At 41.8% G+C, this 125,574-nt stretch overlaps 3 protein-coding genes across 7 annotated transcripts; 1 reads left to right on the top strand and 2 right to left on the bottom strand.

Moving 5' to 3' along the window:
- Nucleotides 1-918: 918 nt before the first annotated feature.
- LOC140998277 (inositol 1,4,5-trisphosphate-gated calcium channel ITPR1) lies at nt 919-81,411 on the bottom strand. Of its 5 annotated transcripts, XM_073468503.1 has the most exons (61): nt 81,201-81,411; nt 80,183-80,283; nt 76,808-76,878; nt 66,646-66,755; nt 65,749-65,835; nt 63,753-63,911; nt 61,388-61,486; nt 60,177-60,260; nt 59,398-59,544; nt 59,121-59,216; nt 58,866-58,910; nt 57,152-57,306; nt 55,228-55,327; nt 54,755-54,915; nt 54,522-54,663; nt 53,500-53,658; nt 52,753-52,925; nt 51,603-51,722; nt 50,799-50,993; nt 50,440-50,691; nt 50,184-50,325; nt 49,940-50,093; nt 49,668-49,858; nt 48,977-49,109; nt 48,841-48,895; nt 48,581-48,746; nt 48,110-48,283; nt 47,927-48,001; nt 46,919-47,056; nt 46,712-46,837; nt 46,402-46,602; nt 46,063-46,314; nt 45,564-45,689; nt 45,330-45,458; nt 44,412-44,438; nt 44,032-44,152; nt 43,140-43,324; nt 42,908-43,056; nt 42,709-42,820; nt 42,025-42,060; nt 35,396-35,443; nt 33,834-33,966; nt 31,181-31,368; nt 25,993-26,176; nt 25,565-25,818; nt 24,651-24,851; nt 24,460-24,570; nt 24,039-24,134; nt 23,766-23,909; nt 23,251-23,358; nt 22,916-23,108; nt 19,659-19,781; nt 16,036-16,211; nt 13,822-13,986; nt 12,012-12,201; nt 11,818-11,910; nt 9,226-9,365; nt 7,702-7,867; nt 3,946-4,106; nt 2,910-3,071; nt 919-2,263 (listed from the first exon to the last, which is right to left on the bottom strand). In XM_073468503.1, exons 2-61 carry the CDS (start codon nt 80,272-80,274, stop codon nt 2,177-2,179), a joined length of 8,262 nt encoding a protein of 2,753 aa, XP_073324604.1. In that variant the 5' UTR covers nt 80,275-80,283; nt 81,201-81,411; the 3' UTR covers nt 919-2,176. The 5 variants fall into 5 exon arrangements, with proteins under 5 accessions (XP_073324604.1, XP_073324606.1, XP_073324605.1 ...); XM_073468505.1 differs by lacking the exon at nt 44,412-44,438 and having other exon boundaries at nt 35,396-35,440; XM_073468504.1 differs by lacking the exon at nt 44,412-44,438.
- Nucleotides 81,412-81,850: 439 nt separating this feature from the next.
- sumf1 (sulfatase modifying factor 1) lies at nt 81,851-89,938 on the top strand. Its single transcript, XM_073468508.1, has 9 exons — nt 81,851-82,170; nt 84,141-84,314; nt 84,466-84,540; nt 85,951-86,033; nt 86,172-86,294; nt 86,391-86,505; nt 87,907-88,020; nt 88,103-88,162; nt 89,292-89,938. The coding sequence occupies exons 1-9, from the start codon at nt 81,907-81,909 to the stop codon at nt 89,391-89,393; spliced, it is 1,110 nt and encodes a 369-aa protein (XP_073324609.1). The 5' UTR covers nt 81,851-81,906; the 3' UTR covers nt 89,394-89,938.
- Nucleotides 89,939-91,202: 1,264 nt separating this feature from the next.
- Nucleotides 91,203-93,350, bottom strand: LOC140998612 (leucine-rich repeat neuronal protein 1-like). Its single transcript, XM_073468946.1, has one exon. The coding sequence runs from the start codon at nt 93,348-93,350 to the stop codon at nt 91,203-91,205; it is 2,148 nt and encodes a 715-aa protein (XP_073325047.1).
- Between the last annotated feature and the right edge of the window lie 32,224 nt (nt 93,351-125,574).

The following is a 125,574-nucleotide window of genomic DNA, read 5'->3' on the forward strand; positions in this document are numbered from 1 at the left end:
ATGTAAAAAAAATAAAATAAAAAAAAAGTTACAGAACAAATCTTGAAGGAACAGATTTGTCTCAGTTTCAGCAAAGTGGCCTCTGTCACAGCAACAAATAAGAGTTCCTAAAGACTCACATCATCTCACTACATCAACTCCTTTATCTAAAGGTCTCTGCAGAGAATCCCTTGAGTTCAGTAAATTAAATAGAAACTGGCTGGACTAGAGGACTCAGTAATTACAAAATGACCACAACACAGGTCACAGGCGCAGAACTCAGCTGTAATTAAATATCAACAGCGATGGAAAGCCCCTTGAAGATAATCGAGGTAAATGTAACAGAATTTAACACTAAATTTGATTTCTTAAAATCCTGACAAAGGCTCATTTGTTTGCTTGAGGACCCTGTGACATTCTTGGAAAGTATTGTGGGAAATCAGCTTTTACACTCTTGTTTTCAGCAGAAAGCAAAAAACAAAGTACTGAGATGTATGCTGATGAAATGTATTATTGGACACAAGCTTGTGCTTTAGGGGATAAAATTTTCTTAACTATATTTATAATGTATGTCAGTCTTCAGAAAATCAAAATAAAGGGCAGTTTAACAATTTCAAATGTCTTTGGTCCTCGTGTGCTGTGATTAACCCCATGTGTGTGTGCTCAACATGCTTGATTCCTCATGCAGCGTGGTTAGAAGATAAGGGCACTTCCTCATTTATTGAGGACCAGAGATAAAAAATTCAGCATTCATCTACCAAATTTACTTCTCTGTGAGGCTATTCATTCATCTGACAGCAGAGCTTCACAGGAATGACATACCTGAGTTATCAACAAATAAGCAATTAAACGGATAATAAGATTCACTTCGGGAAAAATGCCCAACATCCTCATTAACATGGCTGCTGATACAGATACTGTTTAACACACACAGACAGATCACTTTTACACACTGGTTTATTTAAATAGACTCCAAGAATGGAATGTACAATTCAGACACAAACCATCTATTAGTATAAAAGTTCAGTTTGGTCAAGCAGCACTCCAAATGACATTTATTAGTCCTCCCCCCCCCTCACATACAGTGAAACACTCGAACACTCATTCTCTTGTGGATCTTTGACAAAGTGACCGACCAAAACGTAACAATCATTTATGTGCTACAGGAAATATATCAGTGCTTTAGGAGTAAATGAATGGAAGGAAGATTAAATAATTCAGTGCAGAGAAGAGTACTAAATCTCACGTTTCTCCCAAAATCCTACAATGTGATCCAAATCACCACTATTATTAAGCACAAGATGGAACTGGCTTCAGGGCGAAGCAGTCACATGAATTGCCTTTTCTCCCCAGAAGGTTTTATGTGGTTCACTATTCAAAACAATAGTTAAAGAAAAGGTTCAAACAGGTTAATATTATTTCTCCTGACAACATGTTTGAATATCCTGGAATGAGAAGAACCTTCATCTGAGATTTGCAAAAAGTTATGAAAGTGATAAGAAACTTTGTAAAAGTGCGGTGACCTCTTCAGGATTGTTTACAGGTGTTGTTTGTTTACATGTTTTAAATAAAACATATTCAAATATAAAAAGCAAATACCAGTTCCCAAAAATAGTTAATTCTCATTTAGACATTGCATATCAATAAGTCTTCCTATTGCTGTCAGACAAAAGCAAAAATATATTATAGAACGTGTCGTAGAGTTCAAACAAACCTTCTAATCCATATGTGACCTGAGTTTGCTGGTGCAACACTGGGGATTAAGACCTCGATCCAAGGCCACTTGAGAGGAGTACTCCCCCAGGAACAATGGCTGAACTTTGGCATGCTGTTAGTGTGGAACAATGCAGAAGGCATTCAGGGTTTGTAGAGCTGAAGTCAGTGTTTTCATCTCCTAAACCTACGGGCCTGGCTTCTCAGGTCCCGAGGCACTTGGTGCACACTCCACCCACACGGACACATCCACACTACAGACCATGAGTAACGTACTCAGATAACTTCCACTTCACACACGCACTCAGAAGCACACACACGTTTCAGAAACACTTATTGTAGGAGTGTTTGGTGAAGTATACAGTCAGACACTGACCTACATACATACTGGAGACAGACACGTTTTTTGTGCATCCTCCTGTCTAACATGTGGTGCACAGTCAGGAGTGCTCAGGCACTAGTAAAACTGGCCCCCTTAGGGACCTCAGGCAGGCTGCTGGGGATTGATGTTCATGTGAGGGGGATGACCAAGAAGACCAATTCGCTGCTTCTGCTTCCTCTGCTCTGTCATCTGCGCGGGGAAAGAAAAAAAACATCAGCTATCACCTTTGCAATCTGGCAGAAGCATACTGCAATGCACCCTGTGGAGGAGGCACTTGTGGCAGTAGGGAGCAATGTTTTTGGCACGTGCTGAAACATGCAACCTAGCAAACATGGTTTCAAACAGTGCAGGATTTTTATGTCGTGTCTGAATAATCAGAAAATTAGTTCCCAACTGGAAAAATTCACATGAGCCGGAACTCAGAATCTAGAACTAGAAGAAAAATGGCAGACGAAAATAAATGTTTTGCTAAATGTGTTAGCCTCCTGTGTTCCTAAATAATGACACATTACATATATACTAAATATAAAGTATGTGGTCCTTTTCAAGGTCACAGAATTAAAGATTACTGATGAGGCGTTTAGGAAGCAGTGTTTTCTGTGGGAGAAAGGAGCTCCTGTTGGTGCAGACTTTGAGCTTTTTTGACTTTGAAGATCTTTTACATACAGAACCTACAGTATACAACACACTGAAGGAAATAAGAAAAATGAAAATACATTATATGTCTTCCCGCCAATCATGGTGGTTGTGACTAATTACTATGGTGCAGGTTGTCAATAACTTCCTGAAGGATGAACATTAAAAGATGTCTCAGAAACTCTGCCACACCACATACCTGCTCCTTGAGCTCAGTCAGCTGTCCAGACAGGTTGGCCACCAGCCTCATGGTCGACTCTAGCTTTTCCTGGAGGTTCCTGATTTCATTCTGCTCCCCCTCCGCATCGCTGCTCACCAGTGACATGGCACGCATCCGTGGGAACCAGTCCAGGTTGTGCTCCTGTGGTCGACAAACAATACTTGATACTGACTTTTTTTTTTTCCCAGCAGAGTTAATGTACCTTCACTAAGCGTTTATAAGGCTGGAGACAGGTAAGCTGCTAATTCTAACAGGAAGCTGCTACTGTTTGGCAATCAAGACGTGACTTCAAAACAGCCTGTTCTTTTGAAGGAAATGGCAGGTATTAATGCTGCAGGAGTAACAATGGAGAGTGAATGATCTCAGACCAGCTATAATGGAAATCCCTATGAACTGGCTGACGATTCCTTATCATCCTTTGATCTGTCTCGTTCAACTGACTTCCTGTTTGTGTGCACAACTCTGTTTGTCTCATTAAATGAGTATAACCGGCATGTCTGTCAGTTGAGATTAGAAAAGAGGAACACATTACTGTACTGAGGTGTGCGAGACAGGCCAGTACATGTTTACAAGTCTGACTCAGGAGGTAATGAACTGTAGTTACTACCAAAAATGTGACACAAAGGGAAACACCCATCACGCTGCTCTGTTTTTTCAGGATCACTGCACGTTGTATAATCTGCGAAAGCAGCCAAGGCACAAGCCAGTTCCACAGAAAGTCTTTGAAACGACGAGGACAAAATACTCAATAAGTCGTTAAGCAGTGTGGTTACTCAGTGGAGCAGACACACATTTCTATGCAGAAAAACATGTCTTTAATCCCGTATATTCCCTGTAGACGTCAGCAATCCTGCTGCTCCTGATTACATGCAGCATGTGGATCACTATTACCCCAAGGCAGCGTGGTCTAATACTAAATGTAACACATTAACAAGAAGAAAACAAAAGTAGGCCTGCACTATCATGTGAAGAGGTGGATGTGTGTTTTAAGGCTGTGTCAGCGCTACTTATTTACCTTGATCATCTCAGCCACGTAGCTCTCGGGGCCGGTGTATTCGGTGGAATCTTTCACTTTCACCAGCACGATGAAGAACAGGTAGTGCCACATGTTGTGCTCCTCTTTGATGTGCTCCTCGAAAGTCACCGTCTTGTTGTCGAACTTGTCCCTCTCTAGGCCTGTAGAGGGGAAAGAACAAACATTATTAAAGTCACACTATGTTCAAAAAAAGTGGGAAGGTGACGAGAAAAAGTAACACTCGGAAGAAACAGCGTCTGTAACTGTAACTTTAGTTGGTAAACCAGTCTTCAGTCAGGCTGAGTAATATCAGCAAATATACTGTGTATATCAAAAACGTAATGCAAGTAACATTTAATATTGTGCATAGCATCCATAATGATTCATACAAAGAAAACAGAGGAGCACATAAGAGAGTATTGGTGACAAAAAGCAGAATACAGAAGTTTGAACACAACTAAAACAAGTCAAGCCACACAAAATCGTTGGTTAAAGCTCCTGAGAATTAAGAATCACCCATTGTAGGCTGTCAGAGTGTTGTGTGTTGTGTCCATGAAAGAGATAAAACAGCACATTTATTTGTATCGCTGTACGTTGCAGACAGTAATGAGAATAGGTGAGAAACACAAGGGTTTGCTTTGGGGATTTTCTAGGTGGATTTGACAAACAAAGTATCAGCTAAATGGAGCTCGTTGTCTTCACACCTTCAGAGTGAAATCTTACAAATACGCAATTCCACTGACAAATGTTTTTTTTTCCTCACAACTTTAAGGTTTCCTGTAAAACAGCCTCCAATAAACTTGATTCAACATATTCTGTTGGTCTGTACAATCAGCCACATTGTCATGTGGAGCAAAGTATTAGTGCAATTTCAGTCTCGAGTCTCTGACAGATTTCTCTCGTTTGAGTCATTCTCAACATTGTTTTTTTTCTAATCTTCATGTTCAGCTGGTTTTGCATTTTTCTGTCATGTTGATTTTAAGATTATAATTTGTTTTTGTTGTTGTGTTTGTGGAAGCTAATGGAGATCCTAATAAGGCAAGTCAATTTAATATATATAACCCAAAACCACAAATCACAAAGCCTCAGAAAGCTTTATAACACAACACAATACAGAGAGAGAGGAAGAAAAGAAGATGTATTTTCATTTGATCTTTTCCTTTCATGTCTTTTTGCTGGAGGATTTTGTTATGTTGCGGACACACTTATATTTTGTCATGCAACGTGATTGGGATTAGTCACTTTAGCAGCTGGAGTATAGCATGTGGTTACCATTTAGACGACTGAAAGCTTTTGCCGAGGCATAAATTGAAAAAGCAGCATGGCTCCTCAATATCTATCAAGTGACGATATCAAAAGTGTTGAGCAAACTACCATAAAACAGGCTTAAGAATGAATATTCAGGTATGTTCAAATATTCAATGAATTGTTTTAAAACATTAACTTTGAATGCTTTAAGCAAACCCTCTATTGGTTGTATATAAATGGTAAAGGGGTGTGCATTAATATAACAGCCAGGGATGAAACCATGGGGGGCCTGACTCAAACAAGCAGGGGCTGCCTCTATATTTAGACCCATGTTATAGAACACCTACAGCTATGTAAAAAGTAAGCCCGGGATTACTTTAAGAACAAAATCCAACAGTGCTCTTGAGAGGACCTTTAAAATATTTAGTCAACAAGTTCCTTCTTTCCCTTTCTCTGCGCAAGATGAAGAGCGAGGTTGTGAAGTTGAGCCCGATTCCCTTCAGCTACAGGTGAAAATCAGCCAACCTGCACAGGAAGTTCACAACGTAAATCAATCATCAGCAACAGACCCAATGATCTAAAGGACTAATACAAGATTGAGAGAAAGATCGATGGCTTATAAAACCAAGCTGGAGGATGGGGAGCCACTTAAGCCTGTGGAGGTCAGCTCCTAATCTCCGCATCTCCTGTTCCCTCGCGGTGCTTCTGGAAACCATAGAGACGGCAGCTCCCCCTGTGGCCTGGCCTTCTTTAACATGAGTGAGTCAGAGCTGATGGCTTGCTGGGTGACATAATACTGTTCTCATTCCATATGCTTACCACTTGTCCTCACTGCCTGACCCAACAAACGCAGGCACACACACATGCTCACATACGGCATGGCCTCACACACACATGTACTGTCCAGTGGCACACACACTCAGCACTGGACTTATTTAGGCACTCACACACATGTGATGTACATATAAGGGAATGCAGATGAGGCTCCACAGAGCTGGGCGCCGCGTGGGTAATCAGGGAAGTAGCACAAAACATATGTTGTGAAAATTAAGTTTGTGAGTGGGAGAAAATGTGTGTGCGTGTGAGACAGACTTGAATAATGGAGGCGAGCAGAGCAGTGGCAGGAAGCTCTCATGACTCAGCCTTCTTTGGAACGACAGCGAAGTGAAAAAAAGAGGAGGGGGGACTGCAATGAACTGCATACACCTTTAGACATACTTACCAGGAACCACAAACACGCTACAAAATCACACGTTTTCAGAGGGGAATTTGGGAATTAACCAAGTGGCATGAGATGGACTGTGTAAGAATACTAATGACGCACAGTGTTTAAGACACACCTACTGTACCGGGACCGCAGGCTGACCTGATGATTAGAAAAGTAACCCTGTCAATGGAGTCAGAGGTTTGATTCCCACGGCAATATATGTTGGCAGAGTTGGCTGTGCAGCATACGATAAAAGATCAAAGTCACATGTATGTCTGACGTAACATCCAAAACAGTCAACTGTAGAGCTTTTCTCATTGTGCGTATTGATTAACTTTAGATTAACTGTTAAGCCTTTAAAGTGTCAGATAATATGACTCGGAACAGATAGTCATAATTAGCTAATCTTTCTTTACATATACTCATAAAAACAGTTCAAAGACAATATATTTAATGTTTTACCCTGTAAATATATGCTTTTTCTGAATTTGTTGCCAGCAACATGTTTTAAATAAGTTGGGATGGGGCAAAAAAAGACGGGGAAAGTCGTGGAAATACTCAAAAAGCACGTGTTTGGAACAGTCCACAGGTAAACAGGTTCATTGGTAACAGGTGATAGTATCATGATTTGCTTTTAAATGGGGCATCCACGAAAGGCAAACAAGGATGCGGCGAGATTCACCACTTTGTGAAACTGGATAAAGGAAATGACTACATGGACTCAGCAACACCTCATCAAACTGCTTTTACGTTTTACACAGTGTCCCAACTTTTTAGGAAAAGCAGATGTACACAAATATTCAGTGCTAGCTGAAGCTCAAGTTGTCGTCTTCGAGCTCCTTATTTTGTCTGAAGAACAGTTAAAAAACACAAAAGCTGCCTGTGCTCACATCGAAGGAGCTGGAACCTAAACACGTTTGTCTCTTTCCTAGGGGGCTGGGCAATGTACTGATACTATAACTTTATCATGATGAGACTATATATCATCTTACATTTTGGATGTCATTATATCATCATATGGCATAAATGTTGTCTTTTCCTGGTTTTAAACACATTACAGTAAAGTTTACTGTACTTACTACGTACAGCCCAGTAAAGTACCTAGTATGTGTTGTACTGGGCCTTTGAAAATTTTTTTATTGAGTATAATGTTGAGTTTTATTGTGTTTGGCGATGTAGCCTAAAAATATTGTGAAATTCTTATAAGGCCATATCTCTCAGCCCTCGTAACAGAGTTTCTGTGCACCATGTAGCAACTGAAAAACAAGTTTCCCATTAACAGATCGGTTGAGAAGTCTCACCGCAGATGAAGCAAGTCGTCTTCAGGACTTCTTCTTTCTTCTGTTTTTCACTCCTGAGGTCAGCGAAGGTGTCGATGATGACACCAAAGATGAGGTTGAGGACAATGATGATGACCATGAAGAAGAACAGCAAGTCGTATATCACCCTGGCTGCAAAAAGTGGCTCCTGGGAAAGGAACAGGAAAGAGGATGTCATGCAGAGTAGGGTCAACCTACAGGTGAACAGGGCTGCTTATCACAGTAGTTATTCATCTTGTTTTGACAACAGGTACATTTAAGAAGAATATGTGTCGTGGAGGGCTAATGTAGAAGGATTGTCCCATTTAAATGTGTGACCCAAAGGGCGAGTCTTAAGTAAACATGTGTTGGGGACAATGTTGTGAGTTTGAAACGAGGTTAACCTTCGTCATCACGGATGTTAATGGAAACACAAGACCACAGGTGAGAGCTGACAGATGATACACTAACAGAGACGACAGAGAGCTGGCAGATCAGCAGCCTGCTGTTGTAGGTAGGACACAGCTTAAAAAGGTCCTACTTTTGCAACACAGAAAAGAAATGTTTATTTTATAGCATTAGCCAACAGAGCTACATGGGACTTCAATGGACTGACAGAGTGTAGATCCACTTCCATTCACTCATTGGCCAGTTTTAGTTATTCCTCTTTAAAGCTGCAGTATGTAAGAATTGGCCACCTGTCAAATTCATACTCAAAACAAATAGGGTGCAGCAGATCACAAAAGTAACCGCTAACTGCTGCTTGCTGTAGTTGATCTTAGCTAGTTAGCTCAGTTAGCCGTGCAGCTAGCTGTTTGAACTGGGAGCTCGGGGACTAGGGGAGTGTTAGTGTTTACACCGCTAGCACAGGGGAGCTTTGAACTGGGAGGGGCCAGGGCTAGCTGGTTAGCATGCTAACTTCAGTACACAATACACAGATATCATCATGTCAAAACTGATGTTTATTTTTAGTTCATTTTCGAATGTTTTCGACTTAAATTCTTACATATTGCCCCTTTAAAAGTAGTGGACTGAGCTTGTTCCTGAATGCACTCAACAGAAGGGAAATACCCTGCAGTGGTCAGCAGCCTGGTGCAGTCACACAATCATTAATTTAGGACAGCAACAGTGTCCTGAGCCACACATGTGATTATAGGGCTGACACTGTAACACTTCAGTAATTCATCTCAGCTGCTAACAAGACTTATTGCAAGAATGTTGCATTGTGCTGTGAGTACGTGCGGCTGATATCCACATCCTCTTTTGACATCATTAGCAACCGAGCCCGAATTCAGTGGAAATCTATTTTGAGGTTAATTGTCACACAAGACAGAGGCAGTACAGCTGTACGGAAATGTTGCGAAACCGCCATGCTTTTGAAATGAAAACAAGTGCGGCAAATGACGGGCTCACCGCCAGCTCACATGACATGTGCTGCAGCTGTGGATGTTAAACCCTCACACACGCACACACACACACACACACACACACACGGTACAGTCATGGGCCTAATCACAGTGCACGTACCTCCTTGGAAGGCTTGCGGAGAACATCACCTACACCCCCACCACTCCTCAGGCCATGACTCAGAACAGTGACGATACACATAAGTAGAGAGTCGCACGTCCGCTCCATGTCGCTGTCTTCCTCACTGTCATCCCCGACTTCTGAGGACACGGAAGAGGAAAGCTTCAGTCTAATCATTTACAGCAACATTATGTAGGAATTAGTATTTTGTGCTATTTGGCCCCCCAACAGGGTCTCAGTGCAACACCACTGTCGTCAATACAAATCCCAGGTCTGTAACAATGTTTCAGATGTTATGTAGGTGCTAACTACAAACAAAACTCACTACGTCATAACAGTGTTATGTGTTGAAAACTTGTATGTTGAAGCAAACATGTATGTAACGCTGTGATCCTACCCTCTTACTGAAGTTACACAGTGCACAAACGAGTGATAGGTGAGACAGAGACACCATTCAGCCTGTTACAAGACACGGTACCATCAACATGATCTTGAAGCTGTTATTTTATGATAAAAACTTTATATAATGTTGCTTTAAGAAGCTGCAAAGGGCATCAGATAATGTCACTTACATGATAATCTTTGAGAACTGGTATAACTGGGTGATCAGGACCTCTGCGACCTACATTTTGTAGTTTATGTAACATCAAAAGCATCAAGCTGTTCCTAACTTGTGCGATCCAGAGGGATTATACAGTTACATTTATAAATCTTAATAGCATGACAAGCTAATTGCAGTACCTCCTCAGAAAGTCATCATATTGCTCAAAGTAAAATAAAAGCAAAAGTCAGGTATGATACACTGCAGTATATATTTAGTTTCATTTTGACTTGTAGAATAAAGGTTATGTATCATAATGAAGCGTCACAAACAGATGAGGTCATAAAAGCCCACTTCCTTCTGTTGTGATCTGAGACATGATATCAGTTCAACTAACATATAGAAAATATTCTTTCAAATTACCATTACTGTGCAGCACAAATGTCAATTTTATTCAGGTATTATGTTGACTTAATGGATTACATGTAAGACGCTGCATCACACTACACTATATATTATGTTCCATTACACCTTCGCAAGCATCTCGTGCCATGTTCATGATGCATTAATAATCATTATGATATGCATTTACCGGTTTTCTCCAGTGCATACACACAAAAACTGGAACAATGCACACAGTTCTGTAAACCCTCAGCTCATGTACCAAAAACAAAACTCAAGACTGCACAAGCACAATTCCACTGTTTTCACACAAACAGCAACTCTTAACAATATTTTTGCCAAACTCTTGTGCGCGGATCTCCCCAACTCCCTCAGATGGCTAACTAAGCTAACTAGCTAACGGCAGCTACAGTTAGCAGCAATTAGCTGTTACTCTGGTGATATGATGTTCCCCGTTTGTTTTGAATTCTTACATATTGCACCTTCAAATGTCGGCTCTGTGAGAGATATTCATACGATAGCTGTGTGTGTTGTTTTGGTGGAAAGAATCAGGTTTGACAAGAGAGAATATGGTTGAGCTGGAGTTACAGGAAATGTTTCAGTGAACTGCATCAGATTTTATTATGATGTCCATATACAATATTTCCTCAAATGACTTCTGATAAACAATCCAAGTTTAAATATTTTCTCTGATTGTAAACGACTGTTGTGTAAACTGTGTTAGAGTAGGGTTTGATAGCCTTGTAGTCGCAGTGTAAATATAAGCTATCATCTGTTATTTGGTCCTTAGCATCCTTGGCTCTGCAGAACTTGCTATCCGTTGAAATCTTGTTTACATGTTTTGGGTCACAGTGTGAATGCGGTTGGTCAAAGCAAAAGTGTTTTTGTTTGGCTGGAATGTGATATAATACATTGGTTGTTCTGAGGCAGACAAAAATAATAAGAAAACAAACATTTGAGAATTATCTATGCTATTAGATCCTTTTTGTATGTCTTTCTAGAATAGTTAGGAGACAGGCACTTCATGAATTAGTCATGTGATGGAGAGGATACAACGTATTGCTAACTGTGTTTACTGTTGGCCAAATCATTTGGTGGTTCTTATGTCTGGGCTGATGGCTGAGAGAACGACACTGGCGCTATTTTGTTTTGACTCAATGAACTGGGCCAGTTTCAGGGTCATATCTCTGATATTATTTTGGACCAAGACTCTAAATCTTATAACAAACAAAACAAAAGTATTACTGAGTCAAAGGTTACTGTGTTGTTAATATTTGTCTCGAGGATCCTAAATTGTGGGGATTCCCCAGGCAATTAAACCCTTTTTTAGGTTTTCACAATTTGAAATCACATGAGGGTCAAGGGGGTCACATGTAAATTGTTCAGGTCAAATGGCAATGACATGTGACAGTGGATGGAGTCACATGAATCCTTGAACACAAGGAAACGGTGTAAAAACATCTCACAGTTTTCATTTCACTTATTGTGGTCTGACAAGGCCAGGGATGATCACTGTAAACCCTTCCCACATGAACCACTTGCTCGGTTTTTATTCTCAATTTTCTGCCAGTTTTCAAATGTGGTATAGATAACATATCATCTTCTCAGGATAAAAATCAGGCCCTTCCTTGTGTTGCAGTATACATTACCTTCCTGCACGGCTACTGTAGTGCAGTTCTCAACAATCCCTCCCTGACACACTCCTGCAGACAGAAACTCGCTGGCCAGACTGCCTCCATTTTCTAGAAAGTAGGAAGAAACAGTGCATAAGTTCTCCAGTCTTTTCTACAACAAACCCCCTGACACCTCTGATCTGTGACAAATGACAGGAGTCTGTCCTCACTCAGAGTTGTGTTGGGGATACGATCCACCTCCAGGATGAAGTCGTCTTTGAAGAAAATGTAGCCAACGATGGAGAACAGGTAAACCAGGATGAGAGCCAGCACGGCGGTGAGCACGATGGAGCGTCCATTGCGAGTCACACTTTTGATCACATTCAGCAAGGTCTCCTCTCTGTATACAAGGTCGAACAGCTACAGAGGCAAAGCACACGTTACTAAACAGAAGGCAGAATATGTGGCGATAGATTCACTGTGAAGAGCCTCAATGCAAAAGCAGAAATGATAAATATGCACCGCAATGAAGTTACAGAAGAATGTACAAGAAACAAAGGTAAGGCCCCAGTCACACACAGACTTGATGCGCTGGTAAAGTGTTTCAGCATGAAAGGAAAACAATGGTTTTGCTAATGTAAATCATTAACAGCCGGTCACATAAAGTCCTAATAGGTTAGTTAATAGGGAATAAGGTCCATTATAAGATGCTTATTAACATTAATAATACCACATTAGTGTTAATAGGATCATAAACATGTTTTTGTTAGACTATTGGACGTTTATTAGCATTTAGTGGTTCCGGTAGCTGCAAAAAGCACAGTTCACTGATAATTAGTGCACAGTTAACTGCTAATGCACAATAAAGTAAGTATTAATCTTAATAAAACAACAAAAAGGCTTAGTAAAGGTTTAAAGGGTCATATTGATGACATTTTTGTGTAGAGAAATCATTTTTTAAAAGTAGAAAGGTGCAGAATAAAAGTATCTCTTTTTCTTAGAAGCATTAAGATGATTGTGAATCAATTATCCTAAAATGTTTGTCCGTTCCAAAATGATGTTTATGTCTGTGTGAGAATTCTGACAGTTGTTTCCAGCTTCTAACAAGGTTCGTCAGCCAATAGCATAATGCCGTTGGTATCGTGGTGTTGCGTTTTATCTTGGTAGACGAGTCTCTGTTGTTGTCAGTTTGTGGGAAAAACATAACAATGGCTGATCTCGACAGCAAGCTCCCAGCATACTGTACTGCCACAACGTTAGCTAGCTGGCACCAGCAACGTTAACGTTAGCTAGAGTTAGCAACGTTAGCTATTTGCTAGCTAATGTTAGCTAGCTAACTGGTGCACAAACTGGCATCCACCTGAGGAGGCAGATAATTCGAACAGTGGTGTTGTAACGTGAACGCATTGATGGGGCACATATAGTGGCTGAATATTATCAATAACACCGTAAACATACTATTAACACGTAACAATGTTAAAAAATATATAAAAATAAAGTATCTTATTAGGGCTCGTAAGGGACATATTACCTGTTAACTAACGCTTATTACAAGGACCTTTATATAAAGTTTTACTGGTGTGAATACGTGTGTTGGATTAGGTTTAATGCACGTTTTCTACTTGTATTACGTAAGTTTTCTTGTTATTCAGGCTAGGAAATATGTTGTGTGCATCTGCAGATGAGCTGCTCAGGCCTGTGTGAATAAAAAACATCTCTAAATTCTAGCATATTGAGTCCGACACGCTATAAAGCAGACCTGAGGCACCGGCGCGCAGCACTTAACACCCCAACAACAACAATAACAACAACAACAGCAGCAGCAACAACACCATTATAGCACCAAATAAGGCAAAATCTGGCTCGCACGTAGGGTATGTCCTTGAATGCACCACAATGAAAAGTGTTCAGAGAGAGGAGAAATATTTGACGCTCTGCTGCTTTGATATTTCTTTATGGTTTCACCTGCTTGTCTTCGCCCCTGCTGAGTGGGTTTTAGTGTTAAAGCTTTCAGTCTCAGTGTGTGTGAGTTTCTCTTACCAACAGACTGTAGAAAAAGACGTGGACAAACACCCCCAGAGAGCAGATGATGAGGTACATCAGATGGTAGAGGAACTCAAAGTCCAGCACCATGGCTTTGTAGCCGCGTGTGAAGGTTCCTCGATTCCCCACGAAACTTATCAGGAAGATGATTTTATTACACACCTGGAAGAAAAAGTCAATCTTGCTTAAATAAGAAGAATCCAAGCTAATTAGCGATTAATCATTTTCATATTGGAAAATCAACGTGGCCTCTAATGAGGTCTCTGGGTCAGAGTGTTGACAGCGGCATGATGAGGGCGGCTTTTGAGCTAAATGAGGACACATGGAGTGTGTCACCAAGCACGCAAGTAACCTGGTTATTGTTGGCTTTGATTTCTTCATGTAAGCAAGAAACAAGGCAAAGGGATTAACAGAAACCCGGTTAACACAGCTTCTGTCGAGGAGAAACCTGACTTCTTGGTCATGTATACGCTTAACCGGGTTTTCTAACCGGGTTTTTACCAGAGTACATGCGCATGATACAGTATCACGGTGACAGCAGTGAGCTGGTGATGAAATGCGAGGTCATGAGCAGTGCTTCCTTCTCTCCTGAATAATAAAAACTAAAGTGTCACTCAAAATGAAACTGACACTAAACTAAACTGAAAAAAAAAATGTTGTTAAACACACAGTTAGGGACCAGCTGCATCCAACATCCAACCAGCTGCATGTAAACTAGACTTTAGCAGGGCCAGGTTACTGCAGTCCATGGCAACATGCGCTCTGATCTGATCAAGCTCAATGACCCTGTTTCTTGAGTGCACGTATCAGTCTGTGCATGACTTCATTTTGTGCGTTTTAAGAGAAACATCTAGGAACTCTCTGGAGAGTGCAGAGGTGGTGTCACACTCTCTGGGGTCCGGTGACGCACTTCACACCCCCGTAACACAGCCATGTGCTGCCAAGGGGGTAACACCACAGGCAGATGGGGCACTGGCCTGTCAAGTGGGCTTGAGTGTGAGTGAGAGCTGAAAGAAGAACTGGAAGCAGTGCGGTGGAGGTTTCTAAGTACTTGAAAGTACATATAGTAGTGTGTGAAAATAGAAGTGGTGTGTTTTCAGTAAATCTCTGGGGAAATGACGCGCATAAGACAAGAAAAGTTTAAAGGGTCTGTTCACAAGAAATTGTGGAATTTTTTTTACTGTTGTTGAAAGTGGAATCTCGACATAGAGACGTTTATTTCGTTCAGGCTTTCAGGTATTGATCTCTGAGGCTTCTACCCCAAAACAATGGAGGTAAGTTAACCTTCCATGCATGAGAAATTAACAAAAATGTAAAAAAAAAAATATGTCGCTATCTTTAAGAAAGTGGTAGAAGATTCCTGGATCTGTCCCTTTATCCTGACCTGCACCAAATGTTAATGGGGTCTATTCTGGGCCAAGACCCATCCTCCATCAGAGTTTCCTGGAAATCCCTTCTTGTGTAATCCTGCTGACAACCAAATACCAACCAACCAACAAATGGACACGGGTGGAAACAACCCCATTGGCAGACATAATGAAAACCCTCCATGACTAAGTCTTTGAATTATCCGGAGAAACAGGAATATTGCTTTTCTTTTCCTTTATTCAATTAATCAGCCTATTTAGTCCATGAAATGTCAAAAAATAGAAAGAAAAGGCCCAACACAATTTCTCAGAGCGCAAGGGGGCAACTTCAAAATGCTCGTTGATGAAGTCAAACAAAGGCGGTCCAGTTTAGAGTCATACAGAGAACACATCTCCTCTGTCTCACAAATATGAAACCAAAATAAGTACCTTAACCCACTGCTTACGGTCATGTCGGAAATACAACCACTGTAGCTAGTTAAAGGTTATTTAACATTCTTATGTTTCCTGCTAGGAAAATATATTATTACAGTGGGCTAGTGATAAGGGCCCCTCTATTAAGGGATGGTGTAAATTCATATATGAGCTGGTTACCTTGGAATGCATGCATTGAATTACATGCAAAATGATCTTTCCTGCAATGTAGACTACTTCCTGTAACCTCCTGTGTAAGTTTATTGATCTGAGCTGTTTGTTTGTTCATGTTGACTATGTTTTACTCTTGTGGAAAATAAGAGAATCGAATAAACACATCGCAAAAAAGGCTCGCAACTAAAATAAACTGTGTACAAACAGTACAGTGGTTAATTTGGGTGAACTGACCCTTTAAAGGCAGAATACTCACATTGAAGGCACCCAGGAGGAAGAGGGTGGGCTCCAGGCCAACGGAGAAGATGAGACGGAGGATGGTGATGATGACGAGGGCACGGATGCCCAGCGGTTGGGGCATGATGATCACGATGGCCAGCGTTGCCAAGACTCCCATCCACAGCAGCGCAGACAGATGGGGATCCAGCGTGACTGCAGGAGATACATGTACATACACACAAAAACAACTGTGTTAATCCAACATCCAAACTGCTGAAGTTGACAACCCTGCTACATGGTTTACAATATTAAAGTATGTGGTGAGCATGACGGTGCAGTTTGCAGTTTAAACGAGGCCTCGTCTCGGATCAACAGATTTTTAACTGGCTTCTACTCAGTTCTGCCTCTCAGGCAGGCCTCAGGCTTTCATTAGTGAGACTTTGAACTCAAAGAGAGCCAGTTACATAACACTCAAAAGTGTATGACATACTTTTTCGTGTATGTGCGTGTGTGTGTGCGCGCGCTAAGCTTTAGAGAGAGCCTACCTGATGCTTCCCTTGATCCTGGGGTAAATCCAGGATTAGTGTCCTAGTCAAGGGTTTCATGTGGCAACGTGTCACTCAGGCTAAAACCCTGGACCAGGTCTGACCAGCCAAAAAAAGGGGCCACGCCCAAAACTTCTACCTCGATAACTGACCAGCACTCACTTAAAAAACAGGAATAACGTGTATGTTTGTAGGTACTTCATGAGGATTGGTCACAGAGAACATAGACAAGGAAATAAAGAAAAACAGATGAAGGTGTTGAGGTTAAAAAAAGATCAAAAGAAAGACAGGGAAAAAGGAGAAACGGGGCAAAACTGCAAGGATTAAAAACACACAGAGTCGTGGTGGATGAAACGCAGAAGGGGAGTACTGCGGGTAAAGGGAGCCCGCCTTTCCTCCCACCTTGCCTCTCTCTGTCTCCTTCCCTCCTTCCCTTCCTCTAGATTTCTCTCCCTCCCAATCCCTGTGGAGATCACATGACAGGTGCCACTTACATAACAGCCATCTCTAAAAATACCTCAGCTGAAAGATTCATGAGGAGCGAGCGGGGATGTGGCAGACTGAGAGGGGGTGCTTATGTGCACTCACAAACTCTGTACCTACCTTACACTTGATGATTGCACGCGAACATGTATAAAAACCCAACAGCTGAGGAGGCTACAAGCACTGTGAGCAACCGCAACCTGCTAACCGCAGCTATTCATCATACAGCAGTCTGACATGTATGCAGGCAGAACATACTGACCTAAATCTCCTGCTCTTACGTATAACCCTCATTGTAAAGCCCCGAGCAAAGGAGGGAGGAGAGCAGAGGGAGAGCAAGCAAGCAAACACAGTCTGTGTGAGTGTGTGTGTGTGTGTGTGTGTGAGTAAGAGAAAGAAGGAAGGGCCCAAAGTCTTAATAGTGCCTGTTAAAGCAGGCCAAAGGTATGTGAGGAGTCTCACGTGATGATGTCTTGCACACAAGTTCCAGTGCAGAGGAGAAATGTAGTCAGATCTTACTCATGGTGTGTTTTTTTTACAGGAATGAAGGAGAAAATGGAACTTTACTTTTGTTGATTGTATGAATTATCATTATTAATATGAGTTTGTTAGATGTTAATTGCTCTGCTGTACATTTTTGTAATCTAATACAAAATTAATAAATACTGCATTTTTTGTAATCCTGCCAGTGTTGTAAAAGTATCCAAAAGTCATATAGTAAAAGAAAATTATACATGTATTTACATGTATTTATACACAGTATATTACAGGTGACGGATTATTGGTCTGGCTGATTATTGGATCCCATATTTGGCAATTTCCTGATTATCAGAACCAGTATTTCTTTCTTTTTTTAAAATATGATTTATAAAATAAATGAAATAAAACATGTGCTAGCATGCAGCACTCAGTAAAGGCCATATTGATAACATTTTTCTCAGGTCTAAAATGGATGATGGTTCCAGCTTCTATGAAGGTTTGTCAGCCAATAGTATAACACCGTTGGTATCACCTGGTATCTGAGTTCTGTCAGCATCAAGAGTCTCGGTAGTTGCCAGTTTGGGGAAAAAAACAAAACAAAAATGTTAAAAAATGGCTGATTTCTGCAGTATGTGCCCAGCATATGGTTCTGCCCTCATGTAGGCTAGGTAGCGTTAGCAACATTAACATTACTTAGCTAGCATTTGCAACAGTAATGTTAGCTAGTGCTAGTAACGATTTAATTAGCTAGCTAGCGTTTGCAACGTTAATGTTTGCTAGCTAGTGTTAGAAAACTTAGCTAGTGCCCAAACTGGCAACCACTTGAGGGGGTAGATGATTCGAACAACAGCGGTGTTGTGATGTGAATGTGATGGAAGACGGGAGAATGTCACATTTAGTGTCTGAATGTTATCAATGACACCTTTAAGTAAGTAACTAAAACTATAATATTTGCCCCAAAATATATGTAGTATAAAGTAAAAAATTGTAGTATAAAGTAAAAATTGCAAAACAATGGTCTCTTTATATGAATGCAAGTGGGACTGAACCCAGTGACAGAATAAAAGTAAACAGACAACCACCACTGAGGAGGATTGTGCAGCAGAGCAGATTGTCTTGTGTGTGTCAAACATGATGGACTGTTTTTAATCAGCTCATATGTCTTACATGACTTTGTCCTACTTGAGCCAATGTAAGCTTTGTTTATAGACATTAAATGACACAGGGCGCTCCTGTGTTTATTGTGGTCTCCATGGTGCTGAAAGTCAAATATGAGCCCAAGCTGTGAAAGGATGGGTTGTGGTTAGTCGAGTGTGTGTGGGTGTGGGTGTGGGTGTGGGTGTGGGTGCCTTAAACAAAGGCGGAGGGCTCCTCAGGTCCTGTTCCTAATCCTGGTCAGGTGATAAGAAGTCAGCAGATCAGATCGTTGCAGTGAAAAGAGATCAGTAGGTCAACGCTGATCCCCGGGAGAAGGATTGAGAGTCACATCTTTAAAGTCTGTCTCTGTGGGTGGCTGCACCATGCGAGGTGCCTTTTCAGACAGTTTCATTTATCAGAGTGTGATGTAAGTGTTAAAAAACACAGAATATGAACTGGGTACAAGCTGCAATGTGTCACTTCTCCTTGATCTGTGGTTGCATATTGAGGCCTTATTGCTCGCTGCAGCAGTTAGTGCTATAAATTCAATAAAATGTATCATCGTAGGAGATCCCCTCTATCTATCCTCTTCATATCTATTTAATATGCCATGTCAGTACAGGTTGTAAAATGTAATGGAAGCAATTTGTAGCAGGAAAAAAAAAACTTGTCAGCAAGCCCCTGCCCTTCCTGTTTTGCATTATTGAGCGCTTAACCTTATCTTGACCCCGTTTTCTTCAGAAGTCTGACTGCGATAACTGTGAAATCGATAAAAAAAAACAACACCCTGCACTGACGCAACATCAACATGCAGCAAATGTTTTTATATGCACGACAGAGTGACAGGCAGCTTCACCAGTACTAAGCTGATGTAAAACACAGTAAAAAGCCTGAAATCAATTGTGATTTAAATTGCCCAGGAAAAATGAAGTAAGAGCTTACAAAGATATTAGTTTGTAATGCAAACAGAGTAAGTCTATTCTCACTCTGAAGACTCGACTCATGTGGGACTGACCTCCATCCACCCCCTCCAGCGGGTAGAAGAAGCAGACCAGCAGGTTCATGAGCACCGCCAGGTTGAAGGAAACGTTACTCCAAACCGACATGTTTCTGGAGCACCAGTAAAGCACCTGCTGGGCTGCAGAGGAGAAGGACACAACGAGACATCAGACATCAAATTCAATACAATATCATTTAGACAGATATTGTCCAAAACATATTCGATTACAATGACATCAAACACAGACACTCCTAACAGTAAAGAAGATATGAACAGGGAATATTTACCTTTTTTATGAAAATAATGATAAAAATACTGTTTTTTAAAATCATTTTATTAAAAAAACGTTTCTAACAAATTTGATGTCAAACAGCTATTAAAAGTCACTGATTGTTTCAGCACTAATTTCATGTGTGAACAAGCTGCAGGGTTCATTTGAGAATAAGAGGCCGGGAAAATCGATCATAATTTGTTCAATTCTTCCTCATCAGTACGAAAATAACTTTACATAAGGTCACTTGTGGAAAGTAACTAAAGGCATTTACTCAAGCACTGTAATCAAATTACATTTTGTAGCACTTTAATTACGTATTTTCTTTTTTTTAAACTCTCTACTCCATCTTAGAGGCCAATAATGTACTTTTTACTCCACTACAGTTATTTCACAGCTTTAGTTATTTTGCCATTTTATATTACTAAAACAAAACATATATTAACTGATAATGACTGAATTAAGATGTATTATTATAGGTTGAGCTATCCAGCAGTATATAAAATAATTAAATTAGCCCAACCTTTACCAGCTGCAACATTAAAGTGATGAAAACAGTCATGCATTATTAATTATAATCCAGTGATATGATGGGCCACTCAGCATCGTGAGTCCTGTTACTGTTGATACATTTGTACTTTTACATAAAAGGTGCAATATGTAAACATTTAAGTTTTAAACATTCAAAACAGACTTCTATGTATTGTGTTGCAGAGGTATCTGCTGAACCAGCTAACCCGGGCCTGAAAACCTCTTTCTCTCAGTCGTTCAAAGCTCCTGTGCTAGCTGTGTAAAAACCAACGCTACCTGGGTAGTCTGGCTAACTGCACGACTAACTGAGCTAACAAGCTAACAGTAGCCACATGGATGTACAAACAGAATACAGTCAGCAGCAGTCAGCATTTACTCCGGTGATATGCTGCAATATTTGTTGGGAGTGTGAATTCAACAGGTGGCCAATTCTCACGTACTGCACCTTTAAGTGAGATTTTGAATGCAGATAATTGTAACAGAGTATGTTTACACTGTAGTGTTTGTACATTGACTTAGATAAACGACCTCAGGACTTCTTCCACCGCTTTTTAAAGTAACATGGAGACAGTATGTACTTTAAAAACTTGGTACCACTTTCTCATAACCTTCATTGATAAATGGTAAATGTATAGTCAAACAGACTTTAGTTAATAGTTAGTTAATAGTTAACAAAGAATAAAATGCTTTATAAATGATTTATTAATCAATTGTAAATGTTTGCAAACATCAGTTGCTACTTTAAGATAAGATTATCCAAATATTGTTAATAAGCAATTGTCTAGTAAATGATTTACAAAGTATTTCATTGTTTATTAACAGTGAAATAACTGTTAACCAATGTTTAATTAACTATAGGTCAAAGGTCAAAAAGAATAAATATGGCTCATCTTTGACCTTCACACACAAAATCTGACGTTCAGTAGACTATTCTCTGTCCTCTACTGTTGGAGGAAAAGAGAAACAGATGCAGGGACTTTTCTCTGTCCATCCCCTCTTCTGTGTGAGAGACAGAATATGGCTCTGTGTGGGTATGCAGTCTCGAACGTGGATTACAAGTGTGAGTGTGATGTGGGTGCGGGTCTGCGTGTGTATGTTTGTGTGCGTGAGCAACAGAGCTCTCAGTTGTGATTCATAAGGTTACTGTACAAATGTTTCACGGCTCAAAGGACGTGGAAAGCCCCTGTCTGCTTTTAGACAGTGGAAACATGCGCATATGTAACATGAGTGCACGCACAAAAACACACACACACACATGATGACATTGTTAGCCCTGCTGACAGTGATGGGGATACGCATCCCTCCATCCATTTTCCATGCTTGCTCATCCTGTTCAGGCTCGCAGAGACTGAGGTCTATCGCAGCTTGTATCGGGGCGAGAGGCAGGTTACACCCTGGACAAGTCACCGGTGTGTCACCAGGAGACATAATTACACAACCAAAGTCACACCTATGGTTAATTGGGAGTTTCCAAATCACGTAAGCTTCTGGACTGTGGGAGGAAACCAGAGCACTCAAACACAAGCTGAGCATGCAAACTCCCCAAAGAAAACTGTGAGGCGACAGCAAGCGAAGCATCGAGCCACCTTACTGCAACCAATCAGCAGTGGCGGAATGTAACTAAGTACATTTATTCACGTACTTAAGTACAAATTCTTGTACTTCTTGATGTAACTTTATACTTTTACTCCACTACATCACAAAAGAAAATCTTGTACTCTTTACACTTTTACTTTTGATCATTGAAGGAAATTTTTCTGATAATATAATTTTAGTTAGTTATTTTCACTGTGTGGTACTAGTACTCTCACTAAAGAAAAGGATCTGAATACTTCCACCACTGCTGCCGCAGTTGCAGATATTCATCAAGTTATTTCTGGGAAAAAGGCACTGAAGTTGTGCAAAACATCAGCTGATGGGCATCAGGAAACTCTGAAAACAAACATGAGGACGCTGAAGTGAACTTGGATAACCCAGCGAGCTCACTAAAGCTTAATGCTCCTTGTTATGTTTTGCTCTTACTTGCTACATCTCAACAGACATCTTCCACCACTCCTGTTACCTCCTATTGTGCTTTCCTATTAAGATAATTGTCACTGGCATCTCTTGTCTGAAGCAGAGTGCGAGCAGCAACCCAAAGATCATCTGTCGAGTAAAAATCCTTTTCGCTTCCACCTTGTCAGATTTCATTCATTTAGTTTTGATACAATTTTAAATATCAGAAAGTTTTGTTTTGTTGAACAATTAACAGTAATTACTGATGACCAGAGTTACTTAAATGTATGTAAATGTACATCCCATATGTCAGTGGGGAGTGTTATGACACTTCTCTCTACAAAGGAATCATCTATTCCTCCAAACTCACTTGAATAATCAATTATTTATACAAGGAAGGTCTTGTATCGTCAGACATAACTGATAGCAATATCAGTCATGTGTATTGTGATGCTATGCTGCATTGTAAGCCTACCTCTGAGCTTCTTCTGCCAGTTCATCTCATTGAAGAGGTCCTCCGCCCGCAGGAAGAAGTCGTTGATCTTGCTGCCCTGCTCGTCTCTCTCCGTGGTGTAGTAGACTCGCAGCTTTGACTCCGAGGTCAGGAACTCGCAGATGTTGGGCACGGGGAACACTATCTCCTCCATGGTGCGGTCCTGACGCACAATCTGAACAGAGAGACACATGGGTCACCTCCACGGTGAAAATACCTCGGCCTCTGTTGGTCCACATTGTGTCTATTTTGTGACAGTTTGTTTGCAAACATTGACTTTTCTAGATGATTAACTTGTGTCGGTTGTGTGTTGTGACCTCTATCTGAGCGGTGTGTTTGGCGTAGAACTCCAAGGCCTCATCTCCTTCTCCGCTGGCCCCTCCAGGCCTTAACATGATGGACAGCTCCTTGTTATGACGAGCCAACTACAGAGGTGAAAGGTAAATGTAGCAATACCACAGTGTAGAAATACATGCTTACAATCACTGCTGTTGAAGCTGGTAAAGGTTGTTTAACTACTTTATATAGTTTATCTGCAGGGTAGATTCACAATGGGGGTACAATATTTTCCTTTGAATTGTAGTGGAGTGTAAGTATAGAGTGGCAAAAAAGGACATACTTAAGTCAAGTCCAAGTATTTCAAAACTGTACTTAAGGACAGTATTTGAATGTATGTACTTAGTTACTTTATAGCACTGGCCAACTGTACGTGGTGGCACACAGCAACAAGACAAAAGCCTCTAATAGTTGATATAATTATATAATGTTGTGTTTGCAGTTGCACACTCAACATTGGTTTCTACAGAACATGTTGCAGAGTTGAACAACGGACCTGGTGAGCTAAAATGTAGATATTATGTCCGACATTTCGGGGGGAGGCGGCATCATGTTCCTCCTCTTCCCCGTTGTCTTCCTCCTCCTTTGTTTCCTCAAACTCCACCTCTCCCTGCAAGTATGCCTTCTTTATCACCTCCACCTGGACACACACATAAACACATTTATACTTTTTATGACACAATATGTGATATTATTGCTCTGGGATACCAAGTAGCTGAGGTGATCGCTCAGTAGTTGTTAGAAAAGGTGCACAACACCATTTTCTCACCAGCTCTTTCGGCCTCATATTGTACAGGATCCTCTCTGCATTCTCACTGTCGTGACGGCTCTCCATGATGGCGAGCAGCAGCTTGGATGCATTGTTCTGAGAGTGAAAAAAAGAAAGAAAGCAGTAAGAACTTAAGCTCTGTCAGTTTCTCCATCCAAGGAAAATGGGCAGAAACCCTGATGATCTAGGAAAATGCACTCTGCAGCTATTTGTCTTGGCAGATGAGCGCATAAGTAAGTTCAGCTCAGACGAATGAATGTCCAGCTCTTATGCTTGTACCCTGTTAGTGATATTCCATCCTACTGCAAAAGTAAACTGCTGCACAGTTTTTCCCCTCATTTTTGGCCCAAGACCCAAAGCCAGAGTTAACCCATTCCCCAGTTTCACACAGAGATGTAGATCCTTCCTCCACTTCACTCACCTTGAGCTCTAGCACCAGGTCCATCCGCTTTTTCCCAAGTGGGTTGATGTCATTAAGGATCAGGGCGATAATGATATCAATTCCATTGGACTCATGAGTGGCGATGCAATTCTGAAGGGAAATAAAGACAAAAAATTTATCAAAAAGTGCCAGAGTACAGCCCCAGTTCCCTCTCTGGTTTCTTTATGTACCTGGTTTTCATGGCAGGGGCCTTGACAGTACTCTGTGAGACTCTCTAGAGTCTGATTGATGAGGGCCACGTTCTTCTCGTTGATGTACAGCCCAAGCAGGCCGAGTCCCCCTGTAGTGCTGCCACAGATACAGTCCAAGAACTGCAGAGTCTCACACACGAGGTTGTAGTTGTTTTTGTTGTTTTGACAGCGAAGGAAGTTCTGAGGAGATAAAAACGGTTGGTTGTGAATTTGACAGGTCCATATGGACTAAACTGGATATAAACCAATAATAAACCAAGCAAAACCAAAGGGAAAAACAAAATGATGGAGGAATAGCTTAGCTTCTGCCATGAACTACGTACTCCTCTGTTTAAAAGCAGACAGACATATTATGCTCATTTTCAGGTTCATCATTTAATTTTGGGTTACTACTAGAATAGATTTACATTTTTACACAATTTACACACAGATTTACACAATTTTACAGTTGTGTGACATGTTAATGTAGTGTGATGGCACACAGTCATTAAAGGTGGAACTACTGACGAGGCGTTTCAGGAGCAGCGTTTTCTGTGGGAGAGAATAGCTTCTGTTGGTGCAGACTTGGACCTTTTTAACTTTTAAGATCTTTTACATGCACAAGATCATCTATAAAATACTGAAGGGAAGGAATAAATGAAAAAGCATAACAGCAGAGTGAGTTAGCACCCATATTTTTGTATTAGCCCTAATCACAACTGTCACTGAACTTGACTATCCTATCAGAAGCCCCTCAACATATCCTCTGAAGATTGGTGTACCAACAGGAACACAACTTTCTATATTCTAAACATAGCAATGTTGGCCCTAAAATAGTAATAGATAGTGAGGCACAACTCAAGTGTGATCTATTGGATATTTCTAAAACGAGTCTGTAGCTCAGTCTGCCTCACCTGGAGGTCGCGGTTGTGATTCTCACAGAGCAGCTGGAGGAAGCGTAGGATGGGCTGCATGATAACGATTACAAAACTCATCTCTCCCTCATCCTGGTTCTTGTCCCCGACACTGGGCTGGCCGTCGGCTGCGTTGAAGTGGTCCTCGGGGTCCGCTTCACGCCGGTAGGAGTTAAAGGCCTTCTTTGTGGCAGACGAGGCCTCTATCAGTTGCTCTCTCACATCCTCCGTCATGACAACTGCTGAGTCTCTGGCTAAACAAACACAGGAACCATAGAGATACTGAGGATACAGTCAAGAAACCCTCATAAATCCTATTTCAACCCTGGATTTGTGAACACATGTTTATTATGTAGTTACACAGTTAAATATTTGCTTGCATATCTTATATCAGAACAAAAATTAGACCACAGTGAGTGACCTCTGACCTTTTTTTCGAACAGGGACATCTTTGTCCTGGCTGTCATCATCTCTCTTCCTGTTTCCCAGGTCGCTGGTGTTTACTGTCACTGTGGCTTTGATCTCCAGCTGGGCCAGCTTCATACGGTCGTAGAAGACCCGGAAGAACTTTTCTGATTTCTTGTCTTCTGTCAAACGGCAAAAGAACGAACGCTGTACAGAGAGAGACAAGAGTAGACAGAAGACATTATGGATCTTCTTCTCTGCTCGATTAATCGTGTCATTCATTCTTTGAGCTCATTTGCTGCTTTTCTCTAATTTATACCATCAGCGCTCTGGCTTCATGTCTCTGCAGACTGAAGCTGGGCTCATATGTAATCCATAAGTGTATCATAGACCTGGATATGACGGAGCCGCTCAGCCTTGCTTCCAATTTTGCCCTGTGGCCACTCGTGGTATTGCAGCAAAAACTTCTTGCTAACGTTAGCCTCAAGGGCTACAATGTTTACCGTTGCTTGACAGCACCGTCAGCTGCTCTGGGATTTCTTTTTCATTGGTAGTGGCTCAGAAACTACCAATGCAATCATCCAGATTTTAATTCGTAAATATCAAATATGTTTGCTATTATGGTGGCCCCAGTCTGGATCTGTGAGCTACTCACATTACCAGATAATCTGTGCTGGACAGCATGTTTTGAACAGGCACTGCATTGGTATCTATAATAGGCCAATAAAATCAGCCATAGTCATTTATTTTAGCTGTAAACAATTATTTTTACAACTTGATACATGCTGACATTACATAGTGACCTTATTTTCCACTCCGAGTTTGTATTATGCAAACGTTATTCAGAGTGCAGGGTACTAAGGGTGAAACGAGTGAACGTGATGTTGGAACAGTGAACATGGACTTGGCCTTTAGTTGCCAGCTTAGGTCTGGTTTAGTTTAAAATTCCTTGTCTGTGAGCATATTGCATCAGATTTTTACAAATAAATAAGAATGGTCTTGACTGGACCCTCACAAAACATCATACACAGTGAGGCCAGGCCGGGTTTAGTGAGGGTTTAAACGCTGCTGTTACTGATGTGGAATGGGGTCATGCAGAATTAGAACACTTTTCGAGCCTGCGAGCACACCGTGTCCCAACCCACAGGGCTGTTGTTTTGATTATGTAAGAGCTGTTATCTGCTGCAGCCTATGGAAAGGCTTCAACCAGCAGCAGCAGCAGCAGCAGCCTCGCCACACTAACGGGGTGAAAAATGACACGAGAGGGAGAAGCCTGGCCTACTGAGAAACTGAGATGGTGGTGAGAGGGGGAGAGGAACAGTTAGAGACGAAAGACAGACACCAAAGAGGGAATGAGGGAGTTAGAAACGAGCAGATGATTGAGAGAGGGGAAGGGGTAGGGAGAGGGAATGTTATCAGACAGTATCTAGGCCAGTTGTCAAAGTTGTTACATAACCAGCCGTCTTTCCAGGTTAGATGTAAAACTGGGCTACAGGAGGAAACAAATAAATGATAGTCACAAGGAAAATTTTACAGGAAAATGATAAACGGACTAGACAAGCACTGTCCTTCCTCCTCCAAGGACACAGTCTGAGGTTTACATGCATTGGAAAATAATGTTAAACACACTGCTCAACCTTTTCTTTGAAGATTTAAAATAGTGACCCATTAATTAAGCAGTCAAACAAGAGAGTGTATGCAGCTTATTAACACAACACACAGCTAATACGGCGGCCAAGTTTCTTCCAAAGAAACAATGACATAACTGTGCTTGTGCCCCGAGGCAGATTCCAGAGCCTTTTTTTCGTGCCCCACCCTGGCCCTCCACCACTGAGCAGCAGCCCTCCTGCACGTACACACTCTGCCAACACACTCAGGGACGAGGAGATAGCAGCATGGGGGGGAGGAGGGGGGAGCTGCTGGGCAAGGCCATCGCGCAATAAACAACTTGATGACAGAGTGGAGAGTGCAGAGAGGGGATTAGCTGCAGCACTGGCAACCCACGAACAGCTCACAACTCACAGCATGCCTGAGGAGGGAGGGATGTGTGTGTGTGTGTGTGTGTGTGCGTGTGACGGTCATACTGGTCTGTCTCTGCTCACATAACTCTGTCCTCCAGCAGGCAGTGGAGGAGGTGAGGAGGGGTGAGGGAGGCAGGGTGCAGAGGGTGAGGCGTGAGGCCCATAGCCAGGATAACACACATTGATTGAACCGGAGCTCACAGAGAAAGGAGCGCTCACCCTCAACCCCCCCCTTCAACCTTTACCATTACATAACTCGCACAGACACATACACACACACACACACACTTGTACAGTACAAGCACACACAAGCTGAAGCGCGCATACGCTAACACGCCCACTGACTTTTACACTCGCAAAAGTAGGTCAGCTGTATCAGGCACAGGCACATGCCAATTTTTGAGCGGACACACCCACATACAGTAATTTCTCTGAAACTCTGCGACTGCCAACTTTATTCTTATGCAATCACATTAATTTCCAGAGAATATCACGTTATTAGGATATCAGATTCAATCTCAGCGTCACAGTGCACGGTTGGCGGGACCAGCACTGTGCCAGCAGGGGTATTTCATCTTATGAATCAGAGTTAGCTGAGCTATTAAATTTCACTGTAGGCAGTGATACGTTTGTTGATTGATGGTGGCCCTGAGGGGAATGTATTGGTCATGTAAGAGTTATTAATTATATTGTCCGGCAGTGAAAGTTTTCACCTGCAGCAGCAGCAGACTGAAAGAGTCGTTTTTTAAAAGAGCCTGTTTCTAAGAACTGGGCAGACTTCAGTGGATGGTGTGAGTCACTGAAACAAAGGCAAAGCCTGCGCATAAAGATGGAAGACCGCAGTACAGACAAACACCACAGCAGACTTTCATTTTATGGCTTCTTTAGAAATCCCTTGACTTGAATCAGAAAACCTTCATGTCTAACCACATTTGCTGCCTCTGTTGGGTTTCGACGCCGTTCCTCAGGCACCCGGTGACAAAATCTGTGATGCCGAATTAAGATGCCATCTGTGTTTTGATAGCACTAGAAAAGCAAGTACGAGAGTGGCATGATAGTAGGAGTGACGTTATGGATGAAGTAACACATGGTGGTCAAGGAGAGGACGGAGGGATGGTAACAGGATGGAGAGAGAGAGGAGAGGGACAGGCATCTCAGGGGCCCCCCTGTAGTGCTGGGTAAACACAGAGCCCCGTCTGTATCCATGGAGACAAACCCTGAGAGGAATGAGACGGGAGAGGAGTGGGGCGAGGTGGGGGCGGACAACACTGAAAAACAAGGTCATAGCGCTTTCCCTTCTCTCCTTCCGTTCAGCCACTTGGCATCAACAAAGGGATGTTATGTAACAGCTATTTATACTCGCGCTCCCTTTCCCTCTCGCCCTCCCTCTCATGTCAGGCAGCACCACATGCAAACCAAATGGAACTGCAGCTCTGCTTTGCTCCGACTCCCTTTTCCTCCTTTAACTCAAAAACCAGCATCCTTTCTTGTTAAATTTCCACCTGAAAATTTGTTTTTGCAATAATGGTTAAAAAACACACCTGAAAGTGTTTTGGAGGGAAACAGAACATCATGCTTGTTACACACCAGATGGCCGACGAGTTAAATGTCACAAGTCGCCGCGTCACAACAGAATTTACAGCCGTCTGGGCTCTCATAGCTGCCACAGAAGAGGAGCCAGCAAGACTAGAAAGCATGAAAAATGCACTGGCTGTAAAGCACCCCGAGACACCTACACATAAGCTTTGCATGGCAGCAGAAAGAGAGTGAGTGAGTGACTACGCACGCAATTTGGAGTTATACCGCCTGGTTTATTTCTGTGCGCTATGTAGGTCATGAGTAAATAGTTAACTATGTTACGTGAGAACAAGATATACACGACGCAACAGGTGCTCTGCTAGGCACGTCAAATGAAGACACTGACAAAAGCCAGCAGGTTTTATCCTCGGTTTGCTTTCTCGCACAGCAAGTTCTCACCTGGAGTTTGTAGAAAAGGTTCAACTGATTTATGAATTTTCAGACTTTTTGGGTTTTTTTAGGTTTGTTTTAAACAAAAACACAGTGCCTGACATATGCCTGGGATAACAGCCAGGGTTTACTTAAACTCAAACAATTTTAAGGAAAGTATCAAGTGACTCAAAGAACGCAAATATTTGTACTTTGTGGTACATTTCTACAGCTGCATACAGAGCAGTTTACCCTCCCACAGAAACCTCCGTTTTCAGAACAAATCTTGGGTAAGAGGAGCTCCGGTTTCTCTTCAATCCCCTTCTGTGTTCCCCCTCGTCCCTCCGCCCTCTCTCCCCACTGCCCCAGTTCCGGAGGCCCAGCATGACCCAGTTTGGGCCGGCAAGAGAGCGCGAGGGAGCGGGAGAGAGGCTGGAATGTTTTGAAGGCTGAGACATTCCTCATTGTTCATTCACACAGGCCTTATGTAACGCAGACGGATCACGTGACGTAGCTCTGCAGCAGCCGTGGGAAGCCAAAGCATTATCTCTGCCACAGTGGCTTCCTCGCTCTAACCTGATTATGCAAGCCCTGTGCTTGCATAACAACGCGCAGACGGACAGACAGACGGAAAGACGGCGAGATCGACAGACACAGCAACGGACAGGCAGACGAGACAGATAAAGACAGAAGAGTTGGAGTGGCTCAGGTTTAAGCAAATAAGGAAAGAACATTCATTTACATCGCCTAATGCACACATAAGACAGCCCAAATTGGAAAAAAATTAAATGTTTTGTAATACTAATCTACTTTTCTCTAATCTACTACTGACATCATTAGCAGCTGGCCAGGCCTTTCAGCCAAATGATTTAGTGCGAGATATGAGGCAGAGGAGAGCCGCCTTCCTAATGTACATGTGCAGCTATAGTGGCACACTGACCCACATACAGCAGATCCTCCAGTAATGAAAACTTCCATCCATGACACTGTGTTCCTTCCACTGATCGAATCATAGCAGGTCATGCACAGATGCACTGTGAGATAAGCTGAGCCTTCACATAGATAACAACCCGTGAAATTAAAAACACTGCAGATCGGTTACCCTGGGTGAAAAGGTAAGTAGTTAAGTGTATTTTGTTTTGCCATTCAATTATTTAATGAAAAGATTCAGACAAGAAGCAGCAGGTGAGTTGTTCGACAGTAGGGCATGTCCTCAGCTGACTGAGATGAGGGGTTAACTGACCTGGATGGTAGTGTTTCCACCTTCCAACAATGCAATAGCCAGGAGGATGCTCTCTTGGAAGACTCGGTCGCTGGTGGTGTTCATGATGAGGTCGATGACCAGGTCAGAGGCTCCCTCTTTGTCCAGGTGACACTGAACCTCTGCCAGGCTCATTTCACCTCGACTCAGGCCCCCAGGACCCCCTAATCCTGCAAGACAGAGGACAGAGTGACATGTGTAAGGTACACATTTAAAAGTTTAGTCTGAATAAGTCCCTGCATTTAACTATTTGGCAGCAATAGAAAAGAAAAAAAAAATTGAATGCCTGCATGATGATCCTGAGTGAGAAACAAGATGTTCAATGAGATAACATAACGGTACAATAAAAAATAAAATCTTTCCGTCTTATTTCAGTAATACAGTTGCTTCATGTAAAATATCTGAAAATGCAGATTTGTGAAGTGTTTTGCATTAATCAACATATTTTATAATTTCTTCTTTAGCCTGCCCCTTGAGCGTTTATTTAATTCATAAAAAAATATAACTATTATAGCGAGAATGGCACTCAATAGATTGCATACCTCAGCCGACGCCCAACAGTCCCCTTTAATTCAATCAAGCCTTAACCAATATCAAACTCGACAGCCCTGTAGCACTCTAAATTTTAAACCATCCATAATGGCTTCACCAAAATTTAAGCTCAACTGTGATGCGCATCAAATTGACTCACTCATAGACAACAGCCATCTAAATATGCGTGATTTTTTTTCATTAAGATCCATGTATTTTCCCTGAGAAATGAATGAAGACGTAAAAAATTGTCCTGTCTCGCAACTTTATAGAAAGTGAGAAATTAATTTGTCACTTTATTCTGATCTGCACCAAAAGTTAATGGGGTCTATTCTGGGCTGAGAACCGTCCTCCTTCAACGTTTCATCGAAATCCTTCCAGTAGTTTTTGTGTAATCATGCTGACAAACCAACCAACTGACAGACACAGGTGAAAAAACGTTAAAAAACCCTGTCATTTTGTAATTAAAAATATTCTTATCAAATTTTAGTTTCTTAAAAATGTTTTTTTTGCTCATTATATTTACACATTATATAATAAATATTTGACCAATAAAACTGCAAAGCTTGATATTTTGCACAAAGCAACCTAAAAGTAAACTAACACCAAAACCAAGATATCCTTTAAGGTACGTTTCTTTTTATTCAGGGATGCCCAATGTTGACGACCTCTAAGGTTTGGCCCATCAGATATTTCAAGATACAAAAATTCAGAATAATTCAAGTTAAAAATGCTCTTTAAATAAGGAGCATCCCTTATAATTAAATGTTTTTCATAACCTGCACAGCAGGCAAAGTGACACTGCGCAGGAAGTCAGTTAATTAAGGGAACTTGATATCCTGGTGCCATTTTGCATCTTAACATACAAGACAAGTGACCATCATCTTTCAGTTTTGGCCCTCCAGGGGAGAAAGTTTGAGTTCTTCTGCTTTATATAAGGCAAGACATTTATTGATCCAGGTTAACTTTAAGGACAAATCATTTTGTTCAAAGTCCAAACCTGCTCACTACTGTAATGCTATCCCTGTACTAATCAGCGTATCAGTGCGGTCGTGTAATTCATTGTACACGACTTTCCCTGCAGGTTTCCCCCCCCGAGGCCTCAGCTTCAGGGTACATATGGAATTCTGAGCCTGGCTCTTGTTTCTGCAACAGGTGCAAAGGCTGTTTTCACAGGAAGTAGCAGCTTGTCACCTAGCAACAGTGAAAAGTGGATCACACAGGGGAGGGGTACACTTCCTGCAGGCTGGAAGTTTGCCAACATCTTGGTGCACATGGGAGAGATGGTGAACCGGGGACCAGGGTGGTTTTCTCTCAGTCTTTGAGTTCAGTTAAAAATGCAACATAAACATCTGGGCCATTCATGACAGCTGTGCAATACACATGGTATGCATACAGTACATGATGGTATGTTACACTGAATGTTTAAACACTGCCATGTGTGGCACAGCAGACAACCAGCCAGTCTGGTTACTGGGTCAATATATTAGCGATGAATTTATATGAAGAACAGACTCTCGCAGCATACACCATTGGCACCAATATGTCCTCCAGAATCTATATGCAGATTAAATGTTACATCATACATGTTACATATCAGAAGTAATAACTCAAATAGAAGGAGAAACTATGCACAGAGATGCATTGCTTCAGTATTTTGACTGCAGATAGTGAAACAAGGACCATGTTATCAGGTGGAGATAAGAGTGTTGTGCTCTGCGTGCTCAAAGGGCAGCTCGCAGCACAGCTCTGGAGCTGATAACTGGCTCAGGGCCAGACAGATAGAGCCTCAACCTTATATAACATCACTGAGAGAAGAACCTTGCTTTACTACGACTTCAGGGGCACAAAACAATTTGGCTAACCAACAGGAAAAGGTTTATCTAGACTTCGCCCCCTGATAGTAGTCATTACTGGCGGCAAAGTCATGCTTCTCTTTGGCAGGGGCCTTCGGTTAATGCTTCACAGACACATCGGCTCATTTAGAGGTGTCGAAATCACTGTTTTCATAGCTTTGGGTGCACTCATCACTTCCTGCTGTAAACTATTAACAACAAACTTCTGTGTTCGCTGTCGAAAAAAATGAGCAGTCACGGAGTCCCACCTGATTGGTTTTTGCCGGGTCCTACCGGACTGAGGGGGCCATTGCTAAATGACGTCAGGCTGTCCCTCCGCCCACCACTTCGATGAAAGTTGCCATAGTAACGGCTCACCAGAATCTGTCTCAGTGCCTCACCCTAGGAGAGGAAAAGAAAGGGAAGGATGTAATGACATGATGTCAGAGGAGATGTTGTATAACAGGGATAACATGCATCATCAGAGATGTATTGTGGCCTTTTTGGGGCACATAAAGAAGTCCAAACCTGCCATTACAGCCACTTTATATAATCCACAGTCATGGAGCAACTATAAATCAACTTTTTATTTTAAATATTGAATTTAAAGAATTTCTATGCAATGCACGCAGAACCTAAAGTCCTGCGTGCATTGCATAGAAATACGCTGCATAGAAAGTTGTCCTTTACCACCCACACGACCAACTCTGGTATGGTTATCATCAGCGGCATTAACCCTGTGTAGTGACAATGTGAGGTCCTGGTTTTCACGTAGACAGACCTAGGGCCAGCCCTCCCACACTGTGACTCATCCAGTTAGCAGCACGACTTGGCCGTTGTTATGGCAACCGCAGCACATAGCTACCTGACAGACCTCCCATGGGATAAAGTGAAGGAAATGAAAGACAGGGTTTTTTTTTTTTTTTTTTTTTTCCTGTGTGTGTGTTTGTGCATGATTATGTGCAAATCATCTGTGGGTGGTCCTCGACAGACGACAGGGGCATTATGTAAGCTGCGCTGCCATAGTTATGCTCTGGAGGTCAAGACTTGTGTATGTAGGAGGTGCGACGAACACTATTCTCATCTTCTGCTGGCAGGGGGTTAATCATCTGTATGTATTGTGTGTGACAAGAGGATGAGTCAGAAGATGATTTCCTGGTCTTACTGGGGAATACTTTTCTTTATCTGAGGTCTTGAGTCATGAGCCAAATTCTGATGGTTTCCTGTGTGGATGTCACCTAAATGATTAGCAATTTACTGAAAACTATGACACCACCATGCCATGTTTTTTTATTTGATGAACTTGTCTAACGAACTTGCCAAAAACGGTTGGTGGGTAATAAAAAATACATTTTAAACAGGGTGAGAATACTGCCCTCCTGACAGATGCAGCGCTGTGATTAATATGATGCGGCATGCTTATCAGGGACACAGGAAGCATACCTGCTTGCTAAATAATGTTCTTCTCTCAGAAAGGATAGTTACAGATTGATGAATCTGATCAATATTTTTAATATGGAATATCACAATTAGATCTGGCTTTTTAATGGAAACACTTGAGGCTCTGTAAAGTAACTGCAGTGCCATAGATACCATTAGAGAAAGGAGGCAGAGGGAAATATGTCGGAAAAGTTATTAAAGCGCTCTTTTCTCCCCTCAGTTAAACATTAGTTCGCTGTGTTTGGGTGATCAGAAACACAAAAAGTAGGAAAAAGTCAGACAGGTCATTTTTCATCAAGATACACAACCACCTGCTGTGTATCTACTTAAACTTGACATCTGACCCCAAGGTGTTAGAGGAGGGTGAAGCGGCCATGCTGTGAGTACCTACCCTCTTCTGGTCCTCCAACAGCTTCTCAGGCTGGTTCTGATCCAGCTGCTGGGTGGAGTGAGGAGTTTGAGCACAGTGGTCCAACAGATACAAACACAGGGTTAGTTTTCATGCAGCTCAGAAAAAAGGTAATTGTCAGGTTAATAACCACATCAGGTTCTTATTTGGCTCTTTGAAGTTGCCATGCAAAGATCTGCCCCGTGTGAGTTGCCATGCACATACCGCCGTGTTAGAAAGCAGGGAAGCATTACAGTTGTGGATGGTTTGGAGAGCTGAGACAACAATTGTGCACAGTGTTGAGTACTGATGACGTGTTAAAAGACATGTCCAGTGTGATTGGATATCTTGTTCATTGTCTAAATTCTATTAACATCACTGTGAATTATGCTTTTTGTTATAATCTTTTGAGACATGCTTTTTTTCCCGCATTATATATGATTTTATCAATGTTCATGTAGCTCTTTTAAAGTAGTGGTTCGACATTTTGGGAAATAAAATGAATCCCTCTTTTGCCAGGAGCCATGTGAGAAGAGCAACATCACTCTCATGTGTGTGTGGTAAATCTTTAGTTATCTTTTGTTTGTTGAATCCATATTTCTTGACTTACTGAAGTCTCCTCTGATAAACGTGACCAGAAAAGATAATCAGCCTGTTTCCCAAAATGACTATTTCCTTTAATATTTCAGCAAAAGCAAAAAAAACTGGGCAAAACCTTAAATCACACTAAAACAGTCATCTGAAGTCATGGATGAGTAAACACGAGGTGAGAGTTTCTCACTATGTTGGCCACGGTCTGAACACCATGAAACACCAAATACACCGATGTAGACCATTGAGATCTGTTCCTGTTCTAATTTCCTTAAAGGTTCAGTGTGTAGGATTTGGTGGCATTTATGTGACGTTGCAGATTACAACAAACTAAAATACTTCTCATCTCACCCCTGCCCCCCGGGTGGCCCCTAAACATGAAATGAAAAAAGTGAAAAAGCCCTCTGTAGCGCCAGTGTTTGTTTAGTCCGTTCTGCTGTAGAAACATGGCGTTGCAACATGTTAGACTCCGTGGTATTGGACCTAAAAGGCTCATTCTAAGGTAAGGATAATGATAAATGTCAGTTTTCTGGAGCTGGAGTAGGCCTGATAGCTAACTAGCTGTTACTGTTACTAACATGAATCTATTCTGCAGATGTTGCAGGTGCTAGATGTCGCTAAATGTCCTACAGAGCATCTTTAACGCTTCACACAAACAATGGGGATTCAGGGTGGAAACCATTTTGCAGTATCAGAGTTCAGTTCCTCTATGTGTGGTATCTGTTCACCGAGGCAAAAGGAACCTGGTAAAAGGCAACGCTCCACATAAATTGTTATGTAAAAAGACACACTAGGAGGGGCGGGTGAGGGGAGCGGAGCAGCGAGGGGCGATGGGGTTAGAGTTACATAATCACTCCAAAAGGAACCAGGCCACTAAACCAGTGACACAGAGCTGCTTACAGTGGCCATCTGTCACCAAAAACACGGAGGGCAAGAGGCAAGTGAAAGAGAGAGGGTGACAGAGAGAATAACAAGCATAGCAGGATTTACTATGTTTGACAGTTGAACTGCTCCGTCTCTCTGTCAGTCAGTGTCAAGGGCATGATGTACACATTTTATTCAAGCATCCACAGCTTCACTGCTGCTTGGCGCAGAAGTTTTTGAACTTTTATGGAGGTATGCAACATAATTCTTCCACAAGATATTCCCTGGTTTTGTTTTGATGCCAGTAGGTGCAGAGCGCTGTCTCATGTCTTGTTCAGAAAAAAAAACACCCACAGGTGTTCAACTGAGTTGAAATCTGGGTACTGTGAAGGCCACGTATGATTCACATCCTTTTCATACTTAGAAAACCATTCATTCCACATTCATCTGCAGTATCGCGTCTTGTGTGGAAACATCCGCAATGGTTGTCTCTCCTCTCGCCTATTCAGGTTTCGAGATGCCACTAAAGGATCTGCGAATATCTCAAAAAAGATCTGCACAATGGCACTTGTCAACTTGCGGGTCAACATCTAATGAGGTGCGAAAGAACAGCTAAATCCGGTGAAGCAATATATATATATGGGAGGCAAAGTGAGAGAGCAAATGCCACATGTAGGTTCCTCAATCACTAAAGTAGCTACAGTACACTCTCACTTATGTAGCAAGTCTAACCCTCTACACAGCATCTTAACCCCAGGAATTAGATGCTCCCCAGACTCAGCAGCTCACATGCATTTCTGAAAACATCAGCTTTTCAAGAATTAACGAAGACTTGATGAGAACACATTTTTTTTAAGGAGACTTTAATGTGTTAAATGTGTTTTCTCAACACATAAAGACCTGAAAACTTAAAAAAAATCCCCATTTTAGAGAGACACACGGCTGGTGACGAGCAGTATTTCAAAAAGGGAATAGGTAAGAGGGAGATGGAGTTTGTTGGTCGGTGCGTGGGTGGGGAGGGTAAAAGCGTAGTGAGACATAGCGAGAAAGTGAAAGTGACAGACGTAGACACAGTGTGAAAGCAGAAAGGGAAAACACAGAATATATTCACATACATACCCTGGAATACACCAAATGCAAATAATGCCGTTTGAGCACATATTACTTGAAAGCTGGACTATTAAATTGATCATGGATCTAATCTACAGGCAGTCAACAGTTGTTATGATATCTAATGATTCCTGGACTTTTCTTGTTCAGTTTGTGACATGTGTGCAGCTCAGCAGACGTGATTTGGCTTTTTTTAGTGTCAAGACTTCAAAGTCACTTGTGACACGCGCAACAATTGATTTCAAAGTGGGGCAGAGTTCAGCTGCAGGTCAGGGGGCTACACGTTCACCCGCACGCTGCAGGAGTAACATCTTCCACACATCTGTGGACGCTGCCTCGCTGTCACCACATCACACCACAGAGCAATATGCTGATCCGAGTAGATACGTGCAGCTAATCATCCCCAGTCTGACCATAGACACCACAGAGTAAGCCCTCACAGCTGCCACATCCGCCCCGACCGCAGTGCATTCCACCAAACTGGAAACTCCCCGGGGCAAACCCCTGATCAGTCTCACACCTTTCAGCTCGACAATGAGGAAAATAAATGAGCACACACACACACAAGGCATTCTGCTTCATGTTTGTGTGTTTCTTCTGAAAGTGCATAAATAAACATGTGTTTGCAGGCTGAGACTGACTCATGTTTAAACCAGTGGTGAATGACATGAATGCTGGGGTTTACCACTCGCCTGCTCGTTATGTGCGCACGGAGCAGCAGACTAAATTAAAAAAGAGTGCTCTGTCATTTTCATCGCGACTGACCTACTTCAGTACCGGCACTGTAGAATGAATTTTACACTCTTGGCCCGAGTGGGCAAAGCACGGCTGCCAGCGCGGGAGAAAATGTGTTGAGTAGATTAAAAAGCAAGCCGGATGCTATCTTAAAATCGAAAAAAAAAATATATATATTTTTCTTGTAAATCCACCCAAGCTTGCCAAGGCAAGAAACAGGGAGGTGAAGGGGATGAAACATGACTTACTTTCAACATAGAGGGCTTGCATAACAGCTTTGACTAGACCACACACACATGCATACACACACGAGGCCAGGTGAAGAGGGGAGCCTGCGAGTAAAAGCCCAACGCTGTGTATCCTGAACTCTTCTGGCTCTTACATAAGTCTGACAGCCAAAGAGCAATGGATTTAGCTGATAATCACCTCCCTGACATTTAGCAACGGTGTGGTATGCACGCATTGGGAGGTCAAAAATACATCTCCTGCTATCTCGATTTCAAAAAACAGCTGAAGTGAGAAGTTGAGCGGAATATAACTGTATAAAGCCTCCAGTTCACACACGCATACATACACTGTAGAAGAACACAGCGTATTACTAATACAAATGTATTGCAGTGATACTGCATAGTTGTATTTATACTGTATATTTGCATATTGTACACTGCACATCGTCTGTGCGCATATTTTTTTTTTTTTAAGTATTTTTTTGGCCTTTAATGATGGTACAGCTCAAGGTAGACAGGAGGGAGGATGAGGGAGAGGGGGAGTGGCATGCGGTGGGGAGTCCGAGGCCGGGACTCGAGCCCGGGGCCGCTGCAGCGAGGACAGGGCCTCTGTACATGGGACGCCTGCTCTACCAACTGAGCTAAACAGCGCCCCGCATTTTTTTTTAATAAGCACTTGTTAACAGTTTATAGGCCGCTTAAAAAAGTTACCTAAAAACCTCATTAATTTAGAACATTAATTAAAAGTTGTTATTGACAACGTTCAGCTATTAAATGAGGCATTTCTTCTCCACTCATCCACTGCATTCACAACACAAAACCTCTGCTGTTCGAATCATCTGGCCCCTCAAGGGGTTCCCCGTTAGTTGCCCATATTCACACATTGCCTACTCTAGCTAGCAAATGATAACACCGCTAACACCGGCTAGCTAATGTTTTCTAGCGTTGGTAATGCTAGCTAGCTAATGTTAGGGCAGCTAGCTAACGTTAACGTCATGAGCACTAACTAACGTTATCGCTGTGAGCACTAGCTAACGTTATCGTTGTGAGCACTAGCTAATGCTAATGTTGGTTATGCTTGATAGTTAAAGGTTGGGGATAAATTGTACAGTATGCTAGGCAACCTAGTTTTTTCCACAGAAACCAGCAACTACCAAGATTATTGATGCTGACGAAACCCAGATACCATGTGATACCAACGGCGTTATACTATTGGCTGACAGAATTGGCTTGATAGAAGCCAGAACCAACTGTTGCCATTCTTACAGACAAACAAAACAATCCTTTTGGACTCGACAACATTTTTAAAATGTAAAATTTACAATCATAATAATATTTTTAAGGAGAGGAGATACTTTTATTCTGCACTTTTCAACAAGCTCTGTAGATGAATCATCAGTCTAAATTGTCACATATACAACCTTGAGTTTAACTGATTAACCTTTAATGTCATTGTTAAACCTGTCCTCTGCCTCTGTTGCCATGTTTCCTGCTCAATAACTGAAACTATCCTGCTTCACTCAAAAGGGCAGCAGAGGAGACGAGCACCAACTGCGCACTTTGATATCACACCTACAAAAACACTCACAGCCAACTTCATTTAGTTTACACAGAGTGGGCGTGTGTTTGCATCCCCGTGAAGGGGTGTGAGTGGAAGTGGGGGAGTAGTTGAGGAATTGTGTCATGATTTAATGAGTCCAGAAGGGAAAAAGAGGAGAAAAGAAATAGGAGGATTGGCACATGGGGGGTGGGAAAGGGGGGTTGCTTTTCATGTGTAGACAGAGCAGACAGCATTTAACAGGTGTGTGGTTGGATCATCTCTCTCTCACACACTCATGCAAATAACCCTTCTAACCCCCACTACAACACACACACCTACAAACACACGCACAGGTGTACACACACACCCACACACACCCTCACACACACACACACACAACTGCGGTGTGGGTAAACAGCTCCTCCACACTTTTATTGGCAATTACTGCTGAAGGTCACACATCGGCGGAGCGGCTGAGTTCCAGGAAAAAAAAAAGCCTGGCTCTTATGTAACCTCGGCCCGGAGTTGGCAGGGGCCCAGGAATCGTGCAGCTCAGGCAAGGGAAACTAGGACACAGCCTCAACGACTGCCACAGCCCCTCATATTCATTAATACACACACATATATGCACGCACACAGTCACAGTGCCCCCTATTGCTGTCTAGAGGAGCTGCAGGGGAAACACCCTACAGAGAGCTGAGCATTGACTGAGACAATAGAAACACCTTGGTGAGAAGAAAAGAGAGCGAGGGAAGTGTTGTGGCTTCACTATAGCTTCATGACCACTCTTAAGTACGATATATAATATAGTAAAATAAAATGTGACATTGGTATTTTACTGGAGTTCAAGTTAAAGGTGCAATATGTACAAATTTTTGTTGAAAACATAAAAAAAAAAAACAACACGAATTTCCAGATAATGTGAAGCAATAACAGTTCTGATGTTATGACTTCTATGAATTAAGTTGCAGAGATATCGACTGAAGTTAGCATGCTAACCAGCCAACACTGCTCCGGTGCTCCGAGCTCCCAGTCTGGCCCAGTAGACGCACGGCTAACCGAGCTAACTAGCTAATGGCAGCTACAGATACTCAGTGACTTCAGGTGATACGCTGCCCCATTTGTTTGGAGTATGAATTCAACAGGTGGCCTATTCGTACATATTGCTTCTTCAAAATGTCCCAAAATGACTTTTACTTGGTGTGGTGTTTGCACTGGCAGAAAGTAGGACATGTTAACCTACAGCGTGACGAGGGTGAGGGCAGGCAGTTTGCCCAGCCAACAAGTGACTCAACTTCGAACTTGGTATAACACAACCCTGTTGAGCAACAGCACTAATCTCCCCGCAGTATCTCTCTTTCTTTCTCACCGTTTTCAGTTGATCTACACACCGGTTTATGGCACCGACCACCTATGTCACCAGCTGTGCCTAGAGCCTCCGCTAGCTACAGCACACGGCCACAGCAGCTGCCACAATACAGTTACAGAACTACTAGTGTTACACAGACATGACAGACAACAGCTGAGGGAAACGGGGGCATGAATAGAAGAAAAAGAGCAACAACCTTAGGCATATCCATCTCATCATCAAAGGCCCTGAGCTGAAAGAGAACAGAGGGGTTAAGGCGGTTAGATAACAACACAGGAAGGAGGAAGGTAAAGCAGAGGTCAATGATACAGCATGACATGTTAGTTAAGTGTGTTAAGGGGATGTGGAGATACTCATCAACTTCAGCAGCACAGGGGGAACAGGATTTATGAATGGATATTACCCACAGTGAGCAGAATTAGTCTCATAACGTGGTGAGTGTTGCTGAAAGTGTTTCCGAGAAGTGACCAGTCCTTCCTTACTGACTGCAGGAGGAACAAACTAATTCCCTTCAAAATAAGGGTACTCTTAGCACTTACTACTTTTTGTGTGAATACTCAATTTCTTTACCTTTTTTTGTTTCCATTTCAATTAAAGTATTTATGGTTGGTGTTGTACGAAGTGTAAAAACATCTCTGAAAGAACGGTGGCTTTAAAGTTCCTGATAAGACAACTTCTTTCGCTGATTATAAATCCTACATGTGAACGCGACAACAGCAAAATACTCTTGTAAAATCAAAATCAAGTGAGGAACTTTCAACTTATTTTCTCTGATGGTATTTATGCGTTTTAAACGGTCCAATATCCAACATATGCACGGTCATACAGTGGCCATGAAGTATATCACCCCACTATCTCTGTGCTTGGCAGCTCCTCCTACCTTCTCTCCATAACCTCTGTCTTTTGTCATCATCTCTCGCAGCGTTTGCAGAACTTTGATGCACAGTCTCTCCTCATTTTCCTCCAGCAGCTGCTTGGTATGTTTGATCAGCCTGCACACATACATGAGTTCATAATTCACACTCACTCATTAGCCAGTAATAGATCAGCTGAGGTAGGTATGCATTTCCAGGGCTTACTTGCATATGAAACCTCCGCTCTCACACTTCTTGCGTGAGTCCGTGTTTTCGGGGAAGAGCAGCTCGGGCCGGTGCAGCACGTCCACCAGGACCGACAACTCCGCCTGGACCAGCGGGCGCAGACGGTCCTCGAGAGCTGACACAATGTCCTGCAGTCCAGACAAAGAAACCTCCTTACTGCTCCGATGATTTGGCACAAATGTGTCAGTAGAAATATGCACAAATCCTGTACCTGCAGCCTCTCTATGATGTTCCTGTAGTCCCGTGAAGCCGTCACCACAGAGTCTTTGCGGGCAGCGTTGCGAGCAGAAAGTCTCCAGCTCATGGCCGTCTTCTGGACGATGTTGTTGGATTTCACAAACAGGTTGTTCACCTGGTTGTCCAGGTCCACAGGGATGGCTATCGCTCTGCCTTTAGCTGTCGGGGACACACAGAGACACAGTGTGAAGATAAATCAGCGGCACTAATAAAGAATAAAGAAGCACGACTTTAACAGGAGCATTGACGATTATCAACCAGAAACGTATTTTAGCTGTTATACTATTTAGCTGCAGAAGAGGAGTTTGTGATGCGAAAGAGGCCGCCCTGTTGTTCCTGTATTGTGACAACTTAAGCTTAAACAACCTCAAATCACACTGTAAAACAAGGCAGTGCAGATCAAGTATGAACCACAATCCTGTTCATTGTCTATTTCTCACCTAAAAATGTGTTCAAAAACATATTTTGGCGGACATTTTAGCTGTAATACAATCTTGTTTGTTACCATCTTGTTACTGTTTCCGGTTTTCAAAATGGTCGACGACTGAAAACAAAGCCAGCTTGTAGTACGTCACCAGTCAGTGGGAGGGTTTATTGGTCCGATGTGGTGCAGTGCAGTCTGTTTGTTGTAGATTTTCTACATTTGAGCAAAAAGGAATACTGCAGCCGCTTTTCCTTGTTTCCTCTGATCATGTAGCACCAAAGTATTTGCGTTTTCAAAAGTATTTGTGTTTTTATATAAGGGCCATCTTCTTTAAAGTACAAACTGTTGAAGCTCCTGGACATGATGGGCTGTTAAAAGTAAGGACTTGTAAGAGAGGGCTTTTTCAGAAGTCGATGCGAGTGCTCAAGGATCTTGATCTTACCGACATCAGAGAGCACCTTGATGCAGTTCTCGACAGAGCCCTTCTGGATTGGGATCAGCCAGTTACAGTGGTAGACCCTGAACACCGCCTGCAACAGCTGGACAAAGACGGGCTGCCTGGTCTGAGTAGAAGAGAAAAGAAGAGAGAAGAGAAGAAGAACCTGTAGATTATTCTATTCATCTGACTAGACTAACTTTTCTAAAGAAAGAAAGAAACACATACATACATTTGCCCAAACCTAGCACGGTACAAAGACGAGCCTCACACACATACTCGTGCGCACATCAATAAGAAGACAAAGAATTTTCTCTTGCACCCAACAAGAATCTGTAACACCCAGCTCTGTGTTTCCCCCTCTTGAATTGAATTACAACAAATACCTGAAATATTTTCCCCAACAGAGAGGCCTGCAGCAGAGGATACAAGCAGTGAAGAAATAAAACACGCATGGAAAACAAGCAAGATAAATCACACTCATACACAGAAATACATTACTATACATTTCACAGATCGCTGTCTCTGCTCTTTAACCTCAAATGTGTAAAATATGATCTATATTTATATATTTTTACAGCTAAAAGAAATGTCTATGAATCTGTCAGTTCGTTCATGAAAGAAAAGGGTAAACTTTCTGTGCATCTACAAAGGAAATGAATAACGAGCACAACAGGACGCCAACAATCACATCTAAGTGGTGTTAACTTTGTAATGTCCGATTGGCTCTACAGAACTGTGACTAACAGGATTCTGATTAACACAAAGAATGGGAAGAGAAGGGGGGCATTCATTCTCCGTAACCACTCGCAATGACGGTAATCAGGAGAAGAAAATTCTCAGAAAGCACTTATTGTACCACGTAAGGAAGCACTTAAATTAATGTGAAAAACACGGCAGTGGAGGGTTTGGTTTTAATCTAAAATTATGGCTTTTGAATGAAGGGTGTCTCTGGGGTATCGTGCTATTTGGTTGACACTACATGGGACAGCTGATACATATTCTATCTGTACTTACATTCTTTCTGATCGCCGCCTAGACCACAACACAAACTGTTCATTAATAGGCTGAAGAAAAAGGCTTTCTCTCAGATTATCTAACAGTTCAATGACAGGGGTAAGTAGCCTACATTTAAAAGGTATATTCTGAGAAAGATGACCATGTAACCAGAGTGGGGACACTACACATTCTGTACATTACATTACCTACTTTAATTAAATAGTACTAACTAGTTCAGCTTTGTTTTGTTCCTATTAAATATGTGTTTTTCTCACTTACTTTTAAGATAGTGTGTGATTAGATACCTGCAGGCTGGTGCTCTGGTCAGAGAAAGGAGAGCTGAAGAAAGTCGTGACGATGCTCATGACCGTCTCCGTCACATAGCGCTCCAGAACAGTGTCTGCATGCTTGCGGTCACTTGTATTGTTGCACACCTGTAATCACCAAAACATGACAAAATTGCTTGTATTTTAACCGCCTCGTTTCTTAAATGTGGCAAAAAGGTCAGAGCTGCCGCAGAGCTGCCCGGTGTTCCTTACTCTGCAAATGTCGACCAGGAAGTTCTCAAAGAGCTTCCACATGTGGTTGGAGGTGTAGATCTCCTTCATCTCCACCTCAGTGTCCACGTAACAGTGGTTCAGGAAGTTGATATAAGCTATCTTCACCTGAAAGGTTGGGATAAGGGTAAAACACAAAAAGTAGTGCAAGTGCACAAGCTACAAAAAAATGTCCATCATATGTAACATTAAGCTAACACAGGACTGAGAGCAATGGGACAAACTGTGAACAGATCTCATCTCGGCAGTGAGCATTATTCTGTTGCTTAAACAGATGATGACGGATGATAATCAATCTGATGTTTTCATGATACATACTGTATGAGCTGATTATGCTACTGCGAATGTGGAAATTTAGATACATTGACAACTGCTTCGTAAGCCTCAATATTCACAGAGTGCCGACTCAGACTGCTCCGTGTCTGGCTTATGGTTTTCTCGAAGCTGTCCTCAGCATGGCTCCGTCTGAGGCTCATCTCACCTCAGGGATGCAGTCCTCATGGGTCACCACCCGCACGATGTCATCCAGTGGTAACAAGGAGTTACACTTGATCTCTGTGTAGACGTTCTTGCCCTCAGTGCAGACAGCCAGGAGCTCTACCAGGTGTATGTGGTACATCAGAGGGCTGTTTTCATCCATGCGGTCCCGCTCCGATCGCATCATCTGTACCAACGTCTGGAAGGAGGCGCGGTCATTATAGAAGACCAGAACATCTTCGCCTGCGTTCACCAGCTGTCGAAAGAAACAAACATGCATGATCACATCAGGACATGAGGAGACAGTAGAATAGGTTGAACGTTGGAAAGTACGAAGCACGACCTCTGCCATGACGATGTCCTGACACTTTTTGATGAATTTATTCTCTGCTTTGACAATGGTCTGAAGGAACTTGAGGTACTGGACGTTGCGGCCATGTGTTTCGATGCAGTGGACAAAGTGCTGAACCACACGCTCATTGATCTCACTGCACAGCTGGAAGTTGTTCATGAAGATGTGCTGCATGGTGATGGCTTCTAAAATCTGAACAAAAGGGAAAAAAGAGAAGAGAAGTTGCTTAAAGTCATATCAGCCATTTTTAAAAGTAACACTGTCGGTATAGAGTAGAGCGTCGTCTGGCGGGGCGGCTCACCCCTGGGTTGAGGAACAGATTGATGTGTTTGTGCAGCAGGGCTTGGTTCTGCTGATTTCCTGCACAGAAATTCTGTAGAAACTGATGGGCGAGCTTCATGATATCCTGCATTCGCAAATCTTCTCCCTGATAAAGAAAATAGCTGATGTGATGGTTTGTCCACTTTTACACGCAAAAAGCACGTCTTTAACTGAAACCCCTCGATACCTTCTCGTAGGGGATCTGCAGGAGCTCGAGGACGACAGCGTGGGCCCCCATGTTCCTCAGCAGCCTCTGCTGCTGTTTCTTGCTCTTCCTGCCTGTCAGACCTTCTTGGACACACAGCCGGCTGAGACGCAGCAGGATCTGATGGAGAAAAGTGAGAGGAGAAAGAACGAAGATATGAGAGCGTGAAGTATGTGCCGACAAACTAAGGCAGGTAAAAGCTTCTGCTGAGGAAGCTCAGGTCCTTTGGGGTGCAGGGGGCACTCCTGACAACTTTCTATGACTCTGTGGTGGCATCAGCCATTTTCTATGGAGTAGTCTGCTGGAGCAGCAGCATCTCGGCAGCAGATAGGAAGAGACTTGATAAACTTATCAAGAAGGCCAGCTCCATCCTGGGATGCCCTCTTGACCCAGTGCAGGTGGTGGGAGAGAGCAGGATGATGGACAAGCTGTCATCGCTGCTGGTGAAGGAGTCCCACCCCCTGCAGGTCACTATCACTGCACTGGTCAGCTCCTTCAGCGACAGGTTGATACATCCCAAGTGTGTGACGGAGAGGTATCGCAGGTCCTTCCTTCCTGCTGCTGTCAGACTGTACAACCAGCACTGCTCCCAGTAGACCTCACATGTGCACTGTGCAATACTAAACTCTACACATATCCACACACTTTCTGGTTTGCACTAATTGGACAATTTTTTAATACCCATATTTATTATTTAATGTTTGTAAATAAAAATACCAAACTGCTTATACTTACACTGTTCATATTATAAATACTATGTCATATTGTAAATACCAAGTTCATATTGTAAATACTATGTATATACGAGTTAATTCTATTTCTTATCTCTATTATATTGTTTATTTTTTACTTTTTATTATTGTTTAAGTGTGATACTGTTCTTTGGCTGCTGTGACTAAGGAATTTCCCCATTTGCGGGACAAATAAAGGATTTCTGATTCTGATTCTGATTCTGAGCTTGTTAACCATATTAGGAAGTCAAATATTTACCTCCTTTACCACCCTGTAGTTGTAACTGCTGGTACTTTCCGCTTTCTTTGGTTTGTCTGTGCCTCCTGAATCCCCCTACAGAGAACACCAGAAACAATGCATCAGAGAAGAAGGCCTTACTCTAGTGAAGACATTTACTGGTGACAGGCTTTTCACTGTCTTTTGATGTACAATACACTGCACCTTTTTGTGCTCAGGCTCAGTGGAGAGCCCCTCTCCTGCATCCATTCCCTCGTCTGGCCCCTGCCTCTTGTACACCCACAGCTCAGATTTCTCTACGATAGAGCGCAGCTGGTCCAGGTCTGACTTGATTTGCTTGTAATTTTCCACGTCTTGGCTGGTGACCAACAGCTGGACCTGTGAATATATAGAGGGGTATGATTCTCTCTTGGGTTTTGAGGTCGCTGAATGGGTGAAACGCAGTCGTGTTGTGTTGCAAGTAAACTAAACATCAAACCTAAAATAACCCTCTGGGGATCAATAAGGATAATCTAATATGTTACAATATAAAGTACAGAGCAGAACAAACTGGAATGGCAATATGATGCTGATTCCACATTCAAATCTCACTGTTTGCCTGCATGAATCATCTTATTTAAACTGATATGATTGTCATTGCTTCAGTTTTTAGATGCGTATTAGTCATTAGGTTACCTGTTTAAAAGCCTGCAGGACTTCCTGCCTTTGGCTGAAGTGCCTAAAGAGCAGGTGCAGGGCTCTGGACACCAGGGGAGGATAGTCATGCATGGTTAAATGGAGCAAGACCCTCAGGAAGGTTCGGCCACCGTGGTCGTCCAGGTCCAGTGGGGTGTTCTCTTCACTAAACACACACAGAACACACACACACACCAATGAAAGCACATCCTCTTTCTCGTATTTCTTTGCTACTCTTTCTCTGTTGAAACTAAGATTACCTTCCACCAAATATCCCCTCTGCCTGCTCCTCTATGTGCTCAAAATCCAGAGCTCCTGAAATCAAAACAGATATTTGTAATCAACCATTTCATTTGTCCCACATTGGTGTAAAATGTAGCTGTAAGTTAACCTAACCTGGCATGTTGTTCGGGCCTTCTACTGCTCCAGTTACAGATAGATCACTCTGGGAGTTACTCTCGTCGAACTCCCTCTTGAATATAGACAGCAGACAGGAGATCCTGTAGTCCAGGCGCACATTCAGGATGAACTGTGGGGCACGACAGAAAGAACAGGGGTTATATATAATATTTTGGAGGATAGAGGGACTGTGAAGAAGAATATATATCAAGGCCACGTTTTACTACATCAAGCGCTTGAAATGCTTTTGTATGCGCACAAGATACATTTTTTTGCCACGATTTGATAAATTACTCCGCATGAGATACGTGTATAGGATTCGTCTATCACTTTCCCAACCTAATTCTTGTCTCATTTGTGGTCTGACAAACAGTAAACTCATCAAATTCAAAGACCCTTATCATCGTTTTCAAGCTAATGAAACTAGCTAGCTGCCATCAAGGCTTTGGTCATACAGAAGTGGACATGTTTTAATCTAAAGTAGGTTGGAAAAATTATCTCATTCACACGAATAAACCCAAATGTGGAAACAAATCATATCTCATGCGTAATAGTATTTCAAGCCCTAAATGTAGTAAAACATGACCTAGATATTTACATTTGTATCCCTCTATGAGCACGCCAGGGCTCTGTAGTATGCACTATATGCCTGCATGTGTATTTAAGCATAATGTTGCCTGTTCTTCACCTGCAGGATCTCAATGATCTTCAGCTTGGTGTCCATGACCAGTATGTCCTGTTTTTCAGGTTCGGTCTGGGTCTTAACTGTGTCTGTATTGGTGCTGGTGCTTGATGTCGTTGGAAGGAAGCCCCCTCCTCTCAGGACTACTTGGGACATCAGCTCTCCTACCCCGTGAATGGACCTCATCACGTTACTGCCTGGAAACGAATACAACACATCCGCTTAATGTCCATGAGATATTTGGGCCTCCACTGAGCAAGCGTGTTGCTCATGTGTACCTTTACTCTCATCTTCTTTTTCCAGCTTGTTAAAGGGGAAAATGGTGTTCACATGGACACAGTCTAGAATGGCCAGCAGGATCTTGGTGAGTCTCAGCAGGTCGCTGAAGTTGTAGAAACCAAAATAAATCAGGTTCCTGGCCAAATTCACCACCTAAACACGGAAAATAGATGAATTTAATGATGCTGATTTTACCATTAAAAGGCGACTACTTCGACATGAAGGTGACGGTGTCAGACTGACCTCAAAGGTGAGCTTGTTCTTCTCTTTATCTGCAAAGGGGAAGCTCTGACACACCACATCTCTCAGGTAGTTCTCAACAAACTCCATAGTCTGAGAGAATCGCTCCTTGATTTCATCTTTAGATGTTCCATCATTGTCATAACTGCAGTGAGACAACAAAAAAAGTACAAATTAATCTAAAACAAACCAAAAAAGTAGCATCAACATAAGAGAATCTTGGAGAACAATACAATACAATTCTCCATAATTTACGCACTCGTCAATGGCAATCTCTGAGGGGATCTCAGACCAGAGTCGAGCATATTTGACAGGCGTAACCTGCTCCTGAGGATCACGATCCACGTGCATGTGCAGCATCATGCGGCAGAAGGAGGCTCGCAGGTCATAAGGAAGGTCTTCATCGGACATGCATCGCAGGATCAGGTCCACATCCAGCTGGCCGGAGATCTTGTTGATAGCCAGGTACTGTCGATCCAAACACATCCTGGCGAACAGGTTCAGCTGGTACCTGTAGCGGTAAATACACACGAGTAGAGTCAGATTTACATTGGAGACTGATAGGGGAGTAGTGTAATCTCCTTCATCCCAGACAACGAAATAAAGTCCAGTAGCTACCTGTAATAACTGATCACCTCCTGGTCCTCCTTCTGGCCCTCCTTAGCATCCTGGGCCAGCTCCCTGATGCTTTTACTGCGAATCTCTTTATTGCAGTCTTTCCAAAACAACCACACCTCCTCCTCATCCTCCTCTGACTCCACAGAGTTCTCCCCAAGAGGCGCTCCCTCGATCTCGAATCTCGACAGCACGAGTCTGCGGGGGGAGATTTTTTGTGTTTTGTTAGAGGATGACTGAAATGTATGAGTAAGCATTTGTGACAAATTGGAACAAAAGCATTGGGATTAGGATACTGCTAACATCATTACTGTCACTCTCAAGCTATATAAAAAAGGATGGGGCAAGCCTCATTAACACACTTGTGCATCTGTACTGCAAAAGAGATGCATCAGCATCTTTGCTATATCCCACTGAGGCAGCAATTAATTACTTTCATGAATGATTAATCTACTTAAAGAGATCAAAGTGTCTTCACATTTCTTATTTTGTAGCCAAACTCACAAGATATTAACTTCACAATGATATGAAAGTAGCAAAGTTTAATATAATGTTTTATTCAAACAGTTTTTGATTAATTATCTGAAAATCAACTGGTATTAAATCTTCTAATCACTTCAGCACTACATCCCTGAACTCTATGCATGGTAGCTTTAAAATAAGGACTATCTTGTGTTGTATGTTGTTTTTTTTAAAGATTAATGCCTCATTTGATTTGTAACATAAATGTAATTCTATGATTCAGTAGATGTCACATATGTCAGGATTAGACAGACATATTTAGAGGTAGAGGGGGCGACTACTCACTTAGTTTCTATGAGGATGTCTGCGTTCGCTGGATCCAACACAGCGTTACAGATGAGCTCCTGTGTCACAGGGATGGACTTATTCATTGACACACACAAGTCTGACAGATAGTCCAGGAACCTGAACACACACACACACACACACACACACACACACACAAAATATGCACAATTCAATCACCCATGATATTTTGTAAAAGAATAAAACTCAGAAAAACAGAAATATGTCATACAGTATTAATGTACCATGTCTGTTGGGGATGCAACGCATGTATCGGGAAAATAAAACATCAGCCCGACAATGGGAATTTTATATTATTATGTATTATTCCAATAAGGAACTTATAGCCAATAAATTGACTTAACAAGCACAGCATCTACACACTCAAGAAGTGCAGCATGCTGTGTGTCGGGCTCATGATGTCAGACCGCAACACGTTGGTAGAGCTCAGTGCACAGTGAAGAAGAAAACACGTCGTCTCCTGTGTGGATGCTTTTGCAGTTTCAGAAGAAGACAATGTGATCGCTCTTTGCAGTACATGTTTTACAAGGGTTCCCAGACGAGGGTCAAATGTCTATGAGTTCTATCACAACAAATCTCTTTCGAGTTATTAAATATTACACCATCTCTCTTTTCTCACGACATCTCAGCTTTTCTAACTCCGAGGTGTGCATAAACTACAGGTTATGAGCTTCTTTTTAAATGACAAAATTATCCGTTATCTTATCAGAATTGGTCATGAGAAGCAGGTAAACACAGGTTATCAGCTGAAGGAAATCCATATCTTGCATTGCTAACGTCAATTGACCACACATTCCTACACATTTCAGTTTGATAACCTTAAAGACACTATATTGTTGTATCATAACAGCAAAGAGGCATTTTAAAATACAACTTTAGAGACATTTAAGTTGCGCGTTCAAAAAAATGCTCCTCACTTGACAGTTAATGGCTGTGGTAGTTTACACTGTTGTGTGAACTGTGTGCTTGCCTGGTATAAGTGGAGTTATAAGTGTGCTTATGGTGTTTATTGTGTGATCAAGATAAACAGATTATAATCAGGATATAAACACGTTATCTCACTTATCATTTTGTTTTTGATTTTTGATTGCCTTTTACCCAGATCACCATGCTCATGAGACGCACAAACCTGGGCTCCCGGTTCTTTCGCACCAGGCTGACAAACGTGTCGATCTCTGCAGCTGTGATGTGTTTCTCCAGCAGCTTGCGGTTGTTGTGGAGCAGAGCTGTGATCGTATCCTCAGCCAGGACATCATAGCCAATCTGTTTCTGCATGAATCGAAACTGTTTGGCGATGTACTCCTGCGGGACAGACGGATAAACAGTCTGAGCACACAAAAACCAAAACACAGACTCATTGTGGAAAAAAGACATTATTACCCTCCAGCCTTTATTTTTAACCTTATTATGTCCATATTCATTACGTACATTGAGTGATACAGACCATGTGTGTGCAGGGAAACAGAGGATGTTCACAAGGACCAGGCCGTCTCCTTATTAAAGCTAATTAAATGAGCCCTCTAACATTTACACTGTAATGTGTTTAAGAGAAATCAACTGTTCTTGGAAAACAGGAATGCTAAGAAAGTATCTGCTAAAGTATGAGCTGATATCACTCTTTGGCTCTGTGGATTGGCATTAGTAGAACATTTGATAAAAATGCGATCCTTGTAATCTGCGCAGGACATTCAATTACACAACTTAGGTTCATTTCTTGTTTTGATAATCACATCAGAGCTGCAACAGAGCAAAGGCTTTCATTTACTATAAGATTTAATCAAAATATTTTGGGATGCACTTTGCCAGCAAACTCTAACGGCACGTACACCCCACGTCATACAGTGCTGGTGCTCATAAAGGTCTGACAAAACTGAACCTGATTCTTGCGGTAGTCCTGCTGAGAGTGACGCAGAACCCGGTAACACAGGCGGCAGATGTGTCTGAAGGGGGCATGACGCTGGTCGGCCAGCTCCTCCAGTCGCAGCATGGGCCCGTCCCCACTGTCTGTGAACGGAGCCTGCAGCAGCTTGAAGATCTGAATACAGGGAGAGGGTTGTGACAGTCGTAACCATACTACATCTAAAGCTAGAGGTACAGAATAGCAGGCTGCGAAAGCATCAGAGGCCACTTTGAGTTACGTGAAAGAGTGCTGTAAAGGTTAGGAGAGGAGGTGAAGTGACGTTCAAACAAGCTCATGTTCGAGACATCTTGAGAGTTTGTTCAAAATGTTACAGTCACTATATTATTAGTACAGTGTGTAATTTTTGATGCTAGGGGTCTCAATCAAAACAAAACAAAAGATGAAAGTAGCATGGGATCATGGGAGTTGCTGTCTTTTTTGTTAAACAACAACGATTGCTGATGAAAATCTATCCAACTTTTGTTTTTCACATTTATAACTGATGTCTGTATATGTATATATTACTTATGCTTATTTAATTACATATTAATTACTTATTTTTGGGGGGTTGTCTTACCCATGAGCCATTCAGGGTGGGGGAAGGAAGGATGGGAAACTCTAAATAAACAAGAGTACTGTGCTTGTATAGTTAGGTTAAAACGATTAATGTAAGGATTTTAAATGTATATAAAGGGAAAAAAATCAATCTAACATGGCTATGAGGAATGTTCCCAGTTGATTTAATGTGTTAAGTTTTATTCACGTTATGTTTAGTCACAATAGCCGATTTCCTTCCTCACTCTCTGACGTATCATCTGATACAGCGACAGGCGACCGATTGAAACTCACCGTTATTTGAATAAAATGACCTTTTTCTCTGGGCTTTGACATTGTTGGAAACATTTGGGATAATGTAAGTACACAAACAAAATATATAACAAATGTATGTTCTTCTTTTTATTGCAGAAATGTTACAAGTTGTATCTTCACAACATTACCTGCTTGAGAATATTCTGCTCTCTCATCAGTTTCTGTCGTTCCCTGTTGGGTTTGTTGACCATGATCTCAAGAACGTCCTGACCATTGTTGGGAATATCCACCACGAAGAACACCAGATCCTCCAGAAGCTTGGTGACCGCTCTGATTGAGACACGCAAAGCATTTACAGTACAAATGGCTACCTCGCTTCAAGTTAGAAATTCACAACACGGCACCACTGTGCATGTTATACCTCCTCTCGTTCTGTGTGATGGTGCCTTTTTCCAGCTTTCCAGCGATAGAGGCCAGCACTTTGCTGGCATCGTTGGCAAAGTCGAGGTCTCTCACTTCAGCCGGAGAGACGGGCACAATAGCGAAAGCCTCTTTGTCTTCTTTCAGTGCTGAGGTGCCAATCTTGAATCAGAAAAGAGATGTACCACTTTGTCAGAATAATGTGAGATATTTTTGAGTGTTTAAAAATGGTCTCTTGGTACAAAACACGTGACGGGGCACTTATTATTCAGTTCTGAAGCACTTCCATCACTTCACTGCAGGGGGGGCTGCACAGAAGCTAGTTCAGTTGGTTTAGACTTTTATGTCCCCATTGTGACTCATAAAATCTCATAAACAAAGACAGAATTTCATCTCAGCAACATTTATAGACTCTAGTCTAGTGGCAACAGCTGCAGCAGTCTACAGGTGACAAATTGTTACACGTGCACTCACACGCAGCATGACAGGTTTTTCCTCCTCTTTGTCGATGGGTTGGTTGGTGCTGTGAACCCATGTGTTTGTGCACAGGTGTCTGAGGCGTACGTACGAGTTCCTGAAAACACATTTTTATATTTTTTAGTATGATTGCATGTTATTTTTGGAGCACAAATACAAGATAGTACATACTGACACTTAAACAGGAAATGTTTGAAATAAAGCATCTTCAATCAAAGGTTGCCAATACTGTCAATAACTGTAAACACAGAGCAGAGTTCTTCTGACAAGTTTAATTCGAGACGTGTAAGACCACTTTTAAGACCATTTGAATGTAATTTAAGAACTATTTCATGTCCGTACTGGCAAAAAAAAACTATGATGGGAAAATCCAACCCCAGAATTACTTGACTTCCCAATGTGAATACAGGACATGATTGGGTGATGGCAGGCGTTTTTGTTGCACAAGGTGAAGCAGGCTTCGAGTTTTTTTTAACAGGCTTCAAACAATCACTAAGTGTGCTGTTCTCAGAACCTGATCTTGTTGAGCTTGCACTGACCCATATGAGATGAAGGTAGCGTTAAGAGAAACTATTTGAAATTATTACTTTTAGAAGTAGCTATTTTTTTTGATGAGAGGAGAAACCATGTTAGCCTAGACACCACACTGCGACCCACTTTCTTTATAAAAGTAAGCTTAACTTCATAATCTAATACATCTGAAGACATGTCAAATTATATTTAAGACATTTTCTGTCATTACATTTATTAAGAAAAATATTAATATAATAAAAATATTATATATTTTTAAGGACAGTGAAATGTTCTTATACATCCCTGAAACTTGCAAATCTCTGGAAATTGCAGAATAAACATGCCTCCACGTGCAGAAAAAGTGCCCTCTAAGATGATCCTGTGGCAGATAAAACATGATAGTGGCCTGTACAAATGGCCTGTGGCCTGTAAATGTACATGAGAAAGTGATAAGGTACCCTCTGAGGTGCCCCTCCACTGAAGAAAACGTGGTGCAGGGCCTTCTAGGATCTAGGGTTTTGTCACCCCTGCCCCCCATACAGTCCGTCACTGTCTCCACTCATAATGACGATACTGGGCCTACATTCGCTTTTATCAGGCTCATTGACTTTTCCTGTTTATCTTTGATTATAGACACCAAATATTCATTGCTTTATTGGTTAGAATAGAAATGGTTAGATGATAATTTCTTACAAGTGCTTTTAACAGTGTCCCAGTCATGTGAAGCTAAGTTCATTAGCAATATTTGCTCAACACAAGCAACTAATTATATAAAACTAACTAATATTCAGCAACTATTAACTAAGAAATGATCATTTTACTATAATTGAAGCTATGTACTTTTACTTTAAGTACAATTTTGAATCCAGGACTTTTAGAGTATTTCCAAACTGTAGTATTAGATCTCAGTACTTAATCAACCACTGCTGTTATCCGATACACAAGAAACACAATTAGTTTTACTTCAAGTTTCAGCAAGACCTACGTGTTCACATTAACACATCACACCTTCCTTGTTGCTGTTTACTGTTTGAGGTTTCTTTCTACTGAAAGTCTAAGCAGTTCTAATGAAAAACGCACAATGTTGATTTGTCACAACAGCAAAGAAATCCATCTGCGCCATAAACAAGCACCGACACATCTGCTCACGCACATGTAACAGTAATGCCAGGAAGTTAAGCCGTTCGCTCCAGTTCATTAGTGTGAATTTCTGCGTAACCAATATTTTGAGTAACGCCCAGCCGAACACTCTCTTACGTACAGAGTAATACTCTTTCCATGGTTAATGAAGCATATTAATTTGATTTGTACAATGGGAATCCCCCGTTGTCTGGTTTTCAGTGGAAATTGTGTCAGACCAAGAACAGGTCTGAACCACATCACCACCTTAACATCATGGCCTCCCTACCTGGGTACCAGTGAGTCTCCCCCTCTTAAAGTGGTGGGGTCGAGCTCAAATATGGAAGAGATGTCATTTCCGTCAGGCACAGACACAAGGGTGTACATGACTTTGTCCTGGACATTTCTCAAGCGGGCCCTTAAGGCTTCCTGCTCCGAGTCCAGCTGGAGGGGAAAGCCAAGACAGACCACGATTAGAAAAGTGCAATCATAACAAAAAATACCTTTTAAAAAAACACATGTTCCCACTTTGAGCAGCTGAGATTATCTGCCACGTGTCAGGAACAACAACAGTCAGGTGTTTTACTGAAAAGGTTGACTATTGCTGTGACATGGGATGGATTTTTAGGAACTGACTCAAGATGGTAAAAATGAAACGTAGTGAAATAGGCAACCGCTGCTCAAAGTCCCTTTTCCTCAAAAGAGCAACTATGTCTTTTCTTTGTAAGTGGAATTTTCCCAATAAAATGTCACAGTCATCATTCAGTAAGCCAATAACAGTCAACAGAAAAGCCTTAAGGCTAAACAACTTCATCAAATCAAGTTGGAGAGTTTAAATGATTTCCAGATCTCGCACAATTCAGTAAATATCTTGGTTTATTCCACTGAATCCTGTCTTCATTTATTTATGGGGGGTATTTTATTTTTTCAGTACTGCAGAAGCGAGGCAGTGAACTCAGGAGCAGGTCGACTGTGAGCCGGTTCACTCGCCGCCGCCTGGCCGGCAGATGTTGAATGGATTCATGTTCACAGTCACAGCCAGCTGAACAGAACTGAAGCGGCAACACAGAAAGATGCATTCACACACAGTGACAGGCTGCCATCTGCTGGTGACTGAAGTGTAATACCATCTAGCTGGGCAAAAATACATTCAGCCATCAGTAGCTTCTGTAGTCAAGGCAGTTTCGGTGAGTTTTCAAGTAAACCTGGGGCATCAAAAACGCCATATTTCAAGGCAAAACAACATATTTGATAACTTGTTAGTTTATGTTAGCATTCAACAACGTCCTAGCATTAACGTTTGATTACATCCAGTGTGTTTCACTCACAGGTTGAGACGAATGTCACCAAGAGCGTTGGTAATGCATTGATATTTCTGAATTAACTTACAACTTTGCTAATCGTATTGCATTAAAACTGTATCATTAGCTAGAATGTGGGTGAATGCTAATGTTAGCTGTCAGCTGTCTAATGGAAGCTTTTACCTTGAAACATGGTCCAATGTTCGTCTGCGTTAAACTACCTGTTGTCTTTACGGTTGTTAATCAATCAGGAAACAGTGAAATGATAACAATTTGTCAGAGTGCCAACGTTTATATGACTTGCACCCAAAAACAGAGCAGTACCACGTTTGATCTTCCCACCCTGAGTGTGATGTCAGAGGAAAATGGCCGCCGTATGAATATGGTCTATAGAGCCGATGGACCACGCATAAGCCAAATTATGACATTAAATCGGAATATTTACCAGTTCAAACAAGATTTTGTGAGTTTTAGAGCATCTCAAAGGCATCATGTGCTGAGAAAATTCAGTTTTAAACAGGAAATCCAAAATGGCTGACTCTCTATTGGGCGATCTCTCGTAAAACATTTTCGAAATGTGATCATTACAATAAGCGCAATGACCCTACAAAATCACAAAAACCTGCGAAACAAAAACACGGGTTACATGGCTGACATGTTACCAACTGTAACCACTCAAGTCTTTCAGTGAGGCTCACTTACTGAGGAGCGGGACTCCAGGCACCCCTCTTCATACTCAGGATTCACCTGCAAAAATATAAAGTGGTAGCTTAAGTTCAGCTTATATTTGTGTCTACCTGATCTTTAGGGCTGCTTTCTGCCATTCCGAGTAATGTAAAAGCCTTTAACAAGCACAGAGTTATACCTAAAACACAATAAAAATATATGGATGTACGGTATACTGCTTCAGAGGTAATGTTGCAGTCACTAAAAGCTGTGTGTCTGTAGTCCACTGACCTCTGCAGCCAGGTAGTGTCCAGTTGCCAGGTGTTTGAACCTGAACAGGCTGTTCCAGTAGCCTGCCCCCCCTCGACATGGATCATGCTGCACAACCTGACACCAGAGCACACAGCAGTTACATCTTTCATCAGTGCATACAATTTATTTAACAGGTGCTGTGGGCTGAATTACCTGATATGCCGTGAAATAAAAGGAAATGCTTCCCTACAAAGGCTTACTTTATGTTTACCGCTGGTATACGGAGAACAGCAACACTAAAAATACTCTTCCTCACCTCAATCTCCCATAGGGCTTTGCTGCTGGTTGCCGAGGTAGCTGACTGGCGTCCAGTAGTGCGGAGGAAAACATATTGTTTTTTTCTGTGATCATCACACGTGAGGAACTTCTCCTGTTCCGCGTGAAATAACCGTACCACATCGCCCTGGAGAGACGGAGAACGTTGTTACAGTCAAAAATATTCAGCCTAACCTTAAAACAAATTAATTACTCAAAATAAAATAATGAAATATCTAATCTTGTCTGCTTATAACATGTGTCAGATTCCACAAGATGCATTCCTTGTAATAAACCAGAAGCTATTACAATTAATATTTACAGCAGTTTCAATAATTAATGTCCTGAATGTGCCCCAAAGTTTATTTAATATATTCATGTCAGGTATTTTGGAGAGGCCCTTTGGCTGGACCTATTGTAGTCGCAGCTATTTTTGGTGTTAAAGCCTCTGATGTAGAGCTGTTGAATAACCAATAAAACATAATCTCATTTGTCAGCACACACTGTAGACTGATAATACTGAACTGGAAACAAACAAAGCCACCGGCCCACTCAGCTCTGATGAGGGATATTATACAACAAGAGAGGATATAAGCAAGTCTTATACATTATGGCAACCTTCCATTGATTGTTTTGAGGCTGAATTGAACCTACTCACTAGTATGATATCTATGTACATTTATATATGTCTCTTTTGCATTCGATATAAAATGTGTTTTGAACCCAAATTCCAATAAAAACAGTGCGTCTGCTCTTTCTGGTGGCAGTTGTGAGACAAACCCCTTTTAGGATGATCTCCTGATTGTCGCTCCATTTCATAAACAAGACGATCTTCCAGCTGGTGTTACAGTTGACTGAGTTCACCTGAAAAACAAACAGAGTTTGACGTGACTGTAGGTATAATCTCCTGGCAGCAGGCCTGCATGACAACGCCGTAAAAGTTGTACTGTAAAGTGATAGTTTAAGGTTTGTGGAGCTTAAAAGGTGCAATATGTAAGAACTGGCCACCTGTCAAATTCATACTCAAAACAAATAGGGGGCAGCTTTTCACCAGAGTAACCACTTACTGCTGCTCACAGTAGCTGCCTTTAGCTAGTTAGCATAGTTAGCCGTGAAGCTAGCGGTTCAAACTGGTAGCTCTGGGAGTTGTAAGTGGAGCTTTGGACCAGGCCAGGCCAGGGCTAGCTGGTTAGCATGCTAACTTCAGTTGATATATCCACAACAGATTGATGTCTCTGTCTAATACGCAGACGTCTGTTGATAACTTGAAGATTTTCAACTGAAAACGTTTTGCCCCTTTTAGTTTGAGTGAGACCATTTTTTTTTCAAAGATGGTAAAGAAGAGCAGCTGTAAATGTTTCTTAACATCGATATGTTGTCCAAATTAATACAATAATCACTAAAACTTATATTATATTCAACATCAAATACACTTCCTGTTTGCATGTTGGACAGCCAAGGCAGCAGAAACAACAGCGGAAACCAAATGTTTGTCGACTGCATGTACTTGCATGTAAAAGTGTCAAATCAAGCATTGAAAATATATAACTTACTTCCTTTGGTAACAGTTGCCACAAGATGTCACATGCATCAATGATTTGTGCTCACATTATTACCATTTCCCATAACTCGAAACTGCATGCAGACTCATAAATAAGGAGTAAATGAGTTTCTGTCACTGTTATTAAACAAGTAAAATTGCACAACTGCCCCAAAACTGTCCAACCCTCTTTAACAGTGTCTTCAACTGTAAGGCAAAATAACAGATGTAATGTAAAGTAACTCAGAGTAGTTAACTGTAGCCTGTGCCTTAACTGTGAAAAATATTGAAGACAGGAAAACAATCCTGTACTGTTTCACATCAGGCAGTAAATAACCAAGCAGCAGTTCTGAGGAAAAAAACACAAAGCTATAATTAGATTTCTAGAACGGCCAACGCTTCCACAGAAACTTCTGAGAAGAGAAGATAAGTTGCAGCGGCTCAATCAAACCTCATTGCATCCTGGATTATCCACGAGCTGGTGTGTGCTGGCGTGGAGCGGCTGACCAGCATTCACTGGGTTAAGGACCACTTTGTCACCGATCACCACCTGCAATCAAACACAAAACAGACGCATTCAAATACAAAAATGTGAAACATTAGGAACAGAGGTTAGACACTATAATCCTCACACAGGCAGAGCTGCCAGAGGGGGATGCCAGAGGATGTACTTTTCTGCTGCAGCTGAAGAAGTTTAACTTGCCAAGGTCAGAGATGGTGCACTTCTACACCACCATTAGTGAGTCCATCCTCAACACCTCTGTCACCATCCGGTAAGCTGCTGCCACCGCTAAGGACGAAGGCAGACTGCAACGGATCATTTGCCCAGCTGAGAGGGTGATCGGCTACAATCTCTCCGTGACTCTGAGGTGAGCAGGAATGATTGTGGAGTCTATCAGGGCCAGCAGCTGGGTCCAGGACCCCTTGCTACATGCTACGTCAAAGTGAAGTCTCCACATCTGACGTTACATTATTATCTCTGTACATTGCATATATTCTTTGTGATTTATACTGAGAACATTTGCACATTTCTGCACAAATTGTGCAAATCGTTTATTAAACAGATTATATTTTACCAGATATAAGATATATTTTAGGGGTAGGCTGATATCACCTTTTCAGGGCTGATATCGATACCAATGATTATAAATCAAGGAGACCAATGAGAGACAATTGGAACCGAACTACATTTCCAGTAAAAAAACAAATCTTGTTGTCAAAACTAATAGCCAGTGATGGAATGTAACTAAGTACAAGTTTGAGCTACCTAACTTGCCATTTCCTTCTACTTTACTTATCTATATTTATTTCAAAACTTGAGCTACTAGTTACTTTGCAGATTCAGATTATTCAGTGTTAATAGGCTATACTTGTGACATGTAGCCAATCAGATATTGTTATAGGTGGGAAACTGTGTGAAAATACGACGCATCAGAGCCAAAGTAACACATTTATTGTACCAATAATCGGAAAAATGCTTAATATCGACCCCGATAGCCAGGCTGATAACTAGTCTATCCCTAATTCTTTTTTTTTTTCCTGTTGTAATTTTTCATCAATTTTCCATATATGATTCTTCACTTTTGCACTTTATTTTGGAGTACACTAATAAAAAGTAATAGTACTTTGTACTTTTTTGTTTACTATATATTTTTGTCTTATTTAATACAGACATGTATCACAAACATAATACATTACCTCACTGTACATATTATTATTACACTTGGGGTTTAATAACTGTCTGATATAGGATGCATTTCTAGTTTTTGTCGAATTCGATACTAAGTTTGGCTTGTTGTGTCTTATCAGTGTACTTAGGGTATAACTGTGTTGGTTGGGTATCTAATTAAGAACATATTATTTCTAGTTTTTGTCTGATTTGATTCAAAGTTTACAGATTATTATTATTAAATGAAGTAAAACACATTTTTTCTTATTCTTTTCTCTAAATATGTTTATTGTTATGCATAAAACCAAAACAAATTCCTTGTATGTGAAAATCTACTTGATTAACCTGATTCTGATCGTGATGTTTGGTCATAACACCATGTGAACTGATAATGAACTGGGTTACGGCTCCACAAATAACAAAGCTTTGCCCTGCATTTTTTATTTTATCTTATTTATTTTTACTTAAATATATGGAAGATTCTAGTTCAAAACAGTTTCCTATATTTAGCGATGTGTACTCTGTGGGAGCACAGTACCCTGGGTTCAGTGCAACTCAGTTAACGAAAGACACTCAACCTTAAATCTCCCACATGTACATACAGCAGGTAGAGGTCGGGGAGCATCGGTATCCATTTGCACGTTACTGTCTTCTGTCTATTCTAAGCAGGTATGGATTGACTCCAGCTTTCTTTTTGTCCGATGCCTGCTGCTACTTAGGCCTTGTGCCATAGCTACTTTGAGAGGAGCTTAGCAGAGAAGCCCGGTCTATGCCGTGGTTCATTTTGTCCTTGGGCACCAGCCCACTACTTCCTGCTGCAGGGAAAGACGAGTTGGTGCCAACAAGAGCTTTGTGCTCAGGTAAACACCAATTGGGTGCTGGCACGAGTCCATCCAGGGATAGATTTGGTCAGATGGACGAGGCTTAAGATGTTAAAAAAGACCTGTGCTATCAAGTTCTGGACCTTTATTGTGCAGTCTTAACCTTGTAACACCGATTTACTACTGTGTGTGTATTACACATTTTAAAATGTAAAACACATATCCCCCCAGACATGATTCAGTCCTTTACTTTGACGTCGACTGACATACAGTGCGACATTCCCACAATGCACCGCGCCAACAGACGTGTACATATGATGACTCACACTGTCCCCGATGGAGCGCAGCTTGTAGAAGGGCTGGATGTAGAACCAGGAGCCTTCATTTCCAGCAGTGTCCAACATCACCCTCATGGCATTCTTCTCCAACAGAGCAGGCAGACGCTTGTTCACTGTCAGGTATTTGTTGCTCTTCAGGTGGAGGAGCTGAGCGGAGACAGAATACAGTGTAAGACACTACAGACAAATAGACATGATGGAATCTGAAGTGAGGAGTAAGTGCTTCTAATGAAGTGCTGACTAAAAGAAAGCAGCTGGTAGAAATTAACACCCTCATTACTGTCATTTAGTTATTTACAGAACTAATGTCATGGTGAGAAATCTCAGAGTTACACTGATTTATTGTGAACTGAAGTATACTGAAAGATATTTTGTGGCTTATGTTTGGAGTCTGCTGCCAGTGTTCTCCGTTTAAAAATACTTAATGGTATTTTTGTATTACATAACTTCACTTTATCTGCAAGACGTTTAAGCCTTGTTCACTTTCATTGGGCTAATGCCAAAATTCCCAACATTGTAACACTAGAACATGCAATTTATGGCTTTAGTTTTTGTTTAAGGGTTAATATTGAGGGGCGTGCACTCAAGCTGAGGCATATTTCAAACTTAAGATAAGAGAGGAAAATTTGTGAGATTAAATCGCCTCCGTTGCTAGCATCTCAGAGCCGTTAAACCGGAGCTCTGTTGAAGTCCAAACAAAGTTTATCTGATGAAATACCAAGCAGGCGTCGACTATTTCTGAATCATCAGAATCAGAATCTGAAGCTGTACTGTCAAAGCATGCGGGAAAATATGAGGAACTGACTCCTGATTTAAGTTGTCCTCATTATCACACATAGCTCTGGGAATAATTTTCAGGAAGACAGATAGACATAAGGCAAAAACAAGACCAGTAAAAACAAATGTCGAACTATTACATACATTTTAATTTAAATACATTTTATCTAGATTTTATATACCATTTGAATCTATAGTTTATTGGTGTTATTATTATTATATCATATTTTATTCACATTTTTTAAATCAATTTGTTGTCAAAGTGTAATATTTGATTTTATAATCATTCTAAATGCTTGTATTTATCTTTTATTATTTCTCTCTAATTTCAAGTGCTGCAAATTAGTCTCTAAATCCATTTTTGTTTTCTTAATGTCCCATGTTTTATCAATAACTTGTAAAGTACATCAAATTGCATTTTGATTTGTTTGAAAGGTGCTGTATAAATAAAGTTTGATTGATTGATACAAGCAAGTGAAAACATACAGTAGGGGTATAGGCATGTCAAAATCAACAGAACCAACAACATACAATGTCTATATATGGTTCGAGTCAAGTGATTCTGTAAACTGTAAACAAATACAAATTGCGCAAAGGTAATGTAATAGATTACTTTATATACATTGAATGGGCGGTGATGATTTGTTGAAATTTAAATTTGCATGTAGGGAAAGGCAATCACACTCAAAAAAATATTTCCAGTTCACATGTAAAAATTTGAATCCCCATGTGAAAATAGCCAATCACATGAATGAATGTGTGAAAATGTGAAATACACATGTGACAAAGCAAATTTCAAGTGATTTCAGGTGCCATGTTTTGTTTTCACATGTGGAAACTTTAACTTATACGTGAATAAAACCAGTCACTTGTTAAAACGTCCAGTTCAAATATGACATGCATTTTTTTTTCACAGTCAATCGCATGTGAAATGGTAATTTTCACCTGTGACATTTCTGTAAGCACATCAAAGTGCTGAAGCACAGTGAGTATTTTAATCTATAAATATATAATTTATTATTTGTAGGTAAGTGAATGGATTAGTGTTACAGGGTTGCTGGCACAGTATGACTGATCCATCTGTTCATTATTCTGACAGCCTGTGGAGAGACCCTGTCTCTGTGTCTGTGTCTGTGTGTGTGTGTGTGTGTGTGTGTGTGTGTGCTTGTTTTGGCGTACAGAGCTCTGAAGCATCAGAGGAACAAACCTGAATGACATTTCCGTACTGAATAACTGTTCCGAGCAGTTTTTTGTTCTCAGAGTCATTTTGCTTCTTCTCCAAGTCAGCTGCATGCTGCAAGGCAAGAATGAGATCAAAAGAGGATTGTAGTCAAAAACTAAGACAGTAAATCTCTCACTTATTAACTGCAATATTGTTCACTGATAACCAATTTTACGGATGAGGTAAGAAGTAATCTGATTGGCTAGCTGTTAAACAAAGCATAGTAGGAACAAAGCTCTTTCACAAGAATGTCAGCTTTAACAGAGAGACTTTAACTGAAAACTCTGGCTTACATCTCCATGGAAAAGCAGGAGAGATTGCAATCAGATAGCAGATTGCTTTAAATGGTATTGCAACGCAGCAGAAAGGGAGAACAGAGGGTGTAGAGGGCAGAAAGGTAGGATAGTAGGAGTGAGAAGCTTCAGAATTGTCTATAAAAGGAGTTCATAATGCTTCCTCAGCAAATATACATAGCATCCTTGAGTGCACAGCATCCATATGAAGTAACTAAATCAACAGCTGCACAGATGTGTTTGCTTTATTGCTGTTTTTGTACCTTTTTGTTTGAATCATACACTGGCTCGCACCCAAACATAAATAAATACAAATATGTTGAATGTAGGTTTTTTATATGGGCCCCAGACAAAAAACATTTAAGGGATCAGAAGATGGAGATCCTGATAAATAAACAAATAATCCAATATTTTTATGCATTCACTGTGTAACTTTGCATTCAAATCTACCAACGTAATTTCAAGATAAAAATCTGATGTCACTCTGTCCTTTCTCCTCTTTATCCTGTGAGCTTGTGAGGACAGGTCTGTGTGTAGTGTCCCGTCTGTAGCGACTGCAGGGTGGTGAATGTGTCGTCACTTTGCTTACATGGAGCTTGTTGAGGAGCACTGTGTCTGTGTTCCCTCCAGGCTTCGCTGCTTTCCAGAACTGCTTCTGGGCCGAGTAGCGGTTCATGGGACACAGTCTGAACAGACAGTCTGCACAGAGAGACACACACAGAAATGAATAAAGAGACAAAGATGCATAAATACACACAAAAAGAATATATCAGTTAAGAACAAACACACACTGGAGGCTAACCAAAGTGTTTATAGCTTAGAGAATTACATTGGCTTAAATCAAAAGAAGAGAAAACAAAAAAGAGAAATATGATGATGCACTCTGATTTAAGTCTGGAAAGGTCAGTGCTACAGTGTGGGACAGGTCACAGCAACAGCATAGCATAAACCAACGCACACTAGTTGCTAAAACAAGAAGATACAAGATGTTCAGCAAGCACAGAATGTAAAACAATAAATAGGAAACACACAGCGGGCTCGACTTAATAAATGACCCATTCTGACGTGTCAGCTGATGTTATCAAAGACCTATTAGCAAAACAATACACACACTCATGCCTCCCATATCCACTGTTCTCCTTCACCGAGATCAAAGGGCTTTGTCTGCTGCAGGGAGGAGACATGCAGGACAGACGAGCATGTGTTTCTGTGTGCGTGTGTGTGTGTGTGTGTGTGTGTGTGTGTGTGAACTACATGCCACAAAGTGAGGACCACGTTTTTTAACCACCAGAGTGAGGACCATTTTGCAAAGTGAGGACATTTTGGCCAGTCCTCACAACTTCAAAGGGTTGTTAAACAGGTTAAGGCTTGGTTTGAAGTGTATGTTTAGGGTTCGGGTTAGGTGTGTAGTTCTGGTGGTTAGGGTAAGTGGTCAGGGTAAGGGGCTAGGGAATTTATTATGTCAGTGAGCGTCCTCACAAGTCTATGTGGTTACATTAGGGTGACAGCGCACAATAACCGCTGTGTGTGTGTGTGTGTGTGTGTGTGTGTGTGTGTGTGTGTGTGTGTGTGTGTGTGTGTGTGTGGTCAATGAGATGAGATGCTGCAGACTCTTGACTCCGCTTCTCATTTTCATAGATACTGTAGAAACAAGCACACGGTCCCTCGATTTGCATGTGGACGCAGTTTTAGCATAACAGAGTTCCTGTTCTATATCAAGCTGCACAACTGCAACTGAAGCCACAACGGTGCTTTCACATTGGCTGAAAGTTTAGTTGAGCAGCTTACAACCAGAGCACACAAACTACTATGACAGTTTTGCCTGCAGAGTTTAAACTTCTGCCCATCAGCCACTCCTCCCTCTGAGTCCTGGCTTTCCTCTGACTTCACCTCTCATCAGACCGAAGCTCTCTATTCTGAGAGGGCGAAAAGAGGAGAAAAAAGAACAACCCGTCCATCCTTTCCCCTTTCTCATTCTCTCTCCTCCTGCTATGGCCGCAGTAACATGACCAAATAAGGCCAGCCAAGAGAAGGGGAGTGGGATGACAGAGGGAGAGAGAAGAGGGTGGGGACTCCCTATCTCCCCCCTTGATTTTCTACCATCCCTCCTTCTCTCTTCTGAATTCCTCTGACCATTTCACACACCACTCTCTCCTTCCGAGTTAATGGTCTCTATCTTACAAATCCCCCACAAACCCCCCCCCCCCCCTCTCAGCCCCCTCATCAGATATGGTTTACTTTAGTTTGACCTAAAAATTATGGTAAGAACAACAAAGAAAAGGAAGTGAAAGAGAAATGAGGAAGACAAAGAGAGAGAGAGTGAAAGAATGTGAGACGAAGAGAGAGCGAGCACAGAGAGGGTAAGAAGAACTGGAGCTTTGCAGAGGGAATAAATGTGCATTCATGTGTCCGACCAGTACATGAAACAGTAAGCGGAACTGGATCAAACTAAGTGTAAAAGCCGAAGGGAAACAAACACACACACTGGAAGCTCCAGTCTGATGAGTGAGTTGCCCTATAATTTGACACCGGCATTCTATCATACTCTACACAATCACAGCTGCAAAATGAACGCAGTGTGTGTCTGACAGGAGGTTTGCCTTTAATCACAGTCAGCTGGGAGAGAAAACATGTCAGCTCAGTCATACTGAAATCTGTGGTGAGAATTCCTGCTGGGGGTCATCAGGCAGGAGAAGGGGTGGGACTGCATCAGAGGGCAGACGACTCCATCATTCATTAACATTCTCGTGACTTAAAACAATCTTTTACTACCGGAGCCCCCGCCTCATAAACATTTAGCACCCAAAATATCTATTTGAGTTTATAAACAAAGCTGTCTTTAATAGAGCTGCATCATGTGTACTTAAAAACACTGACTTAAAACCATGTAGCCCTGAGGTAAGCATGATAGAAACAAAAAACATTACCAGTGCTGTTTGTTTTTTGGGACAAAGCCAAATAAAGTAAATCGAGTCACAAGTATTTGAGGGAAAGTCACAAGCCAACTGTCAACTGGAGGCATTTCAGGTCTCTGGAGACTGTTTGAGGTTCAAATGACCCAGAATTAGAACTTTTTTTTTCAAATGTTTACAGCATTTTCAGGAAGATACAGAGTCGAGACCAGGTCCCTTCAATGCAGAGGCCTAAACATTGAGATTTTACACATGAAGACAGGAGTGCTACACAGCCTCTGAACAGTGGTATAATGTTTGCTTCAGTTATTATGTTGCCTTGTGGGTAGCATAGCATCAAATGTTTTTGAATCCATCCTAAGCGCAAAAAGTCAGGATATCTTGTCTTCTGCTACTTTGAATCTGACCATTATTTTCTTCATTCTTTTTTCAAACATTATTAATCATTCACAATAAAAATGTAACGTACAATATCATTATTAACAATAATAACCCATATTGCAAGAAAGCTGTGCAGAATGACGTATGTACAGACTGTTTTAACATTCATCTGCAGAAGGTGCATAACAATCCGTGTATCATTCGTTCATTCGTTTTTCAAAATAAAACCAAAAATAAGAAAACGAAAAAACAATTCCTTTTCTCAGTATTCGTTTCCTAAACTAAAATGAAAAAACGGATAACGACTCGTTTTTTTCAGTTTTCGATTTTATGCTCAAATGAATAATGGAAAAAACGGATAACGAGCGTTTCCCGTTTCATGTTGCAAGCATTTGGTACCTACACCGGAAATTACCGTCACCCGGAAGTGGCCTGGAGCAAAGCTAACGTTAGCAGAGCCAGTCAATTCTCTGACGTTACCAGAGCGTGGTAGAAATCTCGGCATGCGTTTTACCATCCTCAAAAAGCTGTCCAATTATATCTGCATGATCCTCAAGTCCTGCCATTATTTTTGTTTTGCGCGCCCTCGCAGTACAGAGACAGAGACGGTCACTTCCGCTTCCGGCTCATTGAACTTTTTTCAGATCAAAATGGGATAAAACATGAAACGGGAAACGCTCGTTATCCGTTTTTTCCATTATTCATTTGAGCATAAAATCGAAAACTGAAAAAAACGAGTCGTTATCCGTTTTTTCATTTTAGTGTAGGAAACGAATACTGAGAAAAGGAATTGTTTTTTCGTTTTCTTATTTTTGGTTTTATTTTGAAAAACGAATGAACGAATGATACACGGATTCATAACGTCCACAGCACTTGACAGATGTTTTTTCAGTCACAGAAAGTAGGCAATACAAATTTTATTAAAATATCGATAAAAGTATTTCTAACATCTCTTATTTAGTTGAAAAACATTGTTTTTTACATGCCTGGTGTCCTGAGGATAATGGGTTTTCAGTTATTCCTAAATCAGTTTTTATATTGTTGATGGAAGGTGTCCAACTTAGAAGACATTCACGTAACTCATTCGAAATAACACATTGAGGAGAAAAAGTTAATGAGAAAATATACAAACATTGAAAAAAAATGATAAAATGTACATAATCACATATTATGGATTTTTAAATGAGGAAGAAGTAGATATCATTCTAAGAATTTTAATGTGTGTTATTGAACTTTTGTGTGACAAAAAAAACTACAAATTAATATTAAATGCAAAGTATTTTTACATCCCCTTAAAGACATCAGGATGGGGGCTTTAAATTATTTATAAGACCTCGTCTGCTGATGTGTTGGTACTGTATATCAGCCTTGTCACGCAAGACTGCTTAGAGTGGTCTTGGACGAGGGCCACAGATGATCTCAGAGAGATCAGTAACACTAACCCTTTAGACGTGCACGGTTCAACAAAAAGCTAATAAAAATCCTGCTCTTACTGACAAAAAAATCACCAGATTTAAGAGGGTCAGGAGGAAGATGCTCGTAGCCGTGGCAACCATAAAAACTACTGAGAGGATGTTAAGCCAACGGAGATGATTCATCTCGGAGGAAGTTTTATTATACAGCAAGAAGAGCATCAACAACAGACGATAGCTTTCAATTAGATCTACCGTGTCACAACACAAGGCTGCATAGTTCACAATGGTACACAATTTAGATGGTCGAGTCACAAGAGCAGCTAGATGACACAGCCTGATGGGAGACAAAACCCTGACATGTCCACATGACAAAGAAGCCATCTAAGCAGGGAGGCCTGCATGTAAGAGATCTAATCTGCTCTTCCCTGCAGTAATTAGACAACATCAATCTGGCAAATGGACTTTGAGACCGACATTTTAAAATGCTTCTTCTATTCTATGTTAAATCAACAGTATCCTCAATGATCTGGCTTGTATAAACTGTTTTTCGCTCGGAGGTTCTTATCCTGTTGGAGATACTGTAAAGGAAGCAACTAATCACTTGTAGCGCATCTAAGACAATAAATGGTCTAGCGACAACAGCTTCCCTTCACTGCTTCCTGCAAGACCTTTCCTCGCTCAATAGACAGGAAAGCAATATATGTGGTTATTAGGAGAGGAAGGGACTAAAGACAGAACCGCTCCTGGTGTTTATCTCTGGCCAACCACCCAACTAGCCTGCAGTGTGTCTCTGACAGCAACAGCGGTTTGTGCTGAAAACTGATAGGTAGTGGCAAGGAGCTTATGCTCGAAAGTTTGTTGGAGTTTATGACGTCTAAAGGTTTCATGCAAAAGACATTAGAGGAAATTAAGGCAGGTGTTGAGAGAAAAAAACAAGCAAAAAACAAACAACAGGAGAGTTGTAGACATCTAATGCAATGACAAGGAGATGCTATAATGGTCTTCACATGCTCCTGGTTTAGAAATTAAATTGCCAGGCGGATAAAAACAAGCGCAAATATGAGTTCCTGTTGTTTCTGTACAAGCAGAGGATGTTTTGGTGCCTTCTTCTTCGTCTTGTTTGTTTCAGATTTTCTCAGTCATTATCAACCTTTTCACCCCGACACAATCAACCAAAGATTTTGTAGATGAATACAGCCTCAATGTTTACCCCCTTTAGATAACAAATAAAGTCATCAGTACTTGCAATTATAAAAGTATATAACACTTTTAATAATACGCAGCAGCAGATAGAAACAGACTTCAGCGCTGAAGAAGGCCTAGGGCGAAAATGAGTTTTTGTCTGCTGCTGCACATTATTAAAAAGAATTATATACTTAATTGCGAGTGCTGATGACTTCATTTTTTATTTTGTGCTTTTGGGTCGGCACCCATAAGACTTTCGAGTCAAGCCTGCCATTTCTTTTTTATCATTATTTGTGGGAAAGCTGGTCATGCAGATCAGAAACCATCAAAGATGTACTCCTAAATGTTTGTAATTAGTTATTGTGCAGACTATAAATTTTCATCTTTGAGAAAAACACTACATTTTACAACATCAAACAACTCCAAGTCTTTTTATCGATCTGCGATCAGCCTGCTGAACACAGACAGAGACAGAGGATGGTGATTGATGATTCACTAAAAAGGGAAAATTAAAAGTGGATGGCATTCAACAATGCAAGCATTCAATTGTCACTGCCACTTCAACACACAACAAAACGAGCTGCCACCATAGCAACTTCAAACTAGACGGTTGGTCCGACATTCAAACAACTGAGTGATGATGTTTAAAGTACAAATAATACAAAGGAAGATTATCTTAAAGGACTAATACAAAGCAGAGTTAGCGTTTTTCTCTGCCTTGGATGTGCTGACTGCTGCTCAGTGTACTCTGAACTCAATGCACTACCCAAGTGTGTGTAGGTGTGTGTGTGTGTGTGTATGTGATGGTATTTCAAACACTGTCCGGTTGAAACACAAAGCAAGTCGTCGTGAGTTCAGCGTATGCATGCAGACTACATGAGTGAGAGTGTGATTGTGTGGAGGGTACTGGTGTTTACATTAGGAGGAAATGTTAAGCATACCTCAGCACTGACAGTATAAGGCCCTGCATGTGGACATGGCTACTCTGGCCCCGTGCCCTTATAGCCTCCGCTAAGAAGGTTTATCTCTGCACCACTATGTCCCTCTCAGGCAGCTGAGGAGGAGCCTCCCAAAACGAGGCGGAACTGAAGAGGGTTTGCTCTGCCAGAGGACAGCCGGACAGCTCAAATTAGAAGTCCCCCCCTCAAAAAATACAGATATGTAAGCAAACTCAGCCAGACTGTGTTTGTGGATGTTTAAACAAGGGGAAGCGTGCTTCTTGTTTGGTTTTAATAATGTTTTACACTTCTTGAGTGGCGAATACTTCCTGATCTGGCTTTAGGAGTAGCTTAGAAAACTCACATAAATGATGCTTCTCAACCCACACTATTATATTTAGAAACCTCTTGACAGGTTATCACTGTTGAGGCCAATCGTATGACATTTTAGAACAAAGTGTACCCACAAAAGTCAATATGCAAACAAAAAAAGCTTGATTTCTGAGAGTGCTGTTGACGTACACAATTGTCCCACAATGCAATGCACAAGGGCAACGAAGATACAGAAAGATCAAGAAAGACATAAAAAGAATGCAATCTACAGGAAGACATCTCGCAATATTCTTTATGAAGCTCGACCGGCAAGTGGTGTTCAAGAGTCGCAGCAGACATTTTGACTTGTCACAGTAGGAAAAGCACAGGTGCTACTAATAACACCAACGATGGCTCTGTTCCACGAAAGTGTCCCTGTGAGCCGTGACAGTGTGACAGTGAGTCAGTCAGTCAGCATGCACAACAACAGCACTGGAGCAGCTAAATAAAATGTCATCATCATAAATCTAAGAATTTACACCTGTGATTTTTCTACAGTGACACATCAAAATATATGAGCATAAAATAGTAAAATATGTTGTTTTCTTTTTAACCAATTGCAGCAGTAGGCCTGCACTATAACATAAGATTGGAATAGTGTTTATTTTGGCCCGTCATGACAGTAAAATCACAGGTTTACCACGATTTACAATGTACAATTGCTTTGTACCATTAAACAAGTGAGCCAGCGTGCACGACTAAATGACTGACACAGCTACATGAAACACAGCCATTGTTAATGTTAGTAATTACACCTGTGTTTGACAAGTCATAATGTTTAAAAAGGTCAACTGACTTATAAAGTCCAGTGTCCTCCGCTGTGTCATTACTTTCCAGGATACCTCTTTACAAAAGGAACAAAATCATGTAAGCTGGGTGAATATATTCTCACAAACACATGCAGGCTGTTTCATATGCCAAAATAACACCTGCAATTTAGTGTTGCACATTTACGAAGCTGGGGGACAAAAAAAAAAAAAAAAAAGAGCATGGTCAAAACAGAAGGACCAGAGTTCAGCATAGGCTTATGTCCTGACTTAGTCCCTAGTATGGGTCAAGCTCTTGGATGTTTGGGGTTAGCCCTCTGCTAACTTGAATGGGGATAAAATAATTCAATCCAGCACCTCTCAACTTTTTAAATCTTATGGGACCACATTATGATAGTGAAACAAGTCATTTTGCTGGGGATGTGACTTTCAAAAAACTTTGTCCACCGTTTTACTGTCTCTTTTGTCAAATGTTTATTATGGGGGCTTGTGTGCATCACCTTAAGCTGTAATCACACAGTTTGGCCACTATATTAAATTGACTTCAAAGCCAGGCGCACTTCTGAGGGCTTGGTTGAGCTTCAAACACTGGTTCCTACATCTCCAATGACGTAGCACTTTCCATTAGACCCGTCCTGCATTTAAAGGACACATCCTTTGATCTCCTCATCTCCTCTTTGTGTCGCAGGTTTTCTGTTCTGAATTTTCAAGTCTTCAAGTCCGAGCTGAGATAAGCTCTTTGGAACATCAAAAATGATTTTGTCAAACCTGATAAAACTCCTTCAGAGCCTTTAGACTTAACACAACAATTTACACATGCTTGGTGGTATACACACATCGACCTTTATGTGTAAAATCAAAGAATTTCCCTTTAATGCCAAGCTACAATCTGGCAACACGGTCCCTGTCCCTCAAATATGTCAATACAGACAATGTTTGGGTTCACTTTTACCTCTTCGAGCTGTCCTTTTCCTTAAGGTCATACAGCGCCCATCTTCACCTCTTTCTGCCTTCTGGTGGACATCAGGCCTCTCACAGTGACATAAAGGCCTCTTCTGGTCAAGAGCAGCTGACGTGGTGAAGGAGTTACCAACGCCACTTTAGCAGCACTCATACAGGTAGCGTATGTGCAAGTGTGTTGTAGAGACACATCCGTAAACAAGTTTTTAAAAATCTCTTCAGTGTACAGCTTCAGCCAGTTTCTTTTCCTTTATTTTTGTTTTTTCTTGCAAAGGTCAAGAAAGAAAGTGTAAATTAAAAAACAGCAGGTCTGCAACGCCCCTTCAATATCTTCAAATCTGACTGATGTTTGGTGTCGTGCACTGGGTCAGATTTAGAACGGGACTTTTCCTTTGAGTGCACTGCGCAGCTTGAGACAAGTTTAAAAAGTGAGTAGAGGGGAAAACAGGAGTGTGGGAGGATGGAAGATTAAATAAGACGAAGTGCTTAGTGAAAGTCTTTCCTGTGTAACGGAGCCAATAGGCAGCTCCCTCAGTACAATCACATGTTTGCAGCCAAAAATAGTCGTACAAATTATTAGAACCAGATCGAAAAACTATTTGGACACTGCATGATTTAAAGTCAGTCAAAACTACTTTACGTGTCTCTAGTCCCATACAGCAGATACAAATGCTGTCAGTGTCCAGCTACATGACTGCAAAATACTGTGGATGTTTGTGCTTGAATGAATTGTGATCATTGATGAGAATCAACAGGTGCTTTGGCCACTTATTCCAACGTCTATGAACAAACTTGACAGTCGTAGAAACACACAAACAGGGCAGCAAAGACAGAGAGCGAGAGCGTCGTCTTTCATGTTGCTGCAGGCCTGGTGGATCCATCAGTCTGCAGTCGGTGATTATCGTGGTGACAGCGATTGTCTCTTGGGGGAGATAACCTGTCCTGGGACACCAGAGACCCACTGAAGAGATGAGCCGTCTGGCCACTGCTCACATCAAAGCTTTCTACTTTCTAAATACAGTCCAATCTAATTTATGCTCTTGAGACAGCAGATAACATCCTAAAAGCCAAGTGTGAGCAGGCGTATGCGGAATGCTCACTCCCTCAAATCAAGTTGCTTAACATTGCAAAGACCAACAGATTTGACGAACCGATAGCCATTAAAACACTCCTTAAAAAGACAAAGATTTTGGTACAAATACTTTCTTAATTTACTAGACACCCTTTCCCTACCGGTGCAATAATATTCTCAATCAAAGATTAACTCAGCAGTGAAGAACTGTTGTGTTACAGTTCTGTGTGTAGCTTGTACAAGAACCTGTAAGAAATACTACACAAGGCTTTGATACATTTCTTTTCCCTGCACAATGTCGGGCCTGGCTACTCCCCAGAGATATAAACCTCGAGCCTGAGAACCGAGGGTCATGAGTTCTACTTCCTGTATTGACGCTAAAAATAACTGGGTTCACCCAAAGAGGCATCTCAAGGCCTTCTGTTTGAAAAACAGCTTTTTCAAGCGTGTTGTTTTCCAACAAACCAGCATCAGAGCTGATCTTCTCCAGCTGGCTCTACCTCCGCAGACGAGGTGTGCGAGGAGGCACCCACAGCTACGAAAACACATGCACACACACACGCACCATTAACAATGTCAAAGGCAGCCCCGTTTGAAGTCCAGCGGGCAGAGATGTTGCGGCTGTCACCAAAGAAACACAGCATAACACATTCAGCAGCGTCTCTCTTGCAGAGCCCGCAGTATAAACAGACAGCAGTTAGTGTGATGATGTCAGGCCTCAGGAGCACGAGGCAGGAGGAGACTCTTACCTCTGAACTTCTTTGGAGGGTTGTTGAGGTCCCCCGCGTCAGGCTGGACGACACAGCGGTCATCCACCAAGCTGTGGACATAGACACAAAATAACATTGTTAATCAGATGTCTGAGTATTTTGTTCACCATATTGTGAATATTTTTTCAGGTACATTATATATGTATTGTCTTATAACTGAAGACAAATCGCAAATGGTATAATCAGTTGCCAGGTTAAAATATATGCAGGTTATAATATGTTTGTTTACTCTTGAGCTAAAACAATTAGTTGACCGAAATCATTTTGATCATCAAAAAAAATCAGGGTTATGTTTTCATCTGTGTCTGTTTGTCGATTGGTTGGATTGTCAGTAGGATTACACAAAAACTACCAAAGGGATTTCCACAAAAACTTGGATGGAGGATGGGTCTCGGCCTAGAACAGACCCACTTAACTTTTGGTGCGGATCCAAATAATGGGACAGATCCGTGTTTTTTTTTTCTCACTTTCTTTAACATTGCGAGACAGGGCGTTTTTTGGCATTTTCTTTGATTTCTTAGGAAATAATGCTTGGATCATGATGGGGGAAAAAATCCGATGTATACTAGATCTGGTGAGATTAAATTATGTTAATCAGTCATAGGTGGATTAAATTTTTAGTGATACAGGGATATCGAGTTTGATATCAGATTAGACTTGACTGAATCAAAGGGGACTGTCAGGCCTTGGTGGAGGTGTTTGCTCTACTCAGTAGCATTTTAGCTCATTAATTTATTGATTAACAATTTAAAGTAGAAAATATCAGACTGCAAAATACGCCTCAGAAAACATTCATAATCATATAAAAACAAAATAATGATTTTTCAAGAGAGTAGCGATCTTAACATTTGAAAAAAATTGGAAGCAGTAAATATTTTACTTACTTAATATAAAAATGTCATTGATGTTTTGAACATCAAATCAACCAATTAATCCACCAAAAGGTCGACGGACTCTCCAATTAATTCGTTGTTTTCAACCTACTGGTATAACTGGGCTTCAACAGTTGATTTATTCATCTATTTATTTACTACTTTGACCTAGATGTTCAGGTAAACAGTAATCTCTTCATTCAAATTGTTCATTTTCGACAGTGTCAATCTCTTTATCTGCGAGGGAGGGGATGGTTTAATATTGGCCAATCAATCAGCTCTCGCCCGGTCCAAACTATCACAATTATACTGCCCATTAAAACAACACTATCAGTCGACTTCTGTGAGAGATGTACTGAGATTGATATTTCACTCGGGTATCTGAGCTACTGTATGTCACCACGTCTATATAATCCCTGTGGGTTTGTGTGTAAACTGGTTTGGGTGTGTGTTAAACACAAAACAAAGCATTCCCAACAAAAACCTATCCTGCATGTATAAAACAGTACTGGTGTTTCCCCCACGCCACACAATCATAAAATAACTGTGGATTCGATGACCTGCGGGCACGCTGGAATTTCTGGTGACAAATTTAGCTTTTTACTAGCTTAGAATAACACTTGTCTGGACGCAGGCCAAATCCCACATCCATTTCAGCCCTTTTCTCCGGGGAATGTCTACAGTTGTCCAAACAGACCTGTCTACCTCTCCAGTCAGAGCACCTCAAGGAACAAGGCAGCAGACTTGGATAAACAGTGAGAAAATCTCTGGGAGTATTAAGAAGAAATTATACAGCAAGTGTGAGCAGTCATCTGCATGTGTGGACGATGCACATATTCTCTGTCAGAGCGATCGGTCGTTAACAGGAGTTTAATAGTTACACCTTTGCATAAACAGGACAGGACAGGCTGAACTGTACAAAGCAGCATTTTCAACATTTTTAACCTCTAATCCCCTCACTCCAGTTACCAAACAAGAGCTGGGAATGCTGCTCAGCTGGAGAAGTTCTCTCTCTTCTCAGGATGGTTTCTTCTTCCTCTGAGGGCAGATGATCTGGAGCAGCCTGCTGAGTTGGAGGTTGTGCGTGGAGAAGGTGGCTCGCTGCCAGATCTGTCATGACAGTTTCGTAAAATACGTGCGCTTGTATGTGTGTGTGTGTGTATGTGGGAAGTGCTGGAACTCGAGAAAGGCCACAATGTCTCTGCAGTGACTCAGTCTTTGCTGTAGGTCATTCCATTTTTCATGAGCAGAGAGGGGAGGTCCTGAGCTGATACTGATAGCATGATGCGAGACACAATACGCTGCACCTTCCTTTGATCATATTGTGGTTTCTTCCGGCAAAGCATTGATGCAGAACTTCTCAGAACAGAGGAGGAAAGGTTAAAGTGCAACAAGTGTGAATCACCATACTGTCAGTTATATCTGAAAGGAACCTATTATGGTTTTTCAGTTTCTTCCTTCCCTTCAGTGTTTTACAGGTTCTTGTGCACGTAAAAGATCTTGAAAGTAAAAACGGTAAAAGTCTGCTCCACAGAAAACACTGCTCCTGAAACACCTCGTCAGTAGTCCCACCTTTGATTCTGTGACTTTGTGACATCACACTACATCACAATGTCACGTAAGAATCGATTTAGCTCAGCGCTTTTGTTGTTGTTAGCGGTGCTGGCTCAGACGTGTGTCCGCTGACCAATGAGAGCAGACTTGGTATTCGGGAGGGGGGGGGGTTCCTTAAAGAGACAGGAGCTAAAACAGAGCGTTTCAAACAGAGGGGGCACACAGTGCTGCAACACTGGACTGTATAAGATAAACGGATGTGGTTTTATTTAACATTAAAGCATGTAAATATATTCTAGTAGAAAGTAGCAAAACAACACAATATTGCTGCAACTGCGTGGGTGAATGAGTGGCTTGTAAACACCGTTTCACCATTAGCTTTGAGTATTATGCACCACCTCATTGTTTTTTTTCTTCTCTTACTGTGCTCTCCACACCCACTCCTGCCACACTCTCACAAACACACACACACACACACACACACACACACACACACACACACACACACACACACACACACACACACACTTTATCATTAACTGAGCATTTGCCGCCCCTAGATTTCCTTCTTTCCCAGCACTATCAGTGGCATTGGGGTCAGTCAGTGCCAAAGTACCACTTCAAAAAGGCCTCCCACTGTTTCCACAGCTTTGTTCTGTGGGACAAACTGCAAAATCATTTCATTTATCTCTATTTAATCCCAATCTGTCAGTGATAGTGGGAAGCGACGCCTGTGACAAACACAGAATCGGATGGAGATGCTCTTTCTAAAGAGTCGTTTTTTCTCGCCAAACTGAACTTTCTAAAAATGGTTAACAGTCACCACTTTTTGTGCGACTTCCTTCCTTCCAAGTGCTGCTCAGCCAGTAGAACAGAGTGTGAAGCGAGCCCACACATGCATAGTGTTCAGCCAGTGAGATGGACATACCCCAGGGTGCTGATGAAGCCATTGGTGGATCCCTCTGCGTACAGGGAGCAGATGTCCCCGATGTGGAGGAAGCTGGACATCTTATCCGACATTTTTGACACCTGCGGCAGAGAACAGGAGTTAAAAAAATTCCAAGAAAAGTCACATTGTGTTGTGTGAAATGTGTCCTGATAAAATGCCCAATGTTTTCCACCTATTCAGCTCAAACATTACTGAGCGATTCCCATAATCACTGAGATTTCATCTGACTTCCAGTTTCCATTTTGCAGATATGATCATGTCAACACACTCACCCACCGTCCACACACAAATCCATGGAGCTACAGATGCTCCAAGTCAGGTGGCAGTGCTATATTTTAAAAGGAGAGGGTTCCCTGAGAGGTCCAGAGTACACTGATAGTCAGTCTGGCTGCAGAGATTTGCATAGAGGCTTCAGGGAAATTCTCTGTTACTGTAAGCTGTTTGTGTTTGTGGCTTAGGGCAGGACAGTTAATGATTAGGTGCTGCAGCTGCCTGACAGGAAGGTTTTCTGCACCTGCAACAGGTCATCTCTGCTGAGGCTGATACCTGTGGGCGCTGCAGGTCCACTTCACTGCCTGTGTTTGAAGCACTGCCTCTCACTAGGGTCGACAAATCGCAACAACAACAACAAAAAAAAAAACATAAAGCAGTAACTGTGACTGACTGCAAGATGAAAACAGTGGCTCAATCGGGTGAAATGGTCAGCTATCGGCTTCCTTACAGGCCTGTTTATCTGACCGCTGAACATGAAACTTGAGTAAACGCGTCTGTCACGTTAATCGGCATCCGCAATCACAGTTTACACAGCCTTCCCAAATTATTACCGGAGACACACTCGCTGTCTTCTCGCTTGTTTCCTCTGTTCACAAAGCGCTGATCACAAGCTGAGAGCATGTTGTTAGCCTTTTAAGGAGAAGGCGAAGTAAATCCTTTCCCCCCTCCGCTGATAGAGATAGGAAGAGAGGATGAAGTGTACAAGTTGTGCGCTCAACTTTACCTCGGTTAGTGTGGTAAAAGCTCGGGTGTTCAGCTTTCTCCCGACCGGCTAAGACAACATGACTGTGGCTCTCCTCTTCTCCAGCGGGGCCCGGGCTGAGGTCCAGCCGTCAGCCGCTGTAATAATCCAGGGTTGGTTTTTTTTGACAGCTCTATCACCTTTCCGCGTGTGTGTATGTGTGTGTGTGTGTGTATGTGTGTGTGTGTGTCGGTGCTCCGGGGCTGTGCTCACTGAGGCAGGCAGCACACTGGCTGGCTCACTGCCACTTCTTCTTCTCCTCCAGCGGCCGCAGCGTTGAAGGCTGGGAAATGATGTCCAAGCGGTGCCATCACTTCTGGGAAGCTGCTTTAAAGCTCCTAACTTGGAGCCTTGATTTTTATGATACAAGCATTTTTTTATGTATTTATTTTTATCCGATGTAAACTCTCACACAGCAGCATGTTTATGGTTTTATTTTTTTATTTTTTTATCAGTGTTTACAAAAAAGTGGTTTTATTGACATTAAAAGAAGAAGCCCTGATAATAATTTGCTATTTAATTATATTGTAATAAAATTAAAACTACAAGAAGTCCTCGTCTTCGGGCAGGAAGGAGTTACATTTTGTTACTCCGCAGCGCAGCTGACTGACCACGTGACAGTGCGGAAGTGAGAGCAGCAGCAGCAACAACAACATGAGCAGGTCTCTTTGAGCCGTGTCCTGCAACAATGGTGCGAGGTGTTGCCTTATTTGTCTTTGTCTTTGGATGTGTGAGCAGAGTGTTGTGCAGTCAGGGTTCATGCGGGGCTCAGCCGGAAGCCGCCGCCCCGCAGCGAGCATCGGGCTGCGGCTGCGACAGCCTGAAGAGAGCCGCTGCCGTGGAGCCTGCGGAGGACAGGACGGCACCTGCACAGCCGGCTGACAAATACTCGAGAGGGGCGAATGAGAGGTGGTCTGAAGCTCAGGGGGATGAGGAGGGAGTGCAAAGTCAGGTAATCTGTCTGCTTTCATCGGACAGTTGAGGAGAGAAGACATGAAACACAGGTCTCTACTGGGACTTATGTAAATGGATGACTCCTGAGAAGTTATCTACTATATTAATATTCTCCAATAAAAGATGAAGTACACAAGTTCATATAATCAGACCCTAGAAGATAAACTAAACATGCATTTTGAATAAAACTTTTTTTAAAAAAAGGATGATCTGACTTCCTGAAAAGTTGACATTATAAATTCAGTCTGACGTCAGGGTGAAGTAGTATCCACTAACCCCACTGAAGTGCTTTTAAAGGTGCAATATGTAATAACTGCCCACCCGTCAAATTCATGCTCACTACAAACAGGGGCCAGCATATCAACAGAGAAGCCGCTAACTGTTAGCTGGTTAGCTCAGTTAGCCGTGCAGCTAGCGGTGACCAGGGGAGTGTTAGTGTTTACGCCGCCACCACAGGAGCTTTGGAACTGAGACCAGACGAATATAGAAGAACTTGACACCACATGCAAAGATGGCGCCAATTCAGACCAATCAGAATTGCTCGCCTAGCGCATACACCAAAAAGGTTTTGTGGCTTCTGCGTTTACTTCCTGGTTATGAAGCCCATTGAATATACAGAGTTTCCCCCATTGGCCCCATCCAAGAGTTCCCGCTCAGCCCATAGCCTTCACACTGTGATGACGTCACAGATTTTTAAATCCGCTTGAGGGAAAATTTTACAAACATAACAACTCCATGGATTAAAATTCCACAATAAAAAGAGTCAAAATCGACCTTGTTTGCAGTTCTTGATGTCCTGTCAACAGTTTTACGGTCATCTTTTATAATGCCGCTCTACAGGGAAAATGCTCTTTGGGTCACAGGGAAATTTTAAGCTGCAATACTAAAAATTGCAACTGGGGAAGATTTGAAGCATGGCTGAGCGTGACCCTCCGGGCCTGACTGTGACGGGCCGAAGCTAGCTGGTTAGCATGCTAAGTTCAGTAGATATCTCTACATCTCAGTACATACAGTAGACGTCACAACGTCAAAACTGCAATTTCATCACATTCTGTTGATAATTTTAGTTACTTTCTGAATGTATTCGACACAAAATGTTACATATTGCCCCTTTAAACAAAGATACCCAGGAGTAAACAATTCCAATTTCGATATATGAACCAATATACATACATTATTTTTGCAATGATCCCAAAAATGTGGTATTATTTTATTATTATCTATTATTTTATAGATCAAAGAAATAGTCGCTTAATCAAGAAAGTAATCAATAGATGAATAAACAATAGTTACAGCCGTACTTCTCAACCACTCTCCAACAAGCTGTTTCAATGAATGACTGCAGGTTTGTGGTTGATAATAGTGGACAAGTGTTGTAGCTCTATTTCCTTGTTTGCTATTATTTATAGAGTACTTTATCTGGCTCTGTGAAGGACATTTAGTTATTTTTAGTTCTGGTTAGAGACATTTAAGGTCAGAGTCAGGGTTAACTAATGATCTTAGTGAAGCAGTGTGACAGCCTCAGGATCTTGGGAGTTCCCTGCTTACTGGACAACCTCAGGCGTGTTTAAGTAGATGACTTAATGACCCTGCACAACACACAGTTAATAAGCAATGCCAAGATGTAGGACAAATTGAAAGAGAAATAAAATTTCAGCCATGTGCAGAAAAGCTGATCATTAACTCTGCATTTAAATAGCTTGAAATATGTAAATATGTTCTCCTTCTATACGTGTTGCACCTTTATTTATTTCTGTATCCTGTATTGTATTCCTCTGACTGTGCCTCTGTAGTTTATGTGCTTCCTCGCGATCTGATAATCTAATCTTTGCACTCATGATAGATTAAGTTTCCATCCTTTTTAAAGACTCTTAATCTCATTAGTTCTGCAACCTTCTTCAAACTTCAGAGAATCATATGATCGCTTATCTGCTGGTTAAAAAAAAAAAGTTTATTTCCTGCATACAGATGGTGCTGATTTCTGGAGGAGAGTTCCTGATGGGAACGGATGACCCAGGCATCCCTGCAGATGGTGAGGGCCCTCAGAGGCTGGTGTATGTGAACTCCTTCTACATGGATGTCCAGGAAGTCACAAATCAACAGTTCGAGAGCTTCGTCCGTGCCTCAGGATACGTTACTGAGGTACTGTATCTAAAGATTGAACCATAAGTTGTATTATTTTAGATTCATTAAAAAATAATTGAATCAACTAACCAATCATATCAGGTTTATATGTTTATAAGGTTAATAGGCATCTCCTTTGCTCATAATGTTTTTGTCCTCATGCTTTTAGGCGGAGAAATTTGGAGACTCATTTGTATTCGAGGGACTTTTGAGCGAGAGTGTCAAAAACGAAATCACCCAAGCCGTAAGTATTATTATTCAACGACTGACTTACCTGTACAGCTAAAGTTCCTGGTACTAATTATTTTACACGTGAAGCATTGTTGGTGCCTAGTTACTAGTATCAGCCTTTTGAAAGATTTCAGACGTATACACCTTCATACTTTTTCTTCTTTCCTTTTTCTGGTTCCTATACATTCATCCAATTATTATAAATTACAAATGTAAATATGTGAAAATGTAACATGTTCATTTTGTTTTCTTCTCATGTCTTCAGATGATGTTACTACATTACATTTTATTTCCAAACAATAATTTGAAAACACCAGGGGTAGTTATGTTTCAGTTACATGAAGTATTAATACTTCACACCAGTTGTGAGAATTGTTGGTTATGACATATTTTGTTGTGTATTGCTGAGCTGCTTCTACCGTACCAGGACGAAAAGAGGCTACATTTTCTCAGAGTAATGAAGCAGTGAGGCTAATAGGGAGTGCTTAGTTATAATAAGGTGTTTATCTAATAAAATAAGTATACATTTTCATAATGGTTCCAACTAGGGCTGCAATTAATGGTTATTTTCACTGTCAATTAATCTGTCAATTATTTTCTCAATGAATCGATCAGTTGTTTTGTCTATAAATTGTCAGAAAATGTCAATCAGGTTTTCCCAAAGCCCAAGATGACCTCCACAAATGTCTTGTTTTGTCCACAACCCGAATGTATTTAGTTTACTGTCACAGAGGAGTTAAGAAACTATAAAATATTCAATTAAAGAAGCTGGAATAAGATTTTTTTTACTTTGAAATAACAGATTATTTGATTATCAAAATAGTTGGTAATTAATTTAATAGTTGACATGACATAAATCGATTGATCATTACATCTACTTCCTGCAAACTGCAAAATATACTTAGATCAGTAAACATTCAGTTCTTTTAATCAGACAGGATGTAGAAAAATGGCACATGAGCCATGTTAGGCAGTGTTAAAAATAAATAGATAAGAAGAAAGATGATGTTTACATATTTATTGTGAGAGCAAAACTCCAAACTCTTACTTACTTCATCTAATATTATTTGAATGTATTTAACCTTCTATAGAGTAATACTGTATATGTGCACTAAGCCTTTCTCAGGGAAAACCTTAAAAGTACCAGCCTCGGGTCACACATAGCTGTGGCTTTAGATAGACATGAAGGTGTATACTGCTGTTATTTTACAGCTCTGAGAATGTTCACAGAGTGGTTGTAAGAGGCCTGAGCACAGCAGGCCCCTCAGAGACGAAAACCAGACAACGGACAATTTACTGCTTCATCCCAGCACTGCAATACTGGAAACCATCAGCAGTATTACAGAACTGTACATTAAAGACGATAAAGACCATACAGCCTGATGTCAGTCAGTGACCATTGTTACCCTCACTTTGTCCTCAGGTTGCTGCTGCCCCCTGGTGGCTCCCGGTCAAAGGGGCCAACTGGAGGCAGCCTGATGGTCCTGACTCCAACATCACAGACAGGTAGAGAGACACTCTATCAAAAACATATTTTACTTGTCTTTTACTTCTATTTCTATTTAAGGTTATATCTAATGTTAAAAGGAAACTAATAAATCAAATACAAGCTCAGTAATTAACTACAAACCAGTTTTTCTATAGGCTGGACCATCCTGTTCTTCATGTGTCCTGGGCGGATGCTGTCGCATTCTGCTCCTGGTTTAACAAAAGACTTCCTACAGAGGCAGAATGGGAGTACGCCTGCAGGGGCGGCCTTAAAGACAGGTATGATACTATGATACTAAGATGCCCTGGCATGTGCTCTGGCCTACATACAGCATGTCCCACGTTTATTTACTGACATGCTGCCCCTGAATGTAGGCTTTACCCCTGGGGAAACAAGTTGAACCCAAAAGGACAGCACTACGCCAACCTCTGGCAGGGAGATTTCCCCAACCATAACTCTGAAGAGGATGGATACATCAAAACGTCCCCAGTAAGTCATCGAAGGGAAGGTGGAGAGATGCCTTAGTTGTGGGTGTGTTAGGCTCATCAGCCAATTTCACAAAACTGGAAACAGGTTTACATTTTAGCTGCTGCCTTTAAGTCTACAGGAAATTAGAGGTGCTGGAGAATTAGGGCTCATTTCACAAGTTAATAAAGTCACACCAGCTGCTCGCAGCTTCTACAGATCAAATGAATAACCATTAGATAATATTACTCCAGTCTCCTTCTCTACAGCAGCAGTTTTAAAGCCCTAATTTAAAAGTATCAGTCATGATTGTATGATCACAAATTCTTTAGGGCTTTTGAGTAGGGCTGCAACTAATGATTATTTTCAATTTCGAATAATCTGCTGATTATTCTCCCAATTAATTGATTAATCGTTTAGTTTATACACTGCAAAACCGCCGTCAAGTAGCTTCTTCTGACCAAAAACCCCAAAGACTCTTCATTTACTATCATAAATGACAAAGAAAAGCAGCAAATCATTACATTTAAGAAGCTGGAACCAGCAAATATTTGGCATTTTGGCTGAAAAATGCCAAATGAAACAATGAATTAGTTGGCATCTTACAAGCTGAAAAAACAGGGCCGTCTACTATTCACTGATTATAATAACACACGTCATTTAAGCAGTTTGGCATGTCGAGCAATAGAAACAAAAACAATGAAGATAAACCTGTTAATCCAGCTTGAACACTAAGTGATCTGTATTTGTGAGTCCCCTCAGAGTCACATGCTCATTCTTGCAGAAATACAAATATGCACATACATTATACACCCATAGGCTTTTTCATCTTCCATGCTTTCAGAAGAAACGAGTCTTTGTAGGAGTTCATAATACAAACCTGCATTAAAGGATGAGTTTTTACTCACCCCCATTCTGATGTTGTGAAGTGTTGTAGTCCACAAAATGTTCACAGCTTCACAGCAAAACAACTGAAGCAGATGGGGACTTCTTTCAAAATGTAGAAAAACAACTGAAAAAAAATTAAAAAGTAAAATGGCTCCATGCAGCTCGTCTGCCACAAACCAAGTATCCAGAAGCCCTGAGATCCAAAATTGATTTGAAATGACAATTTTTACACCTTTTTTAAAGCTGAAATCCTCACCGTAGCCGCTCAGCTTAAGGCATTAGCGCACACCCCGTATGAAGTGGGAGCACGAGCTCGACCACACTGAGGCTGTAAATAATATGTTTATTTATATTTCAAAACAAGCCCCCTTTTACTTCAGTTGTGTTGAAAAAAGCTGCAACACTGTTTTGCCGTGAAGCTCCAGAAACGTTTTGTGGACTACAAAACTTCACCTGACTTCGGCATGTGGGTGAGTAGATAAAGTCTGTGGGTGAACTTACCCTGTGATGTGGCATTGCTCTCCCTGTACCCTGCAGGTGATGTCCTTCCCTGCCAATGGATTCGGTCTGTATGACATGGTGGGGAATGCATGGGAATGGACCTCAGACTGGTGGACGGTGCATCACACCACAGAAAAACAACAGAACCCAGTAAGAACACATCCCCACTCAGCTTTTGAGTTTCTCCAGGTTTAGCTTTAACTCTGATATCTGATTATTTTTCTCTCTCTAGACAGGCCCTCCATCAGGCAAAGACAAGGTGAAGAAGGGAGGGTCATACATGTGCCACAAGGTAAAGGAGACAACCACTATAACACTTTTATGCTCATTACGCTTTATAGATTCAATCAAATCAAGTTCAGCATGTTGAATGTTTTATAGCAAGTATTAAATCGCTGACATCTGCATTTCAAGGATGTAGAGGAGCTTTCTATTACTCTCCACCTGGTTGATCACAAGGGGAAAATGCAGCCTTTCTTCCTGCTATGTGAGACTTAAGTAGTTTTAATTTATTTAAATCCTCAGAAAACACTTAGAGGGACAAAGCTCATTTACAGCGGTGCTGAGGTAAAGATATTATAAAAGCAGACCCAACTAAAATCATCAAAGAAAGATAGGAGTTAGGTGAGGGTGCAAGAAATGACAACAAGACAGATTTCTTTGCCAGTACATGCACAGTCGCCTGGACGCTCTGCTCATTCTGGATTTAAGATACTTGAAAAAAACCTCCATGGAGACGACGAGAGAATTCGTACCATATGTGAATTTACTTTATCTGCAAAACCATTTGAGCCGCCCACTGGTGACCATTCCAGTTTGCTTGCCACCAGCATTGGTTGCCATGGGAATGTGACTAATTGCATGCAAAATAAGTCCTTGGAACAGAGGTCTGTTTGTTTCATATGAATAAACCATGTGAGTGGTGAGAGGACATGGATGGATGGACAAAAAAATAACTTTTTCTCAAAAGCAATAAAAAATCCGATAATAAAGAGAACTCTGTGCAAGTTTGTGTTTGTGCGCATCTTGTTTTCAGGTCTGTCAGTCCGTTACTCTGATTCTTGTGAACGTGATAACGCCTTGAGGGAATTTCTTCAGACTTGGCACAAATGTCGACTTAGACTCACAGATGAACTGGTTAGTTTTTGGTGGTCACCATGACCTTATAAAACACATCTCTGACCATAGCTCAAGAATTCATATGCGTATTATGACGACATTTGACACAAATGTCTAATATGATAAAATGATGAAGTGATGACATTTTATCCAAAAGGTCAAAGGTCAACTTGACTGGTGTGCGGAGGTATACAACCATGAGGAGCTAATTCTAGTTTTAATATATTGTAACAAACCAGTGCTGAGAAAATGTTTTTTTTATTGACAGTAATTTTCCCTCTCTTCTTTCCCCCCTCCTCCAGTCTTATTGTTACAGATATAGATGTGCAGCCCGAAGCCAGAACACTCCGGACAGCTCAGCCTCTAATCTGGGTTTTCGCTGCATCTCTCAGGAGCCACGGTGACCTGACCTGCTTGTCTTAAACACAGAATTCCTTCTTCCATTTACTCCAGTGTTGGTTAACTGATAAGGGAATTTAATAGAGGCTTTCTTATGTGCCATCTTGTTAACCTGCATACATATGAAGATGATGTTTGTTTTTTTTTAAAAAAAGACCTCAAACAGTTTGGAGTTGAGAATGTCTTTTATTCCAGCAGATATCTCAGAAATGTCAATTTTTATATTATATTTTTTCAGCCTTTTTTCATGAGAACTGAACAGAGAAGTCAGTTGTGGAGAGTTCTGTATAAGTCAAGTCATTGTTTCTGCTTGGCAGCTGCTGGTTTGAAGAAACTTTTCAGTGACAAAGATCAGTGTGGTCTTGTATATTGCACACAGGTTGTCAAACAGCTGGCTGAGACAGATACACTGTGAGATTATTGTAATGTACTGTAATTTATTCTTACATACATTGATAGATCTGTGAGAAATGGGATCCCAAACAATCTTCTTTGTTTTATCTCTTTCAATTTTTAAATTTGCCCTAATAAAAAACTAACCAAAAAAGCACAGTTTCTTAACATTACTCAAAATGCTACACTAAATTTGAATAGGAGACTTCAGGTTTATTTAATTAATGCTAAACCTCAGGAACCTACTTTGCTATTTTTGTGTTTTATAATTATTGACCTCTGTTAACCATATTTAGCTGTCACATCCAGTAGAGGGCAGCACCTGCTCAAATATTTATCACTGTGTGTCTATCTGTATGTCTGTCTATATCAGTAGTGTATGCGTACAAGTTTGTAAATACCCATACAGAGAAGTTAAGCTGACACAGTATAAGCTCTGTCTGTAAGGATGGTTCAGGGCAGTGAGCACTGTGACGCTCCAAAGCTGATTCACTCGGTTTTGGACTGAGATGGGCTTAAGTTCTTCCAAGACCTGCGATTAAGAATCCACATGAGACCAACAGCATGTATCACAGGGGGTGAGTGTGCCTGTCAGAACTGACAGGGTATAATAGCTGTATGAGTGGAGGAGGAATTAAAAAAGACCAGATGTCTGCAAAAGAACCAAAAATTTATTATTTTAACTTCATCAGTATACATATTGCATGTGAAAATAATAAACTAAGCAATTAGCGAAAAAGTCTAGCAAAATAAGTGAGTAAATGGGGAAAGGGTCGTGAAAGTTTCTAGTGCACCTTAATAAAAAAACAACTCAAAATGTTTTAACAAACATTTGTTTTTCTAGCATTAACATCACATTTATCAGCAAACTAAAATCCTATTCTCTCGCAGTTTAAATCAGAAAGTTCAAAGGTATAGTTGATACAACATTACTGCACAATTGCTAACATTCAGTCGACAGGTTAACGAGTCTAAACCCGCTGTCAGCTTTTAACTGGAGTTCAGACAAACTCCATTATCTATCAGTGCACAACAGATTACCTGTTTTACAAAACAGAGAAAAAAAACACTGATTTTCACTAATAACGCAAGAAGACCATTGGCCCCTGCTGCTGTATTATTAACCCAATGGGAAAGTGAGTCAAAAATGCACCACAGAAACAAGAGCATAGCAACTAAGAAAACCTGGAGGCTAAATACAGCTGCCATCTTGGAGAGTCCAAAACAAATAAGAGAAAGAATCAAACAAAGGCGATACGCTATACTAATAAAAATCCTGTCCTTGATCACTCTGCCTCTTATTAGCAAAGCTGAGAATACAAAAAAAACATTTGCAACTTTAATTGACTTTTGCACCAAAATGGCAAAAGTGTGTCTTTTTGTGCTGCTTGGAGAGGCAGCCAGGCCTCCTTACTAAATCCTCACCACATGTAATAACTACGTGTGGTGTCAACAGGGGAGGGTTTTCCCTCTGTGCTGCCATCTTTGTCCTTCTCACCATCGGTCTCCCACAGGTTGATGAGTGGAGGGTAAAGCTCGTTCAGGGGGATGGAGGAAGTCTTCAGCATGTATTTCTTCAGGGAGTGGTGGTAGTTTTTTCTCTTCCATCTGCGGGCCATGTAGACACCCACAGTGGCAAGACTAAGGAAGGCCAGCATGGCCGCCATGACAGCCAGCACCGCTGCACTTGGGTGCTGGTCTGACAGGTCCAGGGCAAAGGTAGCGCTACGTGTTGTCACGTTAACACAAGACTTGTGTGTCTGCAGGTGGACATTGGAGACAGTGAGGCACACCTCGTACTCAGTGGCAGGTTGAAGGTGTGTGAGGTTGTACTCGTGAACGTCTACAGGGACACGAGCTGTGTAGGTGATGTGTGGATTGTCGATCTTCATGGTGGCTGAGGCCCACTTCAGGTTTGAGGACATGACATTAGAATTGACCTTCCAGGAAACCAGGATCGAGTGCGATTCAGTCTGCTTGACGTAGATCTTCATCACCTGGGCGCTGTCTAGCAGGGTGCCATTTACACGGATGGTGGCGACCTGTGTGTCAGCTCCTTCTGTGTTCTGGGCCACACAGGTGTAATGACCAGAATCCTCCACCTGAACATGAAACAGCCGCAGTGTTCCCTCACTGCTCAAGTGGTACCTCTCTGAGACCGTGTCTATCGTGATTTTTGTCCCAAGAGGAGTCACCCAGTAGATCTCAGGCTCGGGTTCAGCCATGGCCCTGCAGTCGAGGCTGACGCTCATGCCCAGCTCGAGGTTCAGGTGGCTGGGGAAGGTGTTGTGGGATATGAGCGGGAGGCATTGCTCTGTGGACTCCAGAAGCCTTAGCCCTCGAACCCGCTGGCCTTTGAGCTCAGATGGGGAGGTGCACAGCATGGCCAGCGGCTCCATGAAGCGCACTGTGGTCCTGTTGGAACTCATCCACTGAATGACACAGTCACAACGCAATGGGTTGCTATGCAGACTGATCTCCCGCAGATTAGGCAGCACCTCTACAGTGTGCTGGTAAAGGGCAGTGAGGGCATTATTGTTAAGCATCAGGCTCTCCAAGGAGGGCATGTCCCTAAAGGCCAACCTGTGCACATACGACAGTTTGGGGTTGTTGGTCGCCTCCAGCTTTGTCAGCTCTGGTAGGTTGTCCAGAGCGAAGCGGTCAATTGACACTAACTCCATCATGTTGTTGATACCCAGCTCCTTCAGGTGTAACATGTTCCGGAAATCTCCTTCCTGGATTTTATGAACTGGATTTTTGTTTAAATCCAAGAATTTCAGATTGGGAACTTTTTGAAGGGACAGTTGAGGGATTCTGACCAGTTTGTTGTCATAGAAAGAAATGCTTTCAAGGTTGTCCAAACCTACAAATGCATTTGCTGGAACATCAGTAAGGTCCATGCCAGCCAGAACCAGACTCCTCAGTCTTCCTAGAGGCTTAAAGTTCATGTCCAGGAGGCCGATAACTGGGTTCTCCCCGATCATGAGGATCTCAAGGTTGGGTGTTTCTTCAAACCAGCGGCTATCTATGACATGGAGCCTGTTGGAGTTAAGATGAAGCCGCAGCAGGCTGTGCAGGCCTGCAAATGCCCGAGGGGAGATGGAGTTTATCTGGTTGTGGTTGATGTAAAGCTCCTGGAGATTGGAGAGGTTTCCCAGGCAATGGTCTGGCAGCTGGGTGATCTGGTTCTCCTCTAGATGCAGGGTGGTCAGGTGGTTCATGCTTGAGAGGCCCACAGCTTCCACAGTGCTGAAGTTGTTCTGGGATAGATCCAACTCTGTCAAGTTGAACAGCACATCCAGCTCTCCACTGGTGTGAGAGATGGCATTACTTTGGAGCAGTAACACCTGAGTGTCTGTGGACAGGTTAGTAGGGATGTGCGTGAGCCTCAAGTCATTGCAATCCACTGTGGTCGCCTCCTTGTACGTCGACTGAGGGGTGAACCAAGGGCGGATCTCGCATACACACAAACGTGGACATTCTTTGCCCTGTATGGGCGACAGAGAGGAAAGAAGCAATCCCACGCACAGCCAGAGCAGAGGAGGCCAAGGCTGCGAGCTAAGCGCCATGATGTCTGCTCTCTCTGCTCACACAAAGCTTAGACGAGAGGCAGCGTTCTGAAGAAAGGTTGGGAGGGAAGGTTCATGAGCATTAGTCTGCTTTGCTGCTGGCTGGATGCTGTAGGCAATTTCCAGAGTGGTGACTTCTTATCCAGGAGAAAGTTTTTTGCAGAAGCCAGGGCAGAAGATCATCTGGTTCAAACTTGACCTAAACAAACAGAAAGGACGTATAATGTTAAAACCTTTGATTATCTGTCTGCAAACACAGTAACACAGTAAGGAACTCAAACTGACAACAGCTGAATAGAGGATGCAAGTCATATTTGGTTTCCTTGCAGAGGGTTACAAATGAGGCAAGTGGCAGTTTTCCACTGTGCCACCCCACAGATATTTAGGGCACTAAGTTGACGTGTCTAACAGAGCAGAATGAATTTGTCAAATTTGTCTTGTTGCCCTGCCATCTTGTAGACATTCATACCTTTTAATGAGCACCCACACAGCCAGACACAGTTTGAAAAATAAGAGTAAGTTTGAGAAAAAGTTACTTCTGAATCTTGAGATGAAATTGAGTGAGACCATGCATGCCAAGTAACTACTGGGGATGACCAGGGGAAAGATATGGAGTGAAACTAAGTTGAATAAATGTAATTTATGTCGGGGAAAAAAAACAAACAAGAGACCGCTGATGCTCCATAAATGAACTAAACTTGGATCCCTTCTTATTAGTTGCTTGTTAATGGTTGATTAGTCTCTATCTTCAATTCTCATTCTTGGAGAGGGAGAAAAAATGTATTTATTTGCATGTCCTTAAACCAATCACAATCGTCTTGGGAGGCACTTAACCCAGGATGCAGCGACATTGCCCCTGCAAAATGACTAAAAAGAAAAGGAAACAGTTGCTATCTTGTTTACGTTTATGCCGTTAGCGAACAGGTTAGTGTTTGAGTAAGTTGCCAGTTTCAACGTGCAGATTGCTCTGAGGTTGTTATTTCACATAGCGAAAGTGAAAAAAGCCGTTGGGAAGGAAGGAAGGAAGCTAAGTCTACATCCTGTAAGTCAGACTAATGATTGATTAAAAAATGAGTGATGGGTCATGAGCTTTGTTTCACTCTCTTTGTTAAACTGTTACATTAGTGAAAATCACTGTTACTTTTCTTCACAGGTTAAGAGAGTACAGGACTGTTACAAGAATGGAACCTGAAGCCCAAACAAAACAAATCTCTAATTTAGCTTCTCCACAACTAGAAATGTCCGTTTAGCGTGTAGCTTGTAATGCAAAAATGTGGTACATTATGTATTTGTCATCACTCAAGATATGAACTCTGCTTCCCTGTTGTTTTTTATTTGTCAGCACCCAATATGTTAACTCTGCTTCCCTGATGTGTTGCATATCTGTCTCCTCAGAGATTACTAACACTTCTTTGTCTCTGTGCCGGGTAGATTATCTGCATACCAGCTTGGTATCAGTGATCCTCTTGAACTAGTGTGTGTGGTGGGCACAGCCGGCAACTCTGGCTGTGAGCCCATTATACAACTTACTTAATAAACATGGAGTGTGTGCTCTTCACTGTTAATCACTCACTCCTTCATACAGGCCCATGGGAAGCTCATGAGAAGTTAATTTAGCTTTTTATTTCATAAGAGCCAGACTCGTCCAGGTGGGCTGACAGGCTGAGCTCCCAAAGGAGTTCTTAAATGTTCTGTTTTTGCTTTCATTTGCCGATTTCTCGACACCAACTTTTAGAAACGTCTGTCGGGATGACAGACTCAATATTTACAAGTAGATATGAAATCATGAGCAATGCGGATGAAGGATCAGTCATCACTTTCTTTGAAGAAATCCTAAATCCTTAAAATGATTCACAAACATACCTCTGTTGGCTAAGTTTTGTGTGTGCACACATTACTACGTTAGTGTTGTGAGTGATTGTGTGTGATGAGGGAGCAAAAAGGAATCATCAGCCTCTATAACTGTTTGCATTAGCGAGAGAGAAGGCAAGAGAGACTCTTAGCTTCCTCTCCCTTGCTAAAACTAAACACCAGTGTCAGCTTGTACTCTGACTCACACTCAGAAATTCACACTCATAAATAAACTGAGGGTGAGCATCCAGTATGTGTGTGTGTGTGTGTGTGTGTGTGTGTGTGTCAGTGTAACAGATAGAGATAGTTGGCTGTATTTTGTTTCACATCAAAACTGACAAGTCCCCCCAATATTAACATAAAACAGCTACAGATTGTTTTCCCTCTCCTTTCATGTGCCGTCTGTTGGCGCCCTGCAATGTGTTGACACCCTCTCACAGTTTTCCCTCCACATTTGCATGTACAATAGTATAAAAAGCAGCTCAACAAATACAGAACGGCGCACTTTGCTATGCAGAAGAACAACACAATGAGACGTGCCAGAAGAGCAACACTGCAGCTTTTCTCAAATTCAGCAAAGGGAGAGAAATCAGATTCAGTGTTTTAGCATCACAGCTTATCCATGTTTGTTTCTCTTTGTGTAAGAGCGCACATGGTGTCTGGCATCAGGTGGCTGGTATCTGCAATGACCCGGTCGCACTCAAACTGACCTGATTCCCTCAGTGTGACTGAAATGTGGCACCTCCTCCTGACTTTCATAATCCATCATTCAGTTTCTCAAATAATCCATTCAAATGTCTTTTAATACTTGCCGGACGACTGTGCCTCGGTGTAAAGAGATTTACTTGGTAATACATTTGTCCGTCCTCTCTCTTCCTCCATGTGTTGCGCGCTGCTCGGGTATCAAATCGGAAGAAACAGGCGGAGAAATCGCTGCTTTCATGCTGAGGCCATAAAACTCAGACACCTGGCACCAGGTTTCTGGCAGACTGGCAGCACTATGGGGGTCTGCATCCGTTCCCACCTCTCCCTCACTGTGTGTACGTGTTGACCTTGTTGACCCACGGAAGCTCTGCTGAGCACATATGCTCTTTTTCACTGATGACCTGCTTCATGATCACTGCAGTACACAAATTCATAGTTACAAGCTACCCAGTACTGCCACTGGCCACAGACCAGCTCTACTGATGGTTAAGCAGAGTTAAGCATTGTGCTTGTTTATGCTGCCTTTGCCCACTGAACTTGTGTTGTACACTGCAATTACGATAAAGGCAATCTAACTGTCACTGCCCCCCGACGACTACCAGAGGTACTGCGCCGCAAGCTATTAGAAAATGTGCAGAAATATGGACGAAATTAAGGTATGAGTACCAACAGAAGGCTCTATCTGTATGCATATCTAATGATAATCGTAAATGATACGTTTTACGGTAAAGCACTGCTTGTTTAATACAAATGAGCCCATCGCTGTAATATCCATGATTTCCTCCACTCAGCTCAAGCACCCAGGGAGAGCGCTGGGCTTTGAAGCCAGTTTTCGTAGTGGCTAAACAGTTTAATTACAACCTCACAACGACACATGGGGCCCAACAAGACTTTTTTGATGCGTCTGTAAAATGAGCATCACAAACCCTGCAAAACAAACGTAGAACGTCAGCTGTAGTCTTTGCGGTGTGTTCAAACGCAGCTTTTAGTTTTTGGCCGAGACACAGGCGACATGAGGCGACACAATACTTGAACTGGGTTGCCACTAGTTCTCTGATGTCAGTTTGGTATGTCTGGGCTCCAAGCATTCCTGTCAACTCCTAATCCAGGGATTCAAGCTGGCATACAGCCAGTTGCTCTGCCACGCTGCCTGAGTTTGTGGATAAAATTCTCAGCAGCAAATAGTTTTCATGTAGATGACGTACAACGTATCCATGTGCTCTGACCTTTAAAGCACACAAAGCATATATCATGAATATATCTGAATCAACACACAAAAAAGTATTGGCCAACTCATTTACAATTGCCCTTCACTTCACTTCTACTAAAACTACATGAGGCTATTTTGGTCTGTGCGTTCTTTTACAGGATGGAAAGCACACGTGTATTCTGAGGAGACCGAGCACACTGTATTTTATTCTGCCTCAAAGTCCTGGCTACGAGTCTTGTCTCGAAACATGACAAGAACTGAAACAGAGGAGAAGTGAAATCCCACAGGGTCATATCCAAGAGGGAGATGGAGAGAGGTGTGTTATAGCACCATGCTGTACAGAATCACTTTGGTGGGACGACACCTTTGTGAACTCTTGTTCTCTGGGATGTGACAGAGATTAGGTCTCAGATTAATTCTCTTACTGTCAAAGCGGGGCTGGACCAGCTCCTGTATCCTGAAAAAACGTTGCTAATCTCTTGGCTGAGGCAGCAGAAAGCAATTACACTGTCGGGAACATAATTAAAAATGCATGTGTACATATGTATCTACACTGCACCATCTCCGCACTGCCACAAAATACACATCCTGTTTTCCCGCTCGACTCACACACTGTGACATGCATGCATACGCAGACCGCTGCGAGGAGGCAGAAAAATCCCTCAACAGCTTGGCATTATCCAGCTGACTGTCTGAATTGAAGCCTCCAGCAGGAGGGATTTACTCTGTCTGCACACCCAATCCTTATGAGGTTTTAATATAAGCACACATGATTACACATATAAAACACACACACATCAATAAATATACAACCACTGTAGCTTCCAGTGGGTTCACGTAAAGCTTGAAGCGAGGATCACTGGCCCTGAGGTTCAAAGCGAGACAGCGAGATGTAATTGTGGGACATAATGAGCTTTGTCTGCTCCATGCTAGGGCCTCATAAATGCATTTATAGGACAGGATCTCTGGACAACACAGGGAGCAATGAAGATAATCAGAGTCGCTAAAGAAACACAGACCTGCAGTCAGACGCAGGGAGGATTTCTCTTTAAATCTTTTTCTGTTTTCACCGGATGAAGTTAAAAAAAACACTTCTTGTTTTGAATTCTTTTTTGAAAAAATGCCTCTTTGGTTGATTTGAAGAAATTTAATTAATACTCCTTTTTACACCTTCGAAGAATTTAGATGCAGTGCTGCTAATACTACACCTCATGTGCCACTGGTGCAGCCGGGGGGAACCTCACTTGATAGCACACTGCATCATTTTTCATAGGAGGCTGTGCTTTGCCCCCTCTATTCCTGAGGCCCTTTCCACTGGGTGCAAAATGTAAGCAGTGTTTCTGAATCAGCAGCCGCACAACAGGCTCACAGACATGCCGTCACCATAGCAACGGCTATGCCACCGGCATGTCTGTTTCATAACCAAATGAGAAGACATGAGAAGACAGCTATTAGTGCCATCAGGCGGCTTAAGGAATATGCCAGTGAGAGCTGCTGCTGGTACAAGAAGGTGGCTGCAGCATTACACAGTATGGTGAAACAACAGAGAATATATGCATGATGTAGTGGACCAGTAAGCACAATCACATCATGCACATATGCTCAAATGTCTGGGTCTTTCCCCATGTCAGCTTACACCACCGGATAACATATCTCCACATTTAAACACTAAAACAACCAGTTTTTCAATCAGTCTCAATCCAGAGCTATCATGTGGTGCCTGATGTTTTCTCCATGTCTTTGCGGCGCTGGCCTGCCTGAGACACATCCTGTTCCTGCACCATTAGTATGCAAGCGTCTCACTTCACATCACACAGGGCTTTGGTGCAGCTGCTGATGGCAGAGGTGTAGAGCCGAAGAGGAGAAGGATGCATGTCCACTCAGTCAGAGAGGGAAGAGAAAGAAAGTAAAGAGGGAGAGGATGGAGAGCTCTGCTTCAATTAGAAGGCCACAGGAGGGAACTGCTGAACTGAAAATGCAACAGGGCTGAGGGTACAATGAGAAAATCCCCAAAAACATATGAAATTAAAAGAAAGAATGCTGCATACTTTTTAAAATATTTCTTCAGACTCCATTAAGGTTTATAAGCCACTGCATGGCGAATTGCCTGTATTCCTATTTACTGCAAATCCATATGGTAGCTTTATTTCCCCGAGGAGCTGAGATGGATCTTGACACAATTTTTTCTCCTCTGGTTCTCATTTTTATCATCTCTTCCCCTTTTGCCCTCCCCCTCCTCCCCCTTCACTTCATCGCTCCCTACAGTTGCAATGTTGATGAGAAGCCAGTTTGTTGTCATTGGAGCATCGATCAATCATACTGACAAAGCCAAAGTCTCTAATGTCAGGGGAATCCTTGTTCAAGAAAAATGCAGAGGTCAAGGAAGATTAACTTGTGCGGTTAAAATTGATTTTTAATTTGCACATTTGGATGTAGTTTTGGAGAAGAAAATCAAATTGAGAATTTTTATATTTGCAATATTAATGAGGTGATAATACAAATTCAGAAATACAATTTTTTTCCCATGACAGAATAAACAAGCAGTTCTCAGAGGAAAATACGGTCCCCAGAACACTGTTTGAAGCTAAAAAAGGTGGCAGGGTCCGCCAAATATAAACAAAGTAAAACAGCATGAAACTGTGTTGTCCTTTAAGGTCAGTTTGTTTATTCGGTTTCTTCAGTCATGAAAACAAAGAGAGTTTGTTTATATAGTTTGTTTAGGCATAAAAAATGAGTCAATGAAGATCTTTCTCACAGGGTGTCAGTTCTCCTCTTGCTTTTTTCCACATGGTTTTGTTTAGAAGAGAAAGATCTTCATTGACTGTTTTTTCTTAATTTCTAAACAAACTAGTTAAACAAACTCTCTTTGTTTTCATGACTGAATAAACAAACTGGCCTTAAAGGACAACACAATTTCATACTGTTTTACTTTGTTTATATTTGGCGGACCCTGCCAGCTTTCAAGCTTCAAACAGTGACCTGGACCTTATTTTCCTCTGAGAACAGCTGGTTTATTCAGTTATGGAAAAAATAAATATTTCTGACTTTGTGTTATAACCTCATTAATATTGTAAATATTAAAATTCTATGTTTGAATTTCCTCTCCAAAACTACATGGTGCCCCTTTAACTGAACTAAAGTCTCTTCCACCGTTTCCATCTAGAACGAGAGCGGTGAGAAAAGTAATAACACAAAATACAGTTTCATTCTATTGCTGATAAAACAAAGGATGAAAAAACAGCTGACTCAGTCATAACATCACATGACTGAACCTCTCATTGGCCCGCAGTGTTTCTACGCTCCCCTTCAGATCATACTCACAAAGGGAGAAGGTCAAGCTGTTGCACCCTTGTCTCTGCTGCTGTGGGAACCCCGGCACCAGCACATGTTGCAGAGTTTGGCCCTGTGGCTCACAATGGCTCGTACCCAAACACACACAGACGCACCGAGACGTGTCTTTGTTTCGACAGGTTCTCACACTCCTCATGACCAGCTGAGGACGTACGTCACTGTGCATTGTGAGGACTGGGGGAAGGTGCCACAGCTTTTTCAACTCTCACTGGGTGACATATGTATCAATTGTTTGACTCCCAAAACAAATGCATAATGTTCCTCCTGTCCTGATCAAGCCTATGTGATAACCCTACACCATACTGATATCAGTGGCTTCTTCAGTGGTCTCAGTAACAGGTGTTGCTGTAATGCAGCAGCTGAAACAACAGAGCTCACTTGACAAAGGTGACCCAAACAATGCAGACTCCCCCTGCCTGCTCTCTCCAACTTCTGAGCAGAAACACTGCCCCTTCTTTCTTTCTCTCTCCTCTGCGTCTTCCCTTCAGACATCTGCCGATTCTCCTGACCCCATGCAAATGGGTTCTGTGGAGCACATGAGCCCATACTCAGCTGTTTCAGCTGCACTCTGCACTGGCGAGTGATGCTGCAGTTTGTGTGAATGTTCCACTCCACTGTTAGTTGAACCCGGTGTCACGGTGCAGTGAAATGTCAGGGCTGCTGGCGTGACTGCAGCTTTAATGATGAGACTCACAGTGTGCATTAATATTTGGCTTTTTTTTAAGGCAAAAGTACAAACAGAAGTGAATATTGCAACTTAACACAAGAATTCCAGCATTTGTTTTTTTATGTTTGATTTGAAGGTTTGCTTCTCCTCTTCTGATCTCTGATCAGTTTATGGCTATCTATTGTTTAGACTTGGAAAAAGGTTTATAATGTACTCTGCACAGATTGACCGCAGAGCACAGTGTCCTTGCAAATCTAATACTCCTATAATGCATTTTATCGACAAGACTGACCCAGCGCACACATTGCACATAAACATCAATAAACATGACAACTTTGAGGGTCTTTTTTCTGTCAAAACGAGATCTTTCTTTGTTGGAGCTGCAAAAAAACACTCAAATCTCTCTGTCTTCACGCGCAGCACGAGGACCCACGCCATGGAGAGAAACGCGTTATTGTTTCATTTCATCTTTGTTGATCTGTGCATTTCTAAAAAAACAAGCAAATGATGACTTCATGTTTACGAGTTTATCACTCTTGACCCGAATGAAGAAAACAACAACACCCTTTTCTACCGAGAAATGAAATAAGGAAATGATCTGGGATGTTTTTTTTAATGTATCCAGATTTCAGCACATGCACAGAATAAACACGCTGCTCTCACCTATGAAGCGCTGTATCCTCTGCTGCAGGCTACTGTATCTGACCCATGCGGTATCCGCAGCTCCGGGATGATGATGATGATGCAGACCGAACAGAAAATAAGCAGCCTTATTCAGATCTGTGGAAAAGCTTTGTGATATCAGCTCGGATCTCCACGCGGCGGTGATAGTTGAGAAGTGAAAGACGCTGCAGCGCACAGCTCCTCAGTGACGAGCAGCTGCCTGGCGCAGGTCAGCTGGACTGAAACGCGTCTGACACCGACAGCGGTGCCCAAAACAAGGCAGCCCTCCTCACCATCTGTTCTGTCATCAGCACCACGGGAACAAAAGTCCCACCCTGCCGGCCACGAGCTGCGGAGTAAAAGAGCGTGATGGCTGGGCAGCTGGAGGAGAATATGGCACCTCATTGTTTGTTGAGCTCTTTAAAATGAGTTTTATTGTCGACATGACTGAAGTTTATTCATCAGTGAGGAACGAGGCTTGTTTGAGAGGAGAGCATATCTAAAGACTCTTGGGTGCCATGGACCCAGAGATGATATAAAATTAATGACTTTCTGATTAATAATTCAGAATAATTATGATATGAAATGGACTTTAAAGTGGATCTTATGACCCCCTCCCCCCTGTCTCTCTCTCTCTCTCACACACACACACACACACACACACACACACACACACACACACAAACACAAAAACTTCACAGAGGAGACTGTTGAAAGATACCTCTCTTCTCTCAGACCTGTCACTGATTTGGATTCTTCCTCCTCCACCTCCCTTCCTCTCTAAGGGCAGCAGTGAAAATGACAACGTTTCATCATGTTGCTGTTTGAGCTGCTGCCTCTTCATCCATGCTGTAGCTACGGAGAAGGCATGTGATCATTTCTTTGTCGAGACAAGAATAGTGTGCCAGGCAGGTTTCATCTGAAAGTTACATCCACGTTCTTTAATTGAATATGAACACCATTTTGTCATTTCAGCGTTGTTTCTCCTTAATAAGTTTTACATGTGGTATTTGTGAACCTCTCTTCGATGTTCCTCCGGTAGTCCTCCTGTGTTTGTACGGATTAAACCTTTCATGCAGTTGCCTTATTAATGCAATGCTTTATGCATTTAGCCTAAAGTTCACTTCTGAACACAAACAGCCAAACACTAAAGGGTTCAGCAAAACTGACATTGTTTAGGCTATAAAATAGGGTATTTAACGTGATTCAGCTCTGAGTCATGGAGGTACAGTAACTGATTCATTTCCGTTCTTCTTATTTACACAAAGCATTTACATGCTCTGTAATGCATCTCCCTAATAAGCGTAACTGATGACATTACAAAGCCAACGAGCTTGTTTCTATAAGCAGATCTCAGTCTCTGTCACATCATACTTGATATCTTTAGAGCCACAGGGAAGGGATATTAACAGTTGTTTTATATTTGAAGTTCAAGAATTAAATATTAGACGATGGTCCCCTGGGGATGATGCCTCTTCTTCTCGTAGAGTCAGGGAGCTGATGTTCTTCTGAACCTTCTACAGAAAACCTGAGGGGGGAAAAATGTCAGCTAAGGCCAGAGATATAGCTACTTGGTTTTAACGTGTTCACAAATGCATGATGGCTAGCTCGTGTATCCTGCGTGTGCTTGGAGTGTTGGTTGTGCACATCAACTGAAATTAATGCTGCAAAACCCCATACGGGCAGTATGTGCGGCCTGTATGGGGTTTTGAAAGGGTCAGGGGTCAGTAAGCATGTCAGAAGCGGCAGGGACAACGATGGCGGAAGGTTTTGAAGACAAGCTAAGGTGTGCCATGTTTTGGTGTTATCCTGTAACGGTTGTCTACGTGAACGCGTGGTTAAAAGGCAAATATATCTCCAGCTGATGGCTGTCATCAGGAGGAAAGAGTTTGAAGCTACTCCTGTCTTTTAGCCCTTTTACTGAAACAAAAAATGCTTGTATCAGAATTTTAGGAATTATGCTTACACATGTTTTTGCTGAGCGTTAGATAACAAGGCTGATACCACTTTCATGTCTGTACAATGAATAGGAAGCCAGATTCAGTTGTTTGCTAGCTGTTCCCCCTGTTTCCAGTGTTGCTTTCACACAGACACGAGAGTGAACACAAGACTCAAGCTTGGAAATCTTAAACCTTTGTCTATTGGGGCCAATCAGTAATCCATCCACGCTGCTGCAATGACTTTTTGCAACAATATAAAACAACAAATGTTACTGTAGCCTTCTGTAAACTGGACAGAAACGTTTTCATAACACACAAGTCTGATTCATCCTCAGAGACACTAACAAGATACTTGTTAGAAGGATTCCTATCTGAGACTGAAGGGTGTTTTTAAATGTTTCACTACTTTAAGATTCAGGATTATGTGCAGATTGAGTGTGAAGCAAATACAGAGTAAAAGCATTCTGAATACAAATGCATTAGTGAAATGTAATTCATTTTGCTGCAGGCCGACTGGAACTCGTTCAAATACCTTTTGTGGTGTCCAAAAACTGCACTGTGAGAAGCGCTCCTATCGCACTGCCGCCACAGAAAGCTTCAAAGTTGCTTCGGCAGTGACTCTGTGTGTTAGTTAGCGACCGGCAAATCATAATTTCCCACCATTAACCTGCAGTGCTTGTGGTTGCTATGGCAACAACTCCCTCCCAGGAAAGGCGATGCAGCATATCCACCGGTTTATTAGATCTCTGATCACACAGCTCCCTCCACATGGCCATCTGGGAAAACCAGTCACACAGAAACGTATGCCCCCCGTTTTACCTTTCACAAAGTCTTCTCATCATTTTGCCGCATTACACTCTGCTGAAGGGAAGACAGGGTGTCATTTCTCCTGTCAGAGATTGTTTTCCATCATATACGGGTAGAATGTTAAATATATAAAACGTGTGGAGGAGTCATGAATGTTGGAAGAAAATAAAGTGAATGATGAGAAGTAGTCAGACACACACAAACACACACATATGACTTTACTGCAGGTGAACTGGTAGTAGTTCCTGAGTTCACGCAGAGTTCATTTAGAGTACAAGAGGTAACGTCTATCTGAACATAAGAGGACAAATGTAGCAGTTTGCAATTTAATTTTCTTGATTAAATCTGATCTTAATTGGCATTAATATGAACAGCTTGATTCTCTTCTGGAGCAGCTGCCTGCCTCTGAACATTTAGCACATTTGCTACCTTGTTGTGACATTATGTCACATTCACACCATTCCTGGTACCATCGCCACCTTCTGCCAGGCAGCAAACACTGCTGACGAACTGCAGATGTTGTTTCTCTCACACACACACACACACGCACACACACACACACACACGCACACACACACACACACATGCCTGCTTGTATATGTAGATGACAAACACCGTCACTCATTAGAGAAAAAAGTGGCAATTCCAATTTTATTTCAATTTCCCTTTTTGCCCCAAAACTAATACCGTGTTTGACATGGTCCAACTCTCTGTCAGTCTGTGTCTGGCATTAGGTGCACAATGATAGGTGGAACAAAAAATCTGTGAGGGGGCGGACACAGAAACAGAAACGCCTCACAATATAATGCAGCACAACACAACAATAGCACAAACTACAGCCTCAGAAAATCCTCTCTGTGTTGAATCAGCACCCTCCAGTCTCAACACAAATGAAACATTATGAGCCTCAGTGAGGTCGAATTTATTGCAGGTCTGTTATATTGGATTGCAACAGAGTGTACAGGTGGTACTTATGTTGTTTCCCGTGTAGCTTTCACTTGGCTTTATGTGGTAGATCTAGTTCGTGCCATACTATATGATCAGATCCAAATAATTTACACTTTTAAAGGAATAGTTTGATATTTTGGGAAATATGCGTATTCCCGTTCTAGCTGATAATGAGATAAAAAGAATATAACAGAAACAAGTAGCTAAGACAGGGGACACAGCTAGTCAGACTCTGTCCAACAGTAACATATTCTACCAAGACCAACACCTTCAAAGCGTCCTAATTACCGTCTTATATCTCATTTGCTTAATGCCAAGTTGTGGTTTTCTGCGGGTTATTTGCCAGACTTGTTGTCACTGTAATGTTGCCAGAGGGATCTCCAGGAGGTAACTGGGACTGGCCAATAAATAGTCTGGCACATATCCACCTAAAAAAAAAAAAAACAACTTGGTGGTTTTATGTTTGGATTTGTTGATAGCGTAAACAAAAAACAACTTTTGTTTTTGTTGATTCTGGCGGCCCCCGTGGACAAAAGCAGTATGAGCACCACCGCCTCCTGCTGTAAACTTCTTGATCAGCTAGTTCGTGAATTCGTTTTGGAAGCAAACAAAGGAGAGACACAATTTATTTTTTCATTTTTAAACACACCTTTTTGCAGAATGTACAGAGACGAGATAACAACTCTATTTGTGGCTGTGTAAGAGTAATAATTATAATACGACGATGGCTGAACAAATTAAACTTAATTTGTTCACACACCCAACGTCAGTCTAAGACTACCAGATTATTTCCTTGCCAATAGTAATTTGTTGAGAAAAGTAAAGCTGTCAACAGTTACTAAACAGTGTATGTCATGTCTTCATAATAATAAACCAACAGCAAGATAAGGCTGGCTAGCAAGGCCAACATAAAGTACTGCTTTATAAGCTAGTTGTTCGGCTGCCGTCTGACAATACAGAAGCATCGTTTCCGTACCACCAGACTACAGAGCAGCTTCTTTCCTCAGGTTGTGAGACTCATCAATTTATCCTCAGAAAGTTGCCATAAAGTGGTTTAAATTTTCTTATCATTTCACAGGGAATCTGACCTACATGGTGACAGGCACTAAATATGCAATATAGAACTGGCCACCTGTCAAACCCAACTCCAAATAATAGGGGGCAGCATATCACCCCAGTATCTGCTAACTGCTGCTAAATGTAGCTGCCGTTAGCTAGTTATCCCAGTTCACCATGCAGTTAGCAGTCCAGACTGTAGGCTCAGAGAGGTGTTAAGTGACAGGATGGGCTGGGGCTAGCTGGTTAGCATGCTAACCTGAAAACTGCTTCATAATCGGTTAAAAGTTCCTTGTATGTACTTACACATCTGTCTAATGAATCGTATTTATTACTGCCATATGTTTACATTCAGCAGCAGATGAGGAATAGTTTACTCTCGGGTGAGGCTAAACTGAATCAAATTTAAAAGGGGCAGGGGCAGGGTCAGCTATGGGCCAGTTTTAGCCAGTTTTAGTGGGACTAGATTTGAGAATGTCTGGAACCAGTACTAGCTTTTTGTATTTTGTCTAGTATTTTCTATAGTATGTCAATCATTACCCATCCTGTATAAAAACGTAGGGCACTGCTCTTTCATTGGCGCTGGCATCAACAGTTTATGTCCAGTTGTGCTGCCAAGGCTCAAGGTGAGTGTGTGAGTGAAATGTTTCCCCTGAATCAGTCTTAATAGGCACAGAGGTGATGAGGTCCTGATTCCTGTTACACATGTCACTTTGCATTAGTGTCCACATTAGAGCCTGCCACTCCGCAACCAATCAGAGTCACTTAACAACAAAATCAACAGATCCCTTTATAATTGCTCCTGAGCAAAGCAATTTAGGAGAGGCTCTTGGGGATTGACTTTCATTTGGGTTTGTCAAACACAGGCCTTGCTTGATTTGTTTTGGCCCAATCGAAAATTAAGATGAAGTTTCTAAAGCATGTGTGTGTGTGACTTTGTGAGATAGCTGTTTGTACTCATTTGCCATATGCAGTAATAAATTAATAAAGGTAATTGTTCTTTGGTGTGCCGCTCAGTAATAGAATAGAATAGCACAATAATAACCTCTTGTTAATCAATTTTACATTTCCATCCTTCTTATGTTCGCTCTTCGGCAAACACGATTTCTTTTTCTTCCTTTCAGCTCATCTCAAAGAAAAAAAATAGGCCATTAATATTTAATTGACATGTGGCATCAGCAGCTTTTACATCACTGATGTTTTGCAAAGGAGGAGACGAGAACTGTTTGACTGCCTGAAGTCGTATCATTTTGTTGGTTTTTTAACTTCCCATTGCAGAGTCACGAGAGAAAGGGGGGAACACACGAGAGGAAAATGCCATCAAGTCAAAGTATTCTTGAATTAATTAAACCATGCATCCGTGCAATCCACTGCAAAGTAAGACAGCAGAGAGTTAAATGTGTCTTTACCATCTGTGTCTCATCATTAAATAATTATCAGCAGTATGCTGAGATCATGGAACCATACATGCGTTGTGTCTCTGGAGACCGAAGCACAGAGAGACAGAAAGGTTCGGAGTTAATAATGAAATAAGTTTACTTTGCTTTTTCAGTGGGTCACAGCAACATAGCATGTCTCTACACTCTACACAAGCTGCACATGTAGTGATGTGTGACATTTTCAGATGCTGATTGGTTGTTAACTGTTGTGTTTTAGGACACAACAGATTTCTCCCTCGCTCAGGTTAAAGCCATGTCTGGTGATGGCAAATTCAGTCAGTTTCTCAGTCAGTTTGTCTGCTGACATATCTGGATGGATTGCCATGAAATGTATCACAGACATTCATGTTTCCCAGACCATGAACCCTGATGACTTTGGTGATATCTTGATTTTTCCGTTGTGCCATCATGAGGTTCACATTTGAAATGTCTAAACAAGTATTGGACAGATTGTCATGAAATTTGATACTAATGTCACCCTCAGTGTGAGTTGTATTAAAGAGGCCATATTATGCTTTTTGGGTTTTTGCCTTTCCTTAATTGTGTTATGTAGTTGTTTTGTTAATGTAAAAGGTCTTCAAAGTGTAAAAGCCCAAAGTCCACGCCAGAGGGAGTTACTCTCTCCCACAGAAAACACTGCTCCTGCACTGCCTTTGTTTGGAGTCAAGCCTTTACTTCCATAATTTATGTGCGTCACTATGTAACAGCCGTTATATAAATGTATATATTCATACATATATTATAAAATATATACACTCCAGTTAGTCAGCAGACATACAGTTGCTACTGTGATGTAGAGAAATTGCAAAGTTAAAACGTTCAGTCTTGGTTGTGAAGGTGGTTCGGTTTGTTCTGCCTGTGTTTCAGTATCAGAATCGGGCTCGAACATGCACAGCTATACCACAGCCATGGTTACCAGCTGTAGCAGCGTTATTTTTGATCACACTACCTTGCTCGGCATGACCCACCCTACTCTGCCTCTGGTTGGCTACATCCTGCCTGTTAAGTAATGCACATGTGCAACTCTCACCAAAGATTGAACAGAGGTGAGATGTCTCACTCTGTAGCTATAACGGAGTGTTCAAGACACAGTTCAAGGCAATGCACCATATGAGAAAAATAATGTGTTTTTTGAAAAGTAAAGTGTATAAAACTATTCTACTAGGACCCCCAAATAAAAGTATAAACCTGAAAATTAGCATAATATGACCTCTTTAAAGGTGCAATGTGAAAGAATTGGCTACTGTAGCTGCCGTTAGCATACCATTACCAAATGGTAAATGGACTTGCATTTCTATAGCTCTTTTCCAGTCTACTGACCGCTCAAAGCGCTTTACAACACTTGTCACAATCACCCATTCACACACTGATGGCAGAGGCTGCCATGCAAGGTGCCATCTGCTCATCAGGAGCAATTTGGGGTTCCATATCTTGCTTCAACACGCAGCTGGGGAAGCCAGGGATTTGAACCAGTGACTTTCTGATTGCTTGTCGACCCGCTCTACCTCCTGAGCTACAGCCGCCCCCCTAGGTTATCTTCATTAACCATGCAGCTAGCGGTCGTCTCCGCTAATGCTGCCTGGATTGAGAGCTTGAGCAGTGTTTTACATGGGACTATCCTCTCTTGAGATACAAAGTGGCTAAGGGCTAGCTGGTTAGCATTGTAACTTTAGTAGATATCTATGCATTACAATACATACACATCTTGACGTACTGTTAATCTTTTGTTTTTAAACTAACATTCTTACATATTGCACCTTAAAGTTTGGTGATTCAGCGCAAGCATCAAGTCGACATTTAAATTAGGCCGACCTGAGTAAGCACAGTAGTGCAGGTCAGGACTCTGGGTCTTAACAGGTTGAATTGTGAATGCCTATGATTAGTGAGAGAAATTTTGCCTGTCTGCTCTTTTTTGTGCTCAAACAGAAAAGAGGGAAGTTGTCGTCTCTCCCCATCCTCCATCCTTATCCCTCCATGTTCACCCCTCCCTCTCCTGCGCCTGCTGAACAAAGACAACTGCTCTTTGTTAGCTACATGCTCTGTCTGAGACTTGGAGTAAGGATGTGTCTTTTCACCGATAGAGGTACTGCTGAGAGTGTGTGTTTGTGTGTGTATCTATGGGCAGCAGAGATGGGGGGAGGAAATAATCCTGAAGATAATGTTAGGCCTTGTGCCTACTAGGTTTCTGTTTAGAGCATCAGCACCTTTTTCAGACACTTTCAATAGAGACAGCGTGCGTGTGGCGCTGAAGCAGCTGTCTTTATAAAAGCGCTTTACCCAGCACCTTTTCTTGTTCAAAACACTCCAGCTTTTTGTTCTGCTGCTCTGGGTGCTTCAACTTGAAAAATATCTCTGATTTTCAAAAGAAGCGTTGCACTTTTCCTGTCAGCAGGATGAGATGTTGTCAAAGATACAGTACCCACACACAGCATTTTTCTCCTCATCCACACCAAAACACTTCATCCCAGCAGCCTGCTGCCAGTGCTTTTTCTGCAAGAAAAAAAAGCCCAGTGTGCACAAAGCTTTGGGTTAAATGGCAGGTTGGGTTGTCCCACTTGGGATGAAGGAAGGTGAATAAAAACATATAGGAGTGATTAGGACCAGGAGGGAAGAGGATTTGCATCAGGAGGAGAAGTGAGGAGAGTGATGGAATTTCTACCCCATCTGCCCTGCCCATTTCTGTCCATATATGGTAGCAGTGATGTGCTTGGGGCTGATGAAGTGCTTCACCAGTCTGTTCTCTGAGGGTATTATTTCGGCGAGTGGGGAGAAGGGGGTTGGATGGCCTCCTTTGCTAGTCTGTTCTACTGTGAAATATTTCTTTGTCTGCCTTTTTCCTTTTTTTCTCCACCTTATCTTGAGAGCGCTGATAGCCTTTTTGTGCTGATTTGTATTGCTGGTTATTTACACTGTGCCATATTGGAGGAAAAAAAGCTCTATCATAATGAATTATTTCTGTAACATGATGATAATGTGTGCATAATTAAATGTGCATATGCAGTATCTGTCAGTATGTGTTTTCATTGCACAAATGTTACAATGTAGAAGAGTCTCCCTTAGAGGGTAAATCCTGTGGACTGTTAAGGTCACCTGGTGAATGGGATAATTTAGCTCCATTTCCTGGCTGGCTAATATCAATAGATGGAGAGTTAAAGAGCGTGAAGAGAGTGGGCGGCTATTAGCCCTTATAAATCTCGCTGATTCAAGAGAGAGAGCTGGAGATAGAGAGAAGGTAGTGGGAGGGAGTGGAGGATGTCAAGGGCAGGAAAACTCCAGAGAATCTAGCTGAAAATAATCTTTTCACTCCAACTGAATGACCAACTTTCTCACATACAGAGTGGTCTTTTATGGAAACATCCTGAGACACGAGACAAGCGATAAAGTGTTAGATCAATATTAGGTCGTCCTTAGCTGCCATCACACACTATTAACACAAAGATGACTCATCACAGATGATCTGATATCACCGTGTTGGTATTATTCCTGGAACATCATAACTAAAGTTGCTCCAGGACCGTCATTGAAACTGACCAATCACTTTTTTGTAATGCCACAATTTGGTGACTCAGGGCAAAAGACCAGAAACATATGCACATGAGATAAATCATCCTTTCAAACACATTTTTCATTGTGAAAACATTTATTTTCACTAAACTATTTTCTCACTATTTTCTAAAACCTATCCAAGTCGTTTAGGTCCCTAAATCTAACCAAACAGCGATAGACAACTGAGAAAAGAACAGGACAGAATAAATGAACTTAGTGCAAAAATAATAAATGAACATTATAATAATATATTCCAAATGGGTCACAAACAGTGGAGTAGCCCCTGGTTGCAATCCTCAGGAACAAAAATAAAGCAGTGATATCAGTTACAGCACTCAGAACCAGTGTTGTGCTCAATCATGCTCATGTTTTGGGGAACAGTTTTCAGAAAAAAACCTTATTACCTTATGGTAAAAAGAATGACACATATGGGAATTACAAATAAACGTTTCCAGTGTTCTGTTAGACAATATGCTGATCGACCTCTGCGGGTGATCCCAGAAAATCCCTGTGGCACTCCATCAGCTCCGGGACTAATTGCAGCAGGATTCAGTGCTGTAATTGGAATGCTTTTGGGATTTACAAAAAAAGAGCTTCATTAGGTTAAATCAATAAGGACTACTCTTCAAAGGGACACAACAAAGCAGTGTTAAAACTCTTCGGAGCCTCATTACACTTGAATAATGAGTAAATTTAATTTTGAGTAAACAAACACCAAAGAGGCCCTGCCTCTCTAACCTTGACATTCAGTTTTTCAACAACGGATTCAACATTTCACAACATCTTTCCCGATAACGTGGGAAAATATAGATTTCAACTGCAAGTTCTTTACACAAGGGTACTGGACTGTTGAGGCTGTTCCATTCTTCTAAGAGCTCACAAAAGTACTTGATACCCCATATTTTCCAGCTTTCCTAACTAATTGTTCCCATGTTTCGAGTTATGGCTCCATCACCTGAGCTCAGCAGAGGTCACAGACGTCTCTATGCCCATTCCTCTCTGCTTGTGCTCTCATCCTCAGTGGCAGGGGTACTATTCTCTCTGTAAACTTGAGCTTGCATGCCATCAATTTCCTAGCTGAACAGTTTGACTGATTAAGAAATATTGGTCAAGGCCGGGCTGCTATTTCCCTTCCCACAGACACATTTTCTGTCCTTGGCATCATTTGAGACACTCCACATAGTGCACACCATCCTGTGTCCCTTTTGCCTCATTCTAGACACTATGTGTGTGTTTTTTCTGTTCCTGGCTCTGTAAATATGTTTTCACTCACTAGGCTGCTCAGACTCTGAGAGTATTCCCTGCTGCAGTCCTTTTTGTGGCATCCTACAGCCCTCATCAGGAACAATGAAACTGTTTCCCCCCGTCTCTGCTGTCACATGGAGTTGACTTGTTGTCAGATATCATCTCATGCCAGCCATGGTGTGACTCCAGTTAATCATCACTCGCAGGATGTAATATTCCTTGTGCTATTGCAAACATTACCACAAATACAATACATGTATTGGACAAACTGAGCTGTCACCAGATGTCACTGTTCTTGTCCAGGGGCATATCCAGCAGTCAAACAAACAACAAATTCGGGTTTGACATTGTCAAGACAAACTCTGTCTGGAGTCAGTCCAGTGTTTTCCTCTCCAGACAGAGAAAACTACAGATACTACAGGTCACTGGTGGACTCAAGGGGGGGCGGGGGCAGAGGGTTTGAAAAGCCGTTAAAGTGCCCTCTTGGATGCCCCTATGGTAGATAAAACATGATAAAGTGCCATCTAGGGTGCCCTTCCAGTGGAGTAAATGGGATGAAGTGCCCTCTAGTTGGACCTTCCAGTGGAGAAAACATGATGAAGTACACTCCAGTGGAAAATATGTGATTTAGTGTCCTCTAGGGTGACCTTCCTGTGGAGAAAACATGACCTTAATAGGTGACAGTTAATAGTATTTCCAGCATGTTTTATTGCAGATGTGCAGTAGTTACAATCACATAATAACATTTTTTAATCTTGACCACGGTATGTAACAATTTCACTATAAAAGTATTACTTTCTGTGTGCTGGTGCCCCACCACATCCAGCTGGTGCCCTTTTTAATGTTTTTCACCCCTGCCCCTCAAACATCCTGAGTCCGCCACTGCAACAGTAAACGGTCAGATCAGATGGTCTCAGGTTAATATCAGGGATAACCTCCTGACTTATCCTATTCCCCACTCTCCCTGCCACAGCCCTGTTACCCATCTCCCTCTTTCCCAGTGCTGTGGTTCTTGTCACTTGTCATATCTAGACAAACATGAATTTTAAATATTAACCAGCTCTTCAGACAAGAAATGACATCCACTGTGGGACAGTCGTACAGATAGGTGGTAGAGGCGGCGGCAGTTGGAACCCAGCTCAGTGAAAGTACATCTGTACACCTACCACAGTCATCTCATTAGAGATTTACACTGTGGTGCGACTGGAGTCACATGCCATCAATAAGCCTATAGGGGCAAAAGGGCAAAATCTTTGTCCTTCCAGATTCAGCAAAATCACATAAGTGTAGAAAATTGGTGCATGCAGGCCTACTGTACTGGTTTATATTAAAAATTCATGTTTTGTCATATTCAGCGTGCTCTAGTTGACTTACATTAAGGGTGCTGTTTAAGCACTGATGAGTAAAGTGAACAGAGGAAGCCATTAGCCAGCAAGCAAGATTACCATGACTGTATGAGCGATTAGAGGCTGGAGGTTGATGCTGTGGGTCGTGAAGAAGCTGAATGAAAATAAAACACGTGACCGAGAATTTTATTTCAGCCACCGCAGCTCAGGAACGCTGAGTTCACACCAGGGTTACAGTATGATTAGATTACCGCGCTATCAACCCACCTCAGGTCACAGCCAGGGACATCTATGTTCATTTGACCCAGAGCCAGAGGCAATGAAGTCATGCCAGAAAAAAACACTGCATAATACTATGACTCCCACACTCACACTGTCTACCAGTGACATCCTGGTTTCCTCATGGAAATAAGGCAGTGTGTTCAAGCATGCCTGTTGTTCCCCAGTGGAGGGAATGGTTCCATTTGGTATTTAAATGGGTCAAACTGTGTTGAGTTATTCATGCTCTGAGTCTTTAGTGCCACTCAGCCTGACAGGCAAGCTCCAGGCTCAACCCCTCTGAACATATAAGCTCTCCCTGTGCCCCACCCTGATACACCTCTGTGTAAAGTATAGTTACAGTATGCTGGTTTTCAGGGTATTTTACCCTGTTGTAAATACAGCTGTGTGTGATTTCAGCTACGTACATGTCAAAAAACGAGGGACATTACAGAATAACTAAAGTCATTTAAATTGAATTATTCTGTGCACAAATTCTGGTTAATGATCCAGAATGCTCATGTAGAATGAAACTATTAGTCGATATTTGATCAGTCAACTGACAGAAAATGTTAAGGCAACAATTTTTTTTTGCTAAAATGCTCAGATTTCTCTGGTTCTAGGTCCTCAAGGCCACAGTTGGATGTCTTTTCCTGTTTATTTTTGATCCATAATAATATGAAGGGCACACAATACAACTAGGATATGACACTGACTGTGCACAGGGACTTGGGTTCTGTCAACAAGAATGTTGTCCCACCTTTTCTGTAATCTGAAATGTTGTTGGTTTTCTGTAATGTTGTTGGGTTTTTGTGTGATGTTGTTGTGTTTTCTGTAATGTTGTTGTGTTTTCTGTAATGTTGTGATTTTTGTAATGTTTCTGTGTTTTCTGTAATGTAAGACAGTAATTCAGTCATTTCTGATTTATAATCCATGAAAGAAAAGCAAAAGTGCAATAATCGTACAATAAATGATTTACAGGACTGTAAATAAATTACTATAACATAAATGTAACTTACATGCTTTTCTTAATGAAGGTTTGATTCTTACTAGACATCAAGCCCGTAGGATGCTAAATCACAACAACAAACCAAAAGATTTTAAAAAGTGTAAAATAACTGCAGCCTCTATGTAACCTTGCCTCCAGATGATGGATGTTTGTATTTCCTCCATCAACAAGCTTTCAGACAGTGCTGTCAGATGTGAAAGGTATCTTCACCCCCTCAATCTCCCTTTGAAATCTGCAGGCTGGCGCTCCTGCTTTCATTGACTGCAGGTCACCAGTATCAGCGAGCAATACAAAAGAATAAGAGCATTGTTCACTGCACTCAAACATGAAAAAATACTCATGAGACAAACATATATACGCAGACGGCCACTGACACACAGTGCTGCATTGTGGGCTTTCACTCCTGGGAGGTGTAAATGATGGAAAGAAGCGGAAAGGAGAGACGAACGACAGCAAGAGACTGACCCATGATACGCCTGCAGTGAAAGTCCTCACAAAGACCCGCTCACAGTGTAACAAACAGGATGAGATTCTTATCAAGGTCACCACACAGCGGAGCTTGCTTCCATTTCTTACACATTCACAGCCTATAGAAGGTCATTTCTCTTTGTATCAGAATTGTGTCTAAAGCTCTCATCTCACACAAAAGGTGTCACTTGAAAATATAAAGAACTCTGCCAAATGAACACCGTTATATTCTTTATTATACTGTATCATAATTTACATCCACTTCCTTTAGATAAGCTTGTCTTAAAGGTTTGTTTTGGCCCCGTAAATTTAATCTACTTCGATACAGTTTGCAAATTTCAGTCATGTCTTTACTAGTGGTATAAATGGCCACAAGGTTGAAATGTTTTACTAAAATAGCCAATAGGTAGGCAAATAGGCGAAGGTTCCCACTGGACTCAAAGCCGGGCTGTTGGGATCACATGGGAGGGGCCATAAAGCCATTGGCCACAGGGATGCCGTTGGGCTGACACATTTATTATGCACATTTCTTAACACCCTTACATAACACCATAATCACCATCAAACAAAACAGCAAAACCAGCACAAAACTCTACATAAAACTCTAACAAGCTAATACAAAATGACATTGGAAGTTGACAGTCTCCTGATTAGTATTTCCAGTGAGAATGTTATCTCAGTCACAAAAACCAGAGGTGGCAAAAGTAAGCACATTCTTTACTCAAGGAGAAGTACAAATACTTGTGTAATAAAAGACTCTGGTGAAACTGCAGGTACTGATTCAGCTTCTTTACTCAAGTAAAAGTAAGAAAGTACAGGCTTTGAAAGGTACTCAAAGAATAAAAGCAAAAAGTATCCCTCTGAAGGACATTCCTATGGGCCATTTCTGTGCAGACTACTAAACTTAAGGTAGAATCAGTAGGATTTGTCAGAGCTGTTTGTGAATGCACCAGAAAGATGGCTGATTATTGACTCTCATTCCCAGGATGTCAAATACTGAAATTTTGGATCGGTAAAGCATCCCGAGTACAGCAAAAAATTGAGAAAATAAGAAAATCCGGGCAGAGGGCTGTGGGAGCTCTGCAGACACTAACACGTCTTGTCTCCACATCCAAGTCTCCCTCTCTGAATTGACACTAAAGTAACAAGCCTGTTTTGAAAAAGTAAGGAGTAGAAAGTACATATATTTGTGTTAAATAAATGTAGGGAGTAAAAGTAAAAGGTTGTCAGAAAAATAGATACTCAAGTAGAGAACAGATTGATGGAAAATCTAGTATTTGTACTTCATTACTTCCCACCACTGCAGGAAACGTTCAGAAAATGCAGGATGTCATTGGAAGAGCCAACACAGCAGAGGCCCTTAGCATTAGTAAAGTTAGAGGTTGAATTATCAGAATATTCACTTAATGGTAAATGTTTTGTCTGCTTCAGTTTAGTCTGATCCATCTGCAGTTGCAGGGAGCAGAGGGAGACCCAACAAGCCATGATGCTGTTCTTTAGGCCTGGGAAATCCACAGTAATTACACTAATACGGCACCCTCGCAGCAGGCTCATTTGTTTGGCTTGCAATAGAGCCGACCAGATGGTCCCCTGAGCCCAGCGGCCTTCCATATTCATGAGATGAAGTTTGACCCTGCCACCACTGAAGGCCTGACCTCTAGCCCAGACCCTTTAGGACATCAATAGGAAATGGAAGAGGGCAGAGGGAGAAGCACCGCACCAGGCACACCAACCCCCACCCCGCAGTCCCACGGGTGAGCGCCCGACCCCTCCGACTGAAGGCACTGGATACGTGAACATCAGAGTGAGCGCAAGCTACGGGCGAGCCTTCACACGAGTTCCCAGGCTCTGGAGGGGTGTCGTCTCTGGAAATGAACATCTGTCCCAACCACACGCGGTCCGATACACTGAGGGGGTTTGCAGTGCAAAGACAAAGCAGGGGAATCAAACTAATGATGTCAGACCGTGTCAACAGTGGTCAAGAGCGTGGCTGTGAACTCTGACCTCCCTGCAGGATGTTTTCATGACCATACAACCTTGAGGAACATTCAGTGGGATTATCAGTCTGATAAAGTCAACATAGTAACTGTAAATCAATGGTCTACAAGATTGATGAATACAGGTTTTGGTTACCAGTTGCCTTTTTTTCTTTTTCACTCTTAGTCTACATGGTCCTGTCTTGTCTTTTGCATTTAGACAGAAATAACTTCAGTGCAGTTTAACACTAGAAGAGGAGAGTGTGCTGTTTATTGAGAAAACAAAAAAATAGAGTAAGAGTACATCAAAATTACACTGGAACATCTGACTCACCAAAGGACGCAACACAGTGTGCTTTGTAATGACAGTAAGAAAATGGTTTCAAATTATAGCTGCTACACCTGAAAGAACATGGGAATTTTCCATTCTCCAAGAGTGTAATGAGGCACTTTATCCAAAGCTATTCACAGACTGTTTATTCTGGTTTTGCAGAACTTACTTGCTTATTCATGTTTGTAAAATCTCCCATTTTTCTAAAATTGATCTGTTTACATCAGCGCTGATTGCTAAGAAATAACAAAATTAAGAATTGTTCTGAACCGAGTGCTGGCCTGGAATATTGAGGGCTACACGTGGGTTGAGCTGTTGAGCCGCATCTCCTTGCAGAGTGCAGCAGCCATTCTGCAGAGACCGTCCAACATGACCTGAAACATTTACACTCGATGCACATTTTTTTTCACTTTTTTCACCTTCACACTAACATATTAAATGAAAGCATTTAAAATCCGTAAAAATTATCCAAGTGATGAATAAATTTAGTTCCTGTGTTTCTTAAATAATATACAGTAAAAAAAAAAACTCAGCCAAAGCCAACCCACGCAGACATATTGTGTGGCGGTGCTCCTGCTGTCGAGGCAGTGAACTGTTGACATAAATGTATAAGAAATACATGCGGCTTGTGTTTTTCATTCCGAGAGCACAGCCTGAAGCCAGTTTTAATGACTGCGTCTGTTTACTTGCAGCCATTACGCTGTTACTCATTCATTCCACACATCACTGGCATTTTCACTGTGTGAGTCCCACGGGCTGTAGTTACCTCAACTCTACCAATCAGAGGAAATCTGAGGAGAGAGTGACGCTTGTACAGTACTGGAGAATAAGAGTTTCTATGATATCAGATTCCCAAATAAGGTCAAATCTGTAGCTGACAGCCATTTAGAGCTTTGTTTTTCAGTTTCCTGCAAAAGTTCCCTTCCATTAAAGGAGACCTATTATGATTTTTGTGATGATTTATGTTCCTGTGCATGTGACAGATCTTGAAAATTAAAAAAAGGTCCACACCAACAGAAGCTCCTCTCTTCCGCAGAAAACAGAGCATTTCAGATGGAGGGGGGATGTGTTTTTTGAGCATTAAAGCATGTAAAACTATTCTAGTAGTAAACCAAAATAAAACTATGAACCTGAAAAGGAGCATAATATGTCTCCTCTCAAGGATAACTGCCTGTGAAAACAGTTATATCATTTCCTCCTGGAGGTTGACCTTGGATTGGAACCGTGACTTCATATTAAGTACGAGCCTTTGTCATGGAGTCTGGTGTGGAGCTTGAGGGTCTTGCGGTCACTGATAAGCTGTGGTAGCCTACATATGCATTATGGAAAGTGTAGGGTCCAGGAACTTTAACAGAAATTCGACTGAGGGAAAGTTTGTGGAGCCTGAAAAAACAAACGTACCGCCGCCTGAACTGATATTAGCTGTGAGTTCGCTAGCACACTGTGGGGATGTGAGGTGCGAGTGTGTGTGTGGCACAGCCTCTGAATGAACTTGGTTTCTGGTATTTTCTGGTTATTTCGATCTCTGTTCCCACTCATCTCTTTTATAAAAGAAGATTCATAAAGCCCTGGGATAAGTTTTAATTTCTGCGCAAGGTCAAATTTTCTCAACTCCTCTGCTCACTTTTTGCACTTACTCTTCATGACTTTGTCTGAAGTCACGCTGCATTAATTATGCCTCGGGTTCTGTCGGAACACAAAGAAATGAACTAAAATTCAGGATTCTGCAGCATCACATTCAACAATTTGTTTTAAAATCTCTCTCTTGAGCTTCTCTCAACTTTGAACAAGTGTAATATTAAATCCCTCAAGCACCCCTTTCAGATATGGTTTCGAAGACATTCTTCTTATGGTCCATGAGATGAACAGATTAAAGCGATAAGATAACTTGCAGGTACATGAAATATTTTATTATCTAAACTTTCTCATCGAAGCAGCAGGTCTGAATGATGTCACTTTTACAACAGTGTAGGAGAGTGCACAGCGAGTGCAGAGGCTACAGAGGCAGTTTACTGCCCATTCAATAATGTTCCAGTTTTGAATGGTACTAAGTGAAAGGATTAGATGAAAGTGTGTGTGGCACATACGGTGGTAACCTCTGCTTTTTCTCCTTTAGCTGCTGCGATGGCAGAAACATCAGCATGGTGGTTCTTTATTACTGATTTTATCTGAGCCCGTTCGGCCGCGGCAGTTTACAGGGGCTGTGTGCCTGCGTAGTGGAGATGAGCCAGAGTGAAGATAACACTGCACATCCATCTGACTAATTGGCTCTACAATGCAGCCAGAGGGGGAAAAAACTCTGATTTATAGGCCTTGAGAGCGTAGTTTCTCATTTTAAAAATATCTATCTTTCTCTATCAGCTTGCGTTCAAGTCTGAATTTAGAGCCCATTTACCAATTAAAGAATTTGGTCCATGATCTCATTTAGGACGTTCTGTCTGCAGTGCGTGGTTAATGTATGCCCCTGATAGAGACTTCTATTGCTCAAGCTCATTGTGGGCATTTGCTGCTTGCTGAGTGTGTATTGTAAAGCAGAGAAGAGAAACAAATGTGCAAACCCCGAGCGATGCCACCTCTGGCAGGCTAAAAGCCTTCAGAGGGGGTTTGTACAAAAGAGATTCATCCATATAAGCCGATTATGCTCCTCCCAGAGATGATCATGTAACACTTTATTTTGGGTGGCCACGAATTATCCCCCAAATTATGTGCACAATGGGATCTAATTAAGTATTCATTCATAATTTGCGGCCTCAATAATCTGCGGTTATTGTCCTCACACTCGATAGGCTTTACCGGGGACGTTGGTGCTTTAAGTGTCTCGTCCGCACAAACTGTGCCCCTGAGGGAATGTCACATGTAGTGCTGACATACTATCTCATGACACAGCGTAGACAGTCCTGTCATGGCCTGTCACACTCCTCTGCACTGCCACCATGGATACATGTCACAATTTCCACCATCACACACACATGTCACAGGAGTTCCTGCCCCTGTCGATTGTGGATCCAGGAGGTGACAGCATATATATGATAGTATCATTAGTTGTGTTTACATCTTATTGTCAAGCAAGTTTTTTTCTTTTTCTGTCAGAGACAATTCAATAGAAAGCTGAAGCCAGCAACGGTTAGCTTAGCTTAGCATAAAAATGGGAGAAAAAAGCTAGCTTGGCTCTGTCCAAAGGTGATAAAATCCACCGACCAGCACGTCTTAAACTGACTAATCAACATGTTATATCTCATTTGTTGAATGAATATAAAGCCTGAATGTAAAAGCGTCAGCTTCTGTTTTTACAGGAGTCATGTTCAGGACTATTTCCTTGGTCGGATGCAGTGACTCCCTCGATAAACCACAGATCATTGTTTTTACATTTTGTTTTTTGTATGGATAAAACAAGCGAGATGTAACTTGTTAGTGAGCTTTAAAGATGCTGGTAGTAGATAAATATTGATGGTGAAGTGATCATTAATGGGTAACATCTATCAAAGCTCTATAAATCTTTAACTAAATTTTGGGTTGCAAGCTTGCTAAAATCCCCTTGGCTAGCGCACATCCTCTTCAAGCATCAGGTCAGCATCAGTAAAAATCCACTTTCTCTAAAAGCAAATATGTACCTCAGTGCTCCAATAAAGAGCCCTTGAACTCACTGTGACTCTTGGGTAAAGCAATAACGTGTGGGATGCAGACATTTCAGCTCTGACTAAGACTCACTTGAGGGCCCCAACACACTTCTCTCTTGCAGGGATCGAGGGCGGCACAGTCGATATCCCACAGATGGTGGGGGAACAATGTGATCCACGCAGTCAACGGTGCCTCTTGACTCATTAGTGGGAATGGGATGCCTGGAGTAAATGGGGGGAAAGCACAAGGTAAAGAGGTGGTAAATGATCCCACAGCTGTAGGAACAGGAGACGCTGCATTAGACCTGTAATGAAGCACTGAGAGGCTACAGCCCGTAGGAAGCTTTTCAGAGCGCTTCAGAGGCAGGTTAAAGCTGAGGGGATTGAGTGCTGCGTGACACTGAAAAGAGCAAAGCAGTGTCAATTATCCACTATCACTGATCAGGTGCCTTAGGGTGGTTCAATCAGCAGGTCAATAAGAAATGTTGACCCTTGACCTCACCCCATGACTTCCATCAATTCATCTGCCATCGGACTGGCACGCCTCATTAAACTCTGGAGTTGGTTTAATCAGTTTGATGACAATGAAACCATTAAGGAAAATTCATGCGCTTGTTTTGCATGCAATTTATCATCCCAACAAACATCCTGTAGTGATGCCATTAGTTTGTCAGGGTAGATGCATTCATTACATTTTGTTTACCACGGCTTCAAATGTACCCGTACAAGTACCAGGGCTTATTAATGACGGAGGCTGCAGACAAATCTGTGCAAGGTTACAAATGCAGCTAAGACGACTACACTGCAGAGGTCAGCAACAGCTTCACTCGCAATTGTGTTTTTACATCAAACAAAGACTCAAACACGTATTTATATGCACACACATTTGCACAAACACACACACACACACCCTGAGGTGGTACTGTATAAACTGCGAAGAGCGACGGACCTTCTTGCCAATCATGTGGCCGCTCTACGATGATTGATTGGTTCCACTCGGTGCCCCCACACCATCAGTCAGAGGGAGGAGAAACCTTCATCAATATTAATTCTTTTTCTCATCTATATTCATATCCTCATTCATATTCATCGCTGGTTACACAGAGCAGATTAGGGAGCTTTGTGTGCATTTCTGCGGATCATTGTTTGAGATGAAGAGGTGGAGGACTGCCCTGCTCCTGCTGACATTGACACCACTCGGTGTCTGCAGGTTGTGTTAAACTTTCCCCTGAAGAGAAACCGGACTGAACGAATTTTGAGGGCTTTCTTTCAATTAATTGTACTAGTTTATGCACACAATTACGCATAGCGTCAAACTTTAGCAATTTGTGAAGTTTTCACATTGTTTGATTATATTTAAGGAGTCAAATGTGTTGTTTTTTTAAATCAATGCTCCCTTGTATGATTGCTTTATTGCTATAATTGATTGTGTTTCGACAGAGAAAGTCTAAATGAGAACTGTGTGTGCGTGTGTGTGTGCCTGTGTGTGTGCGTATGTGTGTGCTCGTGTGTGTGTGTGTGTGTGTGTGAGAGCGTGTGTGTGTGTGTGCGCGCGTATGTGTGTGTGCTCGTGTGTGCATGTGTGTGTAGCACTAAGAGTCTTCAGCCCTGTTAGCGGCCCTGTGAGGCACAACAGTGATTTGAGAAAAATGCTAACGTCAGCATGCTAACGTGCTCAAGAAGACTGTACTAACCTGCAAATATTTACCATGTTCACCATCTTAGCTTAGTGTGTGAACATGCTATTGTTTGTAATGCTAGTTAGCACCATAAATACAGCTGAGGCTGATGGAAATCCATTTTGAAACACCTCTGAACTCTTGACCTGGTGGCACTAGAAGAAAAGTCAGGGGATCACCAAAGTCATAAGGATCTACTGTATCCTCTGGGAACCATAGATATCTGTACCTCTATCTGACCTCATGATAGTTGTGAGGACATTTCAGGTACTTGGTCATTAACCAAAGTTAAAGGATCATCATTTTTACAATTCATCCTGTGGGCAGATAAGAATGTCTGCACCAAATGTCATCAAAATCAATCTCATGCTTGATGATGCTGGATGACAAATCAAGACGCATTCCCTGAGAAACATAAATGTCCAGTGTAGATGTCGAGATATTTTACTGGATAAGAAAAAGCGTTTCCTGGTGGCAATCAATGAAAAGTCAAGGGATCACCAAAGTCATTAGGATTCATCATCTGCTGACAATAAATGTCTGTTGCAGAATTTTATGGCAATCCATCCAATAGTTGTTGAGACATTTCAGGCAGGACTAAAATGGTAACTGACCGGCAGACCAACATCTCTAGAGACCAGCTATGCCAGATGGGAAAGGTTAAACTATGATAGCAGAGGCTTCAAATGATTGTGTTTTGGGGAAAATTGTCAGGAGCTGAGCTTGTTGAAGGAGACATTTTATGCTCATTTTCAGGAACATAATTTTATTTCGGGCTACTACTAGAATATATTTACATGCTCTAATGTTCAAAAAACACATCAGTCAGGCATAAATTATGCAAATGTGTGACATGATGACGTAGTGTTATGTCACAAAGTCTCAGAATTAAAGGCAGGACTACTGACGAGGCGTTTCAGGAGCAGTGTTTTCTGTTGGAAAGAGGAGCTTATGTCGGTGCGGACTTTGACCTTTTTAACTTTCAAGGTCTTTTACATGCATAGCAACCTATAAAAAACATTGAAGGAAAGGAATAAAACGAAAAAGCACAATCGGACTCCTTTAAATAATTAACTGGTCCTTTGTGAGAAAGCTTAAGCTCCACCTGCAAGTCGCTTCAAATGAGTGTCAAGAGGCAGGATAGTCACAGTAAAAATCGATCATCATTTATGTCTTGTAGTAATGAAGGCTTTTAAATGTGATTCAAATCTGACTCAGTCATGTCTGTCCTGTATTCCCCAGTGCTCTGTAACTGTTCTTCCTGCTCTGAGAGGAGAAAGGGTTAATCCCAGCACGGAGAAAGCCCAATCAGACAAGACTGGACACACTCACCCTCATTATTCATTATCACTCTCTGCGAATAATTCACTCAGCTGTCCGGCTTTGATTAATAACGCCGCAGTTACGTAAAAAGAAAGATTCTTTAAAGATTGGCCAATTAATTTCCCCTTTTCAGAAAAGGTGTGTGTGCTTTCCTTTGTTGTTCTTTTGTTTTAAGTTATACTCCGTCCTTCTCTCATCCCTTCTCCTCCCATTGCCCCTCCTAACCACCTCTCCTCTAATTTCTTCCACCTGTACTGTTCATTTTCCCCCAATCAGCCTCTAATTGGCTGCTTCACACAATGAGAAAGGAAACAACAGACAGGCTGGTAAAGCTTGTTAAAAATGTACTATTGTGCTCATCATTTTTAATGACTTTGTTCCCTCTCACCTGTGTTTTGTATGATAATTCTCACTGTAGTAGATTACCTTGTGCCTCACTCAGTGACACATCTGGATCCACAGTACCTGCCTGGCTTCTGCATGCCCTCTGTGTGTGTGTTTATTGTGGATGCTAAAGTGGAAAATATTTCGTTTTTACACACAACAGACCTAATCATATAACTCCAGAGGTCTTGTGTCCTCTCTTTTGTTTCAGCACCTCTTTTCTGTAACTGCTGTAATCAGCAGAAAATCCTTTTTCATCGGCTCCACTTACTAAGCCCTCTGTCTCTCCTACGCTCAGCTGAAAGAGACAGTAAGACGAATCTCTGCTCAGGCAGCAGGTGAGAGAAGCAGCATAGTCTCTCCAGATGCCACAGGGCTGTGAACAGGGTTGTCCTCTGAGACTTT

This window comes from Pagrus major, chromosome 6, assembly GCF_040436345.1.
Source record: "Pagrus major chromosome 6, Pma_NU_1.0".
NCBI classification, from domain to species: domain Eukaryota; kingdom Metazoa; phylum Chordata; class Actinopteri; order Spariformes; family Sparidae; genus Pagrus; species Pagrus major.

Excerpts from the sequence above, each read along its gene's own strand:
- LOC140998612 (XM_073468946.1), bottom strand. The coding sequence starts at position 93,350 with ATGGCGCTTAGCTCGCAGCCTTGGCCTCCTCTGCTCTGGCTGTGCGTG.
- sumf1 (XM_073468508.1), top strand. The coding sequence starts at position 81,907 with ATGGTGCGAGGTGTTGCCTTATTTGTCTTTGTCTTTGGATGTGTGAGC. Across the intron at positions 82,171-84,140 it reads AGGAGGGAGTGCAAAGTCAG|ATGGTGCTGATTTCTGGAGG; the intron begins GTAATCTGTCTG and ends TCCTGCATACAG. Across the intron at positions 88,021-88,102 it reads CAGAAAAACAACAGAACCCA|ACAGGCCCTCCATCAGGCAA; the intron begins GTAAGAACACAT and ends TTCTCTCTCTAG.
- LOC140998277 (XM_073468503.1), bottom strand. The coding sequence starts at position 80,274 with ATGTCGGATAAGATGTCCAGCTTCCTCCACATCGGGGACATCTGCTCC. Across the intron at positions 42,061-42,708 it reads ACAGAGGTTATGGAGAGAAG|CTCAGGGCCTTTGATGATGA; the intron begins GTAGGAGGAGCT and ends GTTCTCTTTCAG. Across the intron at positions 11,911-12,011 it reads TATCCCCAACACAACTCTGA|AAAATGGAGGCAGTCTGGCC; the intron begins GTGAGGACAGAC and ends CCTACTTTCTAG.